The 143,329-nt window shown below is 49.7% G+C and overlaps 1 protein-coding gene and 1 long non-coding RNA gene across 2 annotated transcripts; one reads left to right on the forward strand and one right to left on the reverse strand.

The window, feature by feature from the left end:
* Window positions 1-1,772: 1,772 nt before the first annotated feature.
* On the reverse strand, window positions 1,773-107,037 carry Rasgrf1 (Ras protein specific guanine nucleotide releasing factor 1). Its single transcript, XM_004999636.4, has 27 exons — window positions 106,762-107,037; window positions 91,865-91,971; window positions 86,666-86,813; window positions 80,303-80,395; window positions 78,036-78,289; window positions 55,540-55,619; window positions 53,801-53,994; window positions 53,436-53,545; window positions 50,718-50,836; window positions 49,575-49,735; window positions 46,164-46,227; window positions 43,374-43,510; window positions 42,324-42,406; window positions 30,231-30,479; window positions 29,314-29,684; window positions 27,472-27,597; window positions 26,201-26,548; window positions 25,543-25,649; window positions 25,183-25,295; window positions 23,962-24,022; window positions 21,364-21,467; window positions 20,123-20,207; window positions 17,865-18,062; window positions 14,730-14,809; window positions 9,691-9,808; window positions 8,821-8,889; window positions 1,773-3,017 (listed from the first exon to the last, which is right to left on the reverse strand). The coding sequence occupies exons 1-27, from the start codon at window positions 107,035-107,037 to the stop codon at window positions 2,925-2,927; spliced, it is 3,948 nt and encodes a 1,315-aa protein (XP_004999693.1). The 3' UTR covers window positions 1,773-2,924.
* A 390-nt stretch (window positions 107,038-107,427) lies between these two features.
* LOC134476339 (uncharacterized) lies at window positions 107,428-115,175 on the forward strand. Its single transcript, XR_010047880.1, has 3 exons — window positions 107,428-107,565; window positions 114,009-114,126; window positions 114,820-115,175. It is a non-coding gene; the product is annotated as an uncharacterized LOC134476339 (long non-coding RNA).
* The last annotated feature ends 28,154 nt before the right edge of the window (window positions 115,176-143,329 follow it).

The raw sequence follows: 143,329 nt of genomic DNA on the forward strand, positions 1-143,329 counted from the left end.
AAGTGGAAACATAGAACCTGTTCATCTTTCGCATGCATTGTATCACATTGGCCAGGGTGATTTTGTACACTAGGATTAGTGTGCCTGTGTTTTGACTGTCAGTTATTTCCTAAACTTAGTACGGAAGTCACTACTTGTAGGGTCATGCTAGCCATCGAAGTTTCTGGTTTCAGATTAGGTGTGGTTGGTCTGTATTGGCTTGTTTAATTCTGTTCAGCACTGAAATACTACCTTAGGCCCAGTTTTTCCAGTGTGAAGCTGAGACTCTAAGAACTTAAGTTTCTGGCTAGCCTGCCCTAGCAGTGAGTGGTGAGACAAGTGGGCAGACACCAAGCTCCCTCTGTGGAGAGCCTTCTAGTCCCTCCTCTGGTCCAAGCATGAATGGGGAGAAGGCACAAGCTGCCCGGTTAACAGGAGAGAAATGCTGGTTGCAGGTCCCAGGAAAATGGGACCCAGCGGCGAGTCACACCCTGCCTGTACCCAAGCCAGCATCCTGGGCCTGTCCTCCTGGTGCTTAGTGGGGAGTGACTGGGCCAGGACACAGGGAAGCTCTCAGCCCTGTTCTGTATCCTTCTCCATTTACCTTGTGTAGTCAGGACACAGGTAGAAGCCACCACAGGGATGGGGAGATGGCAAAATCCCAGGCCTTACCAGTCACCACTGAGAGGATTTGTTCACTCAGATAGTCAGGGACTTGAAAGCCATTTTTGCTATGAACCATGACCTTCACTTGGGCCTCCACATGCCTAAGAGGCAGCTAAACATGGAACAAACCTTGCCCTTTGTTTCGTACTGCTTGTTACTGTGAATCTTGATCAGGTTTCTTTTAGGCACTGTGTGAGGAAAGCTGATCATCTGGAAGCCAGCCAGAGAGGGCTGGCATTTACAGGGTGAAGACAAGAGGTTCACTGGGCCCAAAGCTCTCCAAGTGCTGCCCATACCTGTGGTGACCTGGCCTTAGAGAGACAGAGTCCGAGAGACTGAGAGCCCTGCAGAGGCAGTCTGTTCCTGGGAAAGACACCATCCCTTAGCCATAGGCTGCAGAGCCAAGAACCCACAGGGGGCCGATCTGAATCCTGTGCCCAATCCTCCCTCACCCCATCACACTGGACTTTCTTCCTTGGGATGCCCTCCAACAGAGGGCCTCAGATGCTGTCTCTCACTGGGCATGGTGACACACGCCTGTAATTCGGCATTTAGGAGGCTGAGGAAGGGGGTTCGTCATGAGTGCTGTAATAAACAGGGAAACCCTATCTCAAAACCAAACAAACAAATAAACAAAAGCGAAAATTGCTATATCTTTAGTCACGGACGGATGACTATACAGTTTTTCTCTTCCTGTTGAGAAGAGTCTAACTCGCTTCCCTCGTGATCAGGCTGCCTTAGTGATATGTTTGAACAGAATGTTGCGAACAGCTTCTCCCCAAGTCTTATGGGGTGCTCACTTGTGGAACCCGACTGCCACACTGTGGAGGTGGAGTCACAGAGAGACGCCGTGTGGGGATACTCCTCTCAGCAGTTCACCTGTCTCCAGCCATGGGAGGGCACCATCCTGGCCACCAGATCCACATGAGTTTCTCGGCTTCTGTGTGACTACATCCCCAAGAGAGACTTCAAGCAAGGACTGTCAGATGGGCCCCATTGCCTGCAGGACTTGACAAGTAACAACATGATTCAAACCATCCAGTTCTGAGTGGTCCCAACTCTTATCCCAGCCAAGGCCCACTAAGTATCACCTGGGTGAGAGAATGAAGCCACTCAGAGCCCGCTGCTCACCCTGAGATAGAATAGATTTATTAGCAAGAGGTAATCAGGAAACATATGTTTACAAAAGTGGAAATTTTTTTTCCAAACAAGCTGTAAGTTGAAATATTTTAGGACTTGAAATAGAATTCTCATACCACTAGGTATTGCTTACAGCAAAAGTTGTGTGTCGGAGTGGAGCATGCCTGCCACTTCTGAGTGGACCTGTGTTCTCTATACTGTACACTGTAAAAAATACATGGTAATATTCACAGAATAAGCACTACAGTACTATATTCCTGCTAGAAGGCATTTAGACAGGACTACAGTATATGCAATAAAAACACTTGGTTATTGATTTCCTAATTCTACAGTGTGGTACTAATTATCACAAGGTATACGTACTTAGAGCATCTCAATGTAAGCTTGTGGTGACCATCAGGTGGCTCAAAAAGGAGAAAAAAATGCCATTTTCGTGTCCTGACTTCCAGTGAGTGCTGGGCAGCCGTTGGCAAAGGTTGCTGTGATTTGGTGTTGTGACTACATTTTCCTTGCAAGTTCTGGGTCTGTCCACCCTAAGGAGACTGCTTTTCTTTCGACCTGGCATGAATCCTACAGCAAAGAGCAATGTGGTGCCGAGGTGGCAGCCTGGGTGAGAGGGACGCACCATTGTAGAGAGAACTCTACTTTCAGCTTACTGGGGGGCAGCTTACTGGGAAACCTGTGATTTTGGCTGGAAAAGCTGCTTGGAAACTGGTGTCGCTGTCAGCAGGAAGAGCTGTCAATGACTGGATTTGGGGGTATGGCTTCTCCCTCCCCCCTCCCCCCGACTCTAATAGCTACGTGGAACATGCTGGGAGGACACCCAGGTGGCCACTGCCTGGGTACCAGGCAGGGAGGGCAAAGCAGGGCTGGAGCCACAGACTCCTGTCAGTGCGGTGCTGCCTCCCTCCCCTGTGAGTCTGGGTCAGGAGGACAAGTGTTCCGAGAAACAGGCACTGCAGGGGGGGAGTCAGACGGTGCAGAAATTCGTATTCCGAGTCTACAGGAATCTAAGAACAGGAACGGATCTGTAGTCTTGGAGAAGCACATACTGAAGAGGAAAATCCAGAGAAACCAAACGAATATGTACACTATCATATAGCACATGTCCACACGGCAGCTGGGTCTGGCTGGCAGCTTCAGGTGGGGAGTTTGGGTTCTATTCGGAGAGAAGACTCATAGAGGCTTTCTTCATCCATCACAAAAGACTGGTCCAGTAGATACTGGGTTACCTGAGAAGAGAGGAGATGGGAAGGGCAAGGTTACGGGTCTCCTGTAGTGGGTGACTTCAGACCTGGGTGTCTTTGGGACCAGATGCTCTCATGGGGAAGCATAAGGATAGCACACGAGGCAAGAGATGTGTTCAGTCAGGACTCAGCTTGACAGAACTTGTTGCATTACTATTTAATACTATCTTAAAGCTTATCTGGATAGTACTACTAATACTAAGTCAGGCTGGGGTGTAACTAAGTGGTAGAGTGCATAATGTTTTGGGTTCCATCCATAGCATCACACAGACAAAACAATATTGCTTTAAAAATTATGTATGACCTGATGTGGTGATACATATCTATAATGCCAGCATTCTGGGAGGTTGGCAAATTTGAGTCCAGGCTGGGCAACTTTATGACTTAGGGAGACCCTGCTTCAAAAACAAAACAAACTAACTAGATAACTATATAAAAACAAAATAACTAATATCTTTTTAGCTATAGTTTATATCTAGATTTTCCCCAAAAGCCTCGTGCAGTATGAGTCTGGGAATGACTAGGTCTTGGGTGTGATACCCACATTAATCTACTGATTGGTTTTGCATATTCTGGGTATGGATAACGGGAAGGTCCACCCTGGGTGTGGGTGGCACTCACCACGGGCTTATCGTCTAAATGGAATAAGAAGGGAAACAAGGCTCATTGCTCCTGCCTGTCTTGCCACGGATCGTTTGTCCTCTGCCAGGCCCCTTTCCATGCTGCACTGCCTTGGAGACAGCCAGCTATGGACTGGAACCTCTATAACTATAAGCTAAAATAAACCTTTCCCCCTTTACCTTGTGGGTGTTGGGTATTTTGTTCCAGTGATGAGAAAGAAGCTAAGACAAGGAATCTGGGAATGTAGATCAGTGCAAAGGCCCTGGCTTCCATCCCAAGTACTGCACCCAAAACAATAACCAAAAAAATTTCACATAGTCAAAATGACCACTGCTGTTTCTTTTGTTGGTCCCTTGATAAAGTATTTTGGTCTTCTGTTTAAAAACTCTGTGGGCTGATGGTGTTGCTCAGTGCCACAGCATTTGCCTAGCATACACAAAGTCTTGGGTTCAATACCAAGCACTACATTTAAAAATTTCTTAAAGTTCAGTTGTTGAATCTAGGTGGCTGGTGGATGGATATTCCCAATTATTTCAATGTTTCTATCTGTTTAAAAAGTTTCCGAATAAAATATCGGGATGGAAATGTAAATAAACACTAGCATAATGTAGTGGCATGTGGTTTTTCTTGCACGAAGAACTAAGTGGAAACTGAGGGCCTGACTGAAGAGGTTCAAAGGTAAAAATGTTAGAGTGGGCCACGGGGACAGCTTACCCTCAGAAATTAAGTGCTTGTCTTTCCTCTTCCTCCCCACCCATTCTTGTTCTCAAGCCCTTGGCCAAATTCCACATGAAATGTGTCATCAAAGATCAGAGTCCAAATCTCTCAGGAAGCCCCAGCTCTAGAGTCTTTCTAAGACTTGTCAATCATTTGGAACCAAACATCTCTACCCCAACCCCAGAGTACAAAAGAAACAATTATATTTCTTATTATGCATTTGAAAATCTTCTGATAGCTACTTGAGAAAAATCAAGCCTCTATTCCATTTTATGTGTGTGTGTGGAGAGAGGTACTGGGGATTAAAATCCAGGGTCTTCACAATGAGCTACATCTCTAGCCCTTAAAATTTTTATTGAGATAGGGCCTCACTAAGTTACCCAGGCTTGGCTTGAATTTGCAGTCCTCCTGCCTCAGCCTCCCAGAGTGCAGAGATCATGTATGCACCACCATGCCCAGTTCTGAATTATGTTTTGTCTACCTCTGTGGAGTTCAGATCCAGCTGTGTAGCATACTGATTAAAAGTCACTGATGCTGTTGGGAGCAACTGGAAACTGAACACACGTGCAAGGGATTCAGCATGGCCAGGACATGGCCGACTGGAGAACAAAGAGATGTCTCAAAGGGCAAGATAAGGTCAACAGCTGAGGACACCTGGCCTTGTCTCCAGTTAACTAAATAAAGACTGTAGCTGCAGGCATCTAAACTCCTGTAGTGAAATGCAACATGGATATCTTCTCCTAAGATACTTCTCTGAAGTTAACATAAAATAGTTCTCCTAAATTAAACATAATCTGTTACTTGGCAAACTCCCTGACCCACTCCCAAGGCCTGCTCAGCTTCCTGCATTGTTTGAAAAATAATAATAAACACAGGCTGCCTAGACACATTCCCTGTCTAAGTCACCAGAGTTATGAACTCTACAGAGGGTTTTGATCCTCCTGGAGCCCTAAAATCATACCACTTATCTCATTTATTTAAGCCTTCACGGTACACTCATTTGGGAGATTGGAGATCTAGGCCAGGACCCAAAGAGATGTCATGATAAGGAGACGATGGAGGATGTTTTTGCAATGCTGGAATCAAACCTAGGATCTTGACACACAGGGCAAACGTGTTACCTCTGAGCTACAGCTTTAGCTTGGAATGATTATTACCCTGTGGTTAACAGCTCGTGCTGGCACCTGTAGGAAGATGATTTGGGGTGTCACAGTGTGGCTCAACCCAGACTGATGACAGATATAGCATGGTGCAACCCTGTGACACAGGCTAGTCTTTCGGCCCTCACTAGCAGCTCTGAGTCCCTTCTGGAACACACAATCCTCTGTACTCTCAGACTCTCTGGGGATCTTGACTGATTGGTTTTCTCCACAGTGAGGGTGGTGAAGATCAGTTTTCTCCTTTAGTGGAAGACTGATGGCCAACACCATTTTATCAAAGCTGTTGAAGAAAGATGCTTGAGGAGCAGTAATATTTATTTGTATCAGAGCTTGGGGGAAAAGTTCAAAAGATGACAAGAGACAGAAGAAACCCTGACATTTTTTGGTAACTGTTGGGGTTTTTCAGAGCACTGCGATCCCAGTGCCTTGGGATGCAGCCCCACGTGGCTGGAACCTTTGTGGCTTTGGGTGGGGCAAACTGCAGTTCCCAAATGCTGCTCATGCAAATGGTCAGTTTTCTCATAGTATGACTTTGTTATGGAAGAAACAACATGATTTTAAATAAATATTTGGAGGGAAAAAAGCCCATAATCCTATGACTATGAAACAGCCATTTTCATTTTTGTGTGGCCTTCTGGTTCTTACAGTGTAACATTGACTGAACAGCATCCGCCGGTATCCCATCGCTTACACTGCAGTGAGAAATGTCTGCCGTACCACCTCACTTTACTGCACTAGATTTTCCTAAGGCGTCCCCCGTTGTTGGGTACGTCAGCGGTTTTCAGAGGTTTTGGTATTTCATATCAAAAGTGCCACGATGCATGCTTTCTGTGATGTGGCTTCAGTTATTGCGGCTCCGTTTTGTTTACACTGCGCACGAACGTGGTGACACGCTGTTTCCCAAGCCTTCCCATGTTGGAGGTCTGGTCCCCAGCTGCTGCCGTGGAGGGCCGGAGACTGACTGGTGTTGCCTGTCTTCTGTCTGGTGCAGACACCACCTGCCAGGAGGCCTGCAGAGGCCCAGCACCCAGCCAGGACCTTCAGAACAATGAACCGAATATACTTTGTTTCTTTATAAAGTAGCAGGCCTCAGGTGTTTATAGCAGTACACGCTGTATGAACAGGAATTCTGGGTTTCTTCCTCGAGAGTGTTTTCCAAGGCCATGCTCTCAGGAAGACGTAGTTTCAGCTCTGATCGTCATTTCACTTAAGTTACAACCAGTAAAAGACACTCTTTCTGGTGAACCTGTGATGCACACCAAAGCTTGAGACCCACGGCTTTACACACTTCCACCTTGCCGCGAAACCCTCTCACTGAATACCTTTCTTTTGCCCAATGATAAGCTTCATCAGGTTCCTCACCCACCCATCCCAGGGCCTGTGTCCCTCACGGCTCAAATTCTGCTGTGATGCATTTATAGAATACGTTTTATCAAGGTGTCACCCTCTGATACCACAACATTCGTCCCAGCCTTGTATAAGAGCTTTTATGAGCAAGGAGGCAGGAGCTTGGCAGAGGGTACAGCAGTGGAAGACTTCGGTGAGATCCAAACCTCGGTCTTCCCTGGTAGACTGAGTGGCTCGGGGTCAATGTACAGTGCCATCTACGCACACACGCTAAATATACACACTACATATAAAACTACACTGATGTCTTTCTCCTATCTTTTCTTTCTTTCTTTCTTTCTTTCTTTCTTTCTTTCTTTCTTTCTTTCTTCCTTCCTTCCTTCCTTCCTTCCTTCCTTCCTTCCTTCCTTCCTTTCTTTCTTTCTTTCTTTCTTTTCTTTCTTTCTTTCTTTCTTTCTTTCTTTCTTTCTTTCTTTCCTTTCTTCCTCTTTTGAGACAAGGTCTCATTATGTAGTCCTAATGAGTTCAAAGGCTGGCCTTAAACTCATGGTGATCCTCTTGCCTCTGCCTCCTTAGCCCTAGGATTATAGGCACACACCACCATGCTTGACTCAAATTCACCTATTTTTTTTTTTACTTTTTACTCCCCCTTTTTTTTTCAGTGCTGAGGATCCAACTCAGGATGCTCCTTGCACAAGAGTTTGACCACTGAGTTACTTCTCTGGTCCTTGGCTCTTCTCTTTCTCTTTTTTTAATTGGCCTTTTAGAACATTTAAAATTATATATGTGGCTTGCATTGTTTCTAGTGGGAAGATCATTTTAGATATATCTTCTAGTACTCACATGGTTTTCATGTTAACTGGGTTTAGAGTTGTCTTCCTGCCAACTGTTTTGTGTTGTTTTTTGGTTTCCTATGTTGCCTGGACTGACCTTGAACTCTCCTTCAGGTGGGTGTGATGCTGTCCTCTGTAGCCACAGGCTCTCCCACTGCACACCACAATTCCTCTTCCATCAGGGGCTTCTCCGCCCTGAGCACCCCAGGCCCTGCCTCCCTGTCTCCTTCCAGATGCGGAGCCCAGCCTTGGTAGGAACCTGCTTTCAGCCTGAACGAGGCTTCTGGATGTCAGCTGCTCCAAGTGACTGAGTAGACAACGCCCCAGCACTGGACTCAGGAAGGGGACAGTGGAGGAGGCTTGAAGTCAACTTCCAGAGGCTTCTTGTGCCTCAACCCACAAACAAGCCCAAATCTTGGCCTTCAGGAGGCAGACTTGAGGCTTGCAGAGCTGGTTGTGGGGCTGGACAGGCACGCAGCAAAGCCTGCGAGGGGAAAATGTGTTGCTCTGGGCCTTTTCCACAGCACAAGCACAGAGAGCTGGACCCCTGTCAGCATAGGGGAGGTGAGGCACATGGATTCTTTGTAGCCTCAAAGGCTGCAGAGCTCCTGTCTAGACCATAGCTGTCCCTGAGCTGCATCATTAAGGAGAAAGAGAAGGAGCTGAGGAGTACATGGCAGACTGTCTTATAGTATGAAAAATGCATCTGTTGGTTGTAGATTGCTTGGGACACAGATCAAAAAAAGCTTGGGACACTTTGAGGTGTGGGAGCAACGTCTGTGAGTTTCGTGACTTACGAACTGGTGCTTTTCTTTTTCCATTTTTTTTTGTACCAGAGATTGAACTCACAACCTCGAGCTTGCCAGGCAGGCTCTTGTGCCACTGAGCTAAATCCCTGACGATAACAGTACTTTTCAAAAAGTGTATTTACACCCAGCCCTGCCCGCCTTGGGGGCTTGGACTTGGCTAACACCGAGGTCACAGTGAAACGAGGAATGAAGGACAGCTCCTTTCTGACCTGGGACAGATGCACCTGGGCCTATGGGATGAAAGGGCGTGCCAGCAAGGAAGGAACTGAGCAAGACCAGGCCATGGGTACCACGCACTTACCTTTGCTTGGTGCTCGATTTTGTACGCAGTTTGTTGGAACTGGCGAATCTCCCGGATGATGTGGGATATCTGCGGGAAGGCAGGTAGTTCAGAAGTCTGCTCACCCTGCACCACCTCACTTTGTGTGACCAAATGGCTCAGGTATGAATCTTGCACTGAGCTCCTCCTCCCATTGTTTATTTTGAAACAGCATCTTGCTGAATTGCCAGGGTTGGACTCCAATTTGTGATCCCCTTACTTCAGCCTTCCAGAGGACTTGCTTTACAGGTGTGTGCCACCAAGGCCAGCTCAGGTTTCCTGAAGCCGGCAACCTGCTTCCGAAGGTGACACTTCTTAAGTCTGGGAGCCAGCTGTGCTAATGTGGTTGAGAGGGGAAACATCCTCTCCTCTGAATCAGGGGCTTGGGTGACCCCACACTGGAAACAACCCTGGGCCTCCAGCAAGTGCTAAAGCCACTGCAGTGTGTCTCAAGAGGCAGTGTGGAAGGCCTGGCCCATTGCTATGGCAGCGAGTCCCAGCACTGCTTGACAGAAAAGCCTGTGGTACCAAAATGGAGCGAGTGGGGTTCTCCAGTTTGGAGCAAGGAAAGCCTCTGCCTCCTCGGGACCTCCGTCCTGCATTTTGCGGAAAGTTTGAGGGTTGGTAAGTGCTATGCATGGTTTCCCTGGCAGCTTGGAGTCCCCCTGCTCCAGAGTTGGCTTGGATGACTTTGGGTCAGTTCTTCAACCTCTAAAGCCTCTCCTTACCCATCTGTAGGATACCTTACCCTGCCCCTCAGGCTTACTGGGGGCACTCACTCCAGAGTCAAAGTGCCTGGGGCCTGAGGACAGCTGAGTTTGGGGGCCCGTTCCCACCTCCCAGGAAACATACCATCCTCATCTTGGAGAAGTTGACCAGGCCATCCTCCGTGTAGTTTGGAGTTCCCTCCTCGATGAAGGCCAGGTCAGTGAGGTACATCCCCAGGTAAGGGACACAAGGAGGGTCACAGCTTGGGAGCAAATGGCATTCACAGAAGTGTTTCACTTAAAAGAGGAACCAAGCTAAGAACAGGACCACCAGCATGCACCTGTCCCCAGCTACAGTCAGAGAGTTTCTGCTTTCTAGGAAGGAAGCAAAGGTCAGGCCTCGGCTACCAGCTGGGCCCATGGTCTGTCCCCTGCATAGGGGGACAAGGGGTTACCAAGGCTTCAGCCAACTTTCTCTCTGCACCTCCCCTACCCTATCCCCAGCCATGCCACCCAGTGCCACTGAGCCCTGGAGTCCCACCCATATGCCCAGTGGCCCCCTCTGCCACACAGCATCCTGGCCCTGCCAGAGACCCCGTGGCAATGCTTGTCTTTGGCAGCATTTTCCTGGGAGTCCCTGGAGAGTGATGGTGCATGATGTGTATGTGTGCACATATACAGACACATGCTGTTTTTGGGAGAGGGAGCTGGTTGACAGCCATCCCAGCATCCAAAGCCACTGTGCTCTGGGCTGGACACCCCTTGCCTTTTGGGGCTCATCACTTAGTGCTCAGCTCCTTTCCAGCCCAACACACTTGTCTTCTTGTGGCATCTGGACAACCCTGCCACGCTGCTGGGATGCAAGATGGGCAGGGTGGCAGAGAGAACAGGCATCTGGCCACACCCTTCCCCTGCTTGCCGTGGGGTCCTAGGCTTGGAGCTCAGCCCTTATGTGCACGAATAGCAGCAAGGGCAGCCTGAGATGGCCTGGAGGCTGACTCTGGTCGGGGTGCAGCGATCATCTTAACATCAACATGCATCTTAAGAGGTCTTGGTCTCCAGCTGTGCCTGGCACCCTAAGCACTGCATTTGGTGCCAGTTGTGACACTTCCCACACTAGCATCTCCTCCCCAGTTTTTTTCCTTTTTAAGCAAACAGGGACCATCTCAGTGTCTGAGCTGGGAATCATTACTACCCAGACAGAACTGAATGATGCTCTCTTTTTATATTTTTCCATGATACTCTTGCAGTTTCAGTAAGTATGCTGAGTTTGCCATTTATTCTAGTGATCTAAAACGTACTTATTTAAACGTATTTGAGAGAATAAGTGATTTAATTTAAAGGAAACTTAAGTAAATTCAGCAGGAACAGGGTTGGAGTGGTTGTGATAGGGTGGGCACCAGCTGTCGGGTATGTGGTAACAGGTTTTCTAACTGTGCCTTTTGTAGCTGTAAGAATCAGTTTAGAAGATGCCGGCCAGATTAAAAAGTGGACCAGACTGGGAAATGTCAAGGTCCCTGTGTGGAATGAAGGCAGATGTCTGTGAGACCTTTGCTCTTGTCATGCATATTTACACTTGCACAGCAGGCTGCGAATGGGTGTACACACACCAATGCTGGGGATGGAACCCAGGGCCTTCACATGCTACACCAGTGTCTGCCCCTGAGCTATACCCCCAGCCTGCTGTATATTATACATCTGTAAATAGGGGTAGCCATGCTTTGGGACAGGACAGATATGAAGTTCAGGGTGGGGATGCATTCCAGAGCTAGAGCACTTGCCCGGCACACACGAGCCTAGGTCTGTCCCCAGATGGGGTCAGTCTTGTCCAGGTGCAGAAGAGCTGCATGGGATGCTCTGCCCTTCTCAGAGACAGCTGTCACTGTGCTGCCTTTCATTTCCCTCTATTAGACTGGAGTCTGAGGCTGTGGCCCTTATGAAGAAATAAGGCAAAGATCTCAACAGTGGCTGTGGGCTGGGAGGCTGTGGTGTCCTGCTGATGGGCAGGCTTGTGGGTGCACTCTGGCTTCACTGGTCCTGACACCTGTGCCCTGCACCTGCCTCCCCTCATCCATCCCCCTTCACCTATCCTTACCCTATCCCTTTCCCAAGCACCTGTTGCCCCATCGCTGTCTCCCTCACCTGTCCTGTTCATCTACCCCTCATTTGTCACACCCTACTATGTCCTCCTCATCTGTCCCCTTTACTCACCCCATCACCCCACCTTTCTTTTTCCTCCAGTCTTCCTCATCCACCACACCTTTCCTCCCACCCATTCTCCCTTACCTGTCCCTCTCACCCAGCTCACTTCACACACTCCCCTGACCTGTCCACCTGCCCCACTCTCCTGCTCCCTCTGCACATAACCCTGGGGAGAGGACATTCAGAGAGGGCTTAACCCTCAATGGCTCTCTCATGGCTGGGGGTAGGCTTCCCTGACACTGAGGGGGCTCTATAGTCCACTGCAGGATCGTGGATGATGTGTAGTCCAGGTACTTTCAGGGGATGCCAGCAGCTGTCTGTTGAGCTCTGCTCTCACCTAGCACCTTGGTGCGGCCTATGAGGGCACTGGAGCACTTTCATCAGTAGTGTCTCTGCTTACACGTACCTGGAGCTGGGGTACTGAGAATGGCCCAAGGACCTCACAGATGCTGTGCCTGGTGCCCAAGCAACACTGAGTACCGGAATGAGGGCACATAGTGTGTCAGGCTCCTTCCCTGGGGGTATATGGCTTCACCTGGGCAGAAACCAGCCTCTTCCACAGCCCTAGCTCCTACAGACAGCCCTTGGATGGCAGCAGAGCCCCTGACTGCCTGCGAGGTACAGCTGGGAGGAACTGGGCTGTGTGACCAAACACCTGGCCATTGGACTGCAGATTCTGGAGTAGATGAGGGGGTGCTGAGAGGAGAGATGGTTATCATGGGGGTAGAGGGCTCCCTTGCTTATTACCACAAGAACCCACAGTTGTCTGTCATGTCCTGGGAAGAAGCAGGCCCTTGGGGACTGGGATGCGGGGGCTCTGGAACTCTGGATCATAGCTCCAGCCTTGTGCCTGCACCCCATTCTCCAGTGCCAGGGTAGCACGATAGCAACTGCTGTCAGTGTCCTCCAGAGATGCACCCCCTTTAATTCAGAGGAGCAGCCTCAGACAGAGCCCAGTCCCACTTTCCTTTGAATGATGACAAAAGGTACAGAAATACCAGTGTGTTGGGCTGGGCATGGAAAGGGCAGGCAAATGGAGTTGGCTCTAGAACTGCCAAACTTAGCTCTTGGCTGCATTTGTGTGTGTGGAACTCTGGAAAGACTCTGGTCAGTGAGTGGGTGATGGGAGGGGCTGAGAAGGGATGGCTCCCAGGTAGGGGCTTGAAGGGGTGAGCTCAGCAAGGAGTGTGGGTGAGCCAAGGTATGTTTGAGTGTGGCTGGGTGGCTGGGTGTGGCATTTGAGGGTGAGATCTCAGCCAGTAAAGGCAGCAAGCCATTCTGCTGCAGCTGCCAGTAGGAGGTTGCAGATCTTAATCACAGGCTGGAAATGATTCCTAAGGAAACATGAACAGGGCTGCAAGCCCCACAGGGAGGTTGCTGTGGGCTCCATGTCTGAGGTCACCTGCAGTGCCTGCAGACTGCTACCTCGCTCCTGCATTGCTCCTTGCCTGTTACACATTGTCAGGGCCCCTGTGACCTTGCTGCATATGAAAACCTTAGCTTCTCTTCATCCATGAGACTGGCTTATCTGGCACAGAGGTCTTAACTCACAGACTCAGGGAAGGCCACCTCTGCCCATGCAGCCAGCAGCAGAGCACTGGGGGAAGCACTCAGACCCTGAGTGCAAGAACCTGAGAGGAAAGACAGCCAGAGGAGGACTCAGACAGATGGGGTGGCCGAGGCGGGATAAATGGTAGTGAGGCTGTGTGGAAGGCAGCATGTGAGGAGGGACATGGGGCAAGGCTCGGGGCAGATAGGTAAGTTGGAGAACGCAGGACAGGGATGCTCCTCACAGCGCAGGGAGCCCTGGTGTAGGGGAAGCAGCCAGACAGCACAGAGGCAGCAACATCTGTCTGAGGACACAAAGTGCAGATGGCCAAGACAATGATGGCACACGGAACTAGGGAGGGCAGTTTAGAATTGCAGAACACGAGGCTGTAATGAGCTGGTGGACTGGGCTGTACAGGACACCCAAGCTGCCATCCAGGGCCAGAGGATCTGCCTATCTGGTGCCCAGGTGCCAGGCCAGTGATCCCAGTGGGTACCTTGGGACCAGGTACCCTCAGGAGCTCCCAGCATCTCTCCAAGGTGAGTGGCTACTCAGGCCAGAAGTAAAAGAGACACCACAGGAATCATCAAAAGAAGCTGGAGTGAGTGCCCAGCAGGGTTGATAATGGTAAAGCCCACAGTTCACAAGTTTATGAGGCCACAAAGTGTGCAGAGCAGCCAAGCTGCTGCTTTCAGGAGAGGCCTCGGCCAACCTAGTGGGACTGGCCTTGCAGTCAGCCCAAGCAAAGCTATGCATCCTTGGCACAGCTGCTTGCTCCTCAGCTGTCAAAAACAGAGCTGGAGGGACAGTTAGTTCTGTGTCTCTGGGGATGTTTTTGGATACATCAGAATCTGTGGGCAGGTGCCAGTGATGCTGCTAAAGGACCTACTGTGCACAAGGCAGCCTCCCACAGCAAAGAATCATCCAGGTGCAAATGCCCGGAGGCGCCTGGCTGGGAGACCATCTTGCATGTCAGGTCACATGTGCAACAGTCAGGGAAGCTCTTTGCAAACTGGAAGGCCCGATTCACTCTAAGATTACATTTCTTCGGTTCCAAGATGGTACTATCCCTAAAATGCCCTCTGATTTTGATGACTAACTCTCAAATGAAAAACAAGATATAACCACCTTAAATAAACCCACTGTGTTGAAGATATAACCTGATTCAGAATTATTAAAATACAAATAAGTATGTTTGAAAGCCACAGCTGTTGTGACCATGATGATTCCTGTGCTGTTCCCAGAAAGTGCCACCAGCCCTGGAGATGGTGGGGAAAGCTGACTTGGCATGGGATCATAAATCTAGGGGTCTCGTGGTAGACAGGACAGGCAGACAGACAGACATCCTGCCTGGGCTATGTGGCTTAGCCAGGCCTCTGCACAGCAGGTCTGTAATTTTAAACATAACAGTGACAAAATGACACACGACTTACTTTTTCAGAGCTTCTCTGAGATTCTTAAATCTGCCCTCTGATGACACAAGCTTTTGGAGCTTATCAATCAAGGCTTTTGTCTAGAAGGAATTAGAAGCATTTGACACATGGCCTGTGTCACGGCCCATGGCCCTGGCCCCACTCCAGCATGCTGCCACATTTGCCTTGTACCTGGGCCTCCTGCATCTGCCAGCATCACCCCTGGCCTCCTCAGGACTTAGCCTGGGTCTTTGCTTCCTGTCTGCCTTTGCACACCACTCAGAACACAGAAGCTGGTGTGGGGTCTGCATGTGCACAGCCTCAGGAGGTCTTTGCGTCAGAAGGTCCTGGTGAGTGGCCCCATGGAGCCCACAGCCAGACCACTACTGGGATCTCTTCACAAGCTATACCCAGACAATGTGCCCATCTTCTCACACCTTCACTCCAGAACACCATCCAAACTTAAGAACCAAGATAAAAGACCGTGGATGGACTGATCTCGGGGAGAAAAGGCCTGGTACAAAAGAGACCACATGGTAAGAGTTTGCTCAGTGCTAAGCCTCCATGGGCTGGTTCAGAGTCCCCAAGGCTGGAGTCTGGCTGAAGAGGCCAAGTGAAATCCACAGAGTGTGCTGCCTTGGCCTGGCTTCGAGCTCTTCCCCCAAGGAGGTCTAGGGAAGTCCTTTACTTCTAGTGACCTCAGTGCCCTCGTTTATTAAAGGTGAGATGGATCAGTGCTTTCTCCCCAGAGCTTGGCTCTGGGGAGAGCTCCAAAATCCAGAGCATGGCTGAGAAACTACACTCAAGAATGCTGTGTGCTGCAGGACCAGAAGTGCTGATCACCTGGCCCCAGGGACCAAGAGGTGCTCAGTGGACAAAGGGCACAGAGGCATCGCTGTGATCCGAGCACGCCAGGAAGCTGATTCAGGAGGATTCCAAGTTTAAGCTTAGTCTGGTCAACTTTGTGTTTCAGCAAGACCTTATCTCAAAATAAATAAAAAGCTAAAAAAAATGTGCTCAGTCTTTGGGTCAGATTTTATCTGAGAACTCTACCCACAGAAAACAACAACCAAAGTCTTCACGCAGCTAGAAGATTCATGTGTGTCCTTCGAGGGGAAAGAAGGGTAGAGCTGCTGTGTCTCCACGCCAAACCCCCAAGAGAAGTGTGAGCCCCAGTGATCCTCCTGGTCCCTGTCTTCCCCTACACAGAGAGGCATCTGGGACAGCACTGTAGGCTCTGTCTCCTCCTCCTCCCACTGGCAAGTCATTCTGCCCCCTCACCCCCGTGGACCCTGGTGTGCCACCCTGTGAAGTGGAGGGCAGTGCCAGGGTTCCCTGTGGGTGGTATTAGTTCAGACAGGGTAGACTGGGAGAGCAGAGGCTAGCTTAGAAGGTCCTCACAGCTCCAGGTGAAGTGTCCCCAGGCTTGAGGCCCTGGGAATATACAGAAGCTGTTCTGATGTGTAGCTTTCCTGTACACCTCAGGAAAGGGTTGGGCTGTGGCTCTGACTGAGCACATTTGGATTTCTTCCACATTTCTGAGCTGGCTATGTTGCTTGCTTCTCCCATCACACTCTGTCAGTAGGGTGTTAAATGGCCTGGGAAGCCAAAGTGTTTTGAGCCAGCAGCTTGCACACTCCAGTGCTCCCCAGAACCAGGCCTTGGGCATCTCTGCTGCAGTGTTAGTGGGGAGAAGGGGTCAGGGCTTGGTAGGTCACTGAAACTGGGACCAAGCCAAAAGCCTGTCCTGGGGACAGGAAGATGACTGCCCTTTCTGTTTGCTGAATGGATGCTTTCTAGTGGCAAGAGTGTTTCCTCCCCAAGAGGTCAAAATGAATTACTTGCCAAAGAGAAGATTTTGCCCCTACTGAAACACAACCATCCCCACTGAGCGTGGAGGAGAAGCACACAAAGCACAGCCACTCTTTGGTACCATCCTGTGAGGGAGGAAGAAGAGTGACAGTTTACAGAAAGGATGGGGAGAGGGATGAAAGAAGAAGGAGGCATGAAAAGTCCCAAAGTGCATTGAATGCTAGACTCCGGACTGGGCCGGACAGCATGTGGCACCTATTCCTGTGAGCCAGCACATTTAAAGGAGTGATGAAATAAGAATCTGGGGCAGGATTTCTGGCACCCTCCAGAACGTGACTTTTGGTAGATCACAAGTCCAGGGGATGCTGTAGAGTGACAGTGATTCTGAAGACACAACTCTCAATTGGGTGGAAGGGCTGGAAGGCAGCTGGACCCAGCCTCACAGACACGGGAGAGGCCAGAGGCCCCTCTATATTTTGGACCAGGTCATTCTGCCCCAGGTTCTGAACAGTATACACTGCCTACTGACTTTCTTCTGTGCATAGTCTCGGAAGAGAACAGAAGACTTCAGAAAAGCCAACCCTGGAAGAGGCTGAAGAACATGGTCAAGAAGTGCAGAATGTGGGCTGAGGGTGTTGCTCAGTGGCACAGTGCCCGCCTGGAAAGCGCAAGACCCTGAGTTTGATTTCTGGTACCAAAAAAAAGTGGATGCCAGAGATCCCCAGGGAAAAGAAAGATGAGCTTTGTTGGAAACATTCTGGAAAGGATAACCTTGTGCTGACACAGCAGGGCAGGAGCAAAGGTGCTGAGCTGGTCCAGCCCCAGGCCTTGTGGCCATCTCTGCCCGAATCTGCACTGGCCAAACCAGCCCAGATGATGAGCTCCCCAGGGCTCCAGAGTTTCACAAATGGTACTGTGAATGAACAACGATCAAGCTCACACCTAAGATAACCAATTATCTGGTGGGAAACAGGGTCACCTAACTCTGGTGGCCAGAGGGCCAGTAAAATTAGTATCCCAGTAAGAGATCATGTGACAGTCATCTTAGCCACCACGCAGACCTGGCAGGAGGGACCCCATGAAGCCCCCACATTTGCCTCACTCAGAGGCAGAGCATTGGCACCAACAACCATGGTCTTGTACTTTCTCTGCTGGGGTGTGAATCACTCCAAAGCCACATCCGTGGGCCTGATGCTCGGTCGTGCTAACAGACAGGTCAGGTCTGTTTAACCAGGAGGCCTTACCCAGGCCTCTGCCTGCCTGTAGGCACCCAGTGGCCGCCCGGGTCTCCCTGCCTAACTCCGCCCAGCACCGAGCCACAGGGGTGCCAGCCTCTGCCCACACCTGCTTGGAGACTTTGAGCCAGGTCTTTTTGAGCCGGAAGATGGCGCTGCGGTTCATGGAGGAGGTGATTTCCAGGACGGCATTGTAGTTGTGCAGGCAGCGGCAGATGTCGGCCACGGCCACCCACTTCTCAATGGCGCTAGCCCGGGCACCGATGTCTTCGTTACGGATGATTTCGGAAGCGATCAAGTTGCTGATCTTTAAATCAATGCAGTAAAACAGGAAAAAAGTAAGAGGAATAAGTCCTTCTGAGCCAGCAAATCATCATTCTTTGCTGACACGATCGCCTGATTGAAAATTCCAAAAAGGATGCTCCAGAAAACAACTAGGATAGCTGTGTAAAGACTCAACCTATGAAAATAAAACACCTTCCTATAATTAGCAATAACCAGTTGGAAAATACAATGAAAAAGAGACCACTTTCAAAATAATAATGGGGATTTGTAAATTAACAAAAGACTTAAATTAATGAGAAACATGGAGGATGTTACATGGAAAAAAGTTACCAAGAATACAAAAGGCTTGAATAATGGAAAAAGAGAGAATATAAACATGTCACTTTTTTCATAATAAATACAGAAGTTTAATGTAACCTAGTTGAATACCTGTGGGAGTCCTCTCTAGACCCTGGCTGAGAGGTTTCAAGGTTCATGGGTCAAAGGAGTTACCCTGCAGGCTCTGGGAATCGGACACATGCAGGAGGGGAATCTCCAAGGGTTCCGTACCTGGAGCATAACACACACACACACACACACACACACACACAACCCAAGTTGGCTAGGTCTGGAAATTGCTGGGGGAGAAGCTGGGATGCAGGGACCAGGAAGTGGTACAGCAGAAGTACTGACCTCCCTGCACATTTCCACATTTCCTCACAACTTTCTAACCACCTGTAATTGTCATAAAGAAAAAAAAAGACTACTGGTGAGCGGGGCACAGTGCTACACGTCTGTAAGCTCAGATGCCCTGGAGACCGACGCAGAGCAATCCCAAGTTTGACGCTCAATCTGGACAATTTAGTGAGACCTTGTCTCCAATAAAATAAAAAGAGGTTGGGTATGGCCTAATGTTGGAGCACTTGGCCAGCATGCACAAGGCCCTGGGTTCAATGCTTAGCTCAGTAAAAAAGGAAGGGCAGCTGTGTGATTTTTCCTTTCTTGTCTATCTTTGGTGTTGACTTTGATGCTGGCTTCCTAGATTAAAGTGGCAGGGATTCCTTTTTTCTCTTTTTTCTGGAAGACTTGACTAATCCATTTCTTCAAAGAAAAACAGTGTAACATTGGCTTGTTAGGGTAGTGAGTGTTTTTTTTTTTTCCCGCCCAGTGGATTTGGCTCTGGGATTCAAGGATCTCTGAATATGAGAAAAACTGGGACCATCATTTACCACACGAAAAGTCTGAAGGAAGAAGACTGTAAAGTCCACATTCACTCGTGGTAAGATGAGGACGTCCTCCATTCATGGGCAATGGTTGAGCTGGTGTCGCCCAGCAGCCCAACAGCACAGTGCTCGATTGCTCTGTACTGTATCCCGTCCTCCACCCTGGGCATGCAGGGTGGGTGGGGTGCTAGGAGCTGTCCAGGCGCCCTGCTTGGTGCCTGGATTTCCATCCCAGGGCCACAGGCATGTGTGAGTCTCCGGGTCTGCATGCTGCACACACAAATGCTCTGCTTGCTTGCTTTCCTCAGGGTGGCTGGGCTGGAGTCCGGGAGGCAGAGGCTGTGGAGCTGGTACCCGGGCTGCTGAGCCTGCCCTGGGATACTTGGAAACCCTCAGCAGCTCCGGGGCCCTCATGTTGTTGGGGGTGATCCTGTAGTGCTGTCTCATTTACTATGGAAGGCCTGAGGTGGGCAGAACACACCTCATCCCCTCTGGGGAGTGGATGTTCTTGGCCGGCACATGGGAGGCTCGAGGGTCTCAGCCAGGCACATGGATGCCACTGGCTTTTGCCAGCTGAACCATGCATTCCAAGTACCAAAGTGCTGCCAACCACACTGCACTCAGCCTCCCTGCCTCTCCTCCAGCCCCCTACAACAACTGCTCTGAGGACCAACCCTACTCTCCCTCACCCATCCAGGGCCGCCTGTGTGAGTGTCCCAGTTAATCTCTGCCTGGCTCTTCAGTGTCCCCACTTAACAGACAGAGGTGAGGCCAGGGGGTGCCTAAGGGCCTGGATGGCCTGCTGCCTGCAGCCCATGTAGATCTTGCCTAGGAAAGGCCTGGAGACAGGAAGGGTGAAGTGGGACCCACCCACACTCACGTCATTGAAGTGCTTGGTGGTCTTCATGATGTAGGGGGTCCTCTCATTCTTCTCCAGCTTCATCCAGCCCTGTCCAAAGAACTCCCTGCAGGAAGGAGCAGGGCCAGGCACATGTGGTCAGGGCTGCTGTCCATGTCACAGCACCATTCCTTTGCCATTTGAGGGCATTGTTTCCAGGGTGTGCCCCCTGCCAGGCTCTGGGCTGATTCTGGCTGCTGCCCTGCACAGGCTGCAGGGTTTCAGTCCTGCTGTGCCCCATGGCCTTGGGTTTCTGTCTGCACAGGGTTAGCACAAGGCTAGAAGGACACAGGAGTGGCCTGGCACTGGCTGTGAGTTTGAGTGAGGAAGGGCCTTCTTTATGGTGGGGAAAGCTCCATGTCTGTCACATTGTAGGGAAACAGAAGATGACACAGAGGGGCAGATGAAAGGATAAAGGACCTGCCAGCAAGCCATCAGGTTGCTCTGGTGCTGGTAACCTCATGGGAAGCCAGAGACCACCAGGCCCCATGTGACAAGTGGTCAGGAGAGGCTCCCTGGGCCTCCCCATGGATAGGAGGCACCCGGAGGTACGTTGGAGTTGAAACAGTCTCCTGCTCCTCCCTGGAGCGAGGTTGGGAAGGCACGAGGCAAGTTTCCCAAATGCTGCCCTTTCACCATTTCAATTCTGGGAGGCTACTGTGGAACAACTGTTGGAAATTCAGAGAAACAGTTTGCTCACAAGGGCATTCTCTTCAGCTTTAAACCAAGAAGTGAGAACCAAAGTCATCTGTGGTTTAGGAATGCAGTCGTGCAGGACTGCGTGCTATTCAAGCAGTGTTCACAGACATGGGCTATGGGCGAAAGCAAAGGGACACAGAGTTACCCAAAGAGCATGACTGTCTGGAACATCGCAGGGTAGGCAGTGGCGAACTATGGGTTAGGGAGGGCAGCACCAGGCTCTGCCCCCACCCCAGCATCTAGAGCTGCCCCCAAAGTCAGGTCCTTTGTGCCACATGTGTGTGTGTGTACACACACACACACACACACACACACACACACACACACACACATACAGACTCTCTAGAACTTCAGAAAAGGAGCTTTGAGTCAGAAGCACTTCTGTGGGGGAGGGGGGAGAGAGAGAGAGTTTCTGTGCACACATACATATAGCTCACTGGCAGGAGACTTGGGGTAGGTGGGGTCCCACAGCTCTAGAGCTACAGATGTGCTGAGGAGCAGGGCCCATGCCTGTACCCACTTACTCATATGGAATCTTCTTAAAGACCAGGTGGTCCAGCAGGGTCAGCTGCTCTGCGATCTCCAGGGCTGAGTGGTTCTCAAAGGGCTCGGGCTTCACGCCTTCTGCCTAGGGGCAAGTTCTTGAGTCAGGGCACAGGGCACTTGGCTTTGGCCAGGGTTGGGGTCTCCTGTAGGCTGGGTGTGCTGAAGTCCTGCTTAAGCAGCAGGACCACCTCAATCCACACTTACCCCACCTAGGAGCTAATGCCACCTTGCATTCAGACAAGATGCTGAGGCCACGGAGGCTGGGGGCTGGTACAGGTGCTCAGCCCAGCAGGCAGACGGGCCTGTGCTCAGGGTTGCCTAGGCTGTGATGAGCTGCTTTAGGCTCTGTCTGCACCCCAAACCAGCTTCGTGTTTTCCTTCTGAATCCGATGAGTAGATGTGGGCTCCTAGGAGCTAAGGGCTGCTGAGACAGTGCTCCCATCTGCCCAGAGGACAGCTACTGGCCCGAGTCCGCAGACACTACATTCCCAGGCTGCTGGCATGAGATGTCCCTGCGGCCCCGTCTTTGATGGTGCCCACCCACCTGGGCCCCTCGACCTGGAAATCTCAGGATCCATTAGCTGGGGACAGTGGTGCCCACAACAGGGTTCTGGGGAGGAGGATCTGGGAGGCGCTGGTGGGAATTGGAGGAGGGACAGGGACAACTGAGTTGTGTCCTCTGAGGGACAGGCCAGGAAAAGGGCCTGACACATCCTCAGGACCAAGAGCCGTTCAGGAGAAGAAGGCCGGTCCCCCATGCAGGACTTCTGCTCACTACCCAGCCCAGAGGTTGCAGGGCGCCATCTCCCCCACCTGGGGAGGTCACAGCAAGACTGTTTCTAGCATCCCTGACTACCACAATGCAGTGGGCAGGAACCACCACAATGCAGTGGCCCATGATAGCACTCAGCAGTGCATCTGCCAGCTGTAAGGAAAATGGCACCCCAGGTACCAACATCTGTGCATGATCCTCGGAGGCACAACAGCCAGGCCTGTTCTTTCAGGGCAGACTGTGAATGGGCAGAAAGTGAGTTCAGCCACAGCTCCAGTGCACCCAGACTGTTGTCCATCAGCCCCCTCAGCAGCTGTGCAGCCCATGAACAGGACACAGTACATGGACTGTCCACATCAAATCTACTGTGATACCAAACCCACGGATCTCAAGTCCCGTGCGCTTCTGTGAGAGCAACAGGGGACTGTGCCACCTGGTTCCCATGACACAGGCCTTCTTGTGAGGCAGACACACTTCAAACTGACCAAAAGGAAAACTCCAGAACTCTTACAGGAATCACCCTGTACTGTTCCCACACCAGCCATCCTCCCAGCAGGGAGAGTCCTTCCTTAGAAACCTGCCTGTTGCCCCAGAGACAGTGTACCTCGATCTATTTTTTAAAATTATTTAGTTTTTGAGACAGGGCCTCACTCCTTAGCTCTGGCTGCCTTGAACTCACTATATAGCCCAGGTTGGCCTCAAATTGACTGCACTCCTCTAGCCTCAGCCTCCCAAGTGCTGGGATTACAGGCGTGTCACACCACCACATCTGGCTCCAATCGAAAGCTCTGTGGTCACTGACTCCACTCTTTGTAAATTCTCTGTCTCCATTGCTGGCACTCTGGACACCATCCCTGCGGGACAGTGAACCGCACCTCGACTTTACGGCTCAAGGCAGTACAGGGTAGGGAGCGAACTAGGCCTGTGTATGAACAAGAGATGGCCATGCCATGTCCCACATACAATTCCGAGAGGCCACAGACATGTCCACCTCAGCACCTCACGCGTGCGGTGGAGACAGTGATGCATTCCTGCAGGACATTGGATAAGAGTATAAGGAGTCTTTGGGAACTTTAGGAGGCGCGAGCATGCAAGGACAACTGTCAAATCCCTGCCATCTTCCCAAGGTAGACCAACAGGAAGACTGAGGGGTAAGGGAGCAGGGCACCCGTAAGAAAAGAAGGGGTGCCCTGGTGAGCTGTTTAGTACCCTAGGAAAGGCATGCAGAAACCCCAACCCCATCGCCAGCCTGTGTGACCTTATTTGTAACAGTTTCTGCTGAGGTAAAGGTGGCCCTAACTCAGCCATGGCTGGTGTCTTTAGAAGGGGAAATGCAGCTGAGTAGGGCAATACATGCCTGAAATCCAAGCATTCCTGGAGGCTGAGGTGGGAGATTTGCTGGGGATGTACCTTAGTGTGAAGGTCCTGGATTCAATCCCCAGTACTATAAAAGAGGGGGAGGGATACAAACAGAAACAGACATGCACAGAAGCAAGGCCCATGGAGAAGATGGCCACGTGCCCACAGAAACAGACTGGAGGATGTGGCCACAAGCTAAGGTGTGCAGGAGCAGCAGGGGCTGGCAGGGGCAGGGTGTCCTACTTGGAGCCTCCAGAGCATGAGGGTCAGCATCAGGCCCTCTCCACACCCTGTTTTCAGACTTCTGGTCCCCAGGACAGAGGACACATTTCTGTCACTCAGGCCATTCAGAGTGTGGCCCTGCATCACAGCAGCTACAGGAAATGGAGGCAGGAAGTGGCTGTACTCAGTCAGGGTGCGCGGCGGGGAGGGCAGCCCTGCTCACCATCTGTGTGATCTCTTCCAGCGTGATCTGATTGTCACCTGGGTCCTCCTGGGTCAGAGTCCTGGGGGTAGAAGGTGAGTGAGTCCCCAGGTCCCCTCAAGGGCGGCGCCTCCCAGCTCAGCCAGGTGGACACCTGTTGTCTCCCTAGGCTTCTGCCCTCTTCTCACTAACCATTTCCTGATGGTCCTGGCCCCCATCTGGGCAGGCTCCCTCCTAGGCTCTAGCCCCCAGGCTTCCTGCATGCCCAGCACCCGTGTCTGGTCCGGAGAGCCCAGACAGGCTGTGGCTATGGCTGGCACACAGCAGGCACAATTGCACATTTGGTGAAGATGCCCCACAAGGGCCTGAAGCTCAGGCCTGGAGGGCACCCTCAGGCATGGCACTGACCAGAGGAGATGGAGGAGGGGAGGCAGCAGCAGGGTGCTAGATTTAGAAGTGGCTGCTGAAAGGAAGGAGAGGAGCTGGGTGGCCAGGAGAGAAGGTGGGTGCTGAGTGGTGGCGAGCAGCAAAGCTGGTGCCTTCCTGGGTCTCAGGGGGCCAGTTGCCCTGGCACTGCAGGGTGCAGCCTAAGACAGATGCTCTGAGAGCAGCCTCACCCCACTGTGTCCCAATGGCGCGGCAGGATAAGCTTCCAGCCCTGGGAAGTCTCGACCATTGTGTCAGGGCAGCGGGTAGGTGGGGCAGCCTGAAGACCCTGCTGCTCCCATCCCCACTCCACCAGCCTGAGGCCCATGTGGCCCCCGAACAGTGCAGAGGAAAGAGCAAGTTATGGCCAGGCGGCTTGGCTGGGTGCTGCCAGGACAGGCGAGCTGAGGGCATGTAGTTTACCTGAGCTGATCCAAGCCCTGTGAACAGCTTTGCCAGCTCTGAGCCCTGACCTTCCTGTGGTGGAGGCAGTGCTGGCTGCTGTCCAGAGGGAGCATAGCCACGTATTTCTTATGTGACCAAGGACTTGAATTTGGTTTTATCCACTTTTAATTAACAAACATCAAATGGCTAGCCATGTATAGCTAGTGCCTAGCATTCTGGAACACAGGTCTTGCAGCCTGGCAAAGAGGTCAGGGCTGCTAGGGAGGAAGGAGAGGAAAGGTGCATGTGGGAAGTTTAGGTGCCCCTGCACCCCAGCCTGCTTCCCTAGAGGACAGGGTGTCCTGTCTGGGATGGGCCCTCCTCGCCTCTCTGGCCCTGGCCAGCTGCAGCAGGGCTGCATGTGGCCCTGACCTGATGATGTTGGCCGCGGCTTTCCGCTCTTGTGTCAGGAGCTCGGGGTCGTGCATGACCTCCTCCAGGAAGCTGATCACCTTGCACTTGAGCTCATCATTGGTCTCAAAGTCCTATGGAAAGAAGACAGGCCAGGTGGCCCAGTGTCAGCATCAGGCCCAAGCAGACTGCCTTTTTTGTCACTTGGCACAGATACCCTGGGGCACAGTGGGGCTGTGAGACCCCTGGGCTCAGGGTATCGGGAAGGGCCAGGATACCTAGGCTGGGCAGGTACCAGCCCTGTCTTCTGAATGACCTTGATCCTCTCCCTTAGGCCAAGGACATCCTCGGGGCGCACAGGTCAGCTGGGCTCCCACCCACCTGAGCATGCTTGGAGACCCAGTGGCGGAGCACGTTCAGCACGCGGTTGGTGGCTGCTCTGCGGATCACAAACTCCTTGTCCCCGTTTCTCTGGTCAGGGGGGAAGCCTGGGTGGGGGCCAGAGGAAGTGAGGACGCATGAGGAGGAGGCATCAGTCTTGCCAGCGTGGGTTGCTCTTGCACTGTGGGTGAGGGCCATGGTGCAGAGGTTGCTGCAAGGCAGAGGCTGTGGCCTCCCTGGGGACGTGGGCCACACATGGCTTCATTCAGCCTTTCTGCCATTCTGGGGCTTCGGGACAAGGCAGGCAGGGACAGGACCACAAGGGCTTCCCTGAGACCAGAGTACTGGTGGTGGAAGGCAGGGCAGGAACAGTGGCCTCCTGATCAGTGGTTCTGTTGCATATAATCTGTCCCAAGAGCAGAGGGGCTTCTGGGCAGGCTCAGCCAGGCAGGGCCTTCAGGGAGACCATCTAGGGAGGGCATGCTGGTGGCTAGAGCCGGGTGCCCTTCTGGGCATGCCAGATAGCTGGGCTAGGGTTTCACCCTGTTGGTGGTGGGCAGGGAGGGTGTGGATGGGGCAGGCTGGTTCCAGGTATGGGGTCCAGGCCTGAGTGGGCAGAGCCCCAGCAAGTGTAGAAATGGGGGCTGCATGCCAGTACCTCCAGGAGCCGAAGGGGTCAAAAGTCCAAATAATGATGTGGGAAGCTCGGTGTCCCGTGAGCAAGAGTGATCCGCTGAAGCGGGGAGCTCTGCGGAGATCCTAGCAGGTCCCCGCCCGCTACAGGCCCAGCGCGGGGCCACCTCAGGAGGACCAGGGAGCAGAGACGCCCGCACACCTGCGCTGGCCAAGGACATCCTCCGGTACTTCTCTTTGTTTGGGGTGCCCTCGTTGGCCCCCGCAGTTGCTATGGCAAAGGCGGAGGTGGCTGACAGGGCACTGCGGTTACTGTCCAGTTCGCGACAGGAAGTCATCACGACTCCATTGTTGTAGGAGAAGAGAGGAAACTCTGTGGACAGGAGGAACCCACTATCAGCTGCTCCCGGTCCCAGCCCCAAAGATGGGTGGACCTAGGGACCAGACTGGTCAGGGTAGAGGAGTGCCTCTGGGACGGGTCACCCATCATGTCCCTCAGGGCTGGCCCAGGAGAGGCTGTGCATCCACCCTCTCGCTTCAGAAGAGAGCCTTCAACTCCCCCTCCTACTCTTCCACAACTCTGGTCCTGTCATTCTCTGGTCCTGTCAAGCTCTCCAGCTTGTGCTGCACATGGGAGTGGGCATGACCTGGCTGGTATGTGACATCCACAATGCAGCATGGTGTGATGGAGAGAGCACTGCACCAGGAGTCCACCCCCACTAGCTATGTGACCTAGTGTAAGTGTCCCAGCCTCTCTGAGTCTCAGTGACCTTTGGATAGTACCTACTTCCAGAGATGACTGTGAAGATGAAAAGTGAAAACACTAGTGAAAGTGCTTTGCACCGGGGAAAAACAGTGTAAATAATACACCGCTAGTAATTTTAAGTAGCAAGCAGTAGAAACTGACTCCAGACCCCTCAGCTTTGCCATGTGAGTCTCTGTGCAGACTTGCACTTAGACTCTGGCGCAGGCCCCAGCTGTGAGAACCACTGTGCCTGGGAGAGTCTGTGCGCCACGTGTGCACCAGGCCCTGACCCTCTCAGCCAGGTGACTGCTGGCTCTTTAGAGGACTGAGATTTGGAGGCAATGGGGCCCAGAGCCCCAACAGACCCTGGTGTCCCTCAGCCTCCCACCAGGGAGGCATGACTTCAGGGACTCCACAGAGGGGAGGATAGGTCGACTCGGTGCCACCACCCACTGCGTGGGGCCAGAGATCTGCATGCTCCTCCGCCTGACCGTCGCCTCCTCACCCCACACTGGGCCTCAGCCCCATGCAGTCCCACCACATGGCTATACCTGAAGAATTTTTGCTTTTGACTGATTTGGGTGTTGTTGGTGATTTTGTTGGTGACGTCTCAGTATCACCCTCATCGCTCTGGTTTTGATCCATATCTGACTCTTCTCTCACGGAGACTTCAGAGGCTGGGAGAAAATTTAAAAAGGAATTTTACTTTTCTTAATCACTTACTGATTTGAAAATTCCCATCTGTAATTTATGGAAACAAAACAGTATCAGAAAGCACCACATCCATATGACCCCAGAGCGCTGGGGCTCCTTCACATGCTAACAGGCTCTGTGGGTCTCTTAAGGCAGGCTTTGCTCTGGGGGCTCAACCTTCACAGGCACAGCTTCAATTTGGCTGAATGCAGATTCTGTTTCCATCCATGCTGCTCCTGGGGTCTGAGAGCAGAACGGACACCACCAATTGTGAGCTGCCCTGTTCCCTGCAGCACTGTAGGGTCAGCAATCTGCACATGGTTCCCTTGTGCTTGTGCTACCTCTGTGGTGTGAGCAATAAACAATTGTTTTCCTAATCCTAGGATTCATCATCTGTACCCCCTGGGAAGGCATATGCCCCATGATGAAAGTCCTCTCTGGCACAAATTCTTGGTCAAATGTTCTACCTGCTCTGGGCCTGAGTTTTCCAGAAAGTGAATGCATTTACACTTGACCTCTCTGAAAACCCAAATGAGGGCACAGGTCCTCTTTTCAGAGAAGAATGTTCACACACAGGCACATAATTAGAGTGGAAGAGGCCTGCTTCCAGGGGACTGCTTAGCACTGTCTGGTACCCTAAGGCAGTGGCTGGAGTCAGCACAGCTCCTGCTGTGTGGAATTCCGTGGCCTCTGCTGGCCTCCAGGGCCTGTGTGCTTCGTGCATGGATTGGCATTGCAGCTGGCTCTCTGGGGACTATCTCCTGGGTTGCCAGCTTTCAGCTGTCCGAATCCTGTAGTTAGCTATTTGTGGAATGTGGTAGGGTGACCACCTCTAACCTCACCCACTGTGCCCTTGCTGCAGTGCTCTGGCCCTCCCCCTTCTAACTCAGAAACCCTGGCCATCCTCAAATTACTGTCCAAAGGAGCAGGGTGCTGCACACGTGTGCAGCCATGCTGCCCAAGGCCATGACTGGATCCCAGGCTACGACCTGGTCTGCACTGGGACAGAACCACACCCAAGCCTTCCAGTGTGACCAGAACAAGCTGGAGAGCAGGAGGACCACCCTGCCCCCCATCTACCCCAGCCACCTCTGCACCATGTCCAGCCTGTCCTCCGCAGGCATTGCAGATAGGCTAAGGGTTAAGCTGTCCCCTAAACACAGTGCTTTTCCTTGTTCTCCAGCACTTCACACTCCGTTTTTGTCTGGAATGACTCTCTTCCTCCTTGTGACATCGGATCCAGTGGAGTATTCTCTACTCTGACTCCTGACTCCCTGGCTCCTTTCCGTCCACTGTGCATCCTTAGGTATCTCCCTAGCAGGATGTATGTCAGGTGCCCGAATCTCCAGATCTGGTCTGCTTCCTCAGCTGGGCAGGGAGTCCTGCAGGGCAGACCTGGGATGGTAATCTTTCGTCTCCTGGATCCTGAACAGGCCTGGCTAGAGACACAAGCAGTGAATGCAGGGGCTTGGAATGAGATGATGGCCTGCTCTGCTGAGGATGGGGGCCCACACTTTCTGAGGCATGGCAATCCCCTGTGGACTTCTGCCTGCTATGCCCTGGCAGTTGGGGCACCCACAGATTGCCCTCCCTGTCTTGCCTGATATGACCTGTGGGACCTGTGCACCTTTCCCTCCTCCGAAAGCCTGAGATGGGATGCACTTTGCCTTGGCGATGCCTGTGGGCCTACAACCACTCACTCTGCTTGTTAAGAGTCAAGAGCTCTTCAGGTCTCTCTACGGCTGTATCGCCCTCATCTGGGATCTTGCTGATGAAGCTGCTGGACACGTAGAGCTTGCTGGTGTCTAGTGTGGCCTTGCTGAAGGGCGACATGGCCGAATACATACTAGTGTAGCCATTGGAGCTGCAGCTGAGGGCAGCCAGGTCCAGGGCCTTGCCACCCGTGATGATGGGGATATTCAGGGACAGCTTCCGCCGGCGGCTGGGTGAGGATGTGCTAATGGACAGGGGTGGTGGTGAGGAGAACTTGCGAGTGGCACGTGGAGACTTGGGGGGCTCGCCATACAGGAGCTTGTTGTTCTGGCCACTAGCAAACAGGAGCTCCAGGGACCTAGGGAAGCCAAGGTAAAACCACCGGTCAGTCACAGTGGGCTGGGGGTTGGGAGCAGAAAGTCTCCCCCAGTCTGGGGCTGCTCCTCTAATCAGTATCCCTGTGACAAAGGGCCTCAGCATGTGTTCACAGATGCAATGCCCTGCTTGTGGGGGCCCAGGCAAGGGATGCTTTGGGTTCCCCCTCTGCCACTCTCTGGCCTGGTGACAGGATAACTCTGAGCCCAGCACACTGATCGACATTCAAGGGGCCTCATGTGCACCTCCAGGTTGGGGTGGGTGGAAAGCTGGGCTCAGGACCAGGTTCAAATCACTACTCAGCCAAAGACCTTGGGAACTGCCTGGTCTTTTGGGGCTCCCGTGGTCAGTGGCATTGCTAAGCAACAGTGGTTAGACAGGAAGGATGGCCTTGAAGCCAAGGCTGTGTGGCCTGCCCTCTGCATGCTCTACCCCCAGCTATGCCAAAACGGGCTCATTTTTTCCTGCAAAGAGGACAACGCAGAACAAGCTTTCCTCCCTGCCTTCCCCAGGAGCCCAGAGCACCTACCTGGCAGGGATGGCGCTGATGGGCCTTCTGTAGATGGCAATGAGCTTGTCCAGGACCACGATGGCTGAGGTGAAGACCCGGTAAGAGTGCAGGAAGGTGTTGAGGAAGTCGATGCTCAGGAAGCGCAGGTCGGTGAGCCGCTCCAGCAGCCGTTCAACGCTGGCGTAGCGGATCTGCAGCACTTTGCAGGAGTTCATAGTCTTGCTGAAGCGGATGTCGACGTCATCACAGTACAAGGAGGCATCAGACCTGAGGAGAAGGACAGAGAGGAGCAAGGTGCCAGGCCCCAGCATCTGTCTTTCCTGCCTCACAGGGAGTTCCCAGGACCCTGGCCATCAGTCCCTGTTCCCATTGGAACCCACAGCCTAGGACGGTCCTTCCACCACAATCAGTGAAGTTCAGGGTGGTACCGAGGAATGCCTGCGACTCCTTTCCAAGCAGCAGAAAATGATTCCGCCATTCAAAGGTACAAAGCCTGGATCCACGTGGATGAACCTAGAGGACCCATGCTAATGAGAGAGTGGCAAGACCACACAGGCTATAGTTCTGCACACTGATGTCTCAGGTGAAAGGTCCAGGACAGGGACAAACTGGGCATTGCCAAGGGGAGGAACCGGGGCTGCCTGCTAATATTGCAGAGTCTCTTTTTGGGTGACGGAAATATTCTGCAGTTAGACAGCAGTGACGTCTCCAGAAAGAGCAGCTTTCAACTTCTGAGATACATACTGGGCTCTCGACATAGACATGAGTCGGGCAAAAGGCCACACTAGCCGCAGCCTTCCATAGGCACAGGCTACTCTCATTCATGGCACCACGTGGCCCCACGATGAACCCTCGTGACACCCACCCTAAGGCCCCATTTCTTGACGTTACAATGCTGGTAGCACCTGAATTCTGGAGAGGCCACATTTAAACCGTGACAGAGACGTGAAAATAGTTGAAACAATAACCCAAACCCTCCAAAATTAGATTAAAATCATTGATCTGCATATCCAAGTAGTTACATGGCTCCTAAGTAAGGAAAATGACACCCACACTAAGATACACACAATCAAACTTAAGCAAGGAGACACACGTAGAGAACTCGGAGCAGGAAGAGATGGCAGGGCACAGGGATTACCAGCATGATGAGGATCTGACTTCTTTGAACCCATGGAGGTGGCAGGAGGGAGGGATGAAAAAAGGAGAATCTTATCTCCAGCCAGACACCCTCTTAAAAACCAGGATACATCGCTAACACGTCCACTGCAGTGTCTTTTCACACTGAGTTGCTACCTGTGTCTCTTTGGTGAGGTGTCTGCTCAAGTTTATGGCACAATTGTAACTGGCTTATTTTCTCAGTTTTGAATTCTGAGAGTTATGTCTATATTTTGGATACAACTGCACCCTCCCATAGATGATGGCAAAAGTTGTACAACATAGAGAATGTCTAATTAATTGTACTAACATGGTGAATTTTAGTTTAGGTGAACTGTATTTCAATTTAAAAACAATGAACAAGGGTAAAAGAAAATATAAGGGAAATTTCCAGGAGCCAAAAACATAGAGAAATCTGGAAACCAGTGACCACTCTGCCACCTTGAAGGCTTCTGCGGCTCACGGGCCAGCTGAACTCATCAGGGAGTGGGTTGCATAGAGCTGGGACACATGAGGGGCTGCAGCCCAGGGGTGGGAAGCTGTGTGGCCTCTACCTGTCTCTGAATAGCACAACTCCTCTGAAGAGGTTTGATTTGCTCATTGAGGTTATAAATAGGTACTACTTTTGTTATTCAGGAACCTCCCAAGAGAGCACATGAAGGAGGCACAGGCTGTGATGCCCTCTGGCATCCAGCAGGAGCTCCTTGATGAGCAGCTCTTCACTGGGTTCCCTGAGACACTCACAGATAAACCGCATGGAGCATAGCTCACGACGCACAAGGAACCAACTACCGCCAGAAGAGGCAGGAGACATGACAGACTGCTCAACCGGACCACCCAGAGCCTAATTTTGTCTTTTTTCTTAAATGTGGAAACTCTACTACCTTTTGCTATGATCCAACTGGCAACTGTTTCTAAATCTCTGAGTCTCATACAAAGTCAGCAGCTCCACAAGCATCTCTATCCCTTGATTCCGGAGGCCCAAGGACCAAGCAGGCCATGCGGTAGTGCTCTTTAGTGCTCCTTGGCTCCAGCCAAGACAAAAGGACAGCCCATATCTATGCCTCCTCAGTGTCCTTGATCCCCCCTGGCTGCGTGCTGAGCTTTAGGGCCAGTATGCAGCCAGCACCGGACCAGCCGGACTTCAGCTCTGTGATACCAAAGCCCTCAGGTCTGGGTAGGCCCCTGGCCGGGTTTACCAGCTGGTCACCCTGGTCGAGGACAGCACTGCCTGGAGCGGGCGTGTGAGGCTGGCAGGAGAGATTCAAGCCCTTCTCTGGGATGTTCTAGAGGAGAACTGGTGGCAGCCAAGTCCCGTACTCCAGGTGTGGGGCAGGCCAGGACATAGGACAAAGGACAGGTGTCACAGAGCACACTGACTGGGAGCAGAGGCCTGTCGGTTGAAAGCAGCCACCCAGAGGGCATCATGTCCACAGCACCTTGGTGGCTGCACCCCTGCAATGCATTTCAGGGTCTGTGCAGGGTTTCTCTACCCACAAGCAAGTAGTCTTCACAGCAAGCAAGTGGTTTGCGTGTCCTCAACTTCATGAGTCCATAAGCCATGTTTTATTTTTGTTGTTAACACTAAGTTCTCGAATGAAGTCTAGTGTTGGTTTTTTTCCTTCCTTCCTTCCCTTTCTCCTTTTTTTCCTATATGTTTAAAATACTTAATGATTGCTTTAGGGAAACCAAGCACATAGATACATTAGAGATTGTTTATATTATGTAAAATACAGTGATCTGTTATAAAAGTACCAGTTTGTATTTTTTTGTTAAGGAGAAAGATTTGTGTTCTAAACTAATTCAATATTTTCTTGGCTTTTGTTCAATATCATAGAAAATAAAGTATTACTCTGAAAAACACACTTGACCATTTTATTGTAGTATTTGCTACACAGACATGACATGTTTAATTCTTTTTCATGTCCCTTTGCTCTACCCCTGCTGCATTCTTTTCATCTCCCGATCCTTTTCCATTTTGCAAAAGATCTCTCTCCTATTTCTTGTTAACTGTCTTTTAAATCAAATTTATTCTTCTTTACCTTTCCATTGTGTACAAGTACCATATTTTCTTTATTCATTTGTCTGCTGATGGATATCCAAGCTGCTTCCAAGATTTAGCCATTATGAATTGTGCTGCTATAAACATGGATATACATGTATCATTGTAATATAGTGTCTGTTTTCATTCATTTGTTTGTTTCTTTTTCTTTTCTTTTTTTTTTTTTTGAAACAAGGTCTCAATATGTCGTTCAGGCAGGCTGGCTTTGCACTCACTATGTAGCCTAGGCTGGCCTCAAACTCACAACAATCCTCCTGAGCCTCCCGAGTGCTGGGATTACAGGTATATGTTAACATGCCTTGTTTATTATTTGATTTTTTTCTCTTTCTTCTTTCTTTCTTTAATTTGTTGAGACAGGGTCTCCCTATGCAGTTCAGGCTGGTCTTGCGATCACTTTGTAACCCAGGCTGGTCTTGAACTTGGAATGATCCTCCTGCCTCAGGCTCCTGAGTGCTGGGATTATTTGATGTCTTGATGGCTGCTATTCTTCTTGGAGTGTTGTTTTAATTTACATTTCTCTACTGGCCAACAATGTTCATGATTTTTCATGCATTTATGGGCCTTTTGTATTTATTCTTCTGCGAAGTGTCTATTTCAGTTGTGCATTTTTTGTGTTTTTCATTGGGGAATCTAAATTTTCTGAGTTCCTTATATATTCTAGATATTAAAATATCTAGAGGTGTAGTAGGCAAAATTTTCCCCCATTCTATAGGCTGTCTCTTCACTCTGGGATGGTTTCCTTTGCTGTGCAGAGGTTTTTTAAATTTGATATAATCCTGTTGTTGATTCTTGATGCTATTTCTTGTATAACTGGAGTTCTGCTCAGAAAGTCCTTGCCGACAACTATGCCTTCAGGAATTTTATCTGTTTTGTCTTCTAGCAAGCTAAGTTTCTGTTTTAATATTTAGATCTTTGGTCCATCTTGATTTTAGCTTGTATATGGTGAGAGATAGGGGTCTAGATTTCATGTTCTATGTGTGGAGAGCCAGTTTTCCCAGCACTATTTGCTACAGACTATCTTCCTTCCAGTGTTTGTTTTCGGTCCCTCTGTCAAAGATCAGGTGGCTGAATATGCTTGAAGTAGTTTCTGGGTCTTCTAGTCTGTTCCATTGATTCACATGTTTGTTTTTGTGCCAGTATCATGCTGTTTTTTGCACTGTAGCTTTGTAACCTAACTTGAAATCTCGGACTGTGATTTGTTGTTCTTATCTAGGGTTACTTTTGCTATTCTGACTCTCTACCAGTTCCACATAAATTTTAGTATTGTTTTCTCCAGTTCTGTGAGGAATGCTGTTGGTATTTTGATTTGATTGCATTAAATCTGTGTATCAGCTTTGGAAGGAGCATGGCTGCTTTGACTATATTGGCTCTGCCTATCCAAGAACTGGGGATATCTTTTCTTTTTTGAAAATCCTCTTTGATCTCCTTTTTAGAGCTCTGTAGTTTTCATTGTAGAGGTTTTTCATTTTAGTAAGGTTAATTCCTATTTAGTTTTATGGATGCTACTGAGAATAGTATTGCTTTTCTAATTTCTTTGTGATTTAATTATTGATCTTTAAGAACACTACTAATTTTTGTTTTGATTTGGATTCTGCTTTGGTGCTGTATTTGGTTATCAATTCTAGAAGTCTTTTAGTGGAAATTTTTTGGTCTTCTATGTAAAGGATCATGGTACCTGAAAATAGTGATAATCTGATTTCCTCCTGGAGTAAGACAAAATCTCAATATTCCTTTTATTTCCTTCTGCTGCATGACTGCTCTTCTGGTACTGTGTCAGACAGCAGGGCAACAGTAAACCTTTTTGCTCCTTCTGGTTTTAGAGGGAAAGCTTTCATCCTCTTCCTATTTTTATGGCGCTGGCCATTGCTTGTCATTGATGGCTTTTATCAGAGTCAGGTTAGGTCCTTTTATACTTATTTTCTTCAGAGTTTTTCTCATAAATGAGTGTTGGATTTTGACAAAGACTTTTTCTTCATTTATTGTTATGATCATTTGAATTTCATCCACTTCTGTTTATGTGGTGTATTACATTTATTGATTTGCATATGTGGGACCATCCTTGTATCCCTCAAATGAAACCTATATGGTTATGATATATGATCCTTTTGATGATATGTTGAATTATATTAGCCAGTATCTTATTGAGGATTTTTGCATCTGTGCTCAGTAAAGAGATTTGGTCCACAGTTTTATTTTTTAGTTGGCTCCTTATCTGGTTTTGGAATCAGATGGATGCTGAATTCCAGAACTTATTTTGGAGTAATCCTTCCCTTTCAATTTCATTAAAGAATTTGAGGGGTATTGATTGTTGTTATAATTTCCCCCGGGGTCTTATACAATTCATTAGGTCTTGGGCTTTTCTTGCTATGAGTTTTTTAGAAATTACTGACTCAACTGCATTGCTCACTATTGAATTGTTCAGATGTATGTCTTTTTTATTCAGTTTTGGTAATTCATATGTACGTAGGAATCTGACAATTTAAAAAAGATTCTTCAATTTGTCAGGAGTACAATTTTTCATAGTACTAGATAACAATCTTTGAGATTTCAACAGTTTCTGTTGTGATTTTCAGTTTTTCATTTCTGCTTGTATTAGTGTGAGCCTTTCTTTTTCCCTTTGGTAAGTTTAGCTAAGGGTTTATATATTTTGTTTATTCTTTCAAAGAACCATCTCTTTGATTCATCAACACTTTGTATTTATTTTTCTTCTCCATTTCATTAATGTTTATTCTGATCTTTATGATTTCCCTCCTTAGACTAGGTCTGGATTTGGACTATTATTTGTTGAGGGTCTTGAAGCTCATCATGCAGTTGTTTATTTTTATAATGTGTGCACTGATTACAATAAATTTCCTTCTTAGGGCCATTTTCATTGTGTCCCATAGGTTCTGGTATGTTGTACTTGGGTTGTCAGTTGATTTTCTAGGAATTGTTTTATTTCTTTCTTGCTTTCTTCTGTGTTGTGTTAGTAGGCAGGTATTTATAAATTTTCCATTTTTTGTGATTGATTTATAGTTTTATTGTGCAATGTTTTGATAGTATATGTGGGGGTGATTTTGATTTTTTAAAAATTTTTTTAGTCTAAAGAGATTAAGACAAAGGAGGACATAACAGAGCAGATCAGAACAGAACAATTTAAGCAACACAGTATTTCACCACAAGACAACCCGATATAACAATAGCTACCATAATGTCTCTTTCTTTGAAATAGTTGAGCATATTTTGATTCTTTTGCATTTATTTGAGCAGGCTTTGTGGATCACTATGTGATCTATTTTAAGAAATTTCTGTGTGCCCCTGAGAAGAATGCATATTTTATTGTAGTAGGATAGAAAAACTCTGTCTATTAAGTCCATTTGTTTGAAGATGTGGTCCAGCTATATTTCTTTGGTGATTTTTTTGTTTAGTTGATCTGTTTCTCTTTGTGAAGGTAGGGTATTTGGGTCATCCACTTTGATTATGTTGGTATTTATTTGATTTTTTATGCCCAGCAATATTTATTTTATGAAGTTAGGTGCCCCAATATTTGGTGCAAAAATATTTACAGTTGTTATATTGTTTCTGCTGGATTGTCCCCTTAACTAATAGGTGGTGCCAGTCTTTTCTGCTTTTGGTCAATTTTAGCTTTAAGTTTCACTTGTTTGAGAATAATATTGATACTTCTGCTTGCTTTCAGAGTCCTGATGAATGGAATAGTGTTTTTTATCCTTTGACTTTTGATCTATGACTTTATGGACTAGAGGAGTTTACTGAAGGCAACAGAATGCAAAACAGATTCTGCTTTTTAACCCAATCTGTTAATCTGTGTCTTTTAATTGGGGAGGTGAGGTTATAACATTGAGAGTTATAACTGAAAAGCATTAACTTATTCCTGTCATTGCATTTTTTTTCTGTTGACTCCTTCATTTTTCCTTTTCTGTTCAACTACTCACTTTGCTTGATGTATTCAATTGAGTTACGTTTTGATTTTGTTGCTTTGCTGTCTGTCTAGGATATCTTGAGTGTTTTTTGGAGTGCTGTTTTGGTGTTGATGTTTCTATTTAAGAACAGAATGCTCATGGAATGCTCTTATTTCTCTATCAACTTTAAGAGATTTGCAGGATTTATTAGTCTGGGTTACAAGTTGTTTCTCTTTAGAGCTTGTAATACTTCTAGGTCTTTAAAATTTGTGTTTAGAAGTCTGCTGTAATTCTAATGAATTTACCTTTACCTATGTTTTTTGTTTTTTTCTGACAGATTTTAAGATTCTTTTTGTTGGATGTCTGGGATTTTGACTGTAATATATAGTGGGGAGCTTCTTTTTTTCATCATAGCTAATTAGTGTTCTATAAGCCTTGCATACTTACATTACCATCCCCTTACATCTCAGCCCAGTGCCACACATACTGCCTTAGAACCCCCAACACTAGCCCTTTACTCCAACCATAAAAGGCCTCCAACAGAGTCTGGTCTCATCTAGTTTTTTTAGCCTGTCGTTATTTCTCCTACTGACTTGCCCCTTCTCTTTTTTCTCCTGCCTCTCCTACCTAGGAGTACGTAATGTGCTGAAATCTCTCCATATAGTTGGAATGTCTTCTATTATGATTTCAGTTAATGAATTTTTAATTCTATGTGTGTTGCCTTCTAATTTCTTTCTAGTTACAATTAGCATAGGGTTTGTCTTAGCATCATCTAGTAGCTGGTAGATAAATTTTTCTTGTTCTCTTATTGGTTTTAAGGCTTTTCTGAGTAATTTGTTGTGATTTTTTCATTTTGTTCTTGATTTTTGAAACTATCATGACAGGGGTCATTTATGCAATCTATGAATCATTCATACACACACACACACACACACACACACACATAGTCTCCAGAATTTGTTCAATATTTTTCATGGAGTCTACAAATTTTTGACAAATTTGTTATTCATATTTTGAACAATTTTGGTCAGTTCTTCCAATTTTCTATTTGTGTCTCCCATACCCACATTGGTCAGTTTGTATGTTAGTTCAACCACCTTTTGGGTCATGTCCTCTTTGAACTCATCTAGTTTCTTCAGTTGCTTTTTAATAATTTCATACAAGTCTACTACGTGGTGTTTGCTGTCTTCTATATCAGCAGCCCTTCTATATCAGCACTCCCAGCTCTCCCATCTTTGGGAGAGCTGGGAGTGTTCGGAGCTGAGAGTTGAGGTCAAATATAGGCAGGTGAGTTTGTTGCTGATCTGAATGTCTCTTTGTTAGCTTCTGTTTTCTAGTGATGTATTCATGGTTTATTGGTCCAGAAATACTGTTTATCATTTTAAGCTGTTCAATTAAATAGGTTGATCCCCATCACTGTGTTTTAAGGAGAGATTTTTCTCCTGGTTATAACAGATCCAATTGTACATCAGTCATACGTAGTAAACTTTGGTTTCCCACACTCACCCTTTGTCAATACCTTTTACTGTCTATGCTTTTTTTTTTTTTTTAGTATCAGGGATCACTTGCTAAGCAGGAGCTTATGCCACTGAGCCAGATCCCCAGCCCTGTCTATGCGGTTGTATTATTAACAGTTAAGCTGTAAAGTGGAAGGAAAAAGAAAGAAAACGAGGTAAGTTAGTAAGAAGAGGGGTAGGAGAAAGAGAAAAGGCTGGAAGTCGGGAGAAGAAATAGGTAGCTTAGAAATTAGATGAGACCAGACTCTGCTGGAGGTCTTTTATAGTTGGAGTAAAGGGCTAGTGCTGGGGGTTCTAAGGCAATATGGGTGGCACTGGGCTGAGATATAGGGGCTGAGATATAGGGTGATGTAATTTGGGACTGAGGAAAGCTGTGGCACTGTTGGACTCTGTTGACACATTTGTGGTTAATTTTGTTTCAAATCTATGAGCACGATTCTATTAGGAGTCACCCTGATATGACTGTGAATGGTACCGTTCAAGCTGAAGCTTTGGTCTGCTCTTGTTTTCTTTTTTGACAAATATTGGAATTTGCTGCATATATGTTACGTGAAAGATGGGAAAGAAACAAAGAAAGACGGGGGAACAGGTAAAATATGGAATAAGCAGAACAGAATAGGGAGGACAGAGGCTGAAAAAGAAAAAAAAGAAGAAAGACCAGGAGAAAGCAGCATATTAAGAGAGCTTGAAAAAAAAAGGAGGAAAAACAAGTGGAAAATCGTATTAGTACAGAAATGAGAATTTAAGCAAGGGAACCAAGAAGAGATGAGGAAGAGAGCAAGGGCAAGAGTGGAGAAACAACAAAAACAGCCAGTGAGAAGCAGAACTGAGTTCCAACCAGAAACAGCACAAGCAATGGACACATCATTGCTCTCGTGCAGTTTTTAATGTGCTGGTCTTGGTGGCAGAAGGTGCATCTCGGTGATAGGACACCTGCTTAGCACGTGTGAGGCCCTGGTTCAGCCTCCAACCAAAAAGGAACTTTCCTTGGAAATCTTCCCGGGACTTGAAATATTAACAAATCAGTAACTGGCCTTTGTCAAGGGCCTTCAAGGAGTGAAGAGATCGGGATTTATTTTTTTTTTGAGACAAGACAAATATAGGAAAAGCACAAGGCCTATTACGATACTGCAGCTGTAAAAAAGGCCCTCCCAAAGGAAAGAAGAGATGGTCCTGCTAAGTCAATTTGGCTGCAAGGCAGAAAAGCTAAGCAACTCGTGGCTTACACATCGTCTGAGACTCAGGCACCTTGCATTTGCCAAAGCACAAGACACCCAGGAAAAGGGCAGGAAGAGCCCCTGATCAGGTGCTGAAAAGGAGGGGAATGAATGCAGGGCCACCCAGAAAATCACATTTTGGGGAACATATATTTAAGTTAACATATTTAAGGAAACTGCCTTGAATTTGGAGAAGGGAAAGAATTAAAATGAGAGAAGACAGAAGCAACGTGGAGTGGACAGAGAGGACCCAACCACTTTGCTACAAATCTCAGGAGGAGGCTGCTATAGAGATGTAGGGACACACAGGAGGAGGAGGGGCCCATGGAGCCCAGGGCTTGGCCCCGCAGCTCAGCTTCAGCCTGCCTGATGGCTGGAGGGGCCCAACGGTCATCTCTCACATGGAGCCAGAACATACTGTAGGGCTAGCTGTCTGCACACACAGTTCCACAGGCATCCCCAGGTTCCAGGGCACCCAGTGAGGCCAACATCTAGGTGAGATCAGTGGACCCCTCTGGCCAAGATTTATTGCTTCTCTGCCACAGAAAAGGGCAGGGAAAGTGACAAAAGCCCTTTCCTTTCTGTAAAGTGCCCTTTTCCTCTTTTCCATTCCAAGCTTTGAACAGGTTTCAGGACAACTGGTCACTCCACTATTACCTAGGCCAATCTGGATCCAGTTTCCTACCTGTAAAATGGGAACATGCACTAAAGTAGGCTGACTGTAGCAATGGCTGGGCTGGGCCCATGATTCCTGCCAGATTCTGAGTGAAAAGAATGCCATAAGCCATTAGGGATGGCCACCAGGGGCAGGTTGGAGATGCCCTGCCATTGTGTCAGACATCTGCCACCCCTGCTAGTAAGCGTCTTCAGTTCCTTATGATGTGAATGCTTCACTGATTTCCTCTTTGCTTCTCTAATACTTCTTGGTGGAACTCTAGGTGTGACTCCTGTCTCCTGGGCCTCAGTCAATCAGATGCCTCCAGCTGATGAAAAAGGATTCTTTTTCCTGTCCCAGGTAGATGTATCTACTTTGGTTCTGTTTGTCCTGGAGGGCACCTGTGCCCTGGGGTAGAGAGAACAAGCCCTCTCTGTTCTTCCAGGTGCTGGAAGTCCTGCCCACTGGCTCTGCAGGCAGAGGTCCCAGGTACTCAAGGCTCTAACAGAATGGCTCTGTGTTGCAAGCCAACAGTCAGGATGCTTTCGACTCAGAGAACAGGGCAGGGTGTCCAAAATGTGGACTGTGCCAGAATCCCAGGAGCTTAGAGAAATGTTGGGGGACTTCCCAGGTCACTGACTTCCCTCTAACCTCAGTGCCTTCCTATCAGTGTCTTCCTGAGCTCTCCATCGGAGTGCCACTGGGCAGGCCTGATGCCTCCTCCCCCAATCCCCACCTCACACAACTACTACCTGCAGAATAAACCTCAGCTCTGCTTGCCACACAGCCACCCTCCAGGCCCATCCTTCATCATGCACGGTGGAGCATGACGTTATTGAAAAAAGCCCAACTGTGCTAGACAAATTTAAAAGCAACCAGAAGAGGAGATAAAACCAAGTATAAGACCAACAGCTCATGCAAGATGGTGGGCTCATGAGTGAGAGCATACAGGCACCGAGTGTCAGGAGATGCATCAGGTGGTACTGTGTGCGCGAGACTGGTGTTAGGGTGCCCACCCTGGCTATCCCTAAAGTGCTAGGTGAGTAGCAGGCTGATTCAGAGCTGAAAGGGTAGCGGATAGGGCCAGGAAGGCAGTGAGGTGGGTGGGAGGAGCCCTGTGCCTGGTGCAGGTGAGGACATCCCCAGGCTCTGAGCTGGGCTGGGAGAGCTGAGACACCAGGCACCACCTCCATGTCCCCAGGGACTGCTTAAACAAATGCAGTGTCCTTGGAGCCCCTGACTTGATTTTTCAGTGTTTCTAAAATGTTCTATGTACTCATTTTGTAATTAGGAAAAAAATAGTTATTTCAAAAAGTATGCATGAAGCATAATTCCTAATCCTATGTCACTTTCCCTACGTTTTAAACAGTCTAATGCAAAAGTAGTACACAAGTACAAAACAAACACATCAAAAACTAAGCCAAAGCATTAAACTACACAGACGGTAAAGCCCCAGAAAGAAAGCAAACATTGCAAATTCAAAATCCCAAAAGCACAGACCAGCCTCAAAAGAGCCCCAGGGTTGGCCCCACCCAAACTTGCCCACCATGTGGCAATGTCTCTGGAAAGCCATTGTCTTCACACTTAGTTCATGAAGGGCACTTACTTGATCATTTGTGGTACTGTGACCTTGGAGTTTTCTTCAAACGCATTCATCATGAGCCCGTTGCACCGAATGTTGTCCACACACTGGAAACAGAGGGGCCCAGGGTGAGGGCCTTGGACTCTACCCCGGGATCCAGGCCCCCAGAAGCTCTGTGACGGAGAGGCTCACACTCCCAGCCCCATACAGGGCTCTGTCTTCAAGGGCACTGTCTGGAGGGCAGGGCGGACACAGAGGGAAGTCAAGGCCCACACAAACATCCGCTGGAGCCTCACTGGGCACCCCAAGTCTCTCTTGTGGTCCTCCCAAGTGCAGGACAAGGACCGCCTAAGGCTGATTCTTTTGCTGCCCACCCCAAGATCTGGTGAAGACAAAACCAGCCCTGCAGTGCCCATTTCCCTCTGCCCAGCCAGTGCCAATGCTCTGATGCTGGTTTCCTGTTGCAAACTTGCACACGTGGTACCTGGGGGTTAGGGCTGTGGATAGTGAGGGAGCTCCTGGTCGCAAATGTTAGGCTCTGAAAAAACTCTAACCAAAATTCAGCACCCATCCACCTGCCACCAGGAGGCACCTGTTTTGCCTCCTGGTGCCCCGTCCTGGGACTTCACAGTTCCACCACGAGAAGGTCTCCTCTCTGCTCATGGGCAGAATCTTCTGTTTGTGACGCTGTGTGTCAGGGGCAGGTGGCTGTCAGGGTCACTGGAAGGTGGCAACTGAGAGGCTGGCACCACGGGTGGTGGATGCTGGGTGCCCCTGGCTCCAAGGAGGTGCTTCTCAGAGGAGCCTCTCAGGGCAGCTTCCTTGTCAGCCACTCTGGGACCTCCTCTAGCTTTGGATTTGCCAGAATGAAGAGACTGCCTTGCCAGGCATCAGAGGCAAGGGCTCCTGGGCCACACTGAAGAGTAGTCGAAAAACTGCGCCAGCAGGCTGCACGGGCACAGCTAGTCCTGGCTGGGCTTGTGGGCCTGGGAACATGTCGGTCTGTGGAAGAACTGTACCGCCACTCCCCGCCACCAACCCTTCCCCCAGGAGAGGTACATGGTCCCCACTCACCTGGCTGATGTCACTGGTCCAGGCTGCCTTCTCCTGCCTGGACGAGGCAACCAGGATGACTGTGAAGGGCGGGGACTCCTTGGGCTCCACCCCAATCTTAAAGTCCAGGTGGTCTATGTCCTGGCCAGATCCTTTGGCTTTCGGTGGCAAGACATGAAGTTGGTGAGTGAGTGTGGGCACTTTTGAAGCTGGAAAATGTTTTGCTGGTCCCTGTCTCACCCATGCAGGGGCCCTGGTCAGCAGGTGCTAGGCCAAGGCTGCTGCTGTCTCAGTGTTTTTTCCTAGGTGGGGGATCCCCACTTCAAACACAGAAACAGAGACCTGGGATCACCTTGGACTCACAGCCAGAGGCTTAGATTGGTCCTCTGCTCTTCTTGCCAAGTGAGAACTGAGCCCAGAAGGGCAGTCGCTATGTCAGGCCAGAGCTGGCCGCGGGCCTCACCACTGGACCATTCTACTACCTGAATGGACTGGGCAGCATGGAGCTCTGACATCTGAAACTTTTATGACTGGCAGGACATTTAGTCTGGGTTAGGAATCAATTCTAGGCATTTTACTACCACTCTTAACCCACAAAGTTCCTCTAATAATTGAAAAGCCTTTACAAGAAAGACTAAGGTCATAGTTTAAGGACTCTCCCAAGCATCCCCACGCACTGGCTAGTGCATGGCAAAGCTCTGGCTGCTCTGCACTCACTGCTCTGTGACCTGGGACCAATGCCCTTTCCTCTGTGTGGGGAAGCCATGTTTCCCTGTGAAATGAAGCCTTTTGCCTCCATCTTTACCTGACCTTTACTTTAACCTTACTTGCTGAGATGTGCAGAGCTGGCTCTACACAGGTGAATGTTCCTTAATCTGCTAAGCAGCAGCTCTCAGGTGAGACTTCCCCTCCTGCCCCAACCCACATAGCTGGAATATCAGCTTAAGCAAGAGCCTGTGAAATTTCAGGGCTAAGACATGAGATAGCTGAGGATCTGAGACTCAAACAGAAATACATCTACTAGATGTCTTTTTTTTTTTTACTGGTACCAGGGATCGAACTCACGACTGCATACTTGCAAGGCAGGTGATTATGCCTCTGAGCTAAATCCCTAGCCCCCAGAAATACATCTATACAGCAGTAAAGGTGCTGGCTTTGCAAGCATCTAGTTATTTGTTGAGCCACTAATTGGAGAGTTTCAGTTCCTGGGGCAAGTGTGCTTTTTTTCACCTTTTACAAGCTATGCCTGCACAGGTTATCCTTCCATGCACTCTGCCATGACTCCCACCTGCTCCCTGATCAATACTAATAAAGGTTGTAGGTACTCTGACTCTTGGCTGTTTGGTTTGCTGAGAGCAATCAGTCATCCCAGAGCCCCTTGAAACTGCAGAACTCTTTCTGTCTTTTCCCATGTGTGTGCTACACTGCCAGGTGGGAGACTAAATGCTCCATAGGGGTTTGGCCCCCCTGCTCCCTAGGAGTGGACTGGAACTCCGAGTTCCTGTCCCTTCCAGCTCTGACACTCAGGAGGGTTAGGATTCCCTGTTGGGCACAGGTAAGTGGGTTTTGGGTGGCTTGGGGATTGAGCTGCTTCCATGAGGTGTCTGTGGGATGGGTTTTGGTGGGATTTCAGGTCCCTACTCTGGGTCCAGAAAGAGAGCTCTAGGATCTGACAGTGCCTCCTGAGTCTGGGTTTTTCCCAAGGTCCAGCTGAGGCCAAGGTCAGAGGTCAGGCTGGTGAAAGGGATTTGGCTAAGTCACTGCACATATCTGTCCTTCCCTGGGGAGCCCTGGGCTTGGGCTCATGGGTGCCGGGATATGGAGCAGTGACCTCCATCCCAAGACAAGGCTGTGCTGGGCCTGGGGTGTTAAGGAGGTATGGGTCTAGGCCTTCCCCAGGAGTCCAATCTGCGGCAGGCTGCAGTACTGGTGGGGTTGCCCAGTGGGTGTCTCTGAGCCTTGGCGAAGACCATAATGAAGGGAGATGAGGGCCACCTAGGACCAGTCAAGAGTAGTGACCCCTACCCCCTCACCTAAACAAGGGCCTAACCCAATTCTGGTACCTGGGAAAAATTCCAAGAACACAGATCACAGCTGCTCAGCCCCAGGGCTCTGCCCTTTCTCCTCTCCAGATCACACCACTCCCACTTGGGGGGCCAGCTCCTCTCTCTGGACCCTCAGACTTGTGCTCCTCTATCAGTGGCACTTATTTCCCTGCTGAGGTTAGAGTTTGTCCCCAAGGTTCATGTGTTAGAAGCTTAATGTCCAAGGCAACAGGGGTGAGGGCTGGGACATTTAAGAGGTGACACACGCATTATTCTGGGAGTGGATTTATTACTGTGTTACTGTGGAAGGGAGTGGGTCCCTATACCAACGAGTCTCGTCCCCTTTTCTCTCTCCACCTCCTCTCCTGCCTTGCAATGTCTTCTGCCAATCTATGACACATCAAGGAGGCCCTCACCAAACGGGACCCTTCACCTTGGGCACTGTTACCCCACCCCCGGTCTCTAGAACTATGAGCCAAATAGATCTCCACTCCTTAAACTCACCTGCCTGTTTCTCTGTTACCCAGCAATAGGACAAGACACTGAATCCCATCCTACCCTTGTGGGCAGAGCTGGGCCTCTGTGTACATGAGTAGAGAGTGTGCCCTGAGAACCCACAGCCTCAGTCTACTCTAGTAGGCAGAAAGATGCCACGGAGGTAGGCGAAGGCTGCCCTCTTCTGGCTGTGTAGCATTTACTTTTCTCCCAACCAAAGCCAAAATCAGGTGCCCATTCTGAGGAGCATACAGATGTCCTGCACACTGACCTTCCTCCTCTGAGCTTTCCGGGTCCTCCAGCAAAGTGCAGTCGATGAGAGATATGACTCCATTCTGAAAAAGAGCGGCAGAGACACCCTGGGCCAGGGCCAAGGTCTTTCAGGAGTTCTAGATATCAGGGTTGGGAGGGCCTTGACAGAGGGTATCTGAGCACGAGTGTGTGTGTGTGTGTGTGTGTGTGTGTGTGTATGTGTGTGTGTGTGTAACATGCCAAGTGAGCATTCCACCTTGCAAGGCAAGGGCTTTGTCTTCACAGCAAGCCCAATGAAGGGGCAGAACAAGGCTGCCTGAATGGGCATCCCAGGATGGAGGCTGAGATCAGGCTGCCCTGCTTGACCTCCTTCTGGCCCCCAGCATCCTTGAGCATCACCTCAGGCCCTGAGTCTACAGGAGCTGGTATCTGTTCTAGACCAAAACCCTATTGTTACCTACAGGGTGCTGGTGGATTTTAGGGATCGACTGTACTATTGGACTCTCATTGTACAGAAGGGATAATTTGGAGTCTCAGCTGTGTTACAGGTGGTCTCCGGAGAGCTGAAGGTGGGTTCCCCCAGCTGTGCTACTCATTTCCATCACCAGGGATTCCAACAAAGTGCCTCCTGCTCTGTGTGTGAGTATGTGAGGTGTGGGCTCCCTGGATACTGCCGTAAGGAAGGTGAGAGCCTACGGCGCCCTGAGCCACCCCTGCAGACTCTCCAACCCTCCTCCTTTGCTTGATGAAGCCTAATTCCCCTTCCCTTGGGTTGGGCTGGCTTGATAACCCATGTCTGATAGAAGGATGAAGGGGAATGATGGTGTGCAAATCTGGAAGTACAGCCTAGTGACTGCCTGCTCCTTCTCTCTCTCTCTCTCTCTCTCTCTCTCTCTCTCTGTCTTTTTGAGATAGGTTCTTATTATGAAGTTCAGGCTGGCCTTGAGATCACTTTCAACACAGGCTGGTCTCAAACTCACAACAATCCTCCTGCCTCAGCCTCTAGAGTGCTGGGATTACAGGCATGCGCCACCATGTCCAGCTCTGCTCTCTTGCTCTCTCTCTCAAATCACTTGTTCTGGGGAAAGCCAACTGCCATGCTGCAGGGAAAGGTGTGCAAATGAGAAACTGAGGCCTTCAGCCAAGGGTCACATGAGTCACCATTTTGGAAAAGGCCTCTGGCCCCAGGCATGCCTTCAGAGCATGTGGCCCCAGCAGGTCTCTTCATGTAAATTCCTGAGCTAAGGTCACTGAGTGAGTCACCCTTGACCCAGAAAGAGGAAGGTACTAAGTGCTGGTCCTCATTATGGTCTGAGGTGACCATCACAGAGGCCTGACCATGTGGCTAATGTGCCATAAAGAGGCAGAGGGGATAGGAGAGCCACCTGGATGGACTCTAAGGTCCGGGCCCTGCCTCTTTCATGGCTCTTTGGTGGCTTGGGCAGTTCCCAGAACTTACGGGCATTGATTTCCAACATCCTTGGCTGGATATTCTTGGGAACCTCTGACCTTCTCTTTCTCAAGGTCCTGACACAGCAGCTCTCACAGGAGTGAGAGAGTTAAGTCTGACAGATCTGTGACCTTCACCCTTCCACACATCAAGAATGGTGACTTCATTTTTAGCTCCATGGGAGGATGCATAACAGCGATTAAGAACACAGATTCTGAAGCCAGACTGCCTGGGTTCAAGCCCCAGCTCTGTCACAGACTGGCTCCTGGCTTGCTTCATGTATCAAGATGGGACACAGGACGCTGCTGCCCAGGGAGTTGCTATAGGAATGAAATGCACACACTGTATTTGGGGTAGTGCATAGTTCTTATGCCAAGGCTGTTAGCACTGCTGTAGACTCATGCGCATCGCTTACTGAGCACTCCTGTGTTCTGGCATTCCTGGGAAGGAGGCAAGGAAACTTCCAAAGCAGTGAAGGAAACTGAGGCTTGAGCTGTCATGTGATTTGTCTGGGGGTCTTGTTGGGACACAGCTGTACTAGACTTTGTGCAAGGCCCTGCTTCTGTGTTCTTTACCAGTGTGCTAACCTTTCAGAACTCTAAAAGGGGAAAAGTTCACAGATACAATAAAACTAACAACATGAAAGTGCTTTCAGACTCTGAGAACGAAGCTGTCTGAAGTTTCTTGTGGAATCTGCCTTGCTGTCCCAGACTATTGGGGAGCACTGCCCATGACCCTGGACAGGTCTTCATAACTCAGATGCATGATTTGTCAGAACTGGAGTATTCAATATTTAAAAATTAATTTTCCCTGGTGCAGCCAACGAACTAATTTGTTGACATGTTAACATGAGCAAGCTATTGCCGCAAGTGGCCCAGTTAGCCTGGCACCGTGGGTCAGGGGAATCGTCTCCCTGATGCTGACTGAGTTGCTGCGCCTCCTGGGCCTCTGGCCACAGCACTCTCAGATGTGAGTCCAGGGCTTCCCAGCTGTAGTGCCTCTGTCACCCTTGCTGGACAGAGGGCCATGTAGGCAGGGATGGAGAGGGGCCAGGTCCTCAATTCAGGGCAATGCAAGGGCTGTGCTGAGATCAGTGGGCTGCACCAGAAGTCGCAGCCTTCACCGAGGACAGGAAGGTGCCAGAGGACTGTAGGCCACGTCTCTGGAAGGACAGCTGGAGGAGGACCCAGGGCCATGAGGACACAGGGGTTCTGAGTACTCTCCTCACCCTTGAGCTGGCCAGGCAAACCAAGGTCCTGAGGTCTGGAGGCAACTGTGAGTGGCCTCCACAGTGTGGCCACTTGACCCAGGGTGCTCCTGCACATGTAAGTGCACACATGTGTACCACACACACATCTACACGCACACATATGTACACACAAACACACATATCTACACATGCACACACAAACATACTCACACAAACACATACACACACATACCTAAACACAAGAACTCACACGAGCACACACTCACACAAACACACGCTTACACATATCTACACACACATGCACCCATGTGCATGCCACACAACTGCACACATCTACATATTACATATATTTACACACGTGCATAAACCTACACAAACACATATATACACATATCTACACACATGTACACACATAAGCACATATCTACACAAATACACAAACACCTACACACACTACACACATTTACATTCACACACATCTGTACACACACACACACACACACACACACACACACACATGTACCACACACACTTGGACCCATTAAGGGCCTCTCTGCACTCTTCCTCTGTCCAGGAGTTCAGCTGCAGCAGAGACTTTGAGGGCTCTGAGACATGCCTTCCCTCTTCCCATGATTCCTTCAGGGGGTCAGGGGTGCCTGCTCTTCTCACTCCAGTGAAACTAGGGTGCATCTACTGTACACCTCTGACACCCTACCTGCTGTCCTGTGGGCAGCACCGCTGGGGCTGAGCACCTCCCCTCATCCCCCTACCTTGGTCAGGTGTAGTTTCCCACCAGAACCACGGGTACAGATGATGAGGTGCTTGGAGAACAGGAAGCACTGCCGCTCGCCCTCTTTCCTCAGGGACAGCGAGCCTAGACGGCCCCTGGTGATCTTGCCCTTTTCCGACATGGGCACCTGGATGAGGGACCCTGCAGTGGAGAAGAGATCCTGAGCCCCGCTCCTGGGGCGGCAGGGGACAAGGCAATGCCATGTTCTCATGAGAATGCCTGGGGACCCCCTTCCAGCTCGTGGTAAATGTGGAGGGGCCATAGGGTACCACCTGGTGGGGAGTAAAGGCAATGGGATCAGAGTGATGGAGCTAAACAGGCAGAAGCAGGGGTGGGGTGGACAGGTGCGTCCCAGGGTCCCCACACCTTTAAGAGACACTATTGGTCAGCCACACCCTGCACTGCAAAGTCTAGTCCAGCCCATCCCTGGGCCCACAACATGCTCCATTCCCCACCTGACAGGGCTCAAGGGTTGCCTTCTCCGCTGTCCTGGGGACCCACAAGTTCCATTTTCTGCCTGGCCTGGCTGGGGCTGCCCCCTACACCTCTTGCCTGGTGTGGAAAGCCTTCCCTCACTCCCTGGCAGGAGTCCACCCACTCCTTCCTGAGGAGGCACTTGGCCCCAGCCCTGCTCCAGCCACATGGCCTGCTGCCTCTGGAATGCACCAGACCCTTCCCAAGGGCAGTGGGAAGCTCTCATCAGTTTCTTATGGACACCGTATGAGGGCTGTGTGACGGGACCTGGAGATGCAGCTAGGTGAGCATCAGACCTTGAGCCTTGGAAAGCCCTACAGGGCCAAGCCTGGCGTCCCCCTCTTCAGCGCTCCCAAACGCCTGTGACTCACAGGGCCAGCTACTGTCTGTACCCATCCCCTGCCTGCCTGTGCTCCTTCCCCCGGGAGGATGTGTCAGTGTATACAACGGGAAACCCAAGGCCATCTGGGCAGAATTATGTTTACACTGGAGAGAAAGAAGTTGGGAAGCAGTCACATCCGGGTCTATGTTCACAGACTCATAGAGCCACAGCCTGCAGCAGCATGGCACACTCTGAGGTCACTGAGCCAAGCTGGTGTTCCGGAGGGCTGCCCCTGCACAGTGGCATGGCATGGCAGGCTGCGCACACCTTGTCTCACAAAGGTCTGGCTGGTGTCCAGGAGGATCTCACAGCCCTCGATGATCATGCGCTCAATGGCCAAGTTCTTCCGGATGTTCTCTGTCTCGCTGACTTCATCATGCATTATCCTGTGGGAGTGGGAAACGGCACAGCCATTTGTCGACTGTGCAGCCAGCCCGCTTTCCGCAGAGGAGGGAACGTAGTGTCCGGAATCAAAGGCAGCCCTGAGAGCCCCCAGTGGGCCTGGGGCCAGGCTGGGCAGGGGTGGGTATGGAGGGGTGGCCTTGAGTGCCTGCATTGCCTGGGTGGGGTGCGAGCTCCACTGTCTGACAGCCCAGGAGCTGTCCCTCTCGCTCCAGAGAGGCCAGCAGGCCTGGGTGTCTCTGTAATACTGCGGGACCCCCAGAGTGGCTCACGTCTTGGGAGCACCTAGAATCCAGCAGACTACAGGAAAGGCTGAACTCAGCCTGGGACTTCTGAGGATTCTGTCCTGGGAGGCATAGGACGGAACCTCTCTTTGCTCGGGTTCTGACTCCTGTGACACCCCAGCTTTCCAGGAGAGGAGGACATTGAACTGCTTCTTAGGAAGAGCTTTGGTAGGAAAGGTGGGCGTTAGCTGCCACTCTTGCCTTGGCCATTTTGAGGATTCCTAGGACAGTAGTGCGCCATTCTGAGGGCAAAGATACAAGGGGGTCTCTGTTCTGTGCCTCCTCCAAGAAGAGCACGGACTGATTTACATTCAGAGGCTTGAAAGTTTACAGAGCTTACTACTGAGAGGACTGCGTCGCAGGTGTGGTATGTACATTCTCCAGCCAAAACCTCAGAGTAAACGAAGCTGACCCTGCTACAGTGGGGTCTGTGCCAAGCCAGTCAGCTCAACACAGCAAAAGGCTCCAGTGCTCGGATCCATCTCCCACCCTGCAGGACGTGGGGGTGGAATTAGGAGCAGACAGGGTCCTGGCTCCATGTTGCACACATGGGTGCCGGGTGGCTGCAGTCATTTCATCACTAGCAGTGGTGGCAAACTGTTATTATTATTATTATTATTATTATTATTATTATTGCTTCGGGGGTTGCATTTCAGGCTTAAACTCATTAGGCTGTTCATTACACAGACTGAGACATCTAACTGGGGCCTCTTCTTTAGAAGCCTCAATTTCCCCTCCCCCACCAACACCCCCCGGGAAGCCCAGGCCCTTCTGGCAAAGGCTGGCTCCCTGCAGATGGACTCCTGGCTGGAAGCAGACATGGGGATGAGAGCCACTTCTCCTACTCAGGGTGGGGTTTTCCTGAGGAAGCTGCAGTTTGAACACAAGGAGTGACTTCCAAGTAACAAAGCGAGTCTCTGATATGAGGTATAAGTCATAGTGGGGCACAGTAAGTGCTGCCCAGGCTGGTAACGTGTGGGGATCCAGCTGTGCATCCAACTGGGGAGCCTGGGAGGTTCCTGAGGACCCCAGAGTGGTTACACTGAGTATCAGAGTTCAGGATGAGGGTCTAGGGCCTGAGGGAGGGAAGGGTGGTTTTTCTACAGCCTTTCTCCACTCACTGCCCCACAGGAGGAAGATGAAGGGGCCATGGTCATGGCTGAATCCACACTGGTGGGGGTGGGAGAGCAAGTAGGCTGCCCCTGCGGACCACAGGGCAGGAGGGATCAGGGCCAGGACTGTGTGCCTGGGGTCTGGGGTCCCAGCCTTCTCCCCATAGAGGAGTGAACAGGGCCTGGCCTGGGGCTTGATAGGTCTCAGCTTCTTCCTCCTTGCAAATGGCTTTGCTCTGAGGCTCACACTTGACCCAACCCAGGCCTGTTACTCAGCTGGCTTGTGGAAGAATGGGGCAGCCTGTGCTCTGCCTGCTCAGGCCTCTTTCCTCTGCCTGGTCCCTGCTGGACCTAGGAAGCTTTGCAGGGCACTCCTGCACCTGTGCCCCCTGCAGCTTCGCCTCTGTAGTGACTCTGGTGGCATCTCTGACCAGAAGCCCCTCATGGCCAGTCGGCCTCTAAGAGGTGGAGACCCTGGAAGCCTCCTGGGTGGTGAAGTCACGGGGTGCTTTAGGGGATTTACCTCCACAGTGATGTAGCTGTGTGGGAAACTGAAGAGCAGCTCTGTCTCTCAGCTTGGATGTGGATCTGAATCCTAAGTTCAACGCTCCCCAAGGAATCCCTGCCTCCCGAAATCGGCCTGGGTCAATAGCAGCTCCATCCTTCTGCCACTCAGAAGCCCTAGTCTCAATCATATTTAATCTGAAGAAAGCCCTATGGGCCTCCCCATGAAGCTGCACCCATAACCTGAATATCTTCAACTTGCCTGGGCCTGCTCCACTCCTAGAGAAGATGTCTGGACCCTGGGGCTGACAGAGGATCATGCAGGGCCATGGCTGGGGTCAAGTCATGCGCAGCTAGCCCTCACTGCCTGCTATGGACAGAAGCCTTGGGCCAGAGATCCCTGCCTAGGCTCCAGACACCAGAGAACAGGAGAATGTGGAGCCCCAGGTGACTCCTCTCCCAGAGAAGCACAGTGTGAATGGCTGGGACCCCATCTGTGCCAGGACCTCATAGGATCCCCCCTCTGCTTCAAGGGAGCATGTAGGCCATGCTCCCAAACCATACCTGTGGTCTTTCTACTTAGACCATGGCAGGAGCCACACCTGGACAGCCCCTAGGGTCTTCACCTAGACTCCCTCACCCGTACCCCTCCCCCCAGCCACCCTTCACCTTGGCCCCCTCACCTGGACAGCTCTTCCAGTTTAGACTTGGCATAGTCCAGGCTGTTGCGCTCCACATGCTCGTGGGGTGTGTGGGCCAGAAGCTCATGCAACGTCAGGATGTACCTGGGGATCTGTGGGGTGACAGACAGGGATTCGGACAGTCAGAGTAGGTGGTGGCGAGCAGTGAGATGGAGAGAAGGGACAGGTGGCAGCGGTGCTATGAGCTGGAAACGGAGGGGCAGTACAGATAGTGGAGGGCTCCTGAGGCTGGGGCTGGGACCCTGCCCTGCCAGCCCCCAGTGCCCCTCAGACAGGCATGGCCTGTGCGTGGGTGGCCGGCACGCCACTGTGACCTCACGCCCCACCCCACCTGCGTGGCCATGCACCTGGAACATGGGGTAGGTAAGGAAGGTCTCCAGCGTCCGCTCCTCACAGTCAGGCTTGGCCTCATAGTGCTTCAGCAGCTTGTCAAAGTCTCGGTTCTGCTTGCAGTGGGCCAGGATCTGGAGGCTGTACTGGTGGTTCCGCACAAACTCCTGGTAGATGTTGAGCATGGGCAGCAGAATGTCAAACAGGTCCGCTGCAATGCAAGAAGCAGGGGTCAGTGTGGTGGAGTTCCACAGGCCTGCAGCAGCTGCATCCAGGAAGTAGCCAGGTCCAAGTCCAGAGACCCTTCCTGCAGCAGCACTAGGACCCAAGGGTGGGGATCGTGGAGTCATGGTGACCCATAAGCAGAGGGCAGGAGGCAGGAGGTGCCTGCGATGGAGCACAGCCTACACCTCCGGCAGCCTGGCTTCATCTTGGGCATTTCTACAAGGCTGCACTGTGGGCTCCATCTGCCCCTGCTCTGGTGCCCCTAGCCCTGTCTTTCCAAAGCGCCTTTTTCTGTAGAAGTGGGAGCACAAGCTAAGCCAGTAGCTTGAGATGGGTCTTTTGAGGCCTCCATTCCATGACTCCCACCCCTGCAGAGTTCCAATCTGTCTGTCCTGACTCTGGGTATGCATAATGCACCCCAAATCCCAACCAGTCTCCCCAACATGCCCTGCAGCATTTGAAAAGATGGAATGAAACCATGTGAAGCCTCTTCCTAAGAACCCCACCTAATCTCTGGAGGAGCCTGTGCTCCCTGAAGTCACCACCACCAAGGGGAGGTCTGAGCGTCAGGGTCAGAGCTGCAGCCCCAGTCTGAAGTCTGCAGGAGCCCCAAAGCACCTGAGGAAAACCGTGAGAAGCACAAAGGGCACAGCTCCCTGGGCCTCCTCACCCAGCCTGCGCCCTGCCTGCCCAGGGGCAGCTGCTTCCAGATTCCATCACAGAGTGACACTGACTGTTCCTTCACCCACCAGATGGAGGAAGGAGAGAAAAGGCTCTGCCTGCAAGAGGTGTGTGTGAGATGCAAGACATCCTGTCATCCTGCCTTCCAGTGCCCGGGGACTGTGGCCTCGGGAGCAGTAGTGGACAGTAGGGATAAGCAGAGCCTTCAATGTGCTCACGCTTTTGGCTTCTGGAAATCTACTTCAGAAACACCCAGGAACAGCTTCCAACAGGGAGAAATCTTTGCAGGCACCGGCAGTCGTGTCTCAGGGCAGCAATTGGAAACAACTCTGAGACCAGCTGTGGTAGCCACTGCCTGGATGGCAGCACTATCTGGGTCCTGGGGCACCCACAATCATCACAGCGCTTACAACATGAGAAAACATCCTGCCAGAATGTTCAGCAAAAAACAAAGCAAAACAAAACCCTGGAGCAACGTACAAAGATTCAAATCCTATAATGCAGTATGTCTGCAATCATGTCAAACAGGCGTGGGCGGGGACTCTCGATATCAGTGTATAGCAAACTGGAGTTCAATACACAGCTTTGGGAAGCAGGATGATTGATATTTTTAAACTTTTCTATTTCTCTGGGATTTAAAATGCTTTCAAGTAAGTATATATATGTCTTTTCCAAAGGGAAAAGTAGATAAAAAACTAAAACTATGTCACTTCTGAAAGTTGGCTATTCCCAACTCATTTTTCCCTGGGGATTCTGTGGGGCCAACGGGATGTCCTGGAAGCACAGAGTGTCCTCGTTTCCGGGGTGGCCTCAGGAGAGCTCTGTGGACAGCAGCTGGGCTGGTACTCACCCAGGACCAGTGTGGGCCAGCTGGAGATGCGAGCCTTCAGGCCCTGGTAGAAGATCTGATGTAGGAACATGATAGTTTCACTGCAAGAGAGAGCAGACGATGGGCTCCAGCAGGGACTCCTACCTGCCCTGGGCAGTCCTGATGTTGCCCCTTCAACAGGTACTGTGGCAGCAAAGCCTGTCCTCTGTGACATCCTTCCCTCTCCTCCCCTCCCTCCCCTCCCCTCCTCTCTCCTTCTTTCTTCTTCACAATACTGGAGCTTGACCCAGGGCTTTGTGCTAAGCTACATCCCCAGTCTGACAGGGTCTAGCTAAGCTGCTGAGTTGCCAGGCTGGGTCCAAATTTGCCATTCTCTTGCTTCAACCTCACATAGGTGAGGTCTTCTATGCAGAACTCACCAGCAGGACAGAGGACACAGAGTGAGTGTGCAGACAAGGACAGTTATACAAGTGGCCCCTGTGAAACCTTGGCCTCACGACAGACCTCAGCAGGGCAGTTCCTGGATGCCCGAGTCCTACACCATGAAGCCACTAGGCCAGTAGCCACCCTGGTCTGTGGCTCACTGTATCCCTTAAGCCCTTACATGCTGGACCCTCTGAGATACCCAGACAGCCCCAGGATTGACAATCACATGAAACAGCTACTGGTGTTGTGAACAGAGAGGGCTGGGACCTCACAGAATGTGTTCAACCACCTTTCCCTTCCCCACTTGTGACCTGAGCCAGATGCCCAGCAACTTGGAGCCACAGTCCCTCTGGGCAGAATGTAATGGTGAGTGTTGAGTCTCTTTGAAGGCTGTCCCCACAGCCCCTGCCCTGGCCTTGCTTTGCAAACTGAAGTCAGAGAGGCCAAAAGACCCAGAGTGCCCAGCTGCTAAGTCCAGGCTTGGTGCTATAGGATGCATCCTGGGGCACCATACAGATCACCCTGCTCCCCCGTACCCCCCCACCCTAGTGGCTGATGGAGCCTCGTCCTGGTTTTCCTCTTACAGGAGCACTGGAGTTAGGAGCAGTGGGAGTAGCTCAGCATCCATGTCGCCAGGGCACCTGTCCTCCTCATGGTCCTCTTCACTGCTCCGCTCCGGCTCCTATCACCTTGAGACTGGAGTTTCCCAAAAGGGTCTGGGAACTTTGTAGGGCACCCGATGTATGGACAGGAGACTGAGGCTCAGGGATGGAGAGCAAGGTTGCTGGAGTCAAGCGCAGCCCTGGGATTGCTCTTATTCTTGGGGTCATGTATAGGACTTAGCATATATCTAGATGCTTCTAGAATATCCTGAGTACTTCTATAGCCAAAGCCAACAAGCAATGCCCAGGACACACCAGGGAGGATGTGGACCCACTTATTTTTCCACCAGAGGCTTTAGAGAGGCAAATGAGAACCATCCTGAGCTAAAACTGTGAAAATATACAGGTGCACCCCAGAGGTGCCATACTCTGGCTCCCCGCAGTGAAACAAATACACTGACAGGTTGAACAACATGGATGTTTCCATTTCCTAGTGCATCTAAAAGTTATCTTTACATTGCATGGTAGTCTACTGACTGTCACTGCAGTACCCTAAAATGCACATACATTGATTAAAAAGGTTTCATTGCTAAAAGGTCCTAGCAGTCACCTTCACTTTCAGGGAGTCCATCTGCATGCTGGAAGAGGTCTGGCTCTGCTGTTGGCTGCTAAAGGCTGGGGTGGTTTGGAGACTTCTTGTCAGTCCTTTTGTGTGTGTGTGTGTGTGTGTGTGTGTGTGTGTGTGTGTGTGTGGTACCAGGGATCAAACTCACAATGTCACGCTTGCCAGACAGGCACTGATGCCGTTGAGCTAAATCCCCAGCTGGTGACTTCTTAAAATAAGATCACAGTGACCTCTGCTGCCTTAGCTGACCTTTCTTGACAATTCCTCTGTAGCACGTGATGCTGTCTGACAACATCATCAGTCACCACGTTTGGGCAGCACTCAGTCCTCTGAGCATTCAGCAGTGCTTCCTCATCTTCTTTAGGAGTAGACTCCATGGAAGAAGCATCTTCCTTTGCTCGTCCAGCAGGAGTGGCTCTGGGAGTGCAGCAATCCAGTCACATCCTCAGCTGTCTGAACTCCAGGCCTCCTGTCGTTCCCACCACGCCTGCAGTTCCTCTCCCTGGAGCCCAGTGTCACCCACGAAGCCTGGGCCAATGTCTCCCACATTCCCGCAAGTGCTGACATTCTGACCTCTGTTCCTGACTCATACGTGCTAACAGGATCTAGAACAGTGCGTCCTTTCTAGGGGTTCCTTTCACTTTGTGCAGATCTGTCAGAGCAATCACTACCTACAGGAGCTACAGCTTTACAAACTGCATTTGTTAGATCACTGGATTTAAGCACCAAAGTACTCCTTGATCCATAGGTTGCAAAATGGGTGCTGTGTGGTGGGTATGTGAACAACATTTGTGTCTCCATCACACCAAATGTTTTGTCAAGGAAACATATATCTATATATGTATGGATATATATATATATATATATATATATATATAATACTGAGAGTCGAACTCATGACCTCAAGCTTGCCAGGAAGGGGTTTATGCCACTGAGCTAAATCTCCAGCCTGAACCTTTGTATTTTGAAGGGAATCTTTTTTCTAAGCAGAAGATCTCAACAGTAGCCTACAATATTCAGTTATAAACAGATGTTCTGTCTTCTAGACTTTGCTGGCTCCTTATAGAGCATAGACAGAGTGGATTTATCATGGGACTTGGGGTTTTTGAAAGGGAAAGGATCTTTGGCTTCAACCCGAAGTCACCATCTCCACTGGGTCTAATAAGAGAGTGGCCTGTCCTTTTAAGCTCTGAAGCCGGGCACTGACTTCTCTGCATCTGTGACAGTCCTAGGTGGGGTCCTCTCCCAACAGAATGCAGTTGGGAACCTCTGTTTGGTGCAGGCATCTTTATCAGTGCTCTTAGCTGGACCTTCTGGACAACGCACTTCAGCACTTGCTGCTTGAGTTCCTGTTTCTGGCCTTTCCACTGCTAACTCATAACCAGCACATGCAGTGTAAGGAAAAAGAGGTTTCATTTTAGCTTACGGTCTTGGAAGATTTAGCCCATGATTTTCTGGGTCCAAGACAGCTGCTTAGTTCTTGATAGCCAGGAAGTGGAATGGGAGAAGGGGGTCAGAGAGGAAGGGGTGAGGGAGCAGGTACAGACTCCGGTGTCAGGCCTCTTTGATACACCCAGACACACGCAGAAATGTGCCCCATCAATTCCCTGAACAGGTTTCCAAGGCAATAAGGCTGCCTCTACCCTAAGCACCTCCCCTTCTGTGTGGTGCAGCTGCTGCCTTCCTCAGACCTCTTGGACCAGCCTCGGCAGCCTCAGGCTTCGCTGCCTTACCTTCTCAGCCTCCACAGAGCTGGAGAGTCAGGCCCTTGTCTGGGTCAGGCTCTGGCCTGAGGGCACCTGCAGGCTGCACACTGTCTCCAGGTCAACAGGGAGCACGTTCACTTTTTCGTCCTCTGTGTTCAGTGCAGTGGCACTTCATTTTCTTCTCAAAGTTTTCTTTGTGCTCACAACTTGGCTAACTGGTGTAAAAGGCCTCCATTTCTGCTGGTCTCAGCTTTCTGCATGCCTTTCTCACTGATCTTTATCAGTTTTAGCTTTCAATTTAAAATAGGAGACGTATCTCTTCCTTTACTTGAACACTTAGGGCCCTACTCCAGAGTCATCAACTGGGTCAGGAAATAGGGAGAACAGGGTTGGGGGGGACAGGTCAACATCAGGCAGCAGAGTGATCAGAACACTCAGCATTTTCAGTTCTTCCCTCAGTCTTACAAGGTACAATCCATGGTGCCCCAAACAATCACAATGACAGGGAATGCCACTGATCACAGATCAGTATGACAGGTGTGGTAGCAGTAATATAATTACTGTTTGAAATTTGCAAGGATTACCAAACTGTGACAGAGAGATGAGGTGACCACCTGCCGGCAGAAAGCACCTTGCAGAATTGACCCAGACTGATGCAGCGTCAACCTGCTGCCTGTGAAGTATGGGGGTGGTAGCGGTGGAGGCAGGGGACAGGGTTGGGGGGACTCCACTGTACAAGGCAAACTTTGAGGATTTCATCTGTAATCTCACTACTCAGAAATGACTATAACAATAAAAAGTAAATTATATTGACCTAATTTGCTTTAAAAAAATCACTCTTACTGTTTGGTGAAACATTTCTCTTGTATCTTGGCCATTTATATTTCTTGTCCTGGGCATTTCCTGGACAAGCTCACTTGCTATTACTTGTTTATTTGTTTGTTTGTTTTTGCTTTTTTGAGACCAGGTCTCACTATGCCATTCGAGTTGGCCTTGCACTCACTGTATAGCCTGGGCTGGCCTTGAACTAACAGCAATCCTCCTGTCTCAGCCTCCTGAGTGCTGGGATTATAGGCGTGTGCCATCACACCTGGCCTCTTTTGTTAATGATAAATAACTCTCTGCATTCAGTGTACAGCCTGGCACACTGCTGTGAGACTCCTTGCTAGGCCACTGTCCACTGGCTTTCCGTTTTGCTTTGTGAAGTATGCCCTCGTCTGGATTCCACCGCTGGGTTGGGTGCCAGGCCTTCTCTCATCCTTTTTTACTGCTATTTTATTGTTTCATTTTTTTGTGTGAATAGTAAATGGCATTTACTTTGGTTTGAAATGAAAATGAAAGATAAAACATCATCTTTTCCTTAGTGAGCCAATTGCCAGTTGTTTATTAAATTCTCCTACATTCCTGAGCTGGTGTGTGGATTCCTATTTTATTAGTGTCAGGCTGTTTTCATGTAGTGTGTTTACATGCGTGTGCCTGTGTGTGGCTGGGTGCCTGTACGTGCATGTGTGTGTGGTGCTAGCCAAGTGCTCACCACTGAGCCACACCCCCAGATCAGAACAATATTATCTACTTGTCTGCATTATCCCTTCAAAGTAACTCTAAATGGGCTGTAAAATAATGTTGCACTTTGGTTAGAATTATAATAAATGTGCAGAATATTTTGGGTGGAATTCTTCTGTCTAGGATGCCGGCAGCTCTCTCTATACTGATGCGGCCGTTACTCAGTCCCATGCTTATTTCTGGGCAGTTGGTGCTCTTTCTGCTCTGAATGGAATTCTTTCCCCACATTTTGGTTTCTAAGAGGCTGCAGCAAAGGAAGAGCAAAGCTACCCATATGTGTTATTATCTGAGTGACCTGGACTCCCAGCTGGGCTCCGCTGCATCTGACTTTGGCCCTGGCCCTGCTGGACACCTCCTCTTCCATTGGCAGCCCCATTCTACTGTGCCTCAAGAGCCCTTCCCCGTCACCCTGCATGCACTTCATCAAAAGCTGGTTCTGTCGTTATCCCACTTCTCCTCAGTTACCTGGCTCCACTCATAGTCACACTTAAAAGTCTAAATCAATCATGCAAGTGGCCTTAACCTAGCCTCAAGGCACCATGGGTAGTGCCTTTGCTCACTTGTGGGTCACTGCTCTTCCCCATTCCCCTCCTTGCCATTTTCATCTTATTTCTGGTCCACACACTTACCAAGCCTTTTCCTGCCTCAGGGCCTTTGCATGGGCTTTGACTTTGCTCATAATCCTGACAACTTTGACTCATTGTTGGAGGAAGGGGACAGAGAGAGGGAAAATGTACACATGCAAATGTGCTTTTATTAAAATAAAGTTTTGGTAAAGAGAAGTAGAAAGCTTTTCCAGTTTCCTATCACTTTAAGTAGAAATGAAGGATTCTTTTAAAACTCTGTTTTGTGGTCCCCAATAGGAACACGCCATGCAGATTTCCTAACCCGTGAGGCCCTCAAAGGCACAGCATCTTGCAGAACTGCTGTATGACACACTCCTTCACTCATGATTTACCTGGCATATGGCTCTGAGGACCCACTGCTGTCAGGCACTGGACCAGATGCTGGTCTTCCTGGATTGGACCCCAGTGGTAATAAGAACAGAAATCCTTCTCCAGCTTGCAGAGGGAGCCTTGCAGCCAGGACCAAATCAGGTGCACCCGCGTATGGGTACAGGCTGATAGGTCAGGGTGAGTTTTTCATTTCTAAATGATTGACACAGCAGGGAACCAGGATGGCAGAGTAGAAACTGGCAGCGAATCATAGTCTCTCCAGGGCCTGGAATTGAGACCTTCAGAAAACAATTGCCTAGAAGAAGAATGCGACCAAGAACTCTGGAGTCAAAAAAGAGCCAATGAAAAGCTAAAACTCCCAGGAAACAGAAGACAATGCAGAAAGAAGGAAGCAACCTGAAACACTAGCCTCGTTCCTGGCGAGGGGACCTGGTGCTGTCTGTCAGCATAAAGTCCGCCTGGGCGGACAGCACCCACCCCATTGTTAAGAAATGAACCAGCAGTGCTAGTCCAAGGAGAAGCCCACAGCATCTGTGGGCCGCGAACACAGTGTGGGTTTACTCTGGAAGTGACCGCTTCTGCAGGGCAGACCACTGCTAGGGAAGAAGTTCTCTGCAGGGCCCAGCATACTGACATGGATCACGTGTGGTTTTCTGAGAGGGCTGGCACAAAATTGCTGGGTCTGAGTCCAAAAGTCTGGTTGATTCCCTCCCTGTCACCTTCCAGCACAAAACTCAGCAGTCTTTCTCAATGTGATCAGAGATACAAACCTGCCGTGTTCCTGGGTGTGTGGGCAGAGAGCTCTCTGGAATAGGGGTGGGGAGCACCTCATGAACCAGAGGCTGCAAAGCGAACCGGGATCAGCAGTGGCTTGAGGTGGGAAACAGAAGACAGAATCTCACAGTCGGAAGACAAGGCTGGGGAGTCATACCCCCAGGTATCAATAAGAAAAAAACCAAACCAAACAACCCAAAAAACTCCCAGCCCCCAGGCCTCATGCATTTGCATTGTGCATCTGTGATTGGTTCATTGTCCAGGGCTTGGATTGGGGGTGTGAGTGCTACACCCACCTAGGGGTGGAGCCAGGATGTAACGTAACTGGCCGGAAGAAGGCACATCTCGCACTCTTGCTGGTTTCCTCCTTGCTGTTTGCAGCCGCCATGAACTGCGGCCCTGCCATGCCTGCCTGCTTTGGAGCCAACTAAGTGTGGACTGAAACCTCCAAACACTGTAAGAAATAAACCTTTCCTTTCCCAACTTTGGTCATCAGGTATTTTGTCTCAGCGATGAATAACAAGTAACTAAGACAGTAGCTTTAAAAATACCTAGTGATCAATCTTACCAAAGACATGGAAATTCTCTGCAATAAAAATTTCAGAACACTGAAAGAAAGAAAATGAAGACACTAGAAGAAAGAAAGATGGTGCCCCACATTCACGGACGGCAGAATTGACATCATTAAAATGAACATACTATCCATGCTGGGACTGAGAGGATCCAACAAGAGGCCAGCTAGCCAGCCTTTCTGGTAAGCCATGCAAACCGATGGGTTCCAGGAAGAGAAAAGTCAGATAATGCCCCCGATGAGTCTACCAGCATGCAGGCTGAGAATCAAAGCTCCCTGGCCCGTAAGAAACCTACAGGCTGGGAAGACAGGCTGAGCTGATAGCAACTAAGGTACATAATGCCACTAAGTGCTTGTAGTATTGGTGGACTTTGTAGGTCTGGGGCCAGCAGTCTGAGCATCTCTTGGGAGGATAACAGTATGCAACACAGCAAATAAGGGGGGTTTCCTTCTGTCTTGTCTTTGAAATCCAATATTGTTTTCACTGTTTTGCTTTGTTCTGATTGTTTTGCTTTATTCAATCTTCTGTTTTGTTTGTGGTTTGATTTTTCTGTACCTGATGGAGCAGACAACTACTGTGAAGGGAACAAGATACACTGTGGCAGCTCTTGTCTTCCTAGTATCCTGCTTTGAAGTTCTGTACCAGTTTTTTTGCTTTGTTTTGATTGGCTTTGTTCCGTTTTGTTGGATTTTACTATCCTTAAAGAAAGATAATATTACCAAAGTGTTTTACAGATTCAATGCACTGCTTTCCAAAATTCCCAATGACATTATTCACAGAACTAGAAAATGTTAAAAATTCATATGGAAACATAAAAGACCCAGAATAGTCAAAGCAGTCAAAAAAAAAGGGGGGGGGGGAGGCGTCACCATATCCAGTTTCAAATCATACTACAAAGCCATAGTAATAAAAATACCACCATACGAGCACAAAAGCAGCCATGTAGATCAAGAGAGGACAGAAAAAAACCTACACAGCTTCAGCCATCTGATGAACAAATGGACAAATAAGCCAATACCATAAGACAGCCTCTTTAACCAGTGGTGCTGGTAAAACTGGACAGCCCACTGCAGAAGACTGATCCCAGTCACTCATCCTGTAAAAAATCAGTTCAAAATAGATCAAATACCTGAAACTGTTAAAAGGAATGCTTGAAGCCACAGGTCCAGGCAAAGGCTTCCTGAATAGGACCTCAGTAGCACAGGAAATAATAAGAATCAGCAAATAAGATTACATCAAATTAAAAAGCTCCCGAACAGAGTGAAGAGACAGCTTACGGAATGGGAGAAAATCTCTGCCGGCTACTCTTTCCAGAGGCTCTGGAATTTATAAGGAGCTCACAAAACCCCACTAAAAAGTCAAACAGTCAATCAGTAAACACACAAATGAACTGACACTTCTCAAAAGAAGTACAAATGATCAATAAGTATATGAAAAATGTCTAATTTCTTTAGCCATCAGGGAAATGCAAATGAGACACTGAGAACTCCTCTCTCTACAGCTAGAATGGCAATGATCAAGAATATAAAAACAAATACTGGTGAGGATGCTGGGCTAGGAACCCTCCAACACCTTTGGTGGGAATGTAAACTAGTACAGCCAAACACTAACCCTAAACTTAACCCCTAGTCCCTGCCTCTCCACCCCACCTGGAAAACAAAGTCACTAGCACCACCCCATTACCACCCCACCGGGCAGCCTCATCCCCCTGCCAACCAGGCAACCCAGACCATCAGAGCGAGCTGCAAGATACAGGGCCTGGCCACCAGGTGGCGCCTCTCCTCACACAGCACAGGGGACTAAACCCAGAGCCCATGCACTGAGCTACAGTCCCAGTCTTTTTTATTCTGTGATAGCGTCATGTTAAATTGTGTAGGCTGGCCTCAAATCTGTGGTCTTCCTGCCTCAGCCTACTAGAGTTCTACGTTATAAAGCACGAGTCCTCACACCTGGATGGGGCATGGTTTTTATGAAAAGGAAATCACCCAAACCTATGAACTGATTGTCTTGTCTACCCAACAACTGTCACAGCTGTTTAGTTCAAAGAGCTTTCCCAATCTGAGAAGCATGAAGTTAACACTCCACAGCCCAGCCACCTTTTCCAGCAGCCTTTTTCTTCCCCAGGATTCCTCCTAATGAGCTCCAGTAATGAAAACACCAAATTAGCCTCCGGTTTCTACAGCGGACCTCTGTTTCCATCCCAAAGCAAGTTGGGGATAGCTGGATGCAGACATGAGCCCTCTGCTCTCCAAGTAGAGCCCTGAGCTGTGCTTTGCCTCGCTGGGATTCTGCTCCAAGGAACTCACAGCGGGAGTGCACACTGAGACTTTGCTGTGCGGACTCACACCACAAGGGTAAGGAAAATGGGTTTGTGGACAGAATGCCAGCCTGTGGTTATAAGGCAGCAGAGGAGCTGCAGTCTCAACTCTGAACAGGCCCAGTCAAAGCTCCAGTATATCTTGTTTCACTGTGTGCCCTAAGCATGCCCTGGGCCCCTGGGAACTGGAGTTCCAGCCTCTTGGGGTGCTTCCGAGTCAGGGAACAGGGAGCCTGATGAGGAATGATCCTGCAGCAGGCTAGTGGGGCTGCGCCAGGGAGAGAAAAATATTTCCATCTGTTCTTTATGCTACAAGAAGTGCAACAGCCTCCATGTGGCCAGGTACTGGGGAGGTGGTCACGAGGACCCATGCCTGCTGTCACAGCCTCACTTCCGTGCACTTCAGGGATCATCAGCAGCACTGCTGGACACACAGGTGCCCTCTGTGGCCAGGCTCCACATCTGTAGATCCAACCACAGACAGAGTGGAACACTTGGGAAAAGGTGCATCTGCTTGAACATGTACTGACCCTTTTCTTACCATTATTGGGCATTATAATTCATCCAGAGGTTTAAAATTGGTAGGATGCCCTTTCCACCACACAGCAGGACCAGCAAATAGTGCAGGGAAAAGCTGGGGCTCCGTAACCAGCTCTTTGCTCTCAATTTTTGTTTCTCTCTTCTTTGTCTTTTGTTTCTTTTTTTGTTCTTCACCTTTCCCTCTTTTCTCTCTGTTTTCTAAATGGCTGAGGTGAACTCCAGTCACAGAAAACTAATCCTATGCCCCAAATCCAGACACCAAGTTTGGATAAACCATAGAATACTCCTTTGTTCTTTCCATCCTAATCCTTTCTCTAGTTTCCAAAACCTTGTGTGACCAAACTTTGCCTCCAACCTTGCTTCTATTTCCTTCCCAGTTATCTTTGTTTTACACACTATCCTCCCTGGCAACTCTATCAAGGAGAAAAACTTTACATAAGACTCTTAATTTACAAGCGGTTATGTTCTATAATTATAGACTTTGCCCCTATGGTATAAAGTACAAAATCTAGTTACTAACCTTTGTCAGTTTCTAAACTGCGCTTGAGGCTATTGTTACTACTAATTTTACTACTTTAGCTAGGATGTCATATCTGTTGTAGTCAGTTGTTCTCCGTTCTGTATACTGGGAAGCGCTGGGATAATAACCTCACCACAGCCCTACACCAAAGGACTAGGGATTGAGCCAAACACCAACATTCCACTCTAAATTAATTTGGAAGGTAGGATCTTGGTACAGACAAAAACCAAGAGTTTCCTACACACAGAAGACATCTCTGAAGAATGGACTTTTCCTAGAGAGGTCTTAATACTAGTGATATAGCTATCTACTATAAAAAAACTCACAAGGATCATCACAGAAAACAAAAATAAAAACATTTTTGAAATGGAAAATAAGACAAAAAAGCAAAATGCAATCTCAGATCTCCAACCTATCCAGAACAAGTCCAGGAGACTCCAAAATAGGATAAATTAGAAGATACACACCTGAAGTTCCTGAAAGGATAGCAACTGGAGTAAAGAAAAAATCCATAAGGCTGGAGAGGAAATCAGATCAGAAATAACCTTTCAGGTAGAAAAGGAGATGTTAGCATTTATAAAGGAATTTCTCAGCAAATCTAGACTAGAGATAGATTAAAAAAACAGATGATAGGAAGAGAATAGAAACTGCAAATGATCAATATGGGAAAGAATTAGAATGCATGAAATGGATTCAAGCAAATATCCAGGAAATAAAAAATTTCATTGAAAGCTGATAAAACCACTTAAGCAAAAACTGAAGATAGACTTTCAGACCCTGAAGACAAGTTTAAAACTAACAATAATGAAAGGAAAGATCTCTCAAAGATAACAAAAGATCAGGCATTAACAATTCAATAGCTACAAGGCAATGCAAAGAAAAATAATATAAGAATAAGTGGTGTCAATGAAAAATCAGGAGTCCACACAAATGACATAAAAAACCAATTTGCAGAAGTCACAGTAGAAAACTTCCCAAGTGTGGGAAAAGAATCTGATATACAGATAAGTGAGGCATATAGAAGCCAATTAGCCATAAACAAAATAAATCTACACTCTGAGCTATAGTAATCAAGGTCCCAGAAATTCATCATGAGACACAATATTAAAAGCTGTTAGAGGAAAGAAACAGATCACCTATCAAGGAAGCCCATTGGAATCAAAGTAGACTTTTCAACACAAATCATCAAATCAAGAAGAACCTGAAGTACTTCAAGTCCTGAAAGAAAACAATTTCCAACACAGATTGATGTACCCAGCAAAACTATCTTTCAAAATTAATGGAGAAATAAAATACTTCCATGACAAAGAAGAAGTGAAATAATTCATGACCGCCAAACCAGTGCTACAAGGGGTACTGAAAGGTATTTCAGATAGAGATAAATATGAGCACAACTCCAAGGGCAACAGGAGAAAGAAACCAACAAGCAAAGCAAGCATCCAAACAGAGGGGAAAAGTAGGGAACCAACAGCAGGAACATAACATGGTTACAGGAGCATAACCAATGGGTCACAGATAAAATTAAAGAAGAAATTAAACAATATCTCCAATTTAACAAAAACAAAAACAACTTACCAGAACTTGCGGAACACAATGAAAGCACTCCTAAGAGGGAAATTTATAGCCGTGAAGTCTCACATCAGGAAAATAGAATGAGCATACATAACCTAATGCTGCACCACAAGCTTCTAGAAAAAGAAGTCAGTCAAACTCAAGGGGGGGGGATTACAAAGATTAGAGCAGAAACAAATGCAATTGAGACTAAGAAAGCAATGCAAAGAATTATGAATCAAACTTTGATACAATAAATAAAACTGATAAATCCCTAGCAAATCTCATCAGAAAAAGTAAAGAAAAAACTTAAATTCATGCAATGAGGAATGAAAAGGTAAAATCACTACAAGCCTTATCGAAATTCAGAAGAGCATCCACATATACTTCAAAAATCTTTAGGTTGGAAAGCACAGAAGAAATGGACAGATTTCTAGAAACATAAATTACTAAAGCTGAACCAAGAAGATACAAAAATCAAAAATCAGTTAATGAAATTGGAAATATAATTAAAAACTTACCAATAAATAAAAGCCCAGGTCCTGATAGATTCATAGCTGAAATAAAAGATTTAACACTGATGCTCCTGAAACTCTTTAATTCAAAGAGAAACAATTCTCCCTAACCCATTCCTGCAGGCAAGTACTACTCTGATACCAAAACCAGAGAAAAACCCGACCAAAAAGGAGAACTATAGGCCAGTCTCACTAATGAACATTGATGCAAAGATTCTCAATAAAATACTGGTAAATAGAATGCAGCAAATTATCAAGAAGATTATACATCATGACCAAGAAAGATTCAACCAGAAAAGAAAACTATAGGCCAATCTCCCTAATTAACATAGATGCAACAAATCCTAAATAATATACTAGGAAAAAAATCAGTAAATCATAAAGAAGATTATACACTATGACCAGGCAGGATCTATCCCAAGAATGGCTCAATAATGCAAATCAATAAATGTAGAAACCATATCACTAGAGCCAAGACAAAAACTACGTGATGATCTCAATAGACGCAGAAAAAATTTTGATGAAGTCCAGCACTCATTCATGATAAAAATCCTGCAGGAAATCAGAAAACATGGTCACTACCTCAATCTGATAAAAGCCACCTATCACAAACCAATAATAAGCATTATACTAAATGAACAAAAACTGAAAGCTTTCACTCAAATCAGGAACAAGACAAGGATGTCTACTATCACATTCCTATTCAATATAGTTCTGGAAATGTTAGCCAGAGCAATTAGACAAAGGAGAGAAGTAAAAGGAATAGGATAGGAAAGGAAGAAGTTAAATTATCACTAGTCACAGATGACATGCCACTCTACATAGAAGACACAAAAAAAAACCCCACCAAAAGACTTTTAGAATTAATAACCAAATTCAGTAGTGTAGCTGGACACAAAGTCAACACTCAAAAATCAATAGCATTCCTATACACAAACAAACTCACTGAAAGAGAAATTAGGGAAACCATACCCTTCACAATAATACTAAAAAAAGAGAAATGCTTAAGAATGAATCTAACAAAATAAAAGATCTATACATTGAAAAATACAGTACTCTAAAAAAAGTGATGGAAAAAGAACTCATAAAATGGAAAGATATCCCTCGCTCATGCACAAGAAGAACTAACATTGTGAAAATGGTCTAATCCCAAAACTGTTCTACAGATTTAATGTAATCCTAATCAAAATGTCATTAGCATACCTCACAGATGTACAGAAAACACTCCTAAAATTCATTTGAAACAGAATAGACCTAGAGTAGCTAAGGCAATGTTGGGCAACAAAAGCAAGGCAGAGGACATCATAATTCCTGACTTGAAATTATACTACAAAGCTGCTATAATGAAATCAGCATGGTACAGGCAAAAAAAAAAAAAAAAACACCAGAAGATCAATAGAATAGATTACAGGATGCAGACACAACTAAAAACACACTCAGCCATCTTATCTTTGACAAAGGGCCAAAAATGTTCACTGAAAGAAAGATGGCCTCTTTAATAAATGGTGCTGGAAAACTTGGCTTTCTACATGCCAAAAACTAAAACTAGACCCATGTTTATCATTGTGCACTAAATTAAAGTCATGATGGATCAAAGATCTAAATATTAAAACAGAAACACTAAATCTACTGGAAGACAAAGTAGGTAGAAATGTTGAAGACATAGGAGCAGGCATAAAGTTCATGAACAAAATCCAAACAGCATGGGAAACACTTAAAAGGATCAGCAACTGGGATCTCATCTTATTAAAAAGTTTCTGCACATTAAAAAGAATCACCAACAAAGTGAAAAGAAAACCCATAGAGTAGGAAAAAAATTAGTCAACTTCCCTCAAACACAAGACTTCAATCCAGAATATATAAAGAACTGAAAAAATCATGCCCCTCAAATTCAAAGACTCCAGCCCAAAATGAGCACTTGAGGTAACTACGCACTTCTCAAATGAAGAAATACAAATGGAAAATAAACATATGAAAAATGTTCAACATCATTGGTCATTTGAGAAATGCAAATTAAAACAACACTGAGATTTTATTTCATCCCCCCCCCAAAAGAATGGTGATCATCAAGAAATCAATCAATAACAAATGCTGGCAGGGCTATGGGGGAAAAGGAATAGTTCTCTGTTGTTAGTAGGAGTATAGACTGGTGCAACATTGTGGAAATCAGTGTGGAGATTCCTTAAAAAACTAGGATTAGAGGTCCCCTTCGACCAAGCTATTCCCCTCTTGGATATTTTCCCAGAAGAATTAAAAACATGCCACAGTGATATATGTGCACCCATGTTTATAGCAGTGTAATTTGTAATCGCTAAATCTTGGAATCAACCCAGATGTCCATCAACTGAGAAACAGATAAAAGAAAAGATGTGGAGAACTACTCAGCTATAAAGCAGGATGAATGTGAGGCATTTTATAGGAAAATGGATGCAACTAGAGACTATCATCATGAGTGATATAAATCAGAGTCACATGTATAAACATCATCTTGTCTTCCTAGTGTAAGAAACTGAAAGTATAATACCCAAAATCTAAACTAGATATCATGAAAGGGAAAGAAACTGCTCAAAAGAACAGGAAGGAGGACTTCCGGGAGAACATGGTGGACAGATAGCAGCAGCTACCGAGGCTCTCTGAGAGACCCAGCTTAGAATCCAGGAATGGTGCAGAATGAGGAATCCTAAGCAAGAGGAGATATACCCTGCTGACCCAAGAATGAACTGGGCTGAGAGAAACCAACTGGGAATGCAATCCTGGTACTATAACAGGAACAGATAAAGCCTCAGCGTGGAAGCTGGAGCCCGCGCCATTGGAAGATGCAATTTGGGTTTCCTGCCGCCGCTGCTGCGTCTGAATCGGCTCAGCAGGGAGAGAGACGCACGAAAGCTCTGAGAATGGGAATCAGTGAATGGAGTTGAGAGTGGGACGGGTGGGGAGCCGTGCATCAACCTGTGGTGAGTGAGGGAAACTGGGACTCTTTCATGGTCTAGGAGGCTCCAACAGAGGACATTCTGGGACTAGGCAGACTTGCCGGAACAGGGCGCTGTAGTGACCTCAGTCACATATCCCCCTCTCAGGCGGGATTGGTGAGCAGTACCTAGCCTACGTGACGCTGCTGGCTGAGACCCAGTAGGCTAGCACAACCCAGGTCCCAGTGCCTGGAGGCGCATCCTAGCGGTGAAGCCTTCAGTAGGTTGACCTGGAGGGGCGGGCCCCACATAGGCTGCCTGGTCCGTAACTCCCTGGTGCGCTATGGTGGGTGGGAACACCTAGCCAGCACAATTCAAACAGACTGTGAAGGGAAGGAAGCAGGGAAGGAAGGAAGCTGGGCCTCCTATATACGCTTGTATTTAAGGAACAAAGAATATGGGAAGAGGGAGCAACAAGAAAGGCTCCTTGGCCCCCAATCCTGAGAAACAGGCAATAGCAGACACAGCACCAATAGACATAAGGCGCTATCTCCAGAGCCTCACAGACAAGTTCAGGAATTAAGTTACTAATGACCTGAAGCAAGACATAAGCAGAATAGTTACAGAAGTGCTAAGCACCACCCAAGAAAAAAACAGATGGTGGAATGGACGAACAGAAAAAAAGGGCAGAATTGTTTGATGGAGAAAATAGAGAAAACATAGAATATGTGAAGCAGGTTCAAAGAGATTACCAGGAAACTAAAAACTCTATCGAAAACTGGCATAACAGCTTGAAAAAAATTAAGGATAGATTATTTGAACTGGAGGGCAGATTTGTAATATGGGAGCATGAAATGAAAAACTTCTTAAAAATAACAAAGAAACAAACAGCAATAATACAAAGACTAGAAGATGATAAGAGGATCTATAACTTAAGAATAAAGAACATAAAAGAAGAGGTAGGGACACAAACAAATGAACTACAAAAGCTACTCGCAAAAATAATCCAGGGGAATTTTCCTAATTTAGCAAAAGGTAAAGATACTCAGATGTATGAAGCATACAGGACCCCAGCCACCTACAACCCAAACAGAGCTATGCCCAGGCATATAATAATCAAAATACCAGAAATCCAATATAAGAACAGAATATTAAAAGCTGTCAGAGACAAGAAACAGATCATTTACAAGGGAACACCCATCAGAATTCTCAGCACAAACCATCAAATCACGAAGAGCATGGGGGGAAATAATTCAAGCTTTGAAAGATAATAACCTCCATCCAAGATTGATATATCCTGCACAACTATCCCTGGAAATTGATGGCAAAACAAGGTGCTTCCAGGATAAAGAGGAACTAGGGGAATATGCAACCACCAATTCAACCCTACAGAGAATACTGCAGGATATTCTAAAAAAGAAAAATATGAAGAATCCAGAAATAGTGACAGAGAGGCCACAATGAATGGAGCAGAAAACAAAATGAAGAAGACAAACTGACAACTAATGACAGAAAAAGAGCTCAACAGAAATGAGGCAGAGAAGATTGGATGATAGGAACAGCTATTTTGGAGAAAATGACATCATAATAGGTAGTGCTGATTTAATATCCTCTTGTTTTGAAGTCCCATCAAGCTTTTGTTCTTCTGTCTCCATAGGTCTTAACATGTTGTATCTTATTGGATTTTATTATATGTCATAGTATAAACAAAAATTTTTATAGACAAGGAGATTATACAGAAACCATTGTTCATTTTCTGTTAGTTGATTCTAAATACCCTGTAATACTGTCATTCTCTTGAATGGTTTTACATTGTTTTGATATGTTTGATGCTACAGTATATGAAGTTATACTCAAAGAATTCAAGGAAAGACAATATGGTAACTACTTTTATGTCAGGATTATCTTGTGGTGAAACACTATTTTGCTTAAATGGTTATGTTTTGATCTGCGCTGTTTTGTTGTTATGCCCTCTTTTATCTCAATCTCCATTTTATTATTTACTTTTTTATTTTTATCCTTTTAATTAAGGGAAAAATAAATTTAAAAATAGCAGGATATATTATAGTAACCGACTTTGGTTTTCTATTAACTTGATTTAAAGCCCTGTATTGCTCTCACCATCTTGTTTTGACTGATGTCCCTGTATTCTGTTTTGCTTGATAGTACCAGGTTCGAAAGTTTAGGCAACAGCTGTCAAGATAGTGGGATTCATTATGACACCCATTCTGGTTGACTATTATCTACTTTTGAAGACCTGTAATGTCTCCAATGTTTTGGTTCTGTTGGTTTCGTTCTTTACTGTTTTGTTCAATTTTATTATAACTGATGATATAGGCAATTCTATTGGAGATAGCGGGAGGCATTATGGTAACCATTGTTGATCACCTTGTATTATGTTTTTACATTATCTATTATGTCCATCCTTTTGATTTGACTGACTCTGTTCTGTTATGTCACATTTGGTTTTACTTTCTTCCAAAAAAGTAATAAGAACTGTGGGAGTAATAAAACCCAAAAAGTGTAATAGTCATTGTACAAAAGAGAGGAAAAGAAAGTGCCCTAAATGATATAACTGCATGTATATTTAAGTATATAAGATAGACAATGATATTACTGAGCTTTGTTGGATCATTGAACAGAACTGTTTGCAGTCTCACTGTTTGAATGTCCACTTTATATGCTTTAATTTTGTAACTTGAACAAATATTTCTAAGATGACAACATGTAATCCATTAACTAGTGATTTCCTACTGTTTATTTTTTTTTCTGAAATTGTGTATAACTTGTACCCTTTTTCTGCTTTTTTTTCTTTTTATCCTTAAATAAAATTTTTAAAAATGTAAAAAAAATACAGTGAAAAAAAAGAACAGGGAGGAAAGAGAAAAACAAGGAAGAGTAAAGAAATATATACACATACATATGCATATATGCATACATGTAAGATACTAAGAGAATTATACTAATTTCTTTTAGTTCATTAAAAAGAGTAGTTTGTGGCCAGGGATTTAGCTCAGTGGCATAAGTGCCTGTCTTGCAAAAGCATGGTAGTGAGTTTGATCCCTGGTATGAAAAAAGAAAGAAAGAAAGGAACAGTTTGTGCTTATATTGTCTGATCATTTTGAGTTGCCCATATCTTGTAATCTGAGCAGCTACTTTGAACATAGTATGCAACATTTTAAACATCGGTAATTTTCCATTATCTTGTATAACTGTTTTTATTGTTTTTCTTCCTTAAAAAAAATAAGAGGATGCAAACAGAGTATATGAAATACTATACCCTTTCCGTGTGGGGCTTGAGTGTCTAGAATTTTGATGTTCCAGGGGACCTGGAGCAGTCCTTAGACAAGACAGTAAGTTCCACCGCTGGATGTCCAATGCTGACCTGCTGTGCGTGTCTGACATGAGCCTACATGGTCAGGATGTTACTCTCACTTTCCTATACTGCTGGATTGAATCTGATAATATCTTGCATCTGTGCGTACAAGAAAGTAGGTTGCACCTTTCCTTTCTTCTGCTGTTTTTTGTTTTCACCTGAGGCTTTATGAAGTGAGTTGGGGATGTCTGCCCCACATTCAGTGTGTGCTGGGTGCACTGCTAGGCTCACCTGGATTTACTGGCTCTGTGCAAAACAATTTGCATGAGCACCTCCACCTGCCCTGGACATCTCTAAGAGGCAGCAGCCTCTCGGGCTCAGCCTTTTCTGGTGACCTCTCAGTCTGTATCTTGGAGGCCGTGAGAATTTATCAACCGCCTATTGTTTGGGTCAGAGTGAATATGATCACTGGGCTTGGCACCACTGACCTTGGGCCCCTTGTGGACAAGAAGAGACAGTCCAGCAGGCCATTGGCACAGCTGGGGTGCAGCTCAGGGAGGACCACTGCTGTGCAGAGTTTCTGTCCAATGCAGACCCTGTCCAATCTGTCTGCCCCTGAAATCCCAGCACCTCCCCAATCTGGGTTTTGTTGTTAGCACCACATGCTCAGCGAGAGACAGAGCGGTGGCAGCTGGGACCGGGGAACAGGACACAGGGGTCTGTGAGGCACTCCCTAAGCCCAGGGCTGCAGACAGTGCACAGGATACTTGTTTCGGGAAGCTTGGCCACAGGGAGGCCCTGAGGACAGGGCCACATCCATCATGCCAGAGGTGGAAGAGGGTACATAACAAACGACCTCCTTAGTGATTCTGACAAGAGTGACCATTTTAGGTTTCCTTTTGAGCTTGGAGCTCTCCTGTCTGGCACTCTCTTGTCCACTTAATACCTGCCACACAAGGCAGCAGGGATGTGGGCACTACACTCAATGCTCCTGGCCAGCAGGAGGGAACAACGGCCACTCCTGCCTGCTAGGGCTCGGCCTCCCTCAGAGACACAGCTGCCCCTCTGCCTCCCAGTGCCCTTCCTAGGCTGAGCCTCTGAGACTGACCACATTCTTCACTGAAATCTCAGTGACTCCTCCCTGCCTCCAGGACCAAGTCCCACTCTTGCCCCTGGGCCTTTACACAGCTGTCCTTTCAACCTGGAAGTGTCCCTCAAGATCACACTAGATACCAAGGGTGGGCTTGTGTCCCATTTCTTGGTAAACGTCTGCTCAGCTATCTCCTGAAGGTGGGGACCCAGTGGCTTACCTTGTGTCCTTGTCTGTGGGCCAGATTGTCAGCTGAATGGAAGGATGGCTCTGCCCTGCTTTGCTTGCACCTGAATTAGTGCTGGGTCCCTGTCCTACTGACTGGGGAGGGAGAGAAGGCCCTGGCCCTGCTGGTGAGGGTCCACAAACCAAGTCTCTTCCTTTCTGAGGTCATTGTTTAAAATGCCAGCTTTGGGCCAGGGGTACAGGTCAGCAGCATGGTGCCAGGGGCAAGGTCCTGAGTTTGATTCTCAGTTCAGAAAAAAAAGAAAAGAAGAAAAGGCCAGCTTCACTAGAAGATGAACGTGCCTCTCCTCTCCATCTGTTCTCAGTTGAAATATCCAAATTGATCCATGCAAATTCTTTAAAGATGAAATATAAAACCCTGTTGTGACTTTTTTCAGACAACTTTTGATCAGGTTCTGTGAGCTGGCGTAAACATTTTTAACCGAAGATCTGAGGTTAAAACACTTCTATTGAAGATCAAGCAATGCGGTCAAACAAACTTAAGGGAAAACTAACACACACAAAAAGACATGGAGCTCTCACAGTGTAGGCTTCACCCGCCAGAAGAGGCAGCATCACAGACAGGGCAACGCTCCTGAGCTCTTCTCCTCACAGGTCAAGGCCATGGACACCTGTGTCCAGCCCCAGCCTCAGGTACCACCCGGCTCTCCAGCAGCACCACAGCACCTGCCTCGCAGTGGGAACACAGTGCCTGTGCCCTGCACAGCCCACAGACCCTGCAGGCCCAGGGGAGCTGCCTGGGATTTGGCTGAAAGGAACACAGCCAAATTCCAGGCCTCCAGAGCTCCAGGCCCCATCTGGTGTTTCTGGAAATAGTTTACCAGACTTCAGAAAAAGAACATCTTCATCCTATCTGTTGAGTGATGGTCTAAACCCATTTTCTTCATGTTTGAGAACCAAGTTCACAAGTATATGAACAAGCAGCCTATCGGTCCAGTGAGTCAGTGTCCAGGTCTCCTGAGGCCAGAGCATCCCTCCTGCCATCTCTGTCCCTCCCTCCTCAGCCTCCACTCTGACATCATATCCACATCCTGCCTTCTTTGCTTCTGGCCTCGGCAGACCACTCATGTGCCTGGGCCCCAGGTCCCCACCAGGTGCAGCCTCACCACCTCTCCAGGTGCCTTGAGCCTTCCTGAGGCACAGGGAGAGTGACAAGATGGAAGGGGACCGGGGGCTGCTGGGGGCTGTGAAGCCACCAAGTGATGACTGTTTTTAAAAAAACAGTCGTAGTAGAACGAACATTCAGGATGTAGCATCTTTAGTCTAGTTCCTAGATAAGAATCATTTTTAAATAACACTGCTCATCGGTCTTCATTTTTGTTGCTTTTATCATATTTTACCCACAATCTCATCATTTACCAAAAAACTGCTTGAAACCATTTGCTAAGAAAATGCTTCAAAAAGAAAGTGACCGAAAGAGGCCGGGCCTAGGCACCAGAGGTACCTCGGACAGGTGCCCAAAGCCAACTCCCAAGAAACACAGTTTTCCTGAAGGCCAGAGCTCAACTTGGAGTAGAACCCAAGGGGCTGCGTTCCCCAGCCCGGACTGGACTGCAGGTCACTGGGCTAGCCCAAGTATGGAACAAGTGATGCCACCTCCTGGTATGCAGCTCCAATCAGGGTGTGGTCTCCCTGCAGCCCACAGGGAAGCTGGGCCCAATGTGCCATCTCAATTGGTGGGGGACAGAAGCTTGTAAAGCCCCAGTGGAGAACAGACACAGCTTGGCAGGGGCCGAGTCTCACAGGACAGGACTGGTCCCCCAAGGGAGCTGCTGGAGGAGAGTGACCCCACCTTACTGCTCCTCTCACATGGGCTCTGCTGGGGAGCCACCTGCCTGAGACCCTCGCCAGAAGCCAGCACTGCACTGTGCTGCTGGGCTGCCCACGCCAGGGGAAAAGTCAAAACTTAGAAAAATGAAGTCCCAGCCTCAGGTCTTTCATTACACAAACAAAATGGACTGAAACAAGTTGTGACACCAAGACTCTCAGCAGAGGCACTGTGACATTCTGGATGGACTCACTGTCTGCAGCCAAACTCTGTACGTCACAGGACCGTCAGCGGCACGCCTGGCCTCAAACTCCTTCGGGTTGTAACAGACAAGCCTGTCTCTGGGATGAAGTGTCCCACTGAGTCATCGGTTTAAACAAACTCTGTGGAGGCCTCTATCTGTATTCCTGCCTGCACCCCAACTTTCTTCATCTCTGGGCCTCAGTTTCCTCAGCTACCCGTGGCAGTGACTGTCACCCTGCAGTCAGCCCCCTTCCTCCTGGCCAGCCCTGGGCACTCACCTGTTCAGGAAGATGCTGCTCACGTCATCATGCGTGATGGGCGGCTTCTTGGAACTGGCTGCCATGCGCAGAGGGCGCAGGAAGTTATTGACAAGGATGTGCAGCTGCTGCACGTACTCAGCCTCAGCCTCCAGCATGCTGAAAACCACCTGGTTCCTCTTGCGCATGCTGTCAGCATGGGGTGAGCGGATATAGTCTTGGATGATGGTCTTCCACTTCCGCCGGCACAGCCAGCCCCTCAGGAAGCTCTGCACCTACAGAAGAGCTTGCATTAGACAGCTGCATGCCCAGGGCACAGACTACAGCTCTGTCCCTCTACATGTGGGCCAGGCCTGGCTATGAGTCCTGCCTGATGCTGAACGTGTCCTTGGGGCCCCTAGCACTTCCAAAGTGAGAAATGCAGCTAATGAGATGATGGCTGGACCTGGTACAGACCAGACTGCATCAGCATCTCTGGAAAGTCTGTTAGAAATGGAGGTTCTCAGGCCCTGCCCCAGACCTCTGCAACTGAACAAGAGCCCTGGACTGCTCTAGGAACACTCTCTGAAGAAGGGAGACCGTGGCTCCGAGTCTCCCCACAGAAGGCAGCTTCAGCAGTGCAGGTGCCTGGGCTATGCTGGGCATGGCTGTCCTTTGCTGTGTCTAATGGCTGGCTTGGAAGCCAAGAGGATTCCACCAAAACCACTAAGAGAGAAGGTAGTGACCAAACTGAACAGCACGTGGTGAATTAGTTCACCTTGAGCATGGGCCTCTGAGCTCAGCATTCACCGACTGCCTCTCCTGACTCTGGGGAAGAGCACAGGTACTTAACTCTGTCCTTGGAGTCAGGCTGTGTGCAGTGACCCAGAGTTGGCAGGAACTTGGGAAAAGGCCTGGATTCCCACACGCACACACACATTTTAGGCCCACCCCCTATGTTCCTGGCTGGGTCATGTGTGGGCAGCATGGGAAGGGATACAGGGCACTTGTGCCAGGCCCCTGAGTGTCTGTTACTGAGTGTACTGTGTGCGCCAGCACTGGGCCTGTCTCAACCCAGCAGCGCCTCTGAGATGAGTCTGTGAGAAGCAGGCAACTTGGAGCACTGAGGCTCTGGGCTGGGGAGAACAAGGCAACAGGAGGTGGTGGCTGGTGTCAGCTGGCCCTCTGTAAATGCCCAGACCAGAAAGGTAGCCGGAAGCCCAGGGACCAGAATGAGGATGGCAAATGTCGTCCTGCTCTGAGTGGAAGCTGCTGTGCTGCTGCCTGGCAGACTCTTGAGACCTGGGTTGGCTGGCAGAAAGTGAGGCAGAAGAAAACACAGCCATCACTAAGTGAGGGGGCTTCTCAGTGACACAGGGCTTGGGGCTGGCGTTGCAGCCAGAGCTTCAGAGTCACTCTGCACACACTCAGCTGTGACCACTGGGGTGAGTCACGTGCCTCCCCAAACACGAGATGAAGATAATAATGAAACCTCAGAGGGTTTCAGTGAGCAGCCACATAATGTTCACCAGCTCCTAGATTAGCATGAGTAGTGGTTAATGAAGGTGAGCTTCTCCTAGTTTTGGAAACCAGAAATCAGGATGTTTGGTGAAGCTTTTAAAGCACTAGAAACAAATACAAAGAAAAGAAAAAAACTCGACTGCATGGGTTGAAGCCTCCACACTGGCAGGCTGGGCTTGGCCCCAGGGACACAGAGGAAATGCAGCCTCTGGCATCTCAATCATCAGGACCCTGACCCACCTGCTCTCCCAGGAACAGTCTGGCCTGGCAAGCTGCATGCATGGGCCAGCTCCCACCCTGTGCCAGTCCTCCATGGCACCATCTGGTTCTGCCCTGCGGCCTTAGACAGCTTCCCTGACACCTTGTGTGCAGTCTGCTTCTGGGAGTGCTAATGGGGTACAGCAGGGGGCCTCTTACAAAGGCCTGGATGATCCTGGGGCATTGTGTGAGGTGGTGCATACCTGACAGTGGTGCAGGAGACAGGTGTCATGGGTGGTAGCTAGGGAGTCTGGGTAAGGCTTTGGGTAATGTGGAAGAGGCTCACTAAGAAGACTCTAAGATCTAGGTCTGGTCCTGGCACCACCCACTCCTCCTTTGATGGAACCTCAGTTTTCTGGGGTTACACCACTCCCGTTCATAGGGTAAACAGATGAAATGTCTGTCAAGGTGTCACCCTTGTCACCAAGGTGTCAGGGGCTGATGGGGCTGCAGGCACAGGAGTGTGGCCTACCCCAGTGACACTGCCCACCCCTGGCTCTAAGGAGGGCTGGCTGGACAATGGCCCCTACCTTCTTAATCTTCTTGATGTCACTGTCATCGTCATTGGTGGTGACAGTCTGGGTGGACTGGATGCGTTCATTGTCCTTCAGTAAGGCAGCAATCTGCAACACAGAGGCGAAGCAGCAGCTAGTGGAGCAGGACTCAGCCTGTGGCCGGGGCAGGACGGGGCCAGGCAGTGCCCCAAGCTTCTCCTCCTGCATGGCTCATGTAGGGCATGGAACGAGGTGCCCGCCAGACTACAGAACACGAGGAGCAGGGCAATAGGTTTGGTCTCAGTTCATGATTCTTCCTGCACTCCGAAACCATTCATCCCTTTATTTTTAAATTTTGGTCACAGTAAAATATATATAAGCTAACACTATCTTAATCACTTTACACAAACAGTTTAGTGGCATTTGGTACATGTGCAATGGGGTACAACCAGTACCACTAAACAGCTCCAGAACTCTGTGTTTTCCTAATTGAAATCCTGATTGTGCCCCTTGATCCTGGACGCTGGCAATGCTGCTCCACGCCCTGTGCCTGTGAGCGTTACACTAGGGCCTCTCAGATGTGCCGTCAGACAGGACTTTCTGTGTCTGGCTTATTTCATGTCATGTCCTCAAGGTTTGCCCATTCTGTAACTGGTGTTAGAATTATCTTCTCTAAGGCTGAACACTGTGTTACTGAGTAATACAATAATACACATAACTACATGAGTATATGGTATTTTATTTAGCATTCAACTCTTAATGGATATCCAGGTAGTCTGTTTTCAAGCAGAACCATACTTGGGGATAAATCAGCTCAGGGCAAGTGGCTCTCCATTGCCTGGGTCACCCTGCAGTGCTTCTCAGAATGAGAGCTCCTGGATGAGCACATCCCGGACATCGCTGGCCTTGGAAAATGAGATAGACCTCGGAATGACATGAGCAGTCCAAAAATCTCCGCTGTGTGTTGGGAGTCACAGTGGTCAGCACAGCTATAAGAATGAGACTGGGGGTCCGGGCCCGGGACCAGGCAGCACAGTCTGTACCACAGCCTGGGTGGAAAGGCCAGGGAGCAGTGCTTGCATGAGGTCTGCAAGTCCCCAGCTCAAGTCTGGTGTTGCAGCACAGGGGATTTCCCTGGAAGAGCTCTGGGATTGCCAGCTCCCTCTCCTCTGCCCAGTGGGCTCCAGGGAGAGGGGCTGCCCTGTTCCATTCATTAATGTGCTCCCAGTGCCCTGAGTACGGCGCCAGGACTCTAAATGTGCTCACCAGTCACATAAATAATTCTAAAGAAAATCAGCAATGGCAGCCACAAAACCCACAGCTAGAAGAAAACACAGCCATCACTAAGCTCCACACAGCTAAAAATAGAAGCTCAGGATTCTACACAGACAGACAAGAGCCACCTGGAGCACGTGGCTGCGTCCCTGGAAGGCCACTGGCCGCAACACAGCGTGAATGGGTGCTCACTATCAGCGCGCAAGTGAGCGCCGGGGAGCAAACTGCAGCAGCTGCCTGCTCTGCATACCCTGGTTGCTAAAATTACTCGGGCCTTTACAGGAGAGTGGCTGAAAATACCCAGCGGAAATGCTTAGTGCCAAGATGGCTTTTCTGTCGCCTCTCATCTCACCTCTCCACATTGCCCTTTTGTGATCCCTTGAGAACAACTGCACATAGAAATAAAAACTGATTGCGTTATCTGTGGTCTAAAAACACACGTGCATGTATGGTGCACATGCACACACAAGCTCCAGATCCCTCGGAGGTGCACACGTTCCTTAGCGCCCTCACCTCGGCCTGGTGTTACCACCTCCGGGCCAGTCTGCTTTCTCTGCAGCTCTGGGTTTTGCACTCTGCACTCCTTTTCAGCTTAGGGTGATGATAGGTGTGTATGGGCTGTTGTGTGTTGGGGGGAGCCTGTACTTAAAACTGGTGGTGTCTCCTCAGAGACAGGCATTCCAGGACATCGACTCCACAGAGATGAGGGCAAAAAATAGATGCAATTAGGCCAGCTGCACTGCTCCACGCTCACAGCCTGAGGTCTTTATTTAAGGATCAGAATGGGTGAGCAAAGCTGCGGAGAGCGCTGGGAACCTCAAACATCTAAGGCTGCTGCCTGCTCATGCTTGCAGCAGTTCAGGGATGGTGGTGGGAACCTGGGGGGGGCTTAGGGCGGCCTTCTTCCTATTACCTGGCAGGTCCTTTCAGGGGCTTTCCCGGATCCCTGGTGTGTCTGACTGGCACCTATGTCCATCAGTGCCCTGGGAACTGGACCGTATCAGTCACAGAATGCCTGTCTCCACCCTTTATGTAGCGCCTGGGTCCTGGTTGCCATGCTCATCAAGCAAAGCTTACTTACTTCCCTCTGGGCACTGTGCAACAGCTGCTCTCCATCCCCTACATATTTTAAACCAAATGAGTTTAGTCAAGGCTTTAAGGAGGAATTAATCCAGATTTGTCACTTTTTGCTAGAAATCCAGCTTTTACTAAAGACCTCCTTTTCTTGCTTTTCAAAGTGCTGTCACGTAGCTCTGGTCTTCCTGCTTCCTCGTGCTTCCCTCTTGCCCCTTCTAAGCCCAGGAACTCCCCCACCCATCTCCTGCATGCCAACCCACCCACCCACCTTGATGGTGTCTCTGTGGAGCCCTAAGTGGGCAGCAGGACAGGGACCAGGTGGGGCTGTGTAAGTCAGATCCTTCTCTGGGGAGTTCCCTGGTGTTACCACCGAGAAGTGGCCCAGATGGCCACAGAAGTAACTTACAGTTCCATGAGGCAGGTCCAGAGCACTGTGCCCATGGGAGTGACAAGGACTTTCCAGAAGTTTTGAAGGACATAAGCATCCAAAAGGTGATCTAAGAGGGAGGCAGCTTGAGTGCCCGAAGGCTTGGGATGTGACACGTGCTTGAGGGTGGAAGGTGGTGAGGAGGGGTGGCCAGGGCTCTTCTTGGAGGGCAGCCATATTGAGGCCAGAGCTGGCAAGGGGGGGCTAATGCTCTCTACCTTTCTGAAGCAGTCTTCTCCTTTACCTGTTTCACATATTGGGATTTTATATGGCATTTGTCGGCAGAATGGATTCCAAGATGGTTTTTGTTTTCAAATATTAAAGAAGAGATGTTGGCAGTTTCTTCCAGAATTGGCCTCCTGAGCTTGGGAGAGCCTGTGTGTCGTGCAAAGTCCTGCTATTGGTAAGCTCCCAGCTGCCCCAGGGTTCCTTGGCACAAGGCCACAAGGAAAGGACACTGTGCCACACCATGCTCTCCAGCATACCCTTTGCATAAGGTGTCCTCAAAGGGCTGTTGGGTTGTGAAACAGGAGGCCTGTCCAGGAGGGAACACAGACAGCCGAGGTGTGGAGCTCCTGTGAGCACACAGTGGCTGGCACAGCAAGACAGGGCTGCCGAAGCCAGAGAGATGGGGGACAGAGGCCCTACACAGCTGCACAGAGCCGTGGGCCCAGAAAGGCTGCAACTGCTTTAAACCTCTGTTGCTGCTGTCTAGATTCTGAAGCCCCCATGGTCCAATTTTATTTTGCTCCTGGTCCTGTAAATCAAGTCTAAGACGTGAATGTTATGACCAGATCCCTGAAAAGAAATTCAGACTTGGAATCTCCACCAATTCCTGTGGTGTAAATGCTATGGATCTGGGTCAAATATACAGCCCAGCCTGCCTGGTAAGCACAAGTCCTGAGTTTGATTCCTGGTACAAAAAAAAAAAAAAAAAAAAATGCAGTGAACCTGGCCTACTTTAAGCCATCAAAGATCAAATCAGTTACCAGCAAAATTCTTGTAGATTTAACAACTGGATCTTGCAAGTGGTTTACACAAATGTCCTGTGAGCCAGAGGTCACGAAGAGTATGTGTGTGTGGGGGTGTGTGCATGAAGAGGTGGTGCTGTTTTTCAGCTGTTTTCATGATGCACCCTCTTCTATATCCAAGGTGGAGAAAATCTATTTCATGTGACAGCCTGGGTCCCAGGGCTTGGAGACAGAATAAAAGCCACTACTGAGTGGGCATAAGAGCTGCTATGGACACTCCGGAGCTCTTCCATTTTGCATATGCAGAGTGGAGTTATTTCCCTGAGGCCCTGTGCTCATGTGACCTGCTTCAACTCAAAATATGAGCACTAAACCAGCTTCCTGTTTCTGCTGTGGGCTGTGTGAATTCTGATGGTGGAAGCCCTGGTCACTAGTGTCCCTGGCTCTGAGTGAGCTTCCAGTGCACAGTCTGTACCCAAACCACAGAAGCACAGTGCATGACGCACCTGCCTTTGCATCTTAAGTCGCTCAGACTTGGGGTTATTTGTTGCTGCACCATGACCTCAGCTATCATGACAGATCCTGACAGATCCTGACAGATCCCACTTGGAGGCTTCAGGCTCTCGGTTAGGCACCAACAAGATAGAGCTGCTGCAGGAAGCAACTCGAGGAGTTAGGAGAGCAGAACTGTGAAGTGAGTGGTGGTCAAAGGAGCTAATCCCTCCCCTGCCCAGACCCTAAGGGAATATCAGGATTAGAAGATTTTACATAGCACTAGAGTGTGGACCTGAGAGCTTGTGGCTATCCAGGTGATGCCTTCCCTCCTAACATGCTGGGCTGTCACCTACTGGGTCATGAGGTGCTGGTGGGCCTGAGCAGCAGCCTCAGCTCTGTGGGGAGGTCTTGGGTGCAGTCCTTCCTTTCTGTGGCGTGTGTCCCCCGGTCCCTCCAGTTCTGACACCAAGATCTCAGTGTGTATTTCCAGGGTCACTGTTGACCTGCCTGCTTCTTGTGTTCTCTGCATCCCTGATGGTTTCTCTTCAGGAAAGATCTGATTGTCCAGCTCCCTGGAGAACAGGGCCCCTGGCCCTACAGGGTGAATGCGTGTGTGTGTGTGTGTGTGTGTGTGTGTGTGTGTGTGTGTCTATGGGGAGAAAGCTTCACCTGCCCTCTGCCTGCACTGTGCCCCTTCTCTGAGCCACAACCCCCAAGCCTTTCAAGGCAAACCCACATTGCCTGCCTGGGTGACTTGAGTTCATACCACACTGCCATCACTAGACCTGAGAGGTAGGAACTTCTACTCCTCGGTGCCTAACAGAGGGCCTGAAGCCCACAAACCCTTAGGAAACACCATCTCTTGCTAGGGAAAGGGGCAGAGTGACAAAAGCCATTGCCCTGTCATCAAGAACTTCCCAGCTGACCAGTGGGTAGGCGCAGGAGGCGAAGCTGGCTGGAATGTGGCTCTGCCCAGCTGGCAGGAGTACACCCTGGCCTTTCACTGGGCAGGATCCCTCCAGGGCAACTGTGGGAATGAGAAGGAGCCCTGGCCCTTGGAAAGGCCCAAAGGTGGACTGCAGCCAGTTGGGAAAAGGGCTGAGTAGGCACAAGACCTGGCTCTTGGTCCTGTGTCACGTGAGCTGGGCGGGTGATTGGGGCTCTCTTTTCCTCTGTGATGTGTGATGACCAATGCTGGTGTGGGGATGTGAGGGAGAAGGTCAAGCATCTGTGAGAAGAAATGCTGAATCTGCACCTGTTGAATGGGATGCACAGGCCAGTGTTACCTCAAGTTCAAAGCTCTGCTTCAGGGCAAGGAGGAAGGTTGGCTTTGGATGCATGGGTACTTAGGCACTACAGGATCACTGGTTTGAGATGGGGTCCCCTGCATAGAAAGCCCTGTACTTGGTCCTTGAGTTCCTCATTAACCTCCTCTGAGCTGCTTCTACAGGGATCCAAAGGGCCGTGCAGTTTCCTCATGGCCCCTTCACCTCCCTGCCTGTGGCCTGTGCACAGAGATCCTGGGTCCCTCCGCCCAGGTAGCTGGGCAGTTACACATCTTACCCTCTGTGGAACCTCGGTGTGGGCACAGCAAGTACCTTGGCCCAGGGAGTGTGTGGCACAGGACAGTGTGATGGCTGTCACTGTCCCAGCTGCAGCTGTCCCCCCTGCCCACTCAATCTGGGGTTGAGGGGTCCTGGAGGGGCTGTCAGAGGAAGCCAGGGGCTGGAGCTGGATGTAGGCTGTCCTCCGTGGGTAGGGACAGTGAGCCAGAAAAAGGGAGACAGATGTCCCCAACCCTGAGTGGCTCTGCACTGTTCTTGTGCCCAGGACCCTGCAAATCCTACAGCTAATGGGTGCCAGGAGTGTGTGTTTCCACTTTCCCCTCCTTGGCTCAGCCAGTGGTCCTTGTGTGGTACTGGAGGAGAAGCCATCAGACTCTACCACTATAAGTTCTGGTGGGTGGAGACCAGCAAGACACAGAAGGACAGACATCCAGCCAGTGCTTCCCATCTGGGAGCACTGAGGATGTGCAGACCCTGACCTAGGATAGGGACCATGCTGGTGCTCCACCCAACCCCGACACAAGGGTGGACCTGAACCCCATCCAAACACAGGTCTTACTCCCTGCTCAGAGTCCCCAGCCCTAGTCACCTCTGCCTTCAGCCGCTCGATTTCGATCTCTCCATCCTCAATCTGTTGCCGCAGCTGCTTGGCCACGGTCTTCTCTGTCTCCACGATCTGCAGGAGGTGCAGGTACTTCTGCATCAGCGCCTCGTGCTCGGTGGCCAGGGTGCGGTAGCTGGGAGGAGAGGGGGGACACATGGCTCAGACGCTGCCTCTCAGTGTTCCACAGACCCACAGCTCACACCAGCCTTCGTCCCTCCACTGGTCTGGCTCACACCTCTGTCTCTTTTGCTTTCTTGCACAGGCACACACACTCACATGCACATGTGCTCTCAGCTCTGGGGCTTTGCCCTGGTAGACTTTCTGTCTGCAACTTGCTTTTCTCCTTTTCTGGGACTCTTCAGCAGAATGAGACCACAGTGGCTTTTCCACAGACTTGGACTGAAGCCAAGACCCCAGGAGGCTGTGGTGGGAAGCCTTGTGGCCAGGGGAGGAGGCTGCACCTTAGGGTGGGATCCAGGGAAAGGTGTGGTCCAGGCACAGGCCAGCTGGAGCCAGAACAGAGTAGGGTCCCGGCAGGGACCTGGCGGGGAACTGGCAAGAGTGCCAGTCTCTAATCTTCCTGGCCACTTTCCTCCAAAAGCAGGTAACAGGCTGTGTGTGACAGCGCATCTTTGGACTATAGTACGATCAGATTACAATGGTACTTTCTGAACTTCTCTTAGGAAGATGAGTATCGAATGAAATTTGGCTCGGAGCAAAAAGTAGCCAGGTTTTTCTCACCCACCGTGCATCACACTTGGTGGGAAAGCTTCTCTTTCTCTTGGCTGGTCTCACTACCAGCAGTGCTGTGACCCCTCGAACAGGTGCCAAGCCACCTGCCCTGCCTTCCCCTCCTTCATCTGCCCTCCACCACTGCCATCCTCTCCTCTTTCCTTTCCTCACAAAACCAGTGACTTAACAACCCACACATCCAAATCCAGAAGGGAATTTAGGGACAATGAAAGACTGACAGTTCCATTTCATATATGGAGAAACAGACCAAGATGAGAGGCAACATGCCTGAATAAACAGGTGGTCACTGTCCAGGTGGGAGCCAGAATGGGCTGCCTGGGAAGCCTTCTTCATTGGAAGGCAGGCTGAGAGCCACACTCTTGCCAGCTTGCAGCTGTTAACAAGCCAGGAGGCCGTGTAGGAGAATGCTGGCTGACCCCAAACTCGGGCAGTGGTCACTTCCGCAGCCGGAATGCATCTGCAAAAGCTCACACTTGGATTGCTCTAAGAGCCAGCTGACCCTTCATGGTTTCATAAGTCACCATGGATGGGAGGCAGAGGGCACAGAGCTGACCTGCTGCTCTGGGGAGCATGCCTCTCTCAAAGCCACCCCACCAGGCTGGGAGATGTGTACCCCAGGACAGTGACTCAGTTTTCCTTATCTGTGATGGCTACTGTGCCTTCCCCCACAAGAGTCTCCCTGTGAGGCTGGTGGGCTGGCTCTGATCCCAGGCTTTGGTAAGCCCAAAGACTGCCAACCACTGGCAACTAGTTCCAGGAGGCTGAGCAGACAAGATGGGGGTGAGGGGAGCTATGTTCTCTTCCTGTGTCCCCTGGGAAGGAGATTGGGTGATGTGCCGACATTTCCTGACCTGGAGTCACACGGTGCTCACTGGGAGTCAGGGCTGGGATCCCTGTGTGACTCTGGATCTCACGATTCACATCAGCCCCATGGGGACAGAGCGACTCTCTGAGGTTAGGGTAAGGCAGGAGGGACACATGGCCTCACAGGGCTCCTCAGATGTAGAAGCTAGTGCCACAGACACGGTCAGGTGGGAAACACCCATCAGGTTATGGCCTGGGTGGCTGCAGTACATGAATCTCATTGTTCCTGCTCCCCTTGATATAGGGACCCACGCTCAGTTTAGTGACCTGAGCTTTACTTTGGGGTGAGCAGATCCTGATGTAGCCCCAAAACTTCTCTCCTGCTGCATACCGGCCCTGAGTACCTGCTTGTGCTAAGGGTTCTGCTCCTGGTGCTGCGTGGTGCTGATGTGGTGACGGGAAGGTAGTCTGGGTAGGCACAGGCTCTCTACGCTGGTGGCAATGTCTGGGGTGGAGAGCTGCCAGCTTGGGGGAGAAGGCATCTACACAGAAGGCACACAGGTGAGCAGCGAGGGCGAGGGCACAGGGAGCCAGCCCTGTACCCTCCATGGCTGAATCCTGCCTAACACAGGAAGCAGCCTGGGGACAACAGGATAGCAGCGCAGTCCTGCACTCCCCGACTTCAGCCTGGAGCACCCCAACTTCAACCTGGGACACTTTAGCCTGGGAAGAAGCCTCAGCTGATCCTGGACTGCAGACCCCAGGGACTGTGGGATAAGAGATGTTGATTCAAGATGATGGGTGTGTAATAATCTGTAATTAAAATTTTCTCTCTGAAATATATATTACATGTATTATATGTAAAATTATTTTAAAAAGTTAAGGTTTAATGCACATCTGGAAAGCACAGATCTTAACCATATGGTTTGATCAATTGTGGTAAATGCAGAAACCCTAATCACACAGAGGGCATGCCCACCACTCCAGGGGGCCCTCCTGTGCTCAAGCCAGCCCAGGCCCAGGACCCATGCTGAGTTCTACCACTCCCAGCCAGTTGTGGCCGATCTAAAACTTGTATAACAGGACTCCCACAGCAGGCATTGTTTCTCTAGATTCACTCCACATACTGATTTTGGAATTCATCTGTCTTCCTGCACATAATTTTAGCCGATCCTCAGTGGAGTTGCTCAACATTATTCCATTGCACGAAGTACCAAGGTTGGCTTATACTTCTGCCCATTAACAGACACTGTAGCTATTTCTAGTCTTTGTCTACTGTGCATAAGATTGTTAAGGGCATTTGCATATGAAACTTTTTATGGACATTTTTCATTTCTCTGGTATAAACACCAACAGGTGTAATTGCTGTGTAAATGAGTTGATATATATTTAACTTTTTTAAGTAACTACCTAAAGAGGTTTCAGGTTGGTTGTACTATTTTGTGCCCTCGCAGTACCTCAAGGTTAAGGCAGTTCCAACCCCTCTCCAACATTCGGCGTTTCTAGTCTTTGTGATCTTAGCCATTCTACCATATAGGTTTTGTGTTTCACTGCCTTTAGAAAGTGTTTGAATTAACCGATTCTCTAAATTGATGTAGCCCTGGTTATAAGATTGCACGACAATCTTATAATTCCATAACATTTATATATAATGTTGCAGATTATATATAAATAATTTATATATATTATTTATATATTTATATATAATGTTTCAGTTGCAGAGCCAAACCTTGCCATAAATTTATATATAATTTATATATAACATTTATATATAATATATAACATTTATATATAATATTTATATATAATCTTTAATTCCATAACATTTCAATACTTACAAAGTCCCTCCATGTACCTAATTTCATTGGACCTTCACATGACATATTTTAATCTTCAGAGGAACCCTGTTAGCGGGTCTTCATTATTTGATGCTGGGCAGATTAAGGTCCAGTTGTTCTCCACTGAATTTGATTCTTCACTCAATCCAACCCTCAACAGTTGCAGCAATTTCTTTTTTCTTTTTCTTTCTTTCTTTCTTTTTTTTTTTTTTGGTACTGAGGATCAAACTCAGGACTGTGCACTTGCAAGGCAGGTGCTTATGCCACTGAGCTTAAATTCCCGGCCCCCTGCAGCAATTTCTATTCTGCATCACAGCTCTACTCAGGTTACTCCCCTGGTGGATGGCCTTGATGGTGCCCTGCTGTTCACAGAGGAAAAGTTAAACCTTCCAGTCGGTTTCTCCAGATCAATTATGGGCTGATGGCAGCTGGCTGTCCATCCTCTTCTACCTCTAACACCTAATCTTGGCATTCTCATTATTCCTGGATTTGTCTTTCCTGTACCAATGCTATAAATGCTGTGAATGAAAGGGTTTTTGAAAATGTTGTTTTTCAAATGGTTATTTCAAATGGTTTGAATAGTTTTAAATGACTATGAATGGTTAAATCCATTAAATCTGCTCAATTCTCCACTTTGCCAAACATTACTCTATTTCCACCTCCAGATTCTCGAATTTCCATGAGGATGGCAATACTATCTCTCTATCTCTGTCTCTTGTACACTTTGTACTTAGCACAGCCTTGGTGCCCCAGGGCTATTGCACATGTGCCTGACATCTTCCTGACTGGCCTGTGATATCTCTGGCGGAATGCCTGGGAGCCGCTCCTCTCTGCCTCTGCTTCGTGTGTTAGATCCTAGTTGCCATAGCTAAGATGGGATACTCCTTGAGATCTTAGGGCAGGGTCACTTCTAGGGTCATAATAAGGGCTTCTGGTCAGCTGATCGGATTCAAAGCTCAAGGAAGGAACCTAAGCTCAATCTATTGAGAGTAGATCGATCCAATCACCCACCCACCCACCTATCCATCCATCCTCCACCTACACTTTCAACACTCATCCACTGACTTACCCATCTTCTCCATTCCGCCATCATTCATCTCATATATAAGCTCAATTCCAGGCTTTGCATCCACCCATCATCCATCTATTGATTTCCACATCCTTCCCACCCTGTTTGCTGAGTACCTTTTTTGTGTTTTTAATCAAAGTTCTTATGGATGCAAGGACTAGGACTGTCCCTGGTCCTCACCCACGGGGGCAAACATTTTGTGGGAAGGCAGATACAACTGCACCATTGCCCAGAGAACAAGTCTGGGTCCTGCTGCTCCTGACCAGTGCTCAGTTTTGCTTGAGGTTATCAGTCTTGGGCCCACACCCCCACCCACACATCCTGCCCAGGTCTCATGAAGGATTCAGCCTAGCTTGGAGCCCCCATCCTCTCCAGCATGTTTCTCTCCACCTGGCCCAGGGAATCTCCTTCCAAAGAGGCATGGATTGATGAGGGAAAGGGAGGTGCAGGTCAAACCTCAGAGAGGTACAAAGAATTTCAGTATTTGGTGAGCAAACTAGGTCCAAAGGGAATACAAGTCCCAAGGAACTTATTCCTGGCCCTGTAGCACACTCGTGTGGCTGGAGCAGTGTTGGGGGCTGCACGATGGTTCCTGGTGTATTTGTTTCCCTGTGGCCGTCAGAAGGTGCAGGCCTGGTCCAGGCCTGGAGGGAACCTACCAGGAGATGCTGCTGAGGCGCACACCTTCCCAGGTCAGCCTCCTTGCTGGTCACGACATACCTGGCATGGGCGATGGCTGCCACCCACTCGTCACAGTCCTTCGCATCCTCTGTCCTCAGCTCCAGGGCTTTCTGGTTCTCGTGGGTGAAGTTCACTGTAAAGTAATGCTGCCCAGAAGAGAAGACACCCAGTTACCGGGGTCTCAGCAGTGGTGGCGCCTGCTGGCGATCTAGCTGTCTGTCAACCCAGATGGGCTGCTCATGGCCCCTGGAATGTGTTCAAGTTAATGGTTTCACACACTCTACTGAAAGGGCTTTTGTATGATGTAACGAAACCTGTACTTAGGATCTAACAAGGAAGGAGAATCACAAACCCTATTTGCCAACTAATTACACAAAAGCTGGTTTTAAACCACTAGACAGGCTAGAGGGAAAGCAGAGGGAATCTTCCCAGGAACCAAGCTCCCATACTTTGATGCCAAGGACACGGCCTTCGAGAACCAGGTCAGAGCAGACACAGCCCCTACGAAGGCTTCTGTGCTGGTACAAGTGACTGACTGAGGTTTGACCTGCACCTCCCTTTCCCTCATCAGTCCATGCTTCTCTGGAGGGAGACTCTCTGAGCCAGGGTACAGGTGACCCACCCCTGGAGGTGCCAGGCAGCATCAGGCAGAGTAGTTCCATATGTTTGCACAATGCCTGACTTTTACTGAGCACAGAGATGTGTTTACAATAATACAGTGGTGATGGAGCTAAGAAGCCAGGCCACAAGGCTCAGAGAAAGCTACTGTGATTTACTCAGAGAAATTGAGGAGGGCTTCCCAGAGGACGGGTTCTATTGGAGTCTAGTTGGCTGGGAGGCCAGGTGGCATTGTGTGCACCTGATTCATTCAGATCAGCTGGTGCAGGAGGCACAAGGACCAAATGCTAGGAGCCAGCTGGGCAGGAGTGTCAAGGATGTGCCTTGGGTTCGGTGGTGTCACAAACTGGGATCCACTGGGCTGAGAGGCAGTGCAGGCAGCGAGGGGAGAGAAAGAGGACCAGCAGTGCATGTGCTGGGAGGGCCCAGAGAGGGTGACAAGGGCCAGGTGCAGAGCCAAACCTTGCCAGGAAGGGTGCTGCCCTCACGCCTGGGGCTGAGTTGGCAGGATCAGAAGCAAAAGATGCTGAGCTCTTGGGAGCTCCTGCTGACATTCACTGTTTCTGTTAACTGCCATTCTAGATAGCACTAGGGTGTGTGCATATGTGTGTGCACACGTGTATGTTTATCTGTACGTGGGGGACTCAGTGCAGAGACTGTGTCTCTCCTCATCTCTTAGGAAACAGGCCACTAAGGCAGAATGAAATGTCGACTACAGCCTCAAATAACAAATGCTGAACTCAGTAGGTCCAGCGGTTCTGCTTGGCAGCAAGGAAGCAGGGTGAGACAGCTGCAGGTGGTTATATAGCACCTCCTCATCCTTGAGCGGAGACAAACACGACATGTTTTCTCCCACACCCACCCTGTGGATCCTGGAGCTCAAGACAGCCAAGTCACTTGCTCAAGGCCACCCAGCTGGACAGCAGGGGTCAGCGAGGCTTCCTGGACACTGACTGTCTAGTCCAGTGGGCCTGCACTAGACCAAATGAGAGAAGCAGGGTGCCAACCTCCAGGGGGTGCGAGCGGGGGTGGGGGCCTGGGGGCCTGATGCAGGAGAGGCTTCTCTGCCCTTCCTGCCCGGTAGGCTGGGCTCACTGTGGCTAGGGGCGGGCTCTTGCAGTCAGTCCTGATGGAGGGAAGCACAGCTTCTACAGCCCCTACAGCCTCACCCCACAGAAAACCGGCCTCAGAGAAGCCAGCCAGCTCAAGCCACCTCGGGCGCCTCTGTCCTGGTCTGGTGAGGACCCAGTCAACCCCCAATTCTCTCCTCAGGGCACAGCAAGGGAGGATGAGTGCTCCTGAGAGTTTGTTCCCTCTCCCACTCTACAGCTAGAGGTCGGGTCATCTCCATCGACTCCACCTTGTGTTCTTGCCTCCTCATCACCACCAGCCCTAGCAGGTGTCCTGCTTCTGTCATCCCTTGGAGGCCCTGACCCCAAGTGACTGGCAGGCTGCAGAGAGTGGTGGGGGTGGAGGGCATCAGGGCTGTTCTGGAGCTGAGCATACCTCCCAATCTTGTTAGGGAGGCCAGGAAAGACATGGTGGTCTGTCCATGTGCCCTTGTTGGGAACAGCATGGCCACAGTCAGAGCAGGGGCTGTTCCTGCCTGGGATGGCTTTTCCAGGAGGCTCTAGCAGAAGATGGCTGGCTACCCTTCCCTGACACTTGGTGCACACAGCCACACCATGTGGACCAGCAGAGTGTTCCTGAGGGAGACCACTGCCACTCAGCCCTCCTGAGTCACTGAGGATTCTGGCTCTGGGCCACCAGGCAGAAACCACCCTGCATGGGGATCCTTGGAGAGATGGACACAGGGATAGATGGGGTGGGGCACAACACAGACACGGACAGTAAAAATCCACTGGAAAGCCTAAGCCCACAGGAATGGGGCTGAGAAAGGAACACCAAGAAAAAGGGAACACCAGCATCACGGACCTATGAGCAGAAATGAGCAATGTATCTACAGGGGCAGGTGGCTGACTCTGGGGCCTGGCCATGTCTGCTACATGCAGGTGTGGTCAATAGGAGGGGAGGAAGACACAGCTGCTAGGTGGAGATGTGAGCCCCATGCCTGGAGAAAGTAATTTGGGTGTCTCTAGGATCAAGGTCCGGGACCCACAGCCTGTGGCTTTCAGGTGCCTTTGCCCTTGTGTTGCCCCACTGCTGTCCTCATGGTTACAGACAGAGCTCCCAGAGTCGGTGGGGCAGGGGCTCATAGGCAAGGGAAAGCCTAGGAATAGGGTCTAGGGTGGAGTCATCTCTGCACTGGCCCAGAGGGTAGTTTGGGGCAAGCAAATCCCTGCCTCCTGTCATCTGCCCTGAGCTCTGTGATGCATGGGTAGATACACATGTGCTCACACGCACATACACACACCTCTATCATCTATCTATCATTTGCCTGTCATCTGTCTGCCATCTATCACTCTATCAATCTATCTGCCATCTATCATCTACTATTTATCTATCTGTCACCCTATCTATCTATCTTTCTGCCATCTACCATCTAACTATCTTCTGTCTGGAACATCAATGAGAGATGACGGAGTGAGGTGTGTCCTGGTCTTCCCAGACCTTCTGCCCAGGCTGAGGCAGCTTCCAGGCTTGCCATCTTGCCATACCCTCTGGTGTCCTGGCCACACTCTTTCCCTGCCAAGGTAGACAACATGGCAGAGAGTGAGTGTGGGTATGGCACTGCCCACAGCACCCAGCATGGGCAGCACACGGGCAGGGACTCTGAGTTTGGGTGCTGGGCTGTCAGAGTGTCAGCTGGGCCTGGATGGGGCCAGCGCAGGAGTCAGCATATCTATCCCAGAGCTCACGGGACTTCTCCGCAGGGCCTCTTCTGTCTGGGAAACTCACGGCCTGGCTGACTCATGGGTCTAGGACCGCTCATCTGGGGTCTCCAGCGCCTCCCCGCCACCCCACCTGGTGCAGAGCAGATGCTAACAGATGGCTGAAGGAGAGAATCGATAGATGCCCGGGTACTTTGCTGCACCTCGAGGACTCAGGACGCAGCAGCCTCTGCTGCCCCTTGTTAATATGAACTATGACACTATGAAGATCCTTCCAGCTGCAGCTGTGGCTGTGAGGAAGGTGGGACCTTGGGGTCACCCCTTTGGTGGTATGTGGGGCCACCAGTGGATTTTAAAGCATGGCAGGGCTTCCCACAAGTAAGCCAGGCGTGGTGGGGGGTTGCCACTGAGGATGACAAGTCCTCTGTGCTGGCCTGCTTCCTTCTCTTTCCTGAGGATGAGGTGGTCAGAACAGGGAAAGCAGACTGTGCTTAGACAGAGAAAGGGAATTTTTTGTGAAGTGTGTAAATAGCAAAGGTTATGGATGCCCTAGAGTTTTAAGGAAAGGTTTTGGGGAAAGAGAACAGGGAAGGTAGTTCCACTGCTTCTTGCTAGGCCTTTGAAGTCTCCAGTTCAACAGTTTACTGTGAGAAATTTGAGCTATCACAAATGTTCTAAGAGTTTTACAGTAAAACTGCACATGTACAACCTCCTCAGTTCCCCAGGGCACTGCAGGCAGCCTTAGAGGACTCCAGGCAGAGGCTGCCTACTGCTGATCCCTGGCCGGGAGCAATGCCTGGGCACCCGGCCCCATCTGGGCAGTACCTGCTGGTACTCAGCGGGGCCCCACTGGCTTCTTACTTCCCTGGGCAGAAGGCTAGGTCTGGGCTAGGCTTGGTGTCCTGATGACTTCCTAGGAATTTGGAGATGGAAAACACATGAAACTCTCAGGACCAGAACAGCCCAACTCTAGGCCCAGCGGAGCAAGGACCGACATCCCATCTAGCCCTATGTGGGAGTGTTGAACTGCTCAAGGCATGACCAGCAGAAGCGGAGTGTTGTGTGCTGCTTCAGCCTTAACTTCAGTGTGGGGCCAGAAGGGAAGAAGAAACTCAGGAGGCCATATTCCTCTTGGGGTAAAGAAGTGGCCTTAATCACGAGGGAGGAAGGCAGAGGCAGCAGGTCCACTCCAGTGCTTAAAGTGACAGTTGGGGGACAGCACACTGCCAAGAGACACTGCTGCTGGTGCTGCTGCCAGCTGTGTGCAACCTCAGATGCGAACAAGACACCGTCTCAGCTCCAGCCTCTCCATCTACACAGTGGGCAGGAGAAGGGTCCCTTCCTGTCGCATGTGCTGTGAGGGCCACCTGGGGTGACACTGGCATTTTCTTGTGGCAGGCACCTCACATCCACCTCCTGTAACCCTTTATAACATCATGCTCCTTGGCTGGGCAGAACGAACTGCCGGCAATTCAAACCAAATGTGATCATCTTCCAGACCCAGGTTCATTCTGCAACTGTGGGGCCAAGTCTTGGGAAGCAGTAGGGGAAATAGGTACTGAGGGCCTGAGGTCACTGAGGGCCTGAAATGCCCATTTTCTGGGAATCCGGCTGGCCAGAGCTGTCAGAGCCCTGGCTGTGTCCTCCCTATGGCACTCAGAGCTCCCTGTCTCCTCCTGTGGCTGCCACCACCAGCTGTGTCCTGGCCTTCACAAGAAGCAGAGCCCAGGCAGAGGGATGAACCTGTGCAGGGCTACAGCCAGGCCTTCACCAGCGGCTGTGGGGACCCAGGCAGGCACCCTCAGCCCCGTGTGCTGCAAGCGTAGAACAAAGCCAGCCCTTGCTGCTCTGGCTCTCTGTGTTCTCAGCTCTATTCTCGTCTCCACCTTTCTCTGTAGGCCATTCCTGCCCATCTTCTGTCTACGTGCTCCTCAAGCCTCCACTCCCCCTGCCCTTTTTCAAGAAGGTCAGTCTGCTGCATCAACAAAAACTCCCCCAACCAAGACACTGGATGTGCGAGCCCGCCTGCTCGCCTGTAAATTGAGGCAGGAAGACTGCTGTGAGTTCAAGGTCAGCTTGGGCTACACAGTGAGTTCAAAGCCAGTGTGAACTGCTTAGTGAGACCCCATCTCCGAAACAAACAAACAAACAAACAAACACCCTGAGGAATAAGTTGCCTAGGAGAAGCTGGGCCATGTCTAGCTGTGAAAGGCAACACACCTGAACAATGTGAGCTCCTTCAGCAGATTTAGCCCCCTTTGGGCAGCTGCCCCCTGCTCTGCCACTCTGCCTTGCCCCCACAGCCACCTGGTAACTCCCAGGCTGTCTCTGCTGTTACCTCAAGCCTCCCTCCAGCCTGCACCATCTGTAGCATCAGGGAATAGGCATTCAGATCCAGGCTCCACTCCAGAGTCTTACAAGTGAGGTGGGGTATCCAATAACTCTGAAAGCCCAGCTGGTTCTGCCGTCACCCAGTCACCCAGTGCGAGGATTCCGGGAGGAGCCCGAGACTCCACATTTCTCTCCTTTATCCTCTTGCCCTCTGAGATCCACATCCCTGAAGGCACAGCACAGTGTGGAAATGGCCCTGAGGTTGCTCAGCTGAGGATCTAGGAAGCTGCAGAGGAGACAAGCTAGAGCAGACCGAAGATCTGTGTGCTGAGCTCTGCGTGTCAGGCCAGAGCATCTGGGAACCACCTGGGTCCCAGCCAATGACATGCCCAGTGTGCAGGAGTCAGGCGCAGCAGAGAAGTCACCAGGTCTGGGCTCCTTCTGAGGCACAGGTTTCCCACCCGGGCTCCATGGGTGAACACAGTTGTGTTCACCAGGAAAGCCTCCTTATGCCAGGCTGCTCAGGGTGCTCTGCTGTTCTTTCAAAGGAAGAATCCAAGTAGAAACATCCCATCCCAGTCTCACCGGCTGTCCCTGGGATGGAGTGTGGAGACTCTGGAAGGCTATGCACAGAAGAGACTCTGAATGTTCTGGAACCTACTCCAGCAGGGACCCTTGCATTTTCAGTTTTCAGAAAGATGCCTCAGCATTCAATAAAACCCAGCCCGGGATGCAGTACATGCTAGGGCATAAGGACATAAGGCTTTGGCTCTAGACAGGGTTAGGGTTAGGGCGCTGCTGTCTCCTCTCACAAAACCAGCTTGCAGGCAGTTCAGACAGACAACACGGACTCTGTAAGATCATCTTGAGCCCAGCAGTACTTTCCAAATTACAAGGTCAAGCAGTGGGTCTCATCAGCCTACTGCTGGCTGAGTACTGGAAAGCACATGGTGTTTTCCACACACTTGTGCACATGCACACACACATGCACTGCACTGGTTAGGGCTGCTGTCTTGAGGATGAGGCCTGGAGGGGCCAAGCCAGAACCCAGTAGTGGTTCTGAGACCCATGCACTGCGATGGGTTATGTCTTCCAGCCCCCAGCTGCTACAACCCATGAACTCCTCTCCACATGCTCTCTGGACTCTGCGTTTCCCTGCTCAGGGCTGGGTCTCCAGCCTGTATCTCAGAATTCAGACTCACCATGTGCCCGAGGGCAGGCGCCACCACTGCTGGATGGCGCCCCCTGAATTGGGCCCTATTCTGCAGCCCCATCCAGCAGGGCCAGCCCTTGTGGGCTGAGCCTCAGCCAGCTGCCTGCAGCCCCTGTGGAAGAGAGATGCTGTGTTGCCACAGGGAGCCCTGCACACATATGTGTCTGCACGTGTGTATGGGTGTCCTGGCCTGGAGTTCCTCTTATCACCTTTCTTCTCCCCATAAGGGAAATGTACCTGGGCTCTCTGTGTCCTCTGTTCCCTGGCCAAGACCCCAAGAAAATGCTGGCCCAGATCCTCAGCCCCACAGCAGTGCTTCCCAGCCCAGCTCCTCTCACTCCAGGTTCCAGGTGGTGCCTGCCCACCCATGAGGCCCTTGCTCTGGTGCTGGGTCTCGCCAGTAAACACACCAGGAATTTCAGGGGCCTGCTGGGATGAGGATGCAGCTCCTCTGGGTTTGCTGGTGCTCCTGCACCAAGCAGGAAGGCCTCTTGGTGTGGCAGTGCCCAGGGACAGAGGTGACCTCCACTGGATCCTGCCCTCAGTGCCTGCTGGCTTCTTGCTCCCCAGCTCGGCGCCTGAGTTCCCAGGTCCCTGCTCATCCCCCAGACCTTCTGGAAATGAGTGCCAATCCCAGGCACTGTCTAAAGCTCTGGTTTCCTGAGTCCAAGCTGCGTGTCTGCCTGACCTACAGCCCAGGCTACGATAGAGACCACTGCCAGGGATAGAACTGTGCAGCCCTGCTGGCCACAGGGAGGCAGCAGCAAGGAAGTAACTGCAAGGCCAGAGCCTCAAAGTGCTGCCATAGTGCCTCAGAGCCAGCTTCAAGCTGGGTGTGGAGGCTGAGGCAGGGTGGTGAGTCTGAGCCCAGCCTGAGCAACTTATGGAGATGCTGACCCTAAAAGGTGCCTGGGGGTGCAGTTAAGTGAGAAGGGCCCCTGTACAAACCTCAGTACCCCCCAACCATGCACACACCAGTCCTGACCCCAACTGCTCTCAAGGCCAAGGCTCCATCAGCACAGCCACCAAGCTTTTGCTGCTGACCTCCGTTTGACCCAGGTGCTGCAAGCAGTGGCCCAGGTGGACAAGGTCTTGAGGCTGCTACACTCAGCCAGTCCCAGGCGAAGGTCTTTCCACCTGTGCCTCAGCCTGTCCAACCTTGACCTACCAACTGCCCCCCAGATGTCCATGAGGGAAGGCACAAGCTGCAGTTAGAATATAATACACACGTGCTCAGTTAGGAGTGACCCACACATACAAATGTTGATTAACTGCAGCTCTGTTTATAACAGCAAAAGGTGCTAAGTTATTCAGGTGTCCCTCAAGAGAGGACTGTCTAAAACCTAGAGCATATGTGCACAGCAGAACACTATGCAGCCACAGAGAGGGCAGAGGGTCCACTTAAGAGTTAGCTCCCTGTGTGGCGAGCGCTGCTGTCCAGAGTAGGTAACAAAGCCCATAACGGTCCTGAGTGCAGGCTAGGTGTGGGCATGTGCTGAACAGGTATTCTCCCCAAGACATGGGAAGCTGGAAAGCAGGCTGTAGCCTGGTAGCAGGGGTGTGATCGCTGCCCATCCTCCCGCACCTCTCGGATGCTGGATACCGGACACAGTGCCAACCCGAGCCCCCGGTGGGAGAGGTGCGGGCGTGACTGAGTGTCCAGCTGACACCGCTCACTGCTTCATCACATGGTGCAGTCCCCAGGTTCTCCCCGGAGCCTACACTCCAGCCTCCACAAAGCCGTCCTCTCCGAGAAAGGGCTGCCACACCTGCCAGCAACGTCTTCCTTAATTCGTTCCCAAGACACGAGGCAGTGAGCATTGTCATCAGCCTGTCCTCTTCCCAAGCCCCCGGGAACCTGCACACACACAGTCCTGGCTCCTCCTCGACACTCCACCTCATCAGTCCACTCCCACGGTCTGTAGTCAGCATGTAAGGGCAGGGCCAGGGAGCAATGGCAGGTTTGGTGACATGGGCAGGTGGAGAGCCCAAACGTGCCCAGCTTTTTTCATGCTTACTGGCTCCCTGTGTTCATGGAAGACCTGAGAGGCTTTATCTAAACAGCTGGCTTGGTTCCACTCCTGGGGTCTGACAGAGGGGAAATCGGTCTGCTTTAGGCTTCTCTGCATTTCTGGAAAACTATATAGCTAAGTTTGCCAAAAATTCACTCATGCACTCCTCTAGAAGTAGTTCTGAAAGGCTTTTATTTCAAATCTGAGTTGGACCTCCTAATCTGACCAAAACCAAAGTTTGGCTAGACAGTGCAGTATCTCCTGCAAACAATGATCTTATCGTTAGGGGGAAGACGGCTGCCTGCAGGACTGAAGTCCCCATCTCAAAGGGCACACTGCTTCACTGTCCTCTGACCTGACCTGCACCAGAGGCCTGCTCTGTGCTCTGACACTCGCAGTGAGAGCTTAGTGCTGGTGTCTGTCGGGACAGGGACCCTGGCATGCAGGAGTCATGGTGACCACAGGGCAGCTGTGGCTGTGCCTGGGAGCCTGGCCTTGAGGACTCACCTGAAAGGTGCCCTCTCAGGTGCAGGTGCATCCTCCCTGCCAGGAACCTGTGGATGGCACCCTAGGACACACAGGCACAGTTGTGGGGACCCTGAGCAAGGGAGCTGGGGGTGGTGCAGGCTAGGGTGCAAAGAGGGACCGCTGTGCTCTGGTTCCAGCCTGTACCCCACTCAGTTTTGCAGCTTCCAGATAGGTTTTCCTCCTGCCTTACCACCCAAAAGCATCTTCCAGGCATAGAGAGGTACAGCTGCCCAACACCCCATTGAGCCTGGGATGCAGGGAAGGCCTGTTCTCAGGGGGCCCTGGGTTTTCCCCCAGCATCCTGTGTGCGCTGCTTCACTGGGCTCTGTTTGAGGCAGCCTTCCTGCTTGCCAGCCTTGCAGGAACTTCCCTGTGGTCCTGTGTGCTGTGGTTCACTCCATGTCCTTCCATGTTTCCCACCTGTGCCCCTATGCCCTCACCTTCTCCCAGTGTCCCTAGCGCTTCTGCACAAACACTGGTGCTGTAACTGACAAAGCCAGTCGCACGTGCACCTCTCAGTTATTGTAACTCTGCAACTCACGAGCGATGACTTGAAGTCTGAGCTCAGTCTGCTACCTGGAAAATGGGCCAAGAGATATTCCCAGGGCTGCAGAGCGAAGGGAGATTCTGCATTGAAGATGTGTGCCTGGGGCTCTGCATGTTCTGGGTGCCCAAAAAATGATATTTACTTTATTATTCAGTGTTTTCAAAGCATCCTGCTGTAGAATTACATACATTTGAATCTACATCCACAGCGTGTCAGCTGAAGGGCATTTAGTAATAACTGAAGAGGACCAGACTTTCTGGAGCATTACTGATGATGAACTCTGATGTGGAAAACTAGTACGTGAAGCTGCTCTGGTAGATGTGAGGTGCAGTCCCTGGGCTCCCCAGAATGAGGCAGGAACACTGAGCACAGTGGAATTAAGCAACATGTCCACAGCGACCCCAGGAGGGACACATCAAGCCCTCATGTCATGTGGTCTGGCAACTCCTTGGGTTTTGTCCTCGCATGAGTGGGACGTTCCCATGGGCAGAACAGGAAGACAAACAGGAGCTGAGAGAGCACACACTTCCTACCATCCCAGGGCTGTCCAAGGATGTCAGCTGGATCTAATGCAGGGGACCCTCAGGGACAACGCAGGGGACCCCTGGGGGTGTGGGGCTCTGCTCGGTTAGCCAGCACCTGGCTGCACACTGGCTCCTTCCCGAGCTCAAGCACAGGGTGGCCACCTGCTGAGCTGATAAAGTTGCATCTACCTCCATAACAAGTACCCCTGAAGACCTGGAGGGACACCAGAGCCCTTTCGCCCCTAGACCCCTCAGGACTCATCTTCCTCCACCCCCAAGCCTCCATCTGCCTTTCCCTCTGTATGATCTGCTCAGTGAGCTGAGACAGAAAAGAAGATGGCAGGCAGGCAGCTCACCCACCTCTTCCCAGCAGAACTCAGGTCCTGCAACTCCAGGAGGCATCTCCTGACAAAGCCTCCGCAGCAGACCCCTCGTCCCTTCTCTTGCTTCCACGCCAGCAGCCCCCTCCACCTTGTAGCTGTACTATCCCAGAGGATTTTACGGTCCCAACTGTCTGGGGCTTAGCCCCAGGGAACACCATTCCCAGACGGCAGGGAGAAGTGCTCAGGATGTAGCTTCTTGTGTGAAAGAAGAGTGTCATGGGGGCTCTGATTTAGGGAGGCCTCAGGGAGGCGATTTTTAGGTAAGGACCCAAAGAAAGAGAAGAGGTTGGTGTCCCAAGGATGCGAGGCAGGTAGAGCTCATTCCAGCAGAGGCCTTGAGAGAGGAAAGAGGAGACAGGGGCTAGAGCTCAGCTGCTCTGGCCAGGCCATGGAGAGGGAGGGAGAAGGACAGTCAGCCTGGTCAGACCTCAGTGATCTCCCAGGTGCTGGCTGCAGAAGAGCGGAGTTGAAATGCACTTGCCATCAGGTGGGGACTCAGTGCAAGGGAAGGGATGAGTGAACTCCCCTGAGCTGATCACCACTGTATGCATAGGAATTAAAATACCACATTGTTCCTCATAAATATATACCAACATACACATCAACTGAAAATTTTAAAAGGATATAACAGGAAAGGATCCTGGTGGCCTGTACCCAGAGGGATCACTGGGATGGGTACGTGGGCATTGGACAGAAGCTATTCAATAGTCAGGCAGGCCCCAACTCTGACCTGAAGAGGGGCCTCGAGGGAGATGAATCCCCTCTGCTCTGGGCAGTTGCTGTGGGTGAAGGGCAATGTCCATGGGGCTATGCTGAAGAATGAGGCCCAAGTTCTTCTCCTTTCTGAACCTGCAGGACCAGTCCAGGCCAGGCACTGGGAACCAAGTTGTGGATGGCACCCAGAGCTCGCAGAGTGCTATGAGTGCAGGTGTGAGGGTCTGATCTGCTCCCGACCCTTGCCTGCTCTTCCCTTAAGGCATAATCAGGAGCCTCTCCACCTCATTTTTGCAGGGTGCAAGGAGAGCAGCACTGATCATTGTAGGTTCTGGCTTCAGGCTTGCCAGACCCCCACAGTGCAGGTTCTCTATGCAAGCTGCTGGTCACATCCACTACATGGTTTGTGATCTCAGGACTGGCAGAACTCAAATGTGCTCAGGCTCAAAGGGTGTGCTTTGGGCTGATGCCAGCAGAAGCAGAGGAACAAAGTCAGAGTGAGTCTTGTTTCTGCTGTCACCTTGCTGGGTGGCTACTTGTCTCCGAGCCTGCGGGCTGGTATGAACCCACAACGCATCCAGGAAAAGATCACGGGACTAGGACTTTGTCATGTCTGGGGACAGGCATTTGCCTGGCAGCTCTCACAGCACCGCCCCCACCAGGTGGGGAGGCTATGGTGGCAGTGATCTGCCTGTACCCTCTCTGTCCTTGGTGAACAGAAGAGCCTGGAGTCCATTCCCTGGCATACCCTGGCTGCTCTGCTCCTGAGAAACGAGACCTGAGAGCACGATTACAGGAGCTGAAAAAGCCAGTGCAAAGTGTGTCCACCGCAAAGCAGTGTGTGGGATTCCAAAGAACAGCCAACTCTGAGACCATAGCACCCAGCCTTGGAGAATGGGTTGCACGGTGTGGGGAGAGGAGCCAGGACTGACAAGTGGGGCCAGGACGGGAAGTAGCAGAGCGTGGCTATATGGATCTGACTGCCTGAGATGCTGGCTGTTGGGTGGCAGGACCATATCAGTTGCCTGGAGACCAGGCCAGATGCAGTGGGGTGGGGAGGCACAGGGTCGGATGGGCCTGGTGCTGGTCTGGGCTCTTTGAGGCCCCTGCAAGGTCCAGGATCAGAGTATCTTCTAGTGCAAAGAGCTCATCCTTATTAGGGTCCATTTTCTCTGGGCATGTGACCACTGGCTCCTTAGGCCAAGGGCCCCATGCAGGCCTCACATTGACCCTTCCTCAGTGTGCAGAATGCAGAAGTAACACGCTGCACCAGCAGGCCCAGCTCAGTACACGCTTCTGCACATCTACCATGTGGGTGGCACCCAGCCACAGCGTGGCCCTCATTCCCTACAAACCATCCTGTGAACTACAGAGGAGAAGCCATCTGGACCTAGGGGGATGCCCCGCTAAAACAGCCTTAACTAGACTCTAGCTAGTTCTGTCAGACTGATGGCTTCTTCGGCCTGTTACCTCGGGCACCCTCCATGTGCCCAGCAGGCCTGGAGTCATGTTCTATGGCCCAGACTGTGTCATGAGTGAGTTGAAGCCTTTTGCCCTGGGTGCAGCACCTCATGCTAGTGAGGAGCCAAGACCAGGAGGAACAGGAACCACCACTGTGGCATCGATGTTAGGCAAATGTTAGAAAAGCCATGATGCTTCTGTACACATGCACAGCCAAGGGGCACCAGCTGCTTCCTACACACACCAAACTTGTCCAGAGTAGAACACAGTACAACATGAAGTTAGGACAGGAAGTGTGCCCAGTGGGGCAGCGCCAACCACCTGCTGCTCCCAATTCACCTCTCTCCTCTGATGCCAGGACACCTCCTCACAGGAGGACACCCGGAGACATAGTTCACATGCATGCATGTGTCCTGGGATGGGCGCTAGCACAGTTCAGCACTGAGTCAAGAGGGGCCTGCCTGGAGCCAGTGTAGGGCTCACCTTTCAGAATTTCCAGACACTGGTGAATTCTAGGTCTGACTCTGCCAGACTCTGTGATCTTGGGCAACCGTTTCCCTTCTCTAGGCCTCAGTGCTGTGATCTGTGAAACGGAAGAATAGGCCATGTGCACCCTTAGGTGCTTTTCTGCTTTAACGTGCAATTTCCTCAATACCGCTGCCCAAATGGGTAGAATTTAGATTCAACTGAGGTTCATTCAGATACCAGTAAAATGTACTGTGAGCATCCCGTCATATATACAGCATTTAACTTAGTGAAATCAGAATCCCAGGAAGGTCAGTTATTATTCTCTCCTGTAGGTCACACGTCAGATACAGAGAAGTTTAGCATATTATCTGAAGTCATCTCTAGAAGTAGTGAGCTGCATTCCTGGACTCCAGGCCTGCTAGTGTTCCCTTTTAGGGCCCTGGGAACACACTCTGAACCCTTTCTGTTGGCCCAGGAGCTCCACTGGGTAAGGGCTGAGGGGTGGAGGGGCTCTGGCCAGGGCAAACACTGGGGCCTTTGGGCTGGAGAAGGGCAGGTTACCAGGGTGGACAGCCAAGACTGCTTAGTCCTCTCGGCTGGCTGGAGCTCTGAGCTTAAGTAGCTGCCTGTTATCTGTTTCCAGGGTCCTTGTCTGCTTCGCTGGTCAGTCCCAGAGATCCCCTCTTAAACATTCGTGTGTACTCCCAGCCCTAGAACCATCTCTTAACTCCCAGAGGCTGCAGCAAGGAGACAAGAGGCGCGCTGGACAGGCTGAGCTTGGATGTCTGTACTAGTGGGAACACGACTTCTAGGGATGACTTTAATGCAGCCAGTTCGGTGCAGCTGCGGCATAGAAAAACTCAGACCCTGGAGGCATCTGAATATATATATCCCTTGGGCCTCAGTGTGGATGCCAGGTCCCTTTAGGTGGTGACATCTGAGGATCCATTACCATTACTTTCCCCTGGGCAGCAGGGACCAGATTCCTTCGGAGACAGCAGAGGGCTCTCCCTCCTCCCCGCCACCTAGGCCCGCGCCTGTCCAGGCCTTGGGGCCCTGCGGCTGGGAACAAGAGTGCAGCTCAGTGGCTGTGCAGGCAGCGAGGAGCGCCGCACCTATGGCCCAGTCCTGAGCCCCAGGGGCCTTTGGAACCGGCAGTGCAGTTGGCAGGGGTGCAGGGGTCACCACGCTGAGCCACACCCGGGCAAGCTCGCGCGGACGTTCCCGCGGAGTGACGCCGTCCGGCCGGGCACAGAGTGGATGGAGCCTCTCCGGTCAGGACGCAGGTCGGGGGGTCCTGGCCTGCCCGTCCCAGCCGCGTACCCCTCCGGCCCGCCGCCCTCACCTGCTTCTCCAGCGGCTCCTTGGCCGAGGGCGCCGGCTTGGGCGAGGGCGCGCGGTCGCACACGCAGCCCTCCAGCAGGTACAGCCCCGAGGGCCGCGAGCTCGAGTCGCTCTCGAAGTAAAAGAGCAGGTTCTGCAGCAGCGCGAACCACTTGGTCTGCCATTTCGTGTTGTCGGCGCTCCGCTTGCTCAGGTAGCCCTTGCGCGTGCCGTCCTTGCGCGCCAGCAGCCCCAGGGAAGCGACGTGGCCGTCGTTGAGCCGGATGCCCTTCTGCATGATGCTCCCGGGCAGTGGCCGGCGCTCGCGTCCTCTCGCTGCGCGGCCCCGCAGCCCCTCCGCGCGCCCGCGCTCCGCCCCCGCGTCTACACTCGCGGTCGGCTCCTGGATCCTCCAGTTCCGCAGCGCCCGGACCGCAGAGGCCGCCGCCCTGCCCGGCTCGTTGAGGGCGGGCGGAGCCAGGTGACGCGGCCCGCGAGGCCGTCCCCGCGCGGAAGGGACACGCGCGCGCGCGCTTGGCCGGTCGCCCCCGCCACCCCTTCCCCGGTGTTCAGGGCGAATCGGATCGGTTTCATCGAACCCGGGAACCTGGGGCCTCGCCGCCTCCGGAATGCGGACTGTGCGCCCCCCGCGGCGCGGAGCAGTGCGGACGTGGGGTCAAGTCTCGCTTGTCATTTTCTCTTCCAGCGCCCCTGTCCCCCCACCCCCCGCCCGTATTTCCCAGTTCCAGGTGGATGGAAGAGGCGGAGGGTGAGATGATCCCGTGGCGTCTCCGCTCCGGGCCTTTTGAGCGGCCTCCCGGGGCCGGTACGCGGGGCGGACTGGGGGTAGGGGACTTATTTTGTTTCCAGCGGTGCCATAATTCCTAGCACCACCCGTGCGCTCTGAGGTCCGGCTGGAGAGTTTTCGCAGGTGCCCCCGAGCCCGAAGGCGGAACCCGGGGAGCCTTCAGTAGTTGCGCGGGCGCAGTGATACCTTAATGATAGATTTTCCGTGCTTATTTTTAGCTCCCATTCGCCTACACAGTTACTCGGCATTTATCCGAGAACGTCACCGCGCCCTCACGCTGCATCCGGAGGCGCGGGCTGGTGCGGATCGGGGAACGCGCGCCGCGCGTCTGCCGCAGAGCGAAGGACGCCAAGCGCAGCACCTCGCGGAGTCGGAGCTAGGCATCCTGGCCATGCCGCGTGCAGCCAGACAGGGAGGCCAGATGACCTGCCCAGACAGGCGCGCACACCTCTTGGGTTTGGAGGGCTAGGGAAGGGATCCTGGCAGATCCGGGATTCCTGCAGAGGACCCGCGGAAGCTGAGGAGTAAAGGAGGAGTGGCCCGCGCTCCTCCTGGGCCCAGTGGGCCAGGCCTGCCTTCCTGGTGATGCTGATTTTTCCTCACAAATAATGAAACAGAGAGGGCAGATCACTAAGCCTCTGCAGCCTTGATTTTCCAAAGAGGGACCCTGTTGGGTGATCACCTTTCCTTCCCTCTTTGCTTTCTTGATGAAAATGTGATTACTCAGTAGCGTTCTTGACCTAGGCCCCTCTGTGAGCCCCTATTAGGCAGTTTGTTCCCCAGCCCAGGGTAACTTCAGGGGACAGCTGGGACCTGGCCGAGTGATCCTGGGTTGCAGGGAGTTTCTCTGGTTTTACAGGAGGGGATGGGATAGTCAGGGAGAAGGGCTTTCAGGTGCACAGGGCCCAGGGTTGGGCTTGCATGGGGGCGGCAGGACACAGACCTGGGCTGCAGCTGTGCCTTCTCTATCCTTAGGTGTGCTGAGGTTGGAGGACTGGCAGAGCTAGGGGTCATCAGAAGTCTCGGTGGACCTGGGCCACTTCTAACAAGGCCACAGTTTCACACTTTGGAAGATTCTAGGCGCTCAGGAAACAGGAGAGGCTGGAGTCACTCCTTCCTTCCTTCCCACTCAGCCCGTTTGTTTTACTGGCTTGGCCCCTGGACACAGCTGTGAACAGAACTCCTGCCTCCCAGAACGCAGGCCAGCCCCAGCCTCCTCTTCCTTCTGCCCTTGGTGTGGAGAGGAAATGCTCTTTCCCTGTGTGTGATCAGAGGCCTAGTCAGGAAAACGAGGTTGACCAAAGGGGTTGGTCTGAGTTTAGGAATAGCTTACTAATGACAGGGACCAAGTCTTTACAGAGGGCTTCTGTTAAACTTTGAATTGGAGCCCGACTTGGTGCTGGTTGAGATGCAGCAATACACTCTAAAATGAGAAAGAGCCAGCTTTGAAAAAGCTTGGTATGCCTGCTGCACACTAAGCCAGTGTGGCAGAACTGTGAAGCTGGACGTGGGCATCCTGCTGTAAGTGCTGCCCAGGGAATTCCAACATGCCACCAGGGTCAAGGTAAACCTCCTTGCCCAGCCCACTAAGCCTTGCAAAGGCCAAGGCCTTGCTTTTGCTCGTCTTAGAGTTGTAGGAAAGCCTAGGTCCACATTCCCAGGAGGCTAGGCTTGGCTCAGAGCCTCACTGTCAGAGAGAGACACGGGCCTGGATCTGGTCACACCATGCAAGGAGTCTCCAGTGCCCACAGGTAGCCTTTGCCTGGTTGCCAGCCAGGTTTGAGACCCTTGAGACACAGGACAAGCTGCCTGGGAAGATATAGTTTCTGGGTTGGCTACTGAGTGCATCCAGCTGTAGGTGCTGTGCTGGGGAGAGACGGGGAGGATGCCTGCAGGAGCATTCCAAGGACATGGGACTTTGCCTGGTTTGGTCCCCTGCTCCCAGAAAGGCTTTTGGATACAGGTTAATAACCCTACTTTACAGATGGAGAAGCTGAGGCCCAGAAAGTACAAAGAGTCTTATAGACGGAGGCTGAGCCTTCTTATCCAGAACTTGGGCCGTGCTCTCTGTAGATAAAGAGCCAAGGGGAATTAAGAAATGGTTTGGTGGGTTTGATCTCTGAGTTTAGGAACAGCTAACTAATGACAGGGACCAAGTCTTCACAGAGGGCTTCTATTAAACTTTGAATTGGAGCCCGACTTAGTGCTGGTTGCGATGCATGTTCTGTGGGTCAGAATGCACTTAAGCCCCCGGTGGAGGGGGGAGCACAGGGAGGGGCGTGCACAGGTACATTTCTGAGTGGTGTGGTGTATATGTAGTGTATAACAGAACCTTTGCTCTTCTGGCAATATATTCCAAAAGAGAAATATGGCTTCCACATAGGTGAAAAATGACTTTTCAAATACACATGCTCAGGAGAATTTTTGGAAATGGAATCTGCTCAGCAAAGCTTCCTGCTCCATCTTGGAGCTCAGTTGGTCAGGTTTACCTGGGCACTGGGATTCCTCTCCCCTTTCTTCTGCACGTGTGTGTGTGTGTGTGTGTGTGTGTGTGTGTGTGTGTGTGTGGTGTGGCGGGGCTCAAACTAGAAACTTGTACATGCAAAGCAAGTACTGTACCACTAGGCTACATTTCCCAGCCCTTTTTATTTTTGAGATAGAGTCTCACTCAGGCTGGGCTCAAACTTATGATCCTTCTGCTTCAACCTGTATAAAAGTGCTGTCTCAATCTCTTCCTCTCTTTGCTTGGTAGTATGTGGGAATATTCTTTCATATCACTACAAATTTTGTTGCTGTTGCTGTTGTTTTAGAAACACATTCTTGCTGTGTAGTCCAGGCTAGCCTTGAACTCAGTAGCTTTTTAAAACTTTGTTCTTCTGAAACTGCCTAGCTTTGTAACTGTTTCATGGCTTTATTGACCGCTGTAACCACAAAGGTGTACCTAAACATGCAGGATGCCTGATTGTACCAAGCTTTATAAACTGATGCTCATTTATCTACCGTTGTGACCAATATCAGAAGAACTGCCAGGCTGTTCTGTCTCACCTTTGTACCTCTGCTTCTCGTCATCTAAAAGCCTTAGACCACCAGCGATCAGGGCCTGATATTCTGGGAATGATCCCAGTCAGTCCCATCGATGCAAATTAAGTCTGCCTCCAAATCCTGGGGGTGGTTTTGGTGTTTCTGCTTGATGTTGCATTGCTACAAATTTAATTTATTAATTGATTCTTTGTGATTCACAGTGAAGTTGTTTCAATTAATAGATTTTAGAAATAGTTCTGCAGTTAATATTTTTGTATATACCCTTTCCAACCATATCCTGAATTCCTCAAAGCAGAATTTCTGCTAAGAAATATTTGTGCATTTTAGACACTGTACCCACCACTTGATTTCCAGGGAACTGTACTCTGTGCACCACCACCAGCCTTCACTTCTCTTCATTCACTTTCCAAGCCCGAGTATTGCTGTTGTCAGTCACTTAAATGTTTTCCACTTTGAAGGAGCAAGAAAAACATGTACTTTCTTGTATAAATTTTCACATATTTTGTAAATGTATTTTATTTTAAAATATTTAGTCATTTGCATTTTTTGCATTTGATTTTTGGCTCACATTAATTAAAAAATTTTGCAGATGAATTTATATTTTTCTTGCAGATTCATCATTATTTTAGATATCAGGTGTAGAGTCATGCATAGTAATCCACAATGAGAATAGTTTCCAGTTTGTCACATGTCTTTTTTTGGTTGTGGCAAAATATATCAAACATTCACATGTGAGCTATTTGTAGATATTGAATACATCGCTACTGTTGAGCAACCATTCATCTGTCGCCACAACTCGTTATTTTGTAAAATTGAAATTTTGCATCAATTGAACAGTAACTTCTCACCCGGGGTCCCGGCCCAGCAGCCACCATTCTTTCTGTGATTTTGACTACCGTGAGTGTACCGGGATTTGCCTTTTGCGTGTGTGTGATTGGCTTCTGTCACTTTGCTGCTTGTCTGTTAATCCCATGCCACTGTCTTAATATGTCTTATATATGTCTTACTATGGCTTGTTATAAATGTTTAAATTTTAGTGTAGATGAGACATATTCTTTATGGCATCTGATTGTAGATACCCACTCCCTGTGCCAACACCTTCCAAATTGAAATATTTGCCCATATTTTCTTTTCTGTTTTGTAGTTTCATTTTTTTCCACTCATAGTTTTAATTCATTTGGAGTTTATCTTTTAAGAAGGAGTGAGATTGGAGTCTGACTGGACTGTTAACTTTTCTCACATGACGAGCAATTGTCCACACTCTACTTGTTTGAATAATTCAAACTCTACCGCTGATGTGAAGTAGCATTTCTTTTCTTTCTTTCTGGTCTTTTTCGTTTTTATCGGTGCCAGGGATCGAACGCACGACTGCCTGCTTGCAAGACAGGCACTTATGCCGCTGAGCTAAATCCCCAGCCCCGTGAAGTAACATTTCTATCAGATACATTTTTCCTACACTTGGTACTGTCCCCAGCTCTCCGTTCGTTCCATTGTCCCATCTGCCTGTCCTTGGTGACACAGTTTTATTTCTACTGCTGTTTTGTCTTAGTTACTTTTCTTACTGATGGAACAACATACCCAACAAGTTAAAGGAGGAAAGGTTTCCTTTGGCTCACAGTGTGGAGAGGTTTCAGTTCATAGTCAGCGGGCTCTGAGGCAGGCTGGTGCAGCAGAGGGCATCGCACAGCACTCACTGTCCATAGCAGGCCAGGTAGGAAGCAGCAAGCAACAGTTGCCTTCTTTCCCTCCCTTTGCATTCCATCCAGACCACAAGCCCCTTGATGGGTGCCACCAATCCAAGGCTAATGGGGCTTCCACTATTGGAGCTGCACTAAATCAATTTCATGATCACACACCCTTAACCTAACCCAGCCTAGCCCAGCATCATACATCTATGTCAAACCTCCTCTTGTAAGCCTCACCCATGAGCGCACGAGAGCTGGGGGATGTCTAGAGATAAAAGGCGTATTATTTTTTTTATCTATTTTGAAATCTAATAGTGCAGGACACCTTCATTACTTTTATTTTTACAGTGCTCCTAGGTATGCTCATTTTGTCACATTCCAAGAAAATCTCATTGAGATTCTAGCAGAATTGTACTGAAAATATTTATTGGAAGAATTAATTTTTTATGTCTTCTTATTTCAGAAAAAGTGCGCCTATCCAATCCGTTTTTAATCTTTTGGTTATATACTTTCTTCTATATATGTCTTGCACATTTCTTAGCTAATTTATTTCTGAATGTTTTATGCGTAATGGTTACTATTCAAAATATGATCTACCTTCTATTTTTAAAAAATCAGACTTTATTAACATGTAATAAATATATTGCCAATTGCATATTTATTTTTACAATGCTAGTGTCTCAAATTCTTGTTTCTAAAACTTTAATTCACCTTTTTGGATTTGCCCGCTGGATGATTAGAATGCAATACTATATTTCCCAATATTTAGACATGATGTGTTTTGTAGATAAACTCCATTTAACCATGGAGGATTTTCACATAATTGCTGATTTATCCAGTTTGTCTAACTTTTTGTGTATCAATCTTGGTAGCTTGTAATTTCCAGGACCCTTTGTTTGTGTTTCTCAGTCTGCTACACAGACTACCAAATAGTTTCTTATGATTCTTTAAATTTTCTCCATCTGTGTTATTTCCTCTTTTTTGGGTGCTGCTTTTGTGCTGCTGTATTATTGTCTTTTCTCACAATTGTTTTAATTATGTTATTAAGACTTCCAATCTATTAATCAGTTCTACTCTTTAATATATTCATTACTATGTTCTTGTCTCTATTTCTCTCTTGCTTTCTCTAGTAGAATTTTGTTATTTCTCTCACAACATCTTAAGAGCATAATACTTCATTTTCATTGACCGGTGCAGCCCCAATGAAACAGGAGACGCTCTTGTGGGCGACACTTAACTGCTGCTTTATTTACGCGGGCTCTGGTTTATATATTTGGCCGTGACCAATCACAGGCTGCCACGAGGAAGCAGGGCGGGAATGGGACGCAGGCTCTGGCTACTATATCCAGCTGTGGCCAATCAGGGGTTGCCACAGAGTCAGCACGGGGCGAATACGGAGTGAGCACGAGGTGCACACGGGTTGGCTAATTTAGAGAGGGACGTAGCGCATTGCGGAAGCTGGCGTGGTCCTTAGTCCCGGGTAGGGTATGGTATGTTGAGCCCCTGCACCCAACATTCATTATTAATTTTTTTAAGTGATAAGTTTTAAGACTACCTTTTCTTGTAAGTACAGATATTTTTCCAGATTCACTGATAATTATATTAAATTCTGAATATTGGTAAGGTAAAACAGTCTAATATCCATTTGTTCCCTACCTAGACAGCTATGACAGTTTAGGTGAATATATTCTGCATCTCCAAGTAGATCTTGTATCTGCTTTTGCTTATTTCTAGTTCTACAACCTTGTGCTCAGAGGACGCAGTCTGCCCCTATGGCTCAGAGTCTTGCTGAAACCTGGAGCTCAACAGCAGACAAAGCAGCAAACACGAAGAACCTGAAGCAGCCAGAGAGGTCCGCGGTGCCCATGTGCTCCCAGCTTCCCCGGAGGTGCCCCCAAACTCAGGCTGACCCTGAGTTACCCATCAGCAGTGTGAGGTTAGCTCCTGCAGTGGGTTAGCTCTTACAGATGTGGACCCCTGACAAAGGGGTGACTCGGGCACAGTGGTCTTTCCATCCTTCATAAGCCCGACGTCCTCCTAATGAGTTACTGTGGGTCAAAGGTCCCTGCCAGAGGGTGGCACGGCCTCTCGGACTTTCCAGTCTCTAGAACTGAGAGCCAAGTGAGTGTCTCATTTCTGAATTACCCCATTTGTGATGTTCTGACCCAGAACCAGCCAACGGCCCCTACTCAGCCCTTGGGACTCACCCTGGTCTTCACTCTGCCACAGGGCCTGATCTTAAGCCAGGGGCTCTGGTTAGGTTTGGTCCAGGAGTGGTGCTTCCTAGAGGGAGAGAGTGAGGCTGCAGCTGTGTCCTCCTGCCAGGGACCCTCAACCACTTGCCCTGGTTTCCTTTGCTGCAAGACCAGCGTGTCACTGACTCCAGGCCGCATGCCATTTCCTGGCTTCCCAGCCCTTTGCAAAGTTGTAACAATAACCCTCCACTCTCCTCTCAAGCCCCCTTGTCTGCTTCTGTCAAACCCGAAATGATGCAGACCTGGCAGGAAATGCGGGAATAACTTAAACCAAGTTCTCAATTTGACAGGAAGGTCATATGCAAGGTGCCATATGAAGGGCAGAGGAAGGTCACAGGTAGAGCTAGAAGCCAGAACCCAAACGCCTGCTGCTTCACCATTTTCTCTGGATCAAACTTTGTTACAGACAGAGGACGAGGGTTGACACATAAACATGGAATAAAGTGAAAAAGATTTACCTCCTCCTTTGCTGGAGTCAGGCCCAGCTACTTGGATCTCGTGAGTCATTTGCAGGAGTGGGAGGAGAGGTGGGCATGTGTGCTGCGCTGCGAGTTCAGTCAATATTCTTCCTGTTTTCTTCTCTGTGATTTTTGCTTTTTGTCATCAAAAGTTACTGTAGTACATAAATAAGACTGAGACATGCTAAGACTTTGAGAAATTCTTTCTTTTCAAAATTTCTGGTGCTAAACTTGAGGAATCTGTGGGAAAACAAACACACCTTGAGATCATAATGTGAAGGGAAATACATCGGGCACACAAGCATAAACATCACATGGTTTTTCTTACAGGAGAGATCTAAAGGATAAATGAAGAACACAATAAAAGATAGGTGATAGGAAACAGGTGATGGCTCTTTTGCAAATGAGAAGGGGAGGGGGGGGAGGTGAGAGTGGAGGGGGAAAGCTGAAGGAAGATCCGAGCGGCGCCAGGCACATGTCCCAACACGTCCCGACTCCCTGTGCGGAATGTGGTCGCTGTGTACTGTAAACATGTGCTGATAAAAAATAAAAATTGACAAGAAGAGCAGGTGAGGCATTAGTTATTGAGAACATTCATTGTCCATATGTATAGTTCTGGACAATTCTGGCATGTCCTAGGGAGCCCTAAACTGGACACAGGACTTTCTGCTGTTACTAGACACGGAATAGCTGGTCCCAAGCCCACCTTAGACTTTTTGGGGAAAGTTTGTTGTAAAATCAAAATAAGAGAGACTCTCAAGAAATGTACTTAGACAGTTTTAAAAACCCATTATTATTAGGCTAATTTTTGGCTAATTTCCAAGAAAATGAAATCACTGAGGGCTTTCTTATTGGAGTTCATCAGCCCAACGTGGTGAATAATTGGCTCTAACTGGGAGTGTGAGCACTCCACCCACTCACGGCACCTGCCCAGCCCTGGCCAGGTTCACGGAGGAGGAGTCTCTTCTCAGAACCCAGCGTTCTGGAAACACAGCCCATGCTGGCTTCAGGGCTGGAGCTGAAGTGGACTCAGCTCCAACAAACAAATCCAAAAGTCTATGGCTTCTGCTCAGAAGTTTACCTCTCTTAGGCCCAGGCAAAACTTGCTTGTGGAACGTTCTGGAGTTCTGGGAGTACCTCTCCAGCCTTCCTCCAGGTGGTGCTGCTGTCGCTGTGGTTGGTTGGCACCTACATGCCACATGGGTGGGTTCTCTGGGGAGAGAGGCGAACATGGCATATCTTTCCCAGAAGTGGCGCTTCCTCTCCTGCCCCACTCCACTGTGAGAAGTAGCCCTCTGGCCACTCACAGCTAGGAGAAGTTGAGGAGCGTAGACTGCCTTCCTGTGTTGTCCAGGTCCCAGATCTCTGATGGTGTTGCCACCTCTTTCTCCTGGCATCTGTGGCCTCTGAGCAGCTCCTCAAAGTGTGCAGAGCTCTGGTCCCTTCTGAGGCTCAGGTGGAGGCTTGAACCCTTTCTTTCTCTCCTTGAGGAGGTCAAGGAAGTCATGCAAATGCCTGGTATTTGGTTGGGAATCAGGGATCACTCTGAGTACTTTCGGAAAGTTCGTAATAGGACTATTAGAGGAGATATGTGTGGGTCAGCAAATGAATGGAGCAGGACTCTAGGGCTGGTTCTAATGGGAGCTGTCCCCACACTGGGCTAGACAAGGCAGTTACTCATCCCAAGAGAGCTATATGGAGTCATGTGACAAGAGCTATGATCATTATCACAGGGCCGCCAGCATCGTACGATCACCTGCCAAGTGAGAACAGGAGGAATGGAGCCTCCTCCTCCTCCTCTCTAGCAGAAGGCAGAGGGCCAGGGAACTGTCTCTGAGGTCCACAGAGGGTGGAGCATGGATCTGAATGAGATCCTGCATCATCCATAAACTGGACATTGTTGGACACAGCCTTGCCTGGAGAGCCCCACTGCAGGCGAGCCTGGATTGTAGGCGGCTTGGCTTGAGGCCCGTGTGTGGCACAGCGCAACTGGAGGTGATGCTTTTCTGGCTGAGCTGACAGTACCAGGCCTCGGTGTCTGGCTCCTTGCACCTTGATTTGCAGAGGGGCTGAGAATGATACTGATACTGCATCATTTCCACTGTGCAGATTACCAGCTCTCCTGCCTTGCTCTGGGCCAGCGTGGTGGGCAGGGAGGCAGCTGGTATTTGCCGAGTAGTGGGTAGGATGTGGTCAGGAGAAGCTCTTTCTGTCTTTGCCAATAGGGACACCTAGGTCCTCACCCCATCTGTTCTGCTCAGAATCTCCTAAGTCTAGGATACTGACATTCTAGGCAGGGCCTCCGTCTTCTGAAAGTCAACCCAATGCTTTTCTCCTTTTGCTACCGAGCTCACTCTCTATTCTGGTAAGAGCACCTAAGCTTTCTCTAGGGCCCCCTTTTCCTCTTAGCCTTATGACTCAGCTGAAAAATGCCTCTACCTAGGCGATCCACATATTCCACCCTCTGACTTCAAGTGGATGGATAGATGGCCACAGACCAAGCAATGGTTCTGGGAATCCTGCAGCCATGGGCAGGAGATGGTGCGCCTGAAGGTCTGAGCCTCACACTGCAGCAGCCAGCCCAGCCACCACGAGACAAGACCCACCAGGATAACCGGTGTAGAGTGAGGGAGTGAGAGGAGACAGGTGTGCACAGTGTTCTTGTGAAACTTCTCTCCTGTCAAGTGAGCTCCTTCCAGCGCGGAAGGAGAGTGCCCCACATTTCACCCTATGTGCTCGTATGTTGGCCCTGCTGGAGGACACATGTTCTTGGGGGTACCCAGGTCCCTCTGTGACAGTCAGGTGGCTCAGGCAACCTGAGGGTCACTGGTGGCTATGTGGGGGTGCTGACCCCAGAAGTGGAGAGGTGGCTGTCCTGCCCCTTGCGGGCAGGTGGGATGGGGTGGGAAGGAATTATGTGCAATGGTGTGGATGAGCTGATTATGGGCAATGGTGTGGAAGCACTTCTGTGTCTTCCTAGGTCACTGGCCACTGCTCATTCTCAGGGAAAAGAATAGGACTTTAGGGAAGTTTTTACTCACTGTGGCAAGATATGGGAGGTTTATTTGTTTGTTTTTTGGGATTTTCAGTGTTGAGATTGAAGCCAGGACCTCTGCAATGAACTTTCTCCCCAGCCATTTTTATTTTTATTTTGAGACAGAGGATCTCTAAATTGTCCAGACCAGACTCAAAAGCCTCCTGTCTCTTTGCAGAATTGTAGGATCGCAGGCTGGGCAGCTGCTCTTGTCAGGATCGGGCTCCATTTCTGCCTTGAGCCCCCTTCTGATGGAGGCAGATTGGTGCCTAGTGAGTGCAGACTTCTGTTTGGTCAAGTTTTCACGTCCTTCTTCTTTGTCGCTGGGCCCAACTTCTGGATGGTGGCAGCCAATAGGAGACCCAGTGCTGGGCACCGGGCCCTCTGCTCCTTGGTCACTGCTGCCAGCTGCCTGAGTGCTGCCAAGTCGCTCTGGCCATGCATGGATCTCGTCAGCAAAACACAAGGTTGTACTGTGCTCACCCTGTCCCTGCTCTTGGTACAGTAAGAAACAGTAGCTGAGTTGGCCCTCTCTTCACCCATTTAACTCTAAACAGCGCCCCAGGGCCGTTCCTCCTTCCTGCATTCTAAGAGGTAGAAAATAGAATGACTAGAAGGCAGGAAATCATTGATCTCGCAGCCTGACCTTCAGTTACCTTTCCCCTCAGAGGTTCATAAACACATGCTACAGGCTCGGGTCAGAGTTGAAGGCCCAGGACGACATGCGCCCTGTCAGCCAAGCCTGCCCATCACACCTCGAGACTCGGAAACGCCCGGGCTGAGGTGTGCGACTTCCACGTCCTTAAAGCCTGGTTTATTGGCGCTGCTGCCACTGCTTCCGTGGGCCACGTACGACCGGTGTGTAGTGCTTTACCTGTCTGTCACCGGCACCTTTTCTGTCTGTGCCTGTCTTTTGCCCTGAACACAACGTCCTGTGACCTTCAGTAAATGAAGCTGCTTGCCACTTGTGAGCTGGTGTGCACTTTGCAGTGCTTTGCACGTCTTCCACGAGAGGCTGTGCCAGCCCTCTCACAGCAGCTCCCTCTCCGTTGCCTCGGTGGCACCTCAGCTGAACCCTGGGCTCCTTCTCCCTCTCTCTCGGTCCTGCTCCATGGTGATGGGAGCTCAGAAGTCTTGCGTTGTAGGTAGGTTCTCTAAAAATGGTTTGCCAAACAAATGTATTCCAGGTTCTTCTTGTCTGGAGCAAAAAAATTGGATGAGACAAACTACGTATAGTGCTAAAAGTTCATTTCAGAGGGGAAGGCAAGGGTGAGAGCTGAAGGGGTACGGGAAGAACAGAGCAAGATAGAAACAAAAACAAAAGTGCACCCTGCCCTAGCGCAGGACAGCGGTGCTGCGGATTTCCAGAGCAGCCCTTCAAGGCTCACACCTCCTGGGACACTGGGGGTGTCCTAGAGGGATCTTGGCGCCACCCTGGAGCTTCTAATGGTCATGCTCCCCACTCCTCCAGCCACCTGTGCCACGCCCCACCTCACGTGTCCCTTGGATGTGGCCTCTGACGTGTGCTCTGATCTCTGCCCTGGTCCTGTGCTGTGGGGAGGATGGGGCAAGTCTTCTGGCCTGAAATGCGGGGAGGATTCCCACTTCTCTGTGACCCCCAGTAGATAGCAGGTCTGTCCCATTTTCTTTTCCACAGGGATCAACCCAGGAGTGGTGGCCCCTTCTTTGCGACTCACTCCATGTGTGAGCTCTCCTGATTGCCTCTGATTCCTCCTCTTCAGCACAGTAATTGTATAATAGGAACAAAATGTATAGGACAGTAGTTTGTTCCTGCCTTATTTTCAGTCTTGGGAGAGTATATTCAAGGTTTGTCCTTTAAATATTATGTTAACTGTAGGATTTAAAAACAGATATACTTTATTAAGTTGAAGAATTTCTTTTGAATTCTTAGTTTTCTAAGAGATATGGTCATGACATGATAAAATGTTGATTTTATCAAATGTTTTTTCTGCAGCAATTGATTTACACAGATATGTTCCTTCTTAGCCTGGTAACATGGGTTAATAGTATGCTGAATTGTCAGTATGTTCAATTAGCTTTTGAATATTGAGGCAACCTCACATCATTGCTGCTACTGTGCACAAAGATCTTGTTTACATGTTGCTGAATTCTGTTTGTTAATACTTTATTAAGGATTATAAATCTATAGTCATGAATCATAGGGTATATTGTTTTTATTTCATGCAATATTTTTGTCTGGTTTTTCTATCAGGGAAATACTGGTCTCAGGGAATTGATTGAGAAATGTTCTGTTATTTATTTTGTAGAAGAGATTTTGTAGTGTTAGTTTTTCTTTCAACAGAGTATGAGAACTCATGAAACAAGAAAATAAAAGGCATATAAACCAGAAAAGAAGAAATAAAGCTGTACCTGTTTTCAGATGGCATGAACCCATGTAGAAAAATCCCAAAGAATCTATAAAGAAAAAATACTGTACAACTATGAGTTCAGCAAGGTGGTAAAACACAAGACCAACTTATAAAATCAACTGTAGGGCTGGGGATTTAGCTCAGTGGCATAAGTGCCTGCCGGGTAAGAGCAAGGTTGTGAGTTTGATCCCTGGCACCAAAAAAAAAAAAAAAAAAAAAAAGAGAGAGAGAGAGGTCAAAAATCAATTGTTACATAATAGCAATTAACACAGAGAAAACCAAAATTTAAAATGTAGTGCTGTTCACAATTGCTCACAAGATGAAATGCTTGGGTATAAATCTAACTAAATGTGTAGTAGACATGTACATAGAAAAATATAGAACCTCATAAAATATTGAAATAAGTGGAGATGTACTGTGTTCATGACTTGGGAATTTCAAAAAAATGATATCATTTCTTCCCAATGGATATACAGTTTTAACTCAATTCCCATACAAGTTCCAGCAGCATTTTTGTAGTATAGTTAACTCTAAAATTTATATAGAAGGACAGAGGACACAGAATAGTTAAAACAATTTTAAAGGGAAGAATCAATCACTGATTTTAGAATATTACTTTAGCTACATGGGATTGGTAGGTGTATAATCGCATAGATCGGTGGATCAGAGACCCTAGAAACAAATTCCATCCAGTATGACCAACTGGTACTTGTATAAGTACAGAAGCAACCCAGTGAAGCAATAATCTTTTCCAGTCAGATGAGCAAATATGGGAACCTGGGGTTAAATCTCACTCTGCACATAAACATCAGCTGAGTAGATCACAGACAGAGATGTAACATGCAAACTGTAAAACTTTTAGGTGAAAACAGAAAAAATTGCCAGGATTCAGGCTTGGCAAAGAGTACATATGATAGGATAATCAGTGAAAGAAAAAATATCAGTAAATTGGACCTAAGCACTATCACTATTAAAATGACCTCACCAAGAGCATAAAAAGACAAGCTATAGACTGGGAGAAAATATTCATAAACCATATACTTGACAAAAAATTCTTATCTGGAAAATAAACATATCACTTGAAACTCAAATTAACCACCAAACAAGACAATTAGAAAATGTCACACACCAAGAGCAGGTGTCTACAAGGGAGCAGGGAAAGGTGCTCACAGGCAGAGCTATTACGGAAACACAGAGAGGGTTTGATGATCTACCACTTAAAACCCACTGGGGAGACGAAACTGAAGGAGATGACGTTGTTAAATTCTGGCAGGAATGTGAAGAAATGACCTCTCCTACATTAATGATGACAATGTAAAATCTCACAAATATTCTGGGAGTTGGGCAGTTTTGCAGAAATAAACGTGTTCTTACTATAAGACCAGAAATCACACTCCTGGGCATTTATACCTGAGAAATGAAAATTTATCCACATAAAACGTGTACATAAATGCCAATATCCACTTTATTGAAACTTCCAAAAAGCTGAAAACAGCCAGGATGAATTTCAGCAGGCGAATGGCCACTGGCTATGACCCCGCCACCCCAGGGAATATTTCTCAGCAACACAAGGCCCCGAAGAATGTTTGCGTGCAAACCCAGGCAGGACTCAGACACAGAACTGGTGAAAAAGCGTAGCACTATCTGAATCCATTTATCAGTGCTGTAAACAAGAGGAAACTGGCAGGGAAACAGGAATGGCTCCCAGGTTTAGAACTGCAGGGGAACACGGGAGAAGTCCTCATAGTGATGGACCAGTCCTGAGTCTTCATTAACCTGCACATGCAATGAACAGTCGGAGGTGACACACAAGGACTGTGCTGACATCAACCTCCTGGCTTTGCCATCGTCCCATAGGAACGCAAAACTTAACACTGGAAGAAGGGGGAAAGGCACACACGGACCCTGCATATCTTTTCTGCAGCTCACTGTGAATCTGTGATCGCTTCAAAGAAAAAGTTAAAATACACGCACAGGTGTTAAAACTACCTCTAGTTTATCATAAATGTTTTCTAAATCTATTGTTTGTGCTTTTAGGGACTTAGCTGTAAACAATATTAAAATTCCTTTTTTTTTGCATTTTTAAAAATTTTATTTTAAAGAAGATAAAACCAAGAAAATACAAAAGATAAAACCAATCAAGACAAACTAGTATAAGTGATACAGGACTTCAAAATCTTATGAAATCATCAATAGTTACCATAATGCCTCTTGTTTTCTTCAAAATAGCTGCAGATATCTTTGGACATAGTAAAAACTGAACAGAGCAGAATATAGCAGAAACAATAAAAACAAAACAATGAATGCAATAAAGGACTTCAAAACAAGCCAATAGTAAATCCAAAATGGCTACCATAATATGTCTTGCTATCTTTTAAATAGCTGCTCATGCCATCAGAACTAACATAATCAAAACAAAACAAAACAAAAGAGAATAAAACCCAAGCCAAGAAAACAATGAAAATGATATGGTTTCCAGGGAACCACCTCCTTGTGTAGCCTGGTTCTCTCCCCTTGCAGTCTGGTGCTGACCCACAGAGAGAGGCTTGGGTGCAGCTGACCCCACTCTGGCAGTGAGCTGTGCATGGTGCTGGTATCCAGGTGGGGATCATCTCCTTCTGAAGCCTGGTTCCCCTCTCTACTGTTGGGAGCCGCGGCCGACACCGGTCGCTTTACTTGGCGGACGTGAGGCCTGTGGGAAGGAGCAAGGCCTGAGCTAAATTACCCCTCCCATCGAGTGAGCCAAGTTGGCGCCTGCTTCTTGCCCCCTGATTGCCCTGGTGACGTAAACAGCCCGCGCAATAGACGTCTACCCAGCAACTAATGACGATGACCAATCAGCTCACATGCCTGCTGTTGCCCTATTGGACAATGAGTCCATATATATGTGTGTGACCCACGCTGCTAAGGGAGAGATAGAGAAAGTCCACCGGCGAGAAAGGGCTGGTGGCAGAGCAGAGACCTCGCGGGGCCCACGCGGAGACAAATAAAGGCAAGATTGCACACCGTCAGAATCTGTCGCGTGTTCTTCCTGCCGGCCGGGAGCGACACCGACATCTGGTGGCCCGTACGGGGATCTGATCACTCCCCTCGGTGGTGTGCAACGCTCCAGCGTGGTGCTGCCAGACAGGTGAGTGGGGGATAAGCCTGGGCTCTGGGTGGCGCGCACCTACAGGGCTTTTAGACTCCCCTCAGGCTCACACGTAGGTGACGGGTTCTCTAAGTCACACGCGGTGAGTTACAGCCCTTAGAGGTTAGAGATGGGTAATTTACTGAGCGCGGAGGCGTGGCCCTTGGTAAAGGCCCTTAGAAAGCTTTTAAAAGCTAGAGACCTCAGGGTAGGTCAAAAAACACTGGAACTATTCATAGCAGAGGTAGATAGGGTGGCTCCCTGGTTTTTACCCACGGGGCATTTAAACCTGCCGTCATGGGAGAAGTTAGGTGGGGACCTCGCCTTGGCGGAATTGGAAGGCGATATTTCACCGGCTATTCGCCCCCTGTGGGAAATGATACATGCGTGCCTTGAAGGGGAGGGGTAGGGGTTCCCGTCAGCAGTTAGAGACGCGGAAATCATGGACGCACGCAAGGCTTTTGAGCAGGCAAAGTCGGAATGCTCTCGGGAGGGATCTGTACAGGGGGAGAAGATCCAGGGAAAGATAGAGGACACCCAAGCTCTGGAGTCCTCCGACTCAGATAGCGAGGAGGAACCAGAAGGTGGGGCAGGAAGCAGAGAGGCCCAAAACCCCTATGCCGAGTTGCGCCGCAAATTGTGTGCGTGCGCCGCCCGAGAAAAGCAGAGAGAGGAGAAAGGACCCCCGAGCGCTCTCTGGCGGGGAGGAGATAGAGAGCCATCTGCTCCGCCCTGGAGTTCTTTTCCAGAAGCGGTTCCCCGCCGAGAGGCCGCTACAGGGGACCCTCCCTTCTCTCAGCCGGCACAGGAAGTGACGCCCCGTTCCACTCTGTCGCGACCGCCGTCCTATGATGTCGCGCCGCGGGGCGGACGGTATTTTCATGGGCGGTTATGGAAGGGTGAACGATGGTTCGGAGGGGATCCACCGATGCAAGGACTAGATTACGGTCATTATGGAGTATATCCTGTGCAAATGGCCCCAGGCAAAGGGCGCAATGTTTGGGAACCGTTTGAAATAAAACAGATCAGAGAATTAAAAAGCGCTGTCACGACCTTTGGGCCCACAGCTCCTTATACCATAGCTATGCTAGAGAATCTTGCCTCTCAGCCTCTTACACCGGGTGACTGGATGCAGCTGGCCAAGGCGTGCCTTCCTTCGGGTAGTTATCTTGATTGGCGAGCCTGGTATGCCGAGTTTGCCATCGAGCAAGCAGAAAAGAATGTTAACAGGGGGCATGCAAGGTGGAACGAAGATATGCTCCAGGGCTCAGGTCAATATAGGGATGACCAAACTCAGTTCCCCAATGAGGTGTATGACCAAATCTCTAATATTGGGCTCCGCGCATGGAAACAGGTGAACGGTGCGGGGGCGGCCTCATTATGCCTTTCAAAGATAGTACAGGGTGCCACAGAGCCATTTGTTGATTTCGTGGCTAGGATGCAGGACGTGGCTGATAAAGTTTTTTCAGACCAAGAAGTGGCAAAGCCCCTGATCAAACAACTCATTTTTGAACAATGCACAACGGAGTGCAAAGCGGCTCTTGCCCCGCATAAAAACAAGGATCTCAATGCTTGGATTAGGATTTGTAGGGAGATTGGAGGGCAGATGACTGCAGCAAAGCTTGCGGCGGCCTTTGTAGCCGCGACAGCACAAGCTAAGGGTGCTTCCGGACCTAAGCGAGATTGTAAGCCCAAAGGATGTTTTGGCTGCGGGGAAGCAGGGCATATTAGGAGAGACTGTCCGCACAGTGTTAATACATGGGAAGGGCCAATAGGCGTGTGCGAACGATGCAGGAAGGGAACACACAAAGCGAAAGATTGCAGATCAGTCTTTGATGCCCAGGGAAACCGCATTAGTGGCAGGGGAATTCAGGAGCCAAAAAATGGCCAGAGGGGGCCCTCCTTACGGACGGGCCCCCGCCCCCTAGACAGGACAACACAAAGTGGCAGCCCTCCACAAGGGCTACCCCTGGGTCAGCAGGCGTGGACCTCTGTGTCGCCTCCAGACTCCTATTAACGCCCGATATGGGCGTTCAGGTGGTCGGGACCACCTTCAAGGGACCGCTACCTGAAAAGTCAGTTGGTTTAGTGATTGGACGGTCCTCCACAGCCCTCCGGGGCCTTACCGTGCTCCCTGGGGTTATAGACTCAGACTACACAGGAAACATTAAGATTATGGTCCAATCTCATGTAGGGACCATGGTGATTAATGAGGGGGATAAGATAGCACAACTTTTATTGCTCCCCAGTCTCCATGAGAGATTCCAGTCTAGACAACGGGTTAGAGGGGATCAGGGTTTTGGCTCCTCTGGAGAAATTTTTGAAGGACTTCATATGACTCTTGATAAAAGACCCATGCTCTCGCTCAGGGTTAATGGTAGAAATATAACAGGACTCTTGGATACAGGGGCAGACCGCTCCATTGTCTCCAAGAGGGACTGGCCTTCTAGCTGGCCCACCAATACAGCTGACAACACACTCCAAGGGTTGGGGATGGTGGCTGCCCCCCAGGTTAGTGCCGTGACCCTGCCTTGGTGTGATGAGGAGGGTCACCAAGGACATTTTCAACCTTTTGTTCTACAGCTGCCGGTATCTTTGTGGGGAAGAGACATCCTCACTCAGATGGATGTCACTCTTACATCCACCTGCTCTCCTCAAGCCAAGGGTATACTTAAAAATCAGGGATATGTTCCCGGCAAGGGCCTGGGCTTTGCCCTGCAGGGCCGGACATCTCCCGTACCTGTAGAGAAAAGGGAAGGTAGACACGGGCTGGGTTTTTCCTAGGGGCCGCTGAGGAAGTTCTCCTGCCTACTCCAATTAAGATCACTTGGAAGTCCCTGAGTCCAGTTTGGGTACCTCAGTGGCCCCTACCCAAGGAGAAGCTTTTAGCGTTAACCGAGATAGTCAAAACCCAGCTTCAGGCAGGGCACATAAAGCCATCAACCTCCCCTTGGAATACCCCTGTTTTTGTTATTAGAAAGAAATCAGGCAAGTGGAGGCTGCTCCATGATTTACGGGCGGTCAATGCGCAGATGCAGCCCCTGGGGGCGGTCCAGAGGGGGCTGCCAGCTCTCTCAGCCATCCCTCAGTCTTGGCCGATTTATGTTATAGATCTTAGAGACTGTTTCTTCTCAATCCCCCTGCATCCAGAGGACACCCATAGGTTCGCCTTTACCTTACCCACCATTAACCAAGAAAGCCCTGATCTCAGATACGAGTGGATAACGCTGCCCCAAGGTATGGCCAACAGTCCCACTATGTGTCAGATTTACCTTGATTCCCTACTGGCCCCCCTACGGAAATCTTTTCCCAAGATAAGATGTGTGCATTATATGGACGACCTTTTGCTCAGCGGCAGGGACCCAGACATGCTGAATAATATGCTCGGCCAGATGGTCGAGGCCCTGAGAAAGGCTAATCTACATATTGCCCCTGACAAGATTCAAGGAGGAGACATAGTGACTTACTTGGGTACCAAAGTCTCCCCTACATCGATTTCTCCACAGAAGGTAACCATCAGAACAGATAATCTTACAACCCTAAATGACATGCAAAAGTTACTGGGAGATATAAATTGGATCAGACCTTACTTGCACATCCCTAATTCGGACTTAAAGCCCCTGTTTGATCTCCTAAGAGGGGATCCGGATATTGCCTCCCCTAGAAAGTTCACCCCAGAGGCCAGAGTTGCTCTAAAAAAGATAGAAGAGGCCCTAAGCAAAGCTACATTACAGAGAATTGACCCAGAACAGCCTTTTGAGGTCTGCTTGTTGCAGACCAGTTCCCAGCCCACGGCAGTGATTTGGCAGAAAGGACCACTTCTGTGGGTGCACCCTAAAGTTTCACCTGCCAAGATTATTGAACATTACCCGGAAGCAGTTGCTTCTCTGGCTCTGGAGGCACATAGTAGAGCCATCCAGCATTTTGGCTCCACGCCTCACGCTATTCGGGTGCCTTATACCGCTTCTCAAATAAAAATTCTGACTGCTTGCATAGATACTTGGGCCATCCTGAGATGTGTATTTCTTGGGGAGATAGACAATCAGTTCCCTAAGGACCCTATACTACAGTTTATTACTCAACATCCGGTGATATTTCCAAAAATCACCGCCCCTGCACCCCTTACTCCTGCAACAACAGTCTATACTGATGGGTCAAAAACCGGGATAGGGGCCTATGTGGTCTCAGGCATGCCTCCAGTTAACATACAGTTTGAACCAGATCAACCACAGGTGGTGGAGTTACAAATTGTACAAACCATCCTCGAGAAGTTCCCAGGGGCCCTTAATATTGTTTCTGATTCGAAATATGTTGTCAATGCCATGCAGGTCCTTGAGACTGCAGGCCCAATTAAACCAACCTCCAAAGTAACTAACTTGTTTTTGTCTATCCAGACATTGCTCATAAATAGACACAACAAAATATACATCACTCACATAAGAGCACATACACACCTACCAGGGCCCATGGTACAGGGCAATGCGGCTGCTGACGCGGCCACTCGCCCGTTATGGATTTTCAATATGTTATCTCCAATAGAGCAAGCCCGTCAGTTCCATGACAAATTCCATGTCAATGCCAGGACGCTAGCCAACCAGTACCGCATCTCCAGGGCTGACGCGCGGGACATCGTGCGACTGTGCGGCTCATGCGCCACACACACGCCTGCCATATCAATGGGGGTTAACCCCAGAGGGTTGATCCCTGGCGATATTTGGCAAATGGATGTCACACACATAACAGAATTTGGATCTCTTAAGTATGTCCATGTCTCCACGGACACCTGTTCTCATATTATATTCGCAACTGCAGAGACAGGTGATAAGGTATCTAATGTGATCAATCACTGCTTAGCGGCTTGGGCCACGTGGGGCAAGCCCAAAATATTAAAGACAGACAACGGACCAGCCTATACAGGAAAAGCCTTCAATGAGTTCTGTAAGACTATGGAAGTACACTTAAAACATGGGATCCCATATAATCCTCAAGGCCAAGGAATTATTGAAAGAGCTCACAAAAGCCTCAAAGAAATCTTATATAAACAAAAAGGGGGAGTAGGCCAGGGCCTGCCCCCAAAGGCACGGCTATCCATGGCACTATTCACATACAATTTTTTAAACCTGAACAATAACAACCACCCCCCGGCTATGGAGCATTGTAATCCATCTCCTAGCAATAAGGGATGGGTAAAATGGAAAGATGTCCTGACGGGACAATGGATGGGCCCGGATCCGGTAGTCAGCTGGAACCGAGGTGCGGTTTGTGTTTTCCCGCAGGAACCGGGACGAGAACCATTGTGGGTCCCAGAAAGACTGACGCGTGCGACAAGCCCTTCGACTGAAGACTAATCCTGTCCTGCCGGAGACCAGCAGCAGGCCTGACAGCCAGATGAACCCAAAAAAGGCTGCTTTTTTCGTTGGGGGTGTTGTCCTAGCACTCCTCAGGATAAGTATGGTACATGCGGGGCTGGGGGGCCCCGCTTCTGGAATAGATCTTCGCACGAGCCTTCTTGGCAGTCCGTGCGATTGCGGAGGTGGCACGGTAAGCAGTATACCACCTAGCGCCAAAAAAGGACCAGGGACCGATTGTGGGGATAAAACAGCATTCTCAGTTGTGTACCCCTCCACTGCAGGAGGATTTAGTCAACCATCCTATCAGTGCATACTTAAGCCTAAGGTGAGTCCCTCAGGGCCTGGTGATCTCGCCACATGTCCCTGCACTAAGTTTGAGGAATCCATGCATGTTACATGCTATACAGAGACAAAACAATGCAAACTCAAGAGTACAACCTATTGGATGGCAACGCTAACTACAACTAAAAGCCCTGTTGCCCCTAACCATATTCCCGCTGCTGTAGGCGGTTCTCCATTCATGCAGTCAGGTTGTAATGGAGAGGTTGGAGAAACGGTCTGTTGGTCTATGACCGCTCCCGTTCACATCTCTGACGGTGGAGGGGTCCAAGACCAGTACCGGCAGGAACAGGTCATCGAGCGATGGGAACAATTAAATCCGTTCCCTGAAGTCAATTACCATCCACTCCTACGCCCAAAATCCCGAGGCATTAACCTTGACCCCGCTACTGAATCCATATTAGAGGCCACCCACAAAGCACTCAATCTTACTGACCCAGGGCTGGCCTCCGATTGTTGGCTGTGTATGATGATGGGAGAATCATGGCCGTTGGCCATGCCGTTTAGAGACAATGAAAGTGAACCTTACAATTACAACGCACCCTATAATTGCTCACATGGGCCTCCATTTCGGGTCCAGTTTATGGGACAGTTTAGTGCATCCTGTTTCCAAAAGTACCCACAAAATAATAGCTATGATATCGTTGTTGGAGCGCTGGCAGTCGCCTCGTGTGAGTCCATAACCAATGTAAGTAGTAGCTCGCCGCTATGTGCCCCCTTTGGCAAAGTATTTGCTTGCGGCAATGGTCATGCTTATACTTACCTGCCCAGTAATTGGACCGGCCTATGTGGCCTAGCTTACTTGTTGCCTGACATTGGTATTGTCCCTGGGGACCAACCCATGCCCATCCCAGCTGTGGACAACTTTATAAAAAGATATAAGAGAGATGTGCTGATTTTACCTCTCTTGGCTGGTCTGGGGATAACTGGAGCCCTGGCCGCCGGGACTGCGGGCCTAGGAGTTTCATTAACCAAATATACTCAGTTATCCAAGCAATTGATAGAAGACATGTCTATAGTTGAGAGAACCCTTCAGGAGATACAAGATCAAATTGATTCCCTTGCAGAGGTTGTTCTGCAGAATAGAAGGGGCCTAGATCTACTCACTGTAGAGACGGGAGGTATCTGTATTGCCTTACAGGAAAGATGCTGCTTTTATGCCAACAAGTCCGGAATCGTTCGAGACCGATTAAAGAAACTGCAAGAAGACCTAGAAAAGAGAAGAAAAGAACTACAAGACAATCCCTTTTGGGGAGCCTGGAATGGCTTGCTCCCATATATTTTACCATTGTTAGGTCCCCTGTGCTCCTTGCTTCTGCTCTTACTTATAGGACCATGCTTGCTCCGATGGGTCACATCATTTATTAATGGGTGCCTTGCGGCGGCCCGGCGTCAAGTACGCCTGGTTGCCCATGCGGCCCTGGCAGCAGCCCGTGATGGGCACAATGACCCCCAGGCTTACGCATGGCTCGCTCGACTGGCCTACGACCGGGTCTAGATGTGGCGGGTCTTCCGCACTCCTTCCCTATTGACACCACACAGCAGGGTGGGTGAGTCAATGACGGGTAAGAGCGTGCCTCCCCAGCACTACTCGACCTAAGCCAGGCCCTACCCCATACTGCACGAAAGCCGCTGGATTACTAGAATCTGCCCAGATCTAGATGTCTCTCCGAGGGGATCGCACGGAGGGGCATGAGTGCATGCCTATGTGCATCCAGGTTCCGTCCAGTTCACTCCTGGCCCTGGAAAAAGGACGAGGGTCTCAAGGCCTTGGTGGACCCGGGGACGGCCGACCAGGGTCCAAGCCAAGGGCCTACGGTGGACCTCAACACAGGGCATAAGCCTCTGCACTCGATCCAGGGCGGGCTGCGATGCATACATCCATTCAAAGTAAATAAAATAGGGGGAGATGTTGGGAGCCGCGGCCGACACCGGTCGCTTTACTTGGCGGACGTGAGGCCTGTGGGAAGGAGCAAGGCCTGAGCTAAATTACCCCTCCCATCGAGTGAGCCAAGTTGGCGCCTGCTTCTTGCCCCCTGATTGCCCTGGTGACATAAACAGCCCGCGCAATAGACGTCTACCCAGCAACTAATGACGATGACCAATCAGCTCACATGCCTGCTGTTGCCCGATTGGACAATGAGTCCGTATATATGTGTGTGACCCACGCTGCTAAGGGAGAGATAGAGAAAGTCCACCGGCGAGAAAGGGCTGGTGGCAGAGCAGAGACCTCGCGGGGCCCACGCGGAGACAAATAAAGGCAAGATTGCACACCGTCAGAATCTGTCGCGTGTTCTTCCTGCCGGCCGGGAGCGACACCGACACTCTACAGTCCAAAAATGGCTGTAATCCTGTTTTATAAGTTTAAATTAATAGGTTTTTATCCACCAACACAAATATAGAGTGATCATATTGCTGCTTTCCAGCATGTTAAAATTTGTTGTGTAACATGTTTTAAAAATGTGTGCTTTTTAGCTATTATTTTCAAAGCTCTAGCTATGTTTCATGATTCAATATGTGCACCAAGTTAAGAAGTTAGTTTCCCCTCTCTGTCCTGCCCCATCTTCAGTCCCGTCCCCTTGTCCTCAAGCCCTCTGTATCCTGTCTTGCACAGCGATGTTGCATGGACATCGTTCACGCATGATAGGCAGCAGCGGGTGTGCCGGGGGTCTGGCATATGCATGAACCCCGCTCCAGCCCCAGCTCCACAGCCTGCACTATGTTGTGAGAGTTATTCCCAATGAGCAAGTGTTCACTGTTGCCCTGTCCAGCCAGTGGCCTTGGGTGTCATTTGCCTGTGTCTCTATGCACCTGTGGCCCTGGTTCGCATCTTCTGGTTTCTACGTGGAGCAGCCGAGTGTTTCTGGAGCCTGCCCTGCACCTGGACCCCTGCGTCTGGAATCCCATGTCTTTCTGCTTCTGCTTGGTTCCCTTGTATTCACCTGTGCAACACAGAATTTCTTTGGGCACAGACAAGAGCCTGAAGTCTGCTCTCCTTCTCTATTGGCGGTGTTGCTGGGGATGGTCATTGAGGTTGAAAGAGGCTTTCTCGCCGGCTGTAAAGGCATCATTTCACTGTGACCCAGTAACTCAGGGGAGGAAACCAGCTTCTCCCGCCTGCCGTCTAGTTTTGCTCTTTGGTAACTGGGAGGCCCGACTTTGGTTGCTGAAGTACAGATTTCACAGAGGTGTACAGTACATAGGCTTGTGAGATTTAAAAAGCTTTTCTTTTGATCATCAGTTTCAGGAATCTATTTTGGAACTTCAAAGCCAAGGGCCAGCTGTTTGGTTTTCTGCGCACTCATTTTCCAAGGTTTTGAAGGCCACGGACCACTGAGGAGAAAGGCTGGAAGCAGCCGGACATGAGACAGCAGGATGGGCTGCAGAAAGAGTGGTCCCAGGTCTCAGAGCAGCACTGTGCCCACTGTGGGCTGCTAGGCAGAGATCTGAAAGAAAAGCAAACTCAGCAATCCCACTTCGGCCCAGAGCAGCTTCACAGTCCCCAAACCATGAGCACTTCATAGGACTTGCTTGAGCTTCTCCCTGCCTGCAGGGAGAATTCACTTTAATGACCTACACACATAGGGGATAGACTTTCTCATTTAAAGGAAGTCTGGTGGCGCCCTGGTCACAAGGGGCCCAGCCTCTTCCTGTCTTTTTCTCTGACATTATTAGCATGTTGTTCTCCTCTTCAAAGTCACAAGATGGCTGCTGGCATTTGAGCCATCTCCGTCAAGTTCCAGGCAAGAAGAGAAATAGAAAGAGGCAAAGAAGAACTTCCTGTTGCTGACTTTTTCAGAGGCACCTTTCTGGAAGTTCATCTAAAAACCCCCACTTTACTCTGGCTCTGCCCCCACCAGGGCCCAGGCACCCCAGAGCTGGAGCTGGAGCTTCTGTGTGAGGAGGCGCTGTCCGGGTCATGACAGGTATCTCAGAGAAATGAATATAACACAAAATGTATAAGAAATTACAAGATCGGCTTACAGTAGTCAGCCACAGAGTCAGATGGGGGAGTATACAGAGGATATCTGCACACTGGAGGCTGAAGGTCCAGCCCAAGGAATGCCGTGTGCCATGCAAATCCTTATGAGGAGGCCGATGGATCTGCGACAGAACACTGAAGAATCTACGATGAAGGCTGAAGAGTCCCAGGCAGAAGCCCAGTATCTATACCAGAAGTCAGGAGATGACGTCCAAGCTGGAGGGGAAGACTGGGCTCCTCCCAAGAACCAGCAACCAGGCCCTCCTCACTTGCCTTTTATTGTGTGCAGGCTGCTCCCCAAGGTGGGTGCAGTGCTCACACTGCCTGCCCTCCTCTTGCAGAGGCTGAGGATGTTGCAAACTAGGGACCCTGGTCCCTGCTGAGTCACTTAGTTAAACTTCTGATCTTCTCAGATTGACACAATGAACAATATCCTAGAACGGTGTCTGCTTGTCCCCTACACCCTAGGAGGCAGAGCTGCTGAGTCCCTTAGTCATGCTTCTAGACTCCACAAGTTGATAGAATATGTAAACCATGACAACTGGTGTCTTAGGTTCTTGGTATCCTGAACAAGAAACTGAGCCAGACACACTGAAACAGTAGCGAAAACACAGATTTATTAGCAAAACTACACTCTTCTGTGTGGCCAGCCCCAGGAAGCCGAGTGTCAGAGCCTGTGCTATGGGACCAGAACAGGTGGTTTTCACGGAGGAAACAGCTCTTAGAAACAGAGTGCTGATTCACTCCAAGCCTCCTTCTTCTGTTAGAGGAGGGAGTTTTTGTCCCTAACATGGACCTCCAAGGAACAGTGCTGGCACCTGAAGCCCACCAGGGAAGCCCCTTCTGTTTGTTTAGGATACCCTGTAGCATACGCACCCCAGACATGTCTTGGTCCTTAGGCACGGTGCTCTGTGCAGTTTTTGGAGATTGCATCTGCCACATCTCCTGAGCCCGCCCCACAGAGTACCCTCAGTCCCCCCGCACTGGGCCCTCAGGTTTAGAGAACCGCTTTCCCTGGCCTCAGACTCCCTCCATCTGGAGCTTCTGCTGTCTGTCGGCTGCCTCCTGAGTCCTTTGTCAGGGGACTGGGCCACTGCATGGCATCCACATGGCCTTTTTCCAAGCTTCTTGCTTAAGCCATAAAGTCAATAGCTTGGAATTGGCTACTATGGAAATATTTCTGCCTGGAGCTCAGCAAACATGTTAGATCAGTGCCTGTCCTCACATGTGGTCACGTGGCCCTGTTGCCCCTGCCCAACCAAGGCCAGCTCTCAGCACCAGGGCGTGGCTTACGTCTCTGTCCCTTAGGATGGAGGTGAGAGTGTGGCCCCTCATTCTCTCCAGAGAAGGAAGGCAAGGCCCTTCACAGCCTGCTGTGCATCCCTTCTGGTCCCACAGCACAGCATGGGGCCCATGCCGCCATCCTACACATTTACCCTTGCCCTGTCCAGTGGTGATGGACAGAGGTGGAGGCATGTCTGACATCCACTGCTTCCCCGGCACACACCTCCTGGGGCCCACCAGAGTGCCCCAGTCTGGGCCCAGGTCCCCACCCACCTGCTGCAGCTCTGCCCTCACTTCCTAGCTTTTATGGTTCTTTATGTAACTAGGCACTAAATATTCCACCAGGGAGCCCGGCTCCCAGGAATTTCTCATTTTCAGATATTTATACCTTAAACCAAAGACCAGATCCTGCTGCTGCTTGTCTCCTAGCTGCTTGTGGTATCGTTAGTTGTTTTTAGGAGCTGCATTCTGTGAGCGAATCTGGCAGCCCTTCACAGGTGAGTTCTAAGTTGTCAGTGACACTTGAAGAAATGCCCAGAATAGCTCACTCAGTTGGGGAGAGAGAACAGATGCATGCGTGCGCCAAGGGGAGCTTATCCTCAAGACCCCTGGGGTGTTCACACCTCTCCGGAGATGAGGAGATGAGCTTTGCTGCTGCCACTCGTCACAGTCCTGGACCGAGGTAGCAGTGGGGTTGTGTTCTCATGCTGCAGGAACGGTGAACCCAAAGGAAATCGAATAGGACAGAGCTGGGTGCTGGAGTGCAGCAGACACAGAGAAGCTGAGAGATGCCTCCATGCACGCATTTATCCAACAGGCTTTGGTGACCCCATGTGTGCTGGGCCAGAGACGGAGTCAAAGATTAATGAGACAGGACTGTCACACTCAGAGGCTCCCCAGTCTGGTGGGAGCAGCAGACCCTTAACCAAATAATTTCAGTGTCAGACAGGCAAGGCTGTCATGAACACTTGCTCAGATGCTTCCCTGAACAAGGTGCTGACCTGAAGGGCAAGTGTGTCTGAAACTGAGCCTCTGCTCTGCTTTGCAAACCTTCCCTGTGGGGAGCCCCGTCGACCGGGGGAAGGGGAACCTGGCTAGTGGTTAAACTTGTGTGGGTGTCATGCTGGCCATTAAGACCCCAGCCTCACATTTTTACAGCATCTGTGAACATCCTAGATGGCAGCCTCGAGCCGTGGGCTGCAGACTCCAGATGGTCAGGGGCCACACCCTCCTCCTCAGCCTGGTTCCTCTTTACATGATGGGTGACAACAGAGCTGGTGGGATCATCCAGAGCCAGGAGCTGGGTGAGCAAGGCCTGATGTCCTCAGAGGCAGGAGGTTCTGGTGGGGGCTGCAGGGAACAGGAACCTGAGGTTCTAATTGGATCAGAAAGGTGGCCTGGGACCCAGATCCAAAGGAGGATGAACCATTCATGGCTAGCGATGTCTCAGAATTTTGGCAGGAAGTGTGGGCCCAGAGGCCCAAGGGCCACACAGGTGAAGCCAGGCAAAAGCAGGACTGAGACAGAGGTGTGAAGCTGGGTCTGACCCTCCTCCCCGGCCTCCCTGGGTCTGTTTAGTGGCACTGGCTCAGGAGCCTGTTGCTGGGGACCCAGGAACTGCACTAGCTGAGGACCCAAACCGAGAGGGAGTGTGTCTCCGAGAGGCTGAACAAACTACAGGGCACAAACCCTAGCCCAGCCCTGGCTAGGTGGCTAGGTGACTCATGACAAACACTTTGTCCAAACACTGCTGATTTGGTTTCTGGTCCCTAAATGGGTGTGACCATCTCCACCTGAAGAGTGGTAGGATGGATCTGACTGTCACATGGCAGGGCCAAACTTGTGCAGGCCGGGATTAAAGTGGCTCCTCATGCTCTGAACAGAACACTTGGAGCTCGGCTGTGGCACAGCATAAGCAGCTCCCCAGCACGGAGGTGAGCAAGGCCTCCTGGCCCCAGCTGTTCAAGTACCACCTTCTTCTCTGTGGCTTGGGAAGCAGATCTGACACCTGTTAACATGGCTCCTTCCTTTATGAGACGGGATTCAGTGAGCCCAGCCCAAGGCCATCCAGGGAGGACAGAGGTGCGCTGGGTCCAGGTTGCTACCTGAGTTGTCATGGCCTAGCACCACATGCCTGCAACAGGCTAGTCAAAAGGGGACTAGACAAAAGCCCTGGAGATCATAGCTCACATGGGAGCAGAGATCTCATATCCCTGTGCAGAGAGTATTAAAACAGACTGCTTAGGACAGACACAGAGCCTGGGATTCCAGGAGACTATAGAAAAGAGACAAGGGGGCCATGTGGCTGTCATGGACAGGAGCAGCTGCAAGAGCCACTGTGTCCTCGCACTGTGCCATGTGGTCTTCCTAGAGCCCCACAGGGCAACACGGAGCTGGGGAGGCTGAGAGCTCAGGCTGTGGCACAGTGAAGACCAGGCAGTGTGGGTAGGATGTGGCCTGGCCTCCTGGCACCTCAGAGCCCAGCTCTACCCAGCTGGGATGCTGTGGCCTTGGAGCCCACCATGCAGGCCCAGCCCTTCTCCTGCTTCTGTTTGCCATGTTTCCTGGTTGCTGGTCTCTTGGGAATCTGAGACTAGCATATTTGTTCCTGTTTGGTCTCTGCCAGCCCTTTGGGACTGTCCCTGTGGGGACCCCCTGTAACTATCAGAGGAGTCTCATGGCTGACTTGTGTGGTATCTTCCTTGCGGACCAGAAGTTCCCTCAGGACTTTGCTTCTCTGATTTGCTGCAGGGTTTGAAAGGAGCCTGCTAGGGAAATGTCAGCACTGCCCAGAGTAAGAGTGGATTGGGCAGGGAGAAGGGGCAGTGGCCACATGGGTGGAAGGAGGTGCCTGAGCTGTCGCTGCTCCTGTACCCTTGTGCCTGTACTAGTGGGTGAGTGAGTGGGAGTCCCAAGCAAGTCCTGTCCAGAGCACAGTGACCCTGTCAGCTTGCTGCTGCTGCGGCATCCCTGGATCAAACACACAGGGTCCCTCTGAAGGGCACAAAGGCAGGAAACCAGGCAGCCCAGGTGCCTCACTGTCCTGCGAGGGAAGACCCTGGGGCTCTGGACTGTAATGGGGCTGCAGCCAGGAGTAAGAAGGCAGACTCTGGCTGAGGGGATGAAGGGAGCTTCCGCAGGGCAGCCACCCTGCCACCTGGGAGCCTAAAACCAGAATGGGCCCAGCACCCAGGTGGTGACATGGAAAGGGAAGCTGGAGGCTGGCACTGGGGAGGCTGCCCCTGAGGGCCATCCCATTTCAAGGTCCTGTGCGGCCCACAGGTCCTTGTGCTGGCTTAGCACATCCAGCAGAGCTGGAGGCTGTCGACCACTCCCCCAGGCCCGCAGAGTAGAAAGAGGCAGCTCCCTGGTTGATGCCCAGGAGGGCGCAGCTCCTTCCTGGCCACATGGGACCATCCGTAGCTCTTGGCTCCTGCTGACTTGCTTAGGTCTCTCAGTGCCCCATGTGCCTACCTGCCCACCAATGACGAGGCCCTGGGATGGACAAGATAGGCTGTCCACATGAGAATAAAGTTACAACATTCTTAGGGTTCCAGCCCAGAAGTCCCAGAAGAACCCATTTATTCTCTGGATGCCAAGGTACACCCAAAAGCAGGCAGAAAATGCTGCAGACATGGGCCAGGAAGGCCCAGGACCCTGAATATGGGCCATCTCCGCATCCCTGTGGGGCTCCAAGCCAGCACCAGGTGCTGCCAATGATCTCACCTAGAATTAGCTTGGAAATCCCAGATGAGCTGGAGTCCCAGCTGCACTGCAGCAGCAGCCAACAGTATCAGAGGCAAACCCTCCCGGGCCCGCCCACCCACCTTCCCTCCTTTCCTTCCTCCCTTCCTTCCTTTCTTTCTACCCTCCCATCCCTTCCCCTCCTTCCCCCTCTCCTTTCCCTTCTTTTCCTTTCTCTCCTTTGATGGAACCCGGGACCTTCACAATGAGCTACATGCTTGGTGCATTTTTATTCTTTATTTTGAGACTGTGAGTTGCTACGTTGCCCAAACTGGGCTCAAATTTGTGGTCCTCCTACCTCAGCCTGCCAGAGTGCTGGGATCACATGTGTGCCCCATTCTTTAGGGGTTTTCAGCTCCTTTGTGCTCTGCATGCGAAGTCACTACTGAATGAAAACATCCTGTCTGAGCAACAGGTTTCATATCTGATGGTGCATACACAGCTGAACTACAGAGAGAACACCATGTCCACGAAACGAGTAAAGCCAGTAACTAAAATCCTAATCCAAATTAAGATCACCAATAGACAAATCCCCCACACTGATGAATATGCCCAGCTCAGATTTTACTAATAAGACCCAACTTGTGTTCCCAATTTTTTGGATTATTAAATTTTCTAGTTATTTATTCCCACCACCTTTTCTCTTTGAATCACAAAATAAATGTCAATTTCAAAAAAACGAGATGGTGAATATTCATCTCTCCCAAGAATATTGTGGGTGGAAGTTTCTTTTCCTGATTTAGAAGGGGAAAAATAACAATTCAAATATGAAATATGCAGAACAGCAAAATAAATTTTGAGGTATTATAAAATGGTCTTCTAAAAACAATTCTCCGTTATCTCCGTTCTCTCCCGATTGCCTTCCTCCCCATGGTGAGCCTTCTATTTTATGTGTGTGTTGTCTGTAAGTCTTCCTGTGAGTGTATATCACAGTCTCGTCAGTGTGTGATTTTCACTGTTGTTCTTAGTCTTGTGTTATAATCCTGCACCCTCCCAGGCACTGTGTAGGTGAGATCTGCCTCAGTGATGTCCTGCACAGCTTATCTGTGTCTGCTGTCAGGGACAACACCTTGTCATCTCCAGCCCTGGATGCATCAAATGACATTGAGTCAACAGACTTTCCATGTTCCCTGTATCCTTCCTGAACTGATTAGACAAGTGTTCATCATTTTATTTACAAATCACATATATGTTTACAAGCTATTATTGAGTGGGAAAAAGTTTAGTGTGCACATTGACTTATAAAGCTGGCTTTAGATTTGCTGCAATGTGTCTTCATTTTCATAATGAAAATATCCAAAAAGTTAAGATAGGTAATACTGTGATTTTGAAAATGCTGAGGATCATTTTAGAAACAAATTTTTCCTAATCACTACAAGCCTTAAGAAGAAAAATGTGTTAAAACAATCAAATTCATTATACTCAAACACATACATTAAAATTTTCCAATGTTTGTACAATTGCTGTGTGTTTAATATCTCTTTTTCAACTCTAGTGAGATCATCTGGATTGAAGGTAAGTTTTGTGACTTGTAGCTAATGTTTCCCCAAAGCTTCATGTGCGCATAGGTGGGGCTTTGGGGTGACTGGATCATGGATGTAACTCTGAATTGGTCCGCTGATAGGTATAAATCTGGGTATGACGCTAGAGGTGAAGCCTCATGGGAAGAGATGGTGGCTGTGGGCAGGCCCTCCTCTTGCCTGGACCCCGTGCTGCCTCCTGTCCGCCCTGCCATGGACTGTTTCTCTTCTGAGATGGCCTTTTCCATGTTTCCCTGCCTTGGAGCCGGTGGACTATGAACCAAAACCTCTCTAAACCATAGGTCAAAATAAACCTTTCCTCACGTAACTTGTGGCTGTTGGGTATTTTGTCTCAGCAACGAGAAAGTAACCAGGACAATAAGGAAAGTGGACTTGAGCTGCACTTTGAACTAAATGGAACTAACAAATACTTGAATCTGATTCTTGCTTCAACAATAGCACAGCTCATTATGCTCAAGTGCACACAGCACTATCAAGACAGATCAGAAGTCAAACAGCAAGACAGTCTCCATCCATTTACAAAACCGAAATAATCACATCAAGGATCTTTTCAACCACAGTGGCATAAAAGCCAAAACTTGGTAACAGGATAAATACTAGGAAAACCAGAGCAGAAAATACACTAAACAGAGACCAGAAAAACAATAGAAAAGATTAGCAAAACCAAATTATTTTAAAAAGATAAAATACACAGACTTTCAACTAGAGTAACAGGAAAAAAGAAGATCTAAACAAAACCATGAATAGGAGAGTTTACAATGGCTAGCACAGAAACACAATTTCAGAAGAGACTATTACAGAGTGGAATAGCACACAGTCTTCAAAAAGGATGTCCTGTGATTCCTGACAACGTGGGTGAAGCTATGCTAAAATGAGATAAACCAAGCACAGAAGGACAAATCTTTGTATGTGGGATCTCAGATAGCAAATCTCATTCAACAGTGAGTACTCACGACTGAGAAAAAAGAAGGGTTGGAGAAAGGAAGATGTTAATCTAAGGTACAACATCATTTAGACTGGGGAGCAAGGTCAAGGTGCCCATGGCACTTTGTGGGACCACAGGTGGCAAACCACACTGTACATTTCAGGCAGACCCTGTGCCACTGAGCTGTATCCCCCACTGCACACTGTACATTTCAAAGTGGCTCAGAGACTAGATTTTTGACATCCTCATCACAAAACCAATGCTAAGGTGCTGGGGTGATGCATGTCTTAATTAGACTGATTGGATCTTTCTGTGATGCAACATCATTAAAACATATCACATTCTACTCTATGGATAAATACACAATTATTTACCAATCAGAAATAAGTTAATATAAAAAGTAGTCATTTCTGTGTTTCCAAATCCATCACACAAAGCCTTCAAGGTAAGTAAGTGTGGGAAAACCTGGTAAATATGTTAAGCCTTGTCACAGTGTGACATAAAGGTGGGCGGTACCGAGCACTCCCCTCCCACGAGGGCTGGATGGACTGGGGACCAGCCTGGACCCAGCGCACCTCTGCCTCTCCCACCACAGCGGCCATTTGCTCTTTCTTGAGTAGACGCTCTGGCTGTGGCTGCCGAGTCTAGCTGTGGCATCTCTGCCTCATCTGAGGAGCTGTGAGCACGGGAAGGCTTGACCCACAGCAGAGGGAGTGGCCCTGCACCCCCAGTTCTCCTGACTCAACACCAGATGGGAGGAACCGGCCCATGTGGCTCAGTGAGGCTCCCAGGATCCTCCTCAGGTGCCAGCTCTAGGCCTGATGTGTGCTGCCCAGGGGCTGGGGCTGGAGCACAGGGTGTTGGCTCTGTCTCCATCACCCCCTGAGATTCACATAAGGGACTCAGGAGAAGCCTCCAGGACACTAGGTTCTGGGAGGATGAGGTCCCATTTCCCATCATGGACACAGGAAGGATGACTGAATGCAAGGCTGTGCTGGTCTGGTCACCTTGGTTCCTTGTGCCCTCTGGGTCCAGGACTCAGAGTCCTTGTGCTGGTGTCTTTGGGTGGCTTCTCCCAGAAGCTGGTCTGGAACCAGGAAGCACACTAAGGGGTGTGGGAAGTGGTGGTGACAGTCCTGTTGGGGACCACCGGAGTTCTGCGGGGAAGCATAGTTTACACACCGACTCCTGCTGTCCCCAGAGCTCCACTCAGGCCCTGTCTGCCCCAAAGGCTGGAGGACACCCCACACATCAAAAGCAGGGTCGCTGTGAGGAACTCCAGCTTGGAGCCTGAGAACTGCGTGAGCTCTGCTTTTGAGTCTTGAGTTTCAAGACTGTCAGCCTCCAACTTTGGCAGATTAAGACCTTTGCAGGTGCTAGGGATGCTTTCTGGCTTTCCCACCAAGCCCTAAGTGGCCAGCCAGCCAGCCTGAGGCTAGCACTTCCTTTCTGTGAGGCTGTCATGGCTGTATGAATGCAAGCATTCACTCAACAAGTACACAACAGTTTTTTACTAAGGACTTTTCCTGCACCCAGCACTAGTCTAATGCCTAGAAATCTAGCAGAAACTTAAGCATGCGTGCTGTCCTGTGGAGACTTGGATCCTGGAGAAGTGCTCCTCTCTCCTGCCAGCATGGACCCCAGTGTGATCTCTGGCCTCCTGGCCTCAGCTCACTACTCCACTGAGGCCCCACATCTCCGGTGATCCCCGCCAGATCAGCACTGCCAGCCCCTCAGCCTTGAAGACCAAGCCCCAGACCCCATGCCTGATGCTGCCTCCAGCTCTGTGTCCTCCCCTGGGAAGCAGCAATATGTGTGTTACTGGGGGCCTTGGAGGAGGGAAACAATAAAGTCCCTAGAGGTGTATGTGGCCCACTCAGCCTCTGCCCCATCCTCACCTTATCCCAGTCCTGAGGAATAACTTGCCCGCCTGCCTTTCCAGGTTCTTAGGACCCCTGGCCCTGGGCACTCAAACTGTGCGGTGTTTCTGGGCCCATCTCTATCCACCCTGGTTTCTGCAGTATGTGCAGCCTGATTCTGCCCGGCACATGGAGCAGAACCCCAGAGCAAGCTTTCTGGGCCAGCAGCAGCTCCAGCTAATTCCTCACCAAGTGGATCAGAGTAACACCAACTTTTATTACCATGGCAACTGCTATTGGTCACACGATTGCTGACTTTTGAAACTACTTAAAAATGTGCAAAGCATTTTGCATAAAGTGCTTTATTTCACCAAGAGTAGTGACTTGCATTTTCCCCCAAGACTCAGTTTCTAGAAGGCTTATCTTTTTTTCTGCCTTAAGAACATTTTACAGTTTATTTTTTGATTTTTGATTTTTTGAACATGCAGTTCAAACTGGCCTTGAGCTCACTCTACAACTTGCAAGGATCCTCCTGACTCAGCTTCCTGAATCCTGAGATTACAGATGTGTGCCACTATGCTGGGCCTACAGTTTATTTTTTAAAATAACTATCTAAAAGCAAAGTTTTGCCAATGCTCATGGAAAAAAAATGTAAATTAAAAATAACAGACTTAATTCTTTCTGTCAATTGAGCCAAAACTCCCCCTCCCTTTTCTTAGAGAATTTGGTTTAGAAAATTGGTAATCTTAAATTATTTCCTTGT

Source organism: Cavia porcellus, unplaced genomic scaffold (assembly GCF_034190915.1).
Source record: "Cavia porcellus strain 051 isolate PalLab524CR breed Dunkin Hartley unplaced genomic scaffold, mCavPor4.1 scaffold_6, whole genome shotgun sequence".
NCBI lineage: Eukaryota > Metazoa > Chordata > Mammalia > Rodentia > Caviidae > Cavia > Cavia porcellus.

Bases quoted from the DNA above. Each gene is read 5' to 3' on its own strand.
- Rasgrf1 (XM_004999636.4), bottom strand. From the start codon at position 107,037: ATGCAGAAGGGCATCCGGCTCAACGACGGCCACGTCGCTTCCCTGGGG. The intron at 29,685-30,230 runs GTAGGTGCTCTG...TGGCTTCCCTAG, and splicing joins ATCAGCGCCATCCCTGCCAG to GTCCCTGGAGCTCCTGTTTG. The intron at 25,650-26,200 runs GTACTGGCATGC...GCCCCCACCCAG, and splicing joins GACCCCTTCGGCTCCTGGAG to GCTTCCCCCCTGACCAGAGA.